The 104753-nt window shown below is 51.7% G+C and overlaps 1 protein-coding gene across 1 annotated transcript; it reads right to left on the reverse strand.

Annotated features, from left to right (window-relative positions):
• Positions 1-1326: 1326 nt before the first annotated feature.
• Positions 1327-90796, reverse strand: INPPL1 (inositol polyphosphate phosphatase like 1). Its single transcript, XM_053310259.1, has 28 exons — positions 89817-90796; positions 51147-51210; positions 43975-44119; positions 42391-42511; positions 40281-40421; positions 38854-38944; positions 37026-37115; positions 34435-34533; positions 33960-34110; positions 33214-33320; positions 31304-31406; positions 29967-30163; positions 26440-26557; positions 25778-25874; positions 23658-23796; positions 22917-23016; positions 20975-21063; positions 20605-20686; positions 19917-20006; positions 18089-18202; positions 16424-16512; positions 15169-15256; positions 13566-13721; positions 13249-13336; positions 11830-11988; positions 9792-10557; positions 6147-6280; positions 1327-4046 (listed from the first exon to the last, which is right to left on the reverse strand). The coding sequence occupies exons 1-28, from the start codon at positions 90008-90010 to the stop codon at positions 3956-3958; spliced, it is 3903 nt and encodes a 1300-aa protein (XP_053166234.1). The 5' UTR covers positions 90011-90796; the 3' UTR covers positions 1327-3955.
• Positions 90797-104753: the final 13957 nt, after the last annotated feature.

Here is a 104753-nt window from a genome sequence, read left to right on the forward strand (position 1 = left end):
TCCGTTACCTTCACCCACCTAATTCTCTAGCCAGCTTTCCAAGTATTCCCATCTCCTTCCTGGTCTGTGCCCTTTTAGAGTTCTTGATCATTAGCCCCTCTGCCTTATCTCCAACCAGCCCCCACCTCCTCCTCCATCGACTTCCTTCTGAACCGTTTCTCGGTCCACTGCCTATGCTGCATCCTTACCCCAAGTTCCTTGCTTCTGGGCTCCCTTCCCGTAGCTTCCATACATCCCAGTTATCCTCCCTGTGAGGTTGCAACTCCCTGCCAAACTGACAGCTTTCCCTTCCCGCCCGGAAGCTGGACTACAAGTTAATTCCCTGCACAACAGAACATACCAAGCCACAAACACCAGCTCAGCTGCCAGAGGCTCCACTGCCACAAAGGCAGTATAATACTACTGGCCCAGCACGTCTCTGTGCTCTCCTGGCACAAGGATCACCCACCCATCTTGTTTTTCGTTTTTCTGGTGACTTCCCAAAGCAAAAGCAGCAGTGTGGTGGTAGCAGCGGCAGCAGCAAATGGCACAGGACAGCTGGGGCGTCTTGTGCTGTGGCAGTTCATGGAAACTGGATGAAGGTGAGGTTGAGCAACATCTTCAGCTCCAAATGTGGTGCCATTTGGGCTACAATCGCAGCCCCTTGCAGGCACACCGGACATCCTCCATCTCCGAGCAGCGGTGTCATCACCTGGGTCACAAAGTAACCTCTCTTGGGATGCTCTCTCTGACTGTTCTTCAGCTTTTTTTCTTTTTTCTTTTCTGGTTTTGTTTTGTTTTTAAGAAGATAAAAACCCTGTTCTGTAATTTATTGAACTCATTTGCAAAATATGCTAATCCAAATAAACTTAATTTATTGAAGAACTCTGGTGTGTCCACCTGGAATATCCTGGAGAGGGGTTCTAAGGCTCGTACACACCCTCTGGGTCGGTCCAGGAGTAAAAGCAGCTGGCTGCAGCGCGGGGGGGGGGGGGGGAGTCATCTGGATACTCTGTCACTTGGCCAGACCCAACTGGTGATCTCTTGGCTTGAGGCATGGGCAAGGTGTGTGTGTGGGGGGGGGCAGCCTTCCTTACAGCAGCCAGGAAGGATGGGCTCTGCAGCCTAACTGCATTTGGACTCCAGGGCTGAGAGCCCCTCACCCCCCACACAAACACACCTTACTGTCTCTCCCTGGCTTATCGAGGAGGACAGTTGTGGGTTTCCGGCCAGGATCCCCACTGGGCAGCATAGCACAGATCACTGCTGGAGTGTCTGCAGGTTAAGCTACTCTGTAGGATCAGCATCCTGTTACACAAGAGGAGGACAGCAAAAATAGCAGCAGCATTTAAGCAAACAGCCCTTTTATTGCATCAATATGTGGAAAACTAAGGCATGAAACGCAAACATTTGGGAGGGACACACACATTGCAATTCAATTCTCAGCCCATGAAATATGAAGCATAAAAAGAGAGTTTCAAATAGCAATTAAATTAAACATTAAAAAAACAACAACACAACCATACATGAGATACAACAGTAGAATTTAGTTGGGTTAAACTCACACCAAACACTAATAATAGCAGAAGGGAGGCAAGGAGAGAGGCAGAGGGCAGAGAAGTTGTCGGCAACACCCCACAATATTGCAGGAGGAACACGAGAGAGAAAGAGAGAGAGAGGCAGGCATCCTTCATTTCCATTTCAGAGAGAGAGTTCAGGGAGAGAGAGAGTCCCAGTAGACTGCTGCTGGGTCCTCCAAACCAAAGAGCTGATGAGGTGTGTCCCACCGCCACACACCTGCCGGTTCCTTGTTATTAGAAGCTAAGGCACGGGGTGATTAAGCAATTGTCCAAGAGCAAAAGAGCCGATCAGAGGCTGGAGGCCATGAGCTGCCTCCTCATTTCTAGCCTTCGGTTCTCATGGACCAGGGACCTGCCCTGGGTCTTAAGGGTGCTCTCTGCAGGCACCTTGGTTTGCATTGAGAGCGGAGAACAGGCCCTCTCCAGCACTGGCATCTCAACGACTTTCCCAAAACTAAGGGAAAGTAGCAAGCAGAACAGATGAATCTGTTGGAAGAGTGCACTGGTTAAAAAAAAAACAGTGGGGGCCCCGGGACCTATGGGGAGGGTGGTGGGATTCCATGACCTCCTGCTATGCGGGCCTTCAAGTCCCACATAAGGAGGGACCTTGTGGAAGGAAGGAAGGAAGGAAGGAAGGAAGGAAGGAAGGAAGGAAGGAAGGGGCAGGAATAGGCCGACTGAACTCCAGCACCAAAAATCAATCAATCTAGACAGAAATGGCTGATCAGGTGCAAGGAGGACAGAGCCACAACCTGCCTCAAGGCCCGACCCCCACGCGGTGGAAGAGAAGGGCATGTTTGTGTCAGAGGGAACGTGCACCTCCCCTCAGCAAGTGCTCACATCTCTGCCTAGGAGGCCTGCACTCCTTGCACCCGGGAGGCCCTCAGGCGCCATCTTGAACTGCCTGGACTCGGTGTTGAAGCCATACCCCTCCTTCCTCAGTGACTGGCGCACAGTCTTGTCTGACTGGCTACACTGGGACATCAAGAGGTCTTCTGGCAGGAAGGAGGGAGGGAGGGAGGCCTTCCTGTCAAATATGCCCACGCTGGATTGGCGGCCGGGCTGGTTGCTCAGCTGCCCCAGTGCTGGAGTGAAACCAACCCCTCTGGGGCCACAAGGGCCTTCATGAGGCCTTGGGTGCCCTCCTCCACCCATTTGGGGTTACCTGAGGTTATTCTGGAGGCTGTCATCCATGGGATGGTTAAGATGCTGGGGTGAGGGGCTGCAGGTGGGTTTGCATCTAAGGCCAAAGGCTTCCAAAGCCAAAGAACAAACGGTTCTCGCCATCTGGCGGCTGCAGCGAGAGAGAGAAACCTTCCAGAGGAAGAGGGAGGCCTCTCTGCTGCGGGCTGGTCACAAAGAGAAAGGCCTCTCAGTGGCAGGACACAGTTGGGGGGCAAGATGGAGGCTGTATTCCCACAATCCCTCTCCTGGAGGCCAACTGGCATGGGGACATCCTTTGCTCGTCTTGGGCAGCCAGAGTATTCCAAATAGTCCTTGGAGGATTCCAGCCAATGGAAGCCCACTTGCTGGCAGGAGGAGATTCCAATTGGCCCTGCCTGTATCCCATCTTGGGGGGCTTCACACCCCAACTAATCACATCTAGGCCCACCTCAGGCGCCTGAACAGCCAAGGGCTACTTGGGCATTGCTGTGGGAGCTCAGGATGACTCTGCAGAAAGAGGGCTGTTGAGACTGGAGGCTGGCCATGAACCACCTGCAGCAGGCCAGACTTGCTGGCCACTTCCTGCCCAGCCCACAGGTATCCTTAGTGCAAGGACCGGGGCCGGTGAGCTAATCGGCAGAATCCCCACCCAAGAAATCAGGCTTGGTGCACAGGCCATCATGGGCAGGGGGCAAAAATGCTGCTCTCTGAAAGGAAGAGGAAAATGAAGAGGGAAAAAACAGAATCCTTCTTTCATTGCAATAAATAAGAATAACTTAACCAGCGGCACAGGGGAGGGCAGTGGGGTGGGGGCTGCTGGGGGTTGCTGTTCTGAAATGCTCAGCCTGGACCACTCTGGAGCGACCCTGGCCTGGACCACTTGTGCTTGCTTATCCTTTCCTTTCCTCCGAATTGGCTGGGTCCCAATTCCTTCCTTCAGGAAAGCGGGAGAAAAATGGGGCAGCAGAATCCCCACACCAGGTCTTTGGCCACCTGGACAGTTTGCGCCCGGCTCCAAGAGGTGGGTACCATCTTGGATGTTCTTCCTCCCCTCCAGGGGGAGCGGTGACTCCTTTGGGCTCCACAGCAGCAGCAGCAGCAGCAGCAGCAGAGCAGCCATTCCTACATCACACAGGATGGGAGGGGGACGGGACAGGACTCTACGCCACAAGGAAGGAGGCACATCCCAGGGTGTGGCATGGAGGCCCCCGAGACAGGAAGGGCAGGCCTGGCTACTTCTTCAGTCTCAGGTGCTCGAGGAGGAGCAGCTTGTGGTTGGGGTCCATCACGCCCACCTCCTCCAAGTCCTCATCGGTGATGTCACTGAAAGGAACAGAAGAGGAGATTCAGCACCCGGATAACACAAGGATGGACCGCTCAATCATTGGTCCCAGCAGATGTCACTGCCATGGTTCACAGGCTTCCCTGGACCTCCTTACCACCACCACCACCACCTCCTCAGTTTTCAGCAGATGCCTCTTCTAGGTTGCCATGGTCGCCATTTTTAGCGGAAAGCCAGGCCGAGGCCTACACTCCGATGGAGGTGGTGGTATTCTTGGACAGCCACTTTAATGGGCAGAGTGCACTGGACTCATCAGCAGAGACTTACACTTGCCATCGTGGCCCATCTGAGTGCAAGACCCGAGGCCTCAACAGGCACGGGCCACTCCTCACTTTGCCTGTGTCTCTCAGCGACAGCCATGGCACTCGGAAGGCAGAACAAACCATTCCCAGTCAAGGCCTGCCTCTCCTGCCCCACAGATGGGTCAAAAGGGCAGGTTTAGGCCTCTGCAAGGAGCATGAGAATTCTACAACTTTGACTCCTAGCACTGCAGTAATCTCTTTTAGCCACTAGAGGCATGATGAGTGACATTAATAGGTCTCTCTTGGTCAGTTAGAGTCAGAACTGTTCGGCTGGTCCATGGGGCACACTCCATTCACAAGTATCATTCAGAGAAGGCATTGCTCCAGAAGGGGTCCGGCTGAGACTCAAGACAGAGGGGCCTGGAAAGCTGTTCATCTTGTCCTGAAGGTCTCGTGGTAGCAGGCATGAATCGTCTCCTTTGCTAAGCAGGGTCAACCCTGGTTTGTATTTGAATGGGAGACTATCTCTGTGCCTTCTGCAAAGCTAGTCCTGATGTCCAGAACAGCATCTCACTCTAAGCCAGGGGTTCCCAACCTTGGGTCTTCAGATGTTGTTGGACTACAACCCCCATCATCCCCAGCCACAATAGCCAAAGGCTGTGGGAGTTCCGGTCCAACAACATCGGGGGACCCAAAGCTGGGAACCACGGCTCTAAGTCCTTTCTCTCAGTCCTTCTCCAAGGCCAGCAGATACTTCAGCAAAACCTTTCCTAGGGCCCTGCCCCCCTGGAAGCCTCAGACCTGCCCAGGTTTTACTACCACCCTCCTGGCTCTCCCTCACTCCATCCCCAATACTCCCTGGTCAGCCCCATACCTCTCCCCACCTTCAGAAGAGTCCAGCTGGACCAGGAAGGCTCAGCCTCCTCACTCCCAGAGTGGCCCATCAGACGCCGCTGGGATGCCCCCCTCCCCCCCCACCAAGGTGATAAAAGGCATGCCCCTTCTCCTGATGCTCTGCTCCCTTGCAACCGGGGTGCAGAGGTAAGCTGCTTCTGAATATGGAGGTTCTATTCAGCTGTCAGGACTAGCAGTAATTTATTTATTTGTTTATTACACAGGTAACCCACTTTTGCTTCCAGGTGCCCAGAGCGGTAGGGACGGTTACATGTACCTCCACCACTCCCCTGTGCGGTGGCTCAAGCTGAGAAACTTCTCCTCCTCCATGAATCTGACTAATCCCCTTTGAAAGCTGTCCAGGCCGTGGCCGTCACCACGTTTTGTGGCACGTTCCTGACCCTGCCTGGTGCATTCACGGCAAAGCCCGCTGGGTGGATGTCCGGTTGCTTCATGGTGCCTAACACCCCTAGACCCTGCTGGGCATGACCGTCTCCAACGGCAGCGCAACTCTGGATTCCGCCGCCCAGCAGGTGCCTCCCATTCATCCAGCCCCTTTGTTCATGTGATCTCCCGCTTTGGATCCGAGCACAGGCGCCTCTGCCCCATTTGCCTCTGCCAGCCTGAGCACAGCTAGTCTGGTGGCCGCAAGCTTAAATTGTCCTCTTGGTTAAGCAGGGTCCACCCTGGTTTGCATTAGAATGGGAGATTACAGGTGTGAGCACTGGAAGAGATTCCCTTTGGGGGATGGAGCCGCTCTGGGAAGAGCATCTGAGGTTCCAGGTTCGCTCCCTGGCAGCATCTCCAAGAGAGGGCTGAGAGAGAGACTCCTGCCTGCAACCTTGGAGAAGCCACTGCCAGTCTGTGAAGACAATACTGAGCTAGCTGGACCAAGGGTCTGATTCGGCATAAGGCAGCTTCCTAAGCAGGCTTGGGGAGACTCACCTGAGGAACTCCAGGTCGTCCCAGCCATTGTGGATCAGGCCCTCCTCGTATCTCTCCATGCCGATGGCCCTCAGCCACTCCCCCACACTGGACTCACTCTGCCTGGAGCTGCTGCGCCCGTCCTGGCCGACCGTCTGAGGAGAGACATCCAGAAAAAGGACTCAGGGGCACCAAGGGACCAACACAATCTTCAGCAACACCCACCCCGGGGGAATCAGGTCTGGACCACGCTGCTCTCTGAACACGTGGCAAAACGGCCCTGTGACTGCCAGGATCAGCAGCAGGGCCGGCCCGACCACTAGGCAGACGCCTAGGGCGCCAAATGGGGCGGGGGGGGGGGGCGTGCAGACAGTGTCAGGACGTAGCACTGCCCATTATTTCTCTCCCTCCCTCTTGTATTGCACAGTGGTGTAAGAATGTAATGCGCAAGCCTGCTCCCCGAAGGGCCTGCACCTTCTCCCCTTCTTTGCTCATTGCACCTCAGCCCCCAATCCGTAGCTAGTCCCCTAAGCTGCAGGCCCTCTCCTGAATGTGGATTCCCTGCCTCAGCATCCATTTCCAACAAGGAAGGGCCTCCAGCTGGATTTCCAAATGAGTCGCAGCATCTGTCCTTCTCCGGAGCATTCTGCCCCCGTTATAGACCGGCAGCTCTCCCCCACTGCATCCCCAAACCAGGGCAGGCCAGTTGCCCGCTGGTCTTCTGCAGGGGTTGACCACTGGAGCTCACAAAGGAGTAGCTTGCACGGCTCACTTGAAGGCCAGGACTCCGTACGCCTCGGCTGGGGGACACCAAGATCAAACTCCACCAAGGGCACCAAAACCCCCAGCCCAGGTCAGCAGGCCACTCAGAAAGCAGCGCACTGGGCAGGTACCTTGCTTCTTAAGCTGCCTGAATATCTTTTGGAAAGAGATTCAAGGTAGAAATTTAAGATTCTCTGCCACAAGATGTGGTGACAGCAGCCAACAGCCTGGATGGCGTTAAGAGGGGTTTGGAGAACTTCATGGAGGAGAGGTCTATCAATGGCTACTAGTCAGAGGGCTGTGGGCCACCTCCAGCCTCCAAGGCAGGATGCCTCTCAATACCAGTTGCAGGGGAGCAACAGCAGGAGAGAGGGCTGGCCTTCTCCTCTTGCCTGTGGGCTTCCCAGCGGCACCTGGTGGGCCACTGTGCGGAACAGGTTGCTGGATGAGATGGGCCTCCTTGGGCCTGATCCAGCAGGGCTGTTCTTATGTTTTTAAGAAACAAACAATCAAACGAACAAATATTACTTGTCATATACTTGAACTTGCTCAGCATTTCTTTAGCTGTGTTGACTCTCCTCCTTACTTAAGAGAAGCCTGGCTGAATGAGGCCCAAGGTCAGCACCCCGTTTCCCACAGTGGCCCACCAGATGCCTCCGGGAAGCCCATAAGCTGGAGGTGAAGGCAAGCAGGCCTCTCCCGCTGTTCCTCCCCAGCAGCTGGTGTTCAGCGGCCAACTGCCCCTGAATATGGAGGTTCCATTGAGCTCCCATGAAGAAGACCAATGGAGAGGCCTCTTCCTCATCTCCATGAGTGTGTCTAATCGCCTTTAGAGAGATGAGACAGCAGTTACCCCTGCTAAGGCTCACTGGGCAAAGAGGCACCTTTGGTGATTCTCTTTATTGAGCAGGCAGAGAGCAACTGGCCCTCTCCATCCCCAGCACAGCATCCCGCCAGGGACTGGTGCTGGTGTCTATCTTATGTTTCTTTTTCGATTGTGAGCCCTTTGGGGACAGGGAGCCATCTTACTTATTTATCATTTCTCTATGTAGACCACTTTGGAAACTTTTGTTGAAAAGTGGTGTATAAATATTTGTTGTCGTTTTAAAACCATCTAAGCTCGTGGCTATCGCTTCTTTTAGTACTGAAATCCACAAATGAATTGGACATTAATGATCCTTCTCCCTCCAATCAAGAAGAGAACTGACCGGGCCTTCATGGGGGCTCCAGGTGGTGGTTGGCTGCACTAACCAAGAGGTCTAAGGCAGGGGCGGAGCCACCAATGAGCCAGCAGGTTCAAAGAACCTGGGCCGTGCCCAATCAGGGGCCGCGCCTCGAGGCCCCGACATGCTCCCTGCGTCTGATGCCAGTCGTGGGGGTGCTGGTTGAGCTCCCGAGTGGAGGCTGCGTGGCCCCCGTCCCAGAGCCAAAGGGCCGCTGCATTCACAGCCCGGCCAGGAGTGACTCTTCCCTGCCTTTAAGGCGAACGCAGCGCCAGCCCAGCTAGCTCCTGCAGGGGCCGCGCAGCCCCTCTGGGAGCTAAACAAAGGCGGCCAGGAGCGGATCTTCCCAGGGAACTGCCGCTCCTGGCCGCGCTGCAAATGCAGCCTTCATTTAGCTCCCGAAAGGGCCGCGTGGCCCCTTCGGGAGCTAGACTCCATCTGCTGCCGAGCGGAGCCTGAGCACGCCCCCGTTTCTGACGCCAGACGCGGGGTGAGCGGGGCCACTGCTGCCACCACACAGAGGCCACTGGTGGTCACGCTCCGCCACTGGTCAAAGGCATTCTAATCAGACTAGAAGGAGACCCCCACTGGGTCAGTCCCAAGGGCCATCTTGTTGCATCTTGTTGGACTCTCAGGGGCCCATCAGACGCCTCTGGGAAGCCCACAGGCAGGAGGGGGAGGCTGACCCCCACTCCCACCGTTATTCACCAGCAACTGGGATTCTGAGGCATCCTGCCTCTGAACCTGGAGGTAGCCTATAGCCAAGACGAACAGCTGTGGCTGTATTTGTGAATTGGTCTAGGCCTCTTTTAAAGCCATCCAGGTTGGTGGCCACCACCACATCCTGTGGCAGAGAGTTCCATAGATTAGTTCTAGGCTGTGTAAAGAACCGGGTTTTTTTGTATGTCCTAAATGGTAAATTGCCCAGAGATTTATTCATGGGAGATATAAAAATATGCTATACAAACAAATATCATTCCAAGCAATTTCATGGGTTCCCAACACAGACGCAAAAATCTCCCAGAAATTATGCAAGGCCATTTTTGTGATAGATAAGGGGGTGAGGAAGAGAGAAGAGCAAAGGCCTCAGTACAATGGTCACAGCATCTCACTAAAACGTTTTTTTAAAAAAATTAGTCATATCTTCATTTAGAAACAGCATCCAGAAGATGTCTACTGAAATTTAAAAAATCCTCCCTCTTTAGCAAAAGCCAAAAGAGAAATTGGGATAGGCAGATCCCCTGGGGAAGCAGTTCCAAATTGTGGGCACCACCACCAAAAAGACCCCGATCCCCTGTATATCCAGAGGCAGGGCAACTCAAAGCAAGGATTCAGAATCAGATCATAATGCGCAGGCAGTTTTATATGGGGGTGCACAGGGTTGGATCCTGCAGGTTTCAAGCGGTATACAACTTTAAAGGTCAAGAGCAGCAGCATTTTGGATGCAGCCAACAGGCAGCCCGTACAGCTGGCCAAGAACGGGAGTTCTGGGATCTCATCTACTTGCCCAACTCAGCACCAACGCTGGTTCTTGGCCTCCCTTCTCCAGCTCAGAGAGGGACACACAGGTGGATCTGGGGAGGCTGCATCTCGCCACCATCGTTGCCTGAGCCAGGAGGGACCCAGCAGAGCCTCCCCTCGACCCCCACCCCCTCCCCCAGTCCCCCTCTCCAGAGCATACCTCTTCGGCCAAGTCTTCTTCGATGCTCTCGCGGATGGAGCGGGGTGGGAAGGCCAGGGGGCGGCTGTAGTCAGGGTGCAGGCACCGGTGGGGGAGATCCAGCCTCACTTTGGTCAGGGGGTGTGACGGGGGCCGGCCCGGCTGCTCCCTGCTCTGCCCAGCTCCTCCTCCTCCTCCTCCAGCGGAGTAATCCACCTCGCTGAGCGTCCTGGCCATCTGCAGCACGGAGCACGAGCGGTCGTCCCGGAGGCCCCCGGGGGGCACCGGTGAGGCGCTGGGTGACTCCAGGAGGAAGCCGGGTCCCAGGGACGGGGCTGGCCGGGGGTGCAGCTTGGGGGGCTTGGCCTCCAGGGGCTCACTGAAGGCCACAGAGCCTCGGCACTTGCCAGCCCCCGGCTCCTCCCCTCGGCCCCCCACCGGCGTGTAGAAGGCGTTGTCGGCGGCGGCGGCGGCATCCAACTCCACGGACTTGGGCAGCGGTGGGGGCGGGAAGTCCGGGGGGGGCAGATTGAGGACCCCCGGCTCCTCCTCCTCGGAGCTCTCCTCCACCCTGGCGGGGGGCTGTTGCAGGCGCCGATGCTCCGGCTGGATCGGGACCGTGATCTGGACTTTGTTCTTGGGGACTGGGGGCTTGGCCACCATGGTGGGGGGCAGCTCCGTCACCAGCAGCTGATGGGGGACCCCTTCCAGCACGTAGTAGGCCGGGTTGTTGAAGCTGTTCTTCAGGGGGCCACCCTCGGGATCCGGGGGGGCATCTGGCTTGGACCTGGGGGGTGAGGGGGCACAAGGGGGGAGGCAGCTGAGCCCTTCCTCTGCCCGCAGAAGCGGAGGAAGCCTCAACGGTGAGCTCAGATCCAAGGGGCTCATTATTCTCCACTCAGCCCTCCCCACCTCTGAGCTCCCCTTCTGCAGGAAGTGGGGGCGAGGGGGGGGCCCTGCCCTGCCCAACAGACATGCCAAGGAAAGGATCTTCCCCCACACCCTGCCCAGGGCCAGCCAGCAGGGACTCTGCTGTCCACCACACACAGAGCAGCCCATTGGCCTCCTGGAGGCTCGTCACCTCAGTCAAGGGCTCTCAACCTGGGGTCCCCGGACGTGCTTGGAGACCCCTCCCTGAAATCCAAAGGCCGCTCGTTACGCCTCTTGGTTTTGCCATCAGTCACAAGCGTCTCCACGGGGCTTGGAGAAAAGCTGCCGAGCCTGGCAGTTGAGTGGGAGAGCAAAGTTGGCGAGAGACAGGCAGGCACCGTCTGGCACGAAGGAGGGGCTTCCCTCTGGGACCTCCCACAGTTCTGCCAAGGGACAGGACAAAACCTGGGGGGCTTGAAATGGGCTGGGGGAGCTTCTATAGGTCAGCTGTTGGTGGGATGGAGGCAGAGGCCTGAGGAAGGGAGGCAGTCCCAGAAGCAGCCGGCACCAGGACAGAGACACGTCTCTATGGAGCCGAGGAACTGAGGAGGAAGGAGCCCCAAGGGAGGAGATATTCAAGCAGAGTGCTCTTGAACCACGGACATAGGAAGCTGCCTTCTACCGTGTCCAACCCTTGGTCTGACTAGCTGAGGATTGCCTACACAGACTGGCAGCGGCTTCTCCAAGGTTGCAGGCAGGAGTCTCTCCCAGCCCTGACTCGGAGATGCTGCCAGGGAAGGAACCTGGAACCTTCTTTGTGCAAGCAGGCAGGGGCTCTTCCCTGAGCGGCCCCATCCCCTCAAGGGAAGATCTTCCACGGTTCACACATGCAGTCTCCCATTCAAATGCAAACCAGGACAGACCCTGCTTAGCAAAGGGGACCATTCATGGTTGCTAGCACTAGACCAGCTCTAGGAAGGACCAGAAGCTTGAAGCTGATGTGGAGAGTGGCAGGGAGCATGCGCAAAGGCCCCAGGAAAGGGCTGCGCACTGAAGAAGCGCGAAGGAAGCAGAGGTGCGCCAGACGTACCATGAGGCTGCACCGCTCCACCGCGGATAAGGGTGTCCGGGAGCTCCCTCCCCCCTCTCCAAGGCATCCAATGGGGCTGCCCCTCTGCAGTCCACTCACCTGCTGTGTGAGGCCTCCTCTTTGCAGGTGCCACGATGTGGGGCCAGGGGGCGACCGGCCGTGAGGGCACTAGACTTCTCCAGGTCGTCCAAGAGCTTCCCAATGGGACAGGTGGCCACAGCTGCAGCATCTGCAGGGAAGTGTTTCCTCCCGACGGATCTAGCAAGAGAGGAGACGGAGGCTCTGAGGAACGGCCAAGGGTCACCCCCAGGGCTTCACAGGATGCCTTGCCTTAGGGCAGCAGCGTGAACTGGATGATCAGGGATGTGGAAAACTGCCAGCCGGCTGGCCTGCCCCGGGCACCCTTTGAGACGGAGCCTGGCATCTGTGCTGGGTGCCTGGCATTTGCATGCTACCCACAGAGGAGACTATAACAACATCCCCAGTGGGTGCTACTTCATTATCTGCTTAGCTCCCACCTTGCATCAGAGACATCAAAGGCAGATTTCTCTTGAACCACTTTCAAAAGAAAAAAAAGTCACATTCACAGCCCAGCTGGAACTATGAAGTTTTGCACCTGGAATAGAGGCAGGGAGTTCCACAGCCTGGGCCCTGCAGTGGAGACAGCCCTCCGTTATGCAGCCCACCAGCCGACTACAACTCCCCTCATCCCTAGTCGCCAGGGCCCTGTGGGGAACAGGGAGAAGGAGGACACAATGGCCAAGCCCCGGCCTTGCTCGCAGAAGGTCCCAGGTGCAATCTTGGGCAGCAACTCCAGGTGGAGCTGGGAGAGACGCCGGCCTGAAGCCCCGGAGGGAGGGCAGACCAGACGGAGCCAGAGGAGGGGGGACCCGGCTCTGACGCCCTGCAAGGCAGCTGCCTGTGCTCTGTGCTGGGACCCTCGTTCCCAACTCCTTTCCTGCCCAGCTGCCCTGGGGTGGATGGCTGGGACGAGAACCAGCGCTTGGGTTTTTAAAACGCTGTGAGCTGCCTCGAGCACCACTGCACAGGCAAGGGGAAAGGGAGAAGAAAAGGCCGTGCCCTTGAGTCGGTGTCGACTCCTGGCGCCCACAGAGCCCTGGGGTTGTCTTTGGCAGAATACGGAGGGGTTGACCATGGCCTCCTCCCGCACAGTATGAGGTCATGCCTTTAAACATCTTCCTAGACCACTGCTGCCCGACAGAGGAGTTTCCCATATTCTGGGGAACACACCAGCAGGGATTCGAACCAACAGCCTCCTGCTCTCTAGGCAGGTTGCTTCCCCACTGCCCCATTTGGTGGCTCAATTGTACTGGGAGGGGGCGCAGAATATCAGTGTTTTAAACAGAGATAGATAGATAGATAGATAGATAGATAGATAGATAGATAGATAGATAGATTAGATAGATAGATTAGACAGATGTGGGTGCTTAAGCCTGCCTGACTCCCGCATTTCCGGCTCTGCCTCCTCACTCCTAAATTTCCTCCCCGGAGCCTTACTTGCTGTGTTCCAGGTTAGTCCGCGATGCTGGAGGCGGCAGCTTCCCTTTGGCAGCTCCTGTCTCGTCTTTGTCGATGCTGATCCATTCTGTAGCAAGGGGAGAGACGCACAGGCTTGTGGGGATGCTGTGCCAGAGCTGCACTGGGCACAGGTGGGGGGCGGGGGGCACTGCCCCACCCCACCCCACCCCATCCCACCCGGCTGGGCAGCCCAGAGCGCTGGCTTGGGAAAGAGGCTGGCCCAGCAGCCCCGCCAGCCTGGGGTTCCCGCTCAGAGGGCCGGCGAGGGCCCCCAGGGTCTCCCCTCTCCCGCTCACCATAGAGGCGCTCTCGTGTGCCCATCCTCTCGGCTGGCACCCGGACCTTCATGGAGCCACGGATGTTGCCCGTCTCCTCTCCCCGGTGGGACAGGTAGGTGAGGAACTGCTGAGCGGTGCTGCCGATCATGGATTTGAGGGCAATGACACACTCGCCTGAGGAGGAGAGAGACGCCAGCTGGGCGGGAGGCCGGAGAGAGAGGCCAGGCAGGGCGGAGGATGGGGCAGAGCTGGGCCAGTCTAGGGCCAGGGCCAGCAGGGAGGCCCACAGCCAAGACTCGGCTCAGCAGGCGGCCTGGGGCACGTCCACTCATTCTCCACCCAGCCTACCTCACAGGGCTGCTGTGAAGCTACACCGCTCGGCTCGGTTTCCGTTTTTACACCCACGCTCCTCGCAAACCCCACGGCCGCCTGTAGATCTTAAAATCCACGCAGCAAACACAAACGCCAGCAGATCAGCACTGCAAGGTCGCTGCCATATGGCGTGGGGATGGCCATTGGTTTAGGGAGTTGTAAGAGGGGCGCGGCAAGTTTGTGGAGGACAAGAGACGGCCCGTGGCTACCCGTCTTGATGGCCACGGGCTGCCTCCCGGCTCAGAGGGGCAGGTGCCTCCAAATTGGGAGCAGGGGCCAGAGAGAGGGCGTCACGCCTTCCTTGCCTGGCTGGGGGCTTCCCAGAGGCATCTGGTGGGGAAGAGGAGGCTGGGCAGGAAAGGCCTGGGGCCTGATCCTGCAGGGCTCTTCTTAGGTCAGAGAGAGGCTGGGCAGGCACCTGCCGCGAGGCTGTAGCAGAGACTCCATCCCTGGTCTGAGCAGGGCGCTGGCTAGAAGACCACCTGCGAGGGGCAGAACCCACCAAGGAGTCGCTCTCACGGGTAGAGCATCGGCTTGGCATGCAGAAGGGTCCCCAGTCATTCCCGGGAAGCATCTCCAAGTAGGACTGAGAAAAACGCCTGCCTCAAGCCGTGGAGAGCTGCTGCCAGTCAGAGTGGACAATACTGAGCTAGGAACAAAGGAAGCTGCTATATACCGAGTCAGACCCTTGGTCTCGCTAGCTCTAGCTCTTGTCTTCACAGATTGGCAGCGGCTCCTCCGAGGTTACAGGCAGGAATCTCTCTCAGCCCCATCTGGCGATCCTGCCAGGGAGCGAACTTGGGACCTCAGATGCTCTTCCACTGAACTATGGGCCCATCCCCTCAGGGGAACATCTTGCAGTGCTCACACATGTAGCCTCCCTTTCAAATGCAAACTAGGGCAGACCCTGCTTAGCAAAGGGGGGCAATTCATGCTTGCCACCCCCAGACCAGCTCTCCTTCCTTTCTTGGTCTAGAATAGAGACCAAGAGTCTGGTATTCCTAGGTGCCTTCTCGCCCCACAAATCTATGCCTCTAATGGCCTGGCAACGCCAAGTCGCATCTCCAACCAGCTCCCCAGCAATGTGCTTTGGCTCCTCTGTGCCACTGCAGCAAGCAAGGAAGCCTAAATGGAGAACAAACCTCCGGGCGGAAATCTCTCCAAAAGCCACTGGAGGGCAACAGTGCGCAGCGTTCAGCAGCAGCAGCTGCCGGCTTCTGACCCCCGGAGAAACGAGCCAGCTCCTTACCATAGGATTCGTAGCCATCCAAAGATTTGACAGTCAAGAGGATGTGCTGGTCTTGCAGATACTCAATGTCAGAAAGGATCGGCTTGAGCTGTAGGGCAGAGGAATCAAATGGCTCTGTCACGGCTACAGGTAAAACGCATCGCTGGGTCACTGGCTGAGCCTCCCTGTGCTTGGCACGGTGCTTCTGCTTCCTGTGCCTTTACTGTCTGCTGTAGGAGAGGGTGCCAACAGGCGTGTGGCCACCACTGAGCATGGGGGTACGAGTGCCCCCCCCCGGCCACCATGGCCCCGGGTACTTCTGGGGGCCACCAGAGGTTCACCCCGCTCTCCCCCCACACCTTTTGGGGGCCACCAGAGTCGCTCGTCCGCCTCTGCCCTCCCTGAGCCATGCGCGCTGCCCTTTTGCCTGTTACACACGGTGCTTTGCTCATGCGCCATTGGAGTTCAGTGGGATACATCCTCTCTCTGATCGGAGTGATGCAGAGAAAGAACACATCTGACCTGACCCCAACAGCCTGGAAACGAAGCACCGCATGCAGCAGGCATAAGAACATAAGAAGAGTCCTGCCGGATCAGGCCCAAGGAGGCCCACCTAGTCCAGCATCCTGTTTCGCACAGTGGCCCACCAGATGCCGCTGGAAGCCACAGGCAGGAGTGGAGGGCGTGCCTTCTCTCTTGCTGTGACTCCCCTGCAACTGGCACTCAGAGGCATGAATGCTCGTCTTGCCACTGGTGACTATGCCCCCTTGCGTATGACATCAAATACAGGATTTCTGTCCTGCAGCTGCCAACGAGCAACCTATACCCCTGGGTGCCAGTGCAGGATGGGATCGCCACTGCAGCGAAACCCAAATTGCTGGACACGCCCACCCGCTGGGACATGTGACTCGCTCCTTCCCTCGTGCCTTTGAGATGCCAGATCAAGGTGGCTCAGTCTTGGAGGACAGCTGGATGGACCCAGTTAGCAGCTTCAATGTTGCTGATAAAGTCCTGGGTTTTTTGTTTCCTTTTCGAGTCAAAACATGGGTTTTGATCTTCTGTTCCACCTGGCTTGTTAGCAGCTTTGGGCTTTCACTTCTTGATGTTTCCAACCTATGCGCGCGACACATTTCGAAGAGGGGCTTGCTAAAGGGAGCAGTCGTGCTTCGGTTTCGCGAACAGCCCTCCCTAGATGTGTCCTGTGCTGTCCCAGCTGGCCTCCTGCTTCTTCCCAGGGAGGGCTGGGGTGGGGTGAGAGGAAGAGGAGTCTGCTTACCGTGGGCAGCTGCCTGGAGGACCACTGCACCTTCAAGAAGTTGATGTTGTCGCTGCTCTGGGAGTCGTTCTCGTAGCTCTTCTTGAATTCTGGGGGAAGAGCAGAAGAGAATTACTGGAGCGCCGTTGATTTTAATTCTTAATTTCAGTACACTTTGGGTGTACTGAAGGTCAAGGAAAGCAGAATACAAAGTTACTGGAGAGGTACAGACCTGCACTATGCTTGCGTTCACATGAGCAAATGCTGCACAGTGTAAGGGTGCACGTACACACACACACACACACACACACACACACACACACACACACACACAGACTCTTCACACTCAGCATCTCTCCCACAGGAAGCAGAATGTGCAGAAAATACTCCCGAGTTGTTCTGCCTTCTGTAAGGAAACTGGTGGGTACCATTCCCATGTGCGAAGGGGTGGAGAGCAGAGGATCCCTGCCACAACCCTCTCCTGCCCTCCAGCCCCCCTTTCATTTCAACCCTCAGCAGGAACAGTGTGGGAGTTAAAGCCCTTAGACTGCTGGGTGTGTTTGTTCAGCCAAGCCTGTCTGCAAACGCTGCCCCCAAGTCCCCGTCCATGTGAATGGCTGAACGTTTAAACAGACTCTTGACACACCTGTTGGCTCAAGGAAAGGATTCTAATTCGCACCCAAGGCTTCTGGCCAAAGTGGAGAGCCCAGCACACCCCCTTTGGGCAGAGGCACGAGAGGCCAAAGAGCCAAGCAAGCCAAGACCAGCCCAGCACAGGAGGAGGCGACCACCGCCCTCGGCAAACGTAGCCCAGCCTGGATGAACACACACGGAACTGCCTTCCACTGAGTCAGGCCATGGATGGGCCTGGTCCGGCAGCAGCCACTCTGCAGGTTCACCAGGCGGAGGAGGTCTTTCCCATCACGAACCTGCCGCTTCCCTTATGCTCTGCCACTCTGGGGTTGGGAGAAGGCAGCTCCGAGGGGAAGGGCCCAGCCAGCCAAACCCAGGATCCACCGAGCTCCAGACTGTTTCCTCTGTTTCCTCCCACAGGTTCTCCAAGGGGGTCAGGCAGAGAGGGGCCCCCTCCCCACCACCTGCTAGCCCACATCCCTCTGGGCTTGAGATGCCAAGGGTTGAACTTGGGACCAGGTGGGGCAGGGGCTGTAGCTCAGTGGTTGAGCCCCTGCTGAGCATGCAGAAGGCCCCAGGTTCAAGCCCTGGTGGCAGCATCCCCAGGTCGGGCTGAGGGAAACTCCTGCCTGAAGGCTTGGAGAGCTGCTGCCAGCCAGAGCAGACAGTACTGAGCTAGACGGACCAACAGCCTGACTCAGTAGACAGCCGCTTCCTGTGACCTTCTGCGTGCAATGCAGACCTTCCCCACCCATCTCGGCACCCTGCGAGATCTTGCTGCACCATGTCAAACACTGGCGGGCCAGAGTTGGGCTGTGTGTGCGGCGGCTCCTCCCTTCTCACCAGCAAACCCACTCCTGTCATGGGATACATGTGGGACTAGCAAGTGTGCCAGCAAGCCCCAACGGCCTCTTGTGCTCCCAGAGGGACTTAAGCGGATGCTGCCAAAGTGGCGCCTGCCGAGGGGGGCCCAGAAGCAACAGCAGGTCACTCTGAAGCGAGGCTGTCAGAGCTGGCAACCCCCCCCAAACCCCCCCCCACACACACCCCTACCTTCTAGGCACGTGGAGTAGAATTCAATGAAGAATTTGGTCCTGCTGGCTGTCTTCACAATGGCCTCGATGCTCTCAAACTCAATGCAAGCCTGGTCTGAAGACTTAGAGAGACCTAGAGGCAGGGAAGGAGGCCGATTACGTGGGGCAGGCCACCACCCCACCCCATGACACATCCTAGGCCAGGGGTTCTCAACCTCGGGTCCCTGGACCCTTTTAGGATTACAAATCCCATCACCCACAACCACAACCAGAGGCATGGATAATGGGAGTAGTAGTCCAACAGCATCTGAGGGCTTAGGCAGTGCCCGCATTTCCAGGCCAGTCTTTGCGACAGGAAAGGCGAGAAACTTGTGTATTTAACATTTAAAGAGTTTGACAGTGAACATTCAAAAGAGTGTCCAATTCTGCAACGCATAGCGTAGTGGTTAGAGTGTTGGACTAGGACCAGGAAGACCCAGGTTCGAATCCCCATTCAACCATGAAACTCACTGGGTGACTCTGGGCCAGTCATGTATCTCTCAGCTTAACCTACTTCACAGGGTAGTTGTGAGGATAAACATAACTATGTGTACTGCTCTGAGCTCCTTGGAGTAAGAGCGGGCTATAAATCTAATAAAGAAAGAAAGAAAGAAAGAAAGAAAGAAAATAAACACACCCAAGTTCCTGTGCTTACACATGCACCCAGAGGCGACCCACCATCTGCACCTGCAGTGCTGTTCTTGTAACTGACTATCTGCAAAGAGCTTTGCTCCAAGTTTCAGTGCCCCTAAGACCCCCACTATACCACCTTAAGTGGTGCAGCGGGGAAATGCTTGACTAACAAGCAGAAGGTTGCCGGTTCAAATCCCCGCTGGTACTATATCGGGCAGCAGCAATATAGGAAGATGCTGAAAGGCATCATCTCATATTGCGTGGGAGGAGGCCATGGCAAACTCCTCCTGTATCCCACCAAAGACAACCCCAGGGCTCTGTGGGAGCCAGGAGTCGGCACTGACTCGAGGGCACACTTTACCTTTAAGACCCCCACTGCTGCTGCGTCTCCAAAGCATATTAAAAGATAAAGCAGGAGCGGGAGAGGCACCCCCACTGCTCAGCCAGACACCTGGGAGGCCAAACTCTCCTGTTTCGGGGCATGATGGATCCCACACTGAGTAAGGCTGCTGACTTCAATTTTAAAAATTTTAATGTTATTAATGTGTTTTTATCTATTATGATTTTATCTTTTTACAAATCTTAAATGTTTTATGTTTTTATTCTGTACACCGCCTAGAGATTTCTATACTAGGTGGTATATAAATTCAATAAAGAAAAAACATAAATAAAATAAAATAAAATAAATAATAAAGGCAGAAGCGACAGACTACCAAGCCACAGCAGCCTCTCTTTAAGGGCTGGAGGAGCTCTGCTCTCTTGGCCAGGACCCAGAGCCATCTGCATCACCAGCTGGGCTGGGGCCGACTATCTGGCAGGCACCAAAAGCATCTCAGGCAGGACTAGTGCATGTGGTACAGTCACCCTCTCACTCTGTGTCCAGCCATGCGTTTTGCATGGGGATGGTGGGCAGAGCCTCTGTGCCAGAAAGTTAGGGGTCACCCCTCCCCCCAACAAGTATCAAGAGAGCAGCATCAGAGGGAGCCATCCTGGTGTGGTCCCAGGGCAACAGGGAGGGAGACAGAGGCCCAACCAAGGAGGCCACAGAGGAAACGTGGAACGGATAGGACCCGTTTTATGTGTCCGGGGGGGGGGAGGTGCTCCCCACGGTATTCTCCACTCAGCACCTCTCTCCCTGCCTGCCCTCACCAGCTTTCCCCTCTCTATAGTGGTACCTTTTTTGGAAACAAACTGGGACGTGACTCCAACTTCAAAGGCCGCGAAGACTGGGGAGTGGTCACTGCTTACAATGTCATCTGTGCACCCTGGAGTGGTGAGGCGGGGGCGGGGGAGAGAAAGAAGGAACAAATGGACCAGTTGAGAACTGATCTGCCCACTTTCCTTCCACTATAATCTTAATTGAGAATAACCATCTTCACATATTAGCCCACCTGTCCATCAAACATTCACATGCCCCCCGTCTTGAATTGGGGTGGATGACATCATCACAAACGACACCCCTGAGGTGTCCCTTTGTGTCCCTACAATTGTGCCAATTTTGGTCCAAATCAGTCTGGGCATTGCCAGATAGGGACACACACACACAACTGGGTGATTTCATAAGCTTACTAGCCTTAAGGAAAGCAGGATGGGGAAAAAATCCACCCCAGGGCTGTGGCGGTCCACAGACCTTCAGCAGGGCACTCGTTTCCCCACTTTGAACTGGAGGAGTTTGGTCAAGAGCCCTTGCAAGTGACTCCAAAGAGCTTCGGGCAGGAAGGAGGAAAGAGGGCAGAAAGGGGCCAACAGAACTCGAGATTGCAACGTCTCAGGATGCTGCAGAAGGCAGAACGGGCCATTTGCAGCCACTCCAAGAAGACAGCTAGACTACCCCCCCCCCAGACCCTGCTGCGCAGAACTCACCGTAGGAGTTGCAGTTGATGTGGGTCTCCGGGTAGGACTTCCAGAGAATGCGATCACACCATGAGGGGACATTGGTTCTTACCTGGGAGGAGCAGGGAAGACAGGTGAGCTGGGCCCCGAATTACCAGGAAGCCACCCCCACTACTACATCCACATACTCAACCAACCCCTCCCCTAATTCTACTTGTGGGGTCGCGTGGAGAGGGCGGGAACCAACATGGGGTGAAGCAGCTCCCTGCCCTCACCAGAGAAAGCCCCACTGCAAATACAGGGGCCTCTCCCAGCCACCACTCCCCCCCCCCACAAACCCACCGGCAACGGGCCCCCATGGCCCAACCCTGGGAGGCCTCCCACATTCCACAGCACCTACCCCGGTGGGCTTCTGCTTGTGCCACACGTAGGTATCACGGGAGCCCCTCTCATACCGGTACGTGGGAGGGAAGGTGATCTCCTCCTCACCTGCAACGTGGAAGACAAACCAGAGAGGGGCTGAGCCCAAAGGGACTGTGTTGTTCATTGGTAAACTCGCGCACAGCCTCCCTCCCTCAGGAAAGGGTCCCGTTTTCAATAAGAGGCAGAGCAGATTTAAACAGTGACCACTCCAGCCAGCCTGGGTATCAAAATCCTCATTGGAGGCCCTTCTACAAGTCTCTCTGCCACCCGCAGCAAAACAGGCGGTGGTGCATGCAGGGCCTTCTCCATTGTGGCACCCCACCGGCTCTGGAATGCCCTCCCCCGAGAGGCCCAGCTGGTGCACAGCCTGTCTTTGCCAGGAACTGAGGGGACATAGGAACATAGAAACATAGGAAGCTGCCATAAACTGAGTTGGACCATTGGTCCATCTAGCTCTGTATTGTCTTCACAGACTGGCAGCGGCTTCTCCAAGGTTGCAGGCAGGAGTCTCTCTCAGCCCTATCTTGGAGATGCTGCCAGGGAGGGAACTGGGAACCTTCTGCTCTCTTCCCAGAGCGGCTCCATCCCCTGAGGGGAATATCTTGTGGTGCTCACACTTCTGGTCTCCCATTCATATGCAACCAGGGTGGACCCTGCTTCGCAAAGGGGACAAGTCCTGCTTGCTACCACCAGACCTGCTCTCCTCTTTTCAAAATCAGAACGATTGTGAGGCCCCGTTTTCACGGTCTGTATTCATACTGAAAATCAAGATCAAGCGAGCTTTTGCCCTTCTGCTCCACGGGAGGTTTCTGTCCTCCCTGAGCTCGCCTTAGGACACCCGCGTTACGGTTCGACAGCTGTACCGCCCCAGTCAAACTCCCCACCCGACACTGTCCCTGGAGTGTGTCGTGCCTGGCCCGCGCTGGGTGATTGGAGCCAGAAGCAAGAGCCCCTCAGGGCTCACACAACCCTCCCCCCCGCCTCACCAGGTATGAACGATAAGGACCTTTTAGAGTTGTGGGGCATTTGCTGCTTATTTTAACCTGGTCCGCCTTATTTTCTGTTGCTCCTGCTGGATCCTGTATTTTCTGTATGACTGTACTGCTGTTTTCCTATTTTAAAGAGGCTCGGTGCTCTGCTATTACTTAAAGAGCAGGAGAAGGAGAGACATTTCCACAATAAGAAGCACCAGACTGCTAATTAGTCACGGTGTTGCTGCTGCAGCCTCAGCCATGAGATGAGTGGGGGCTCTTAGGTGGGCTGTGCTCTCTGCGTCTCAGGCCCCACTCATTGCTGTGACATCCATTCTTAGCCCGGTTGTTTATTAACTTAGATTCCTCCTTTGCACAGGGCATTCAAGCACTACAGAAAGACTGGACACACCGGAATTCCCAATAACAATTCACACAAAATGTTTAAAAGGGAGGAGAATAATAGTACTGGCCTACCTGACAGCACTGTTGTAAAGACTGTTGAGATTATATATAAAACCATTTTAAGTTCTTAGGAAATGCACTATTTAAATAATGAGTGTTTATTTATTAATAATAATAAAGCCCTTGTCACTCATACATGACTTGTCAGGTTTCACCTTGTTCCATTTTCCACTCCTGTGGCAATGAGTTCCACAGTTGCACCTTGGGCTACTTTGACCATTAGTCATTAATAGACCTATCCTCTGTGTTCATGGAAGCTTTTTTAAAAAATTAATAAATCTGAGAGCAAATAAATATTACTAGCCACCTATGCCATTGGCCACGTCAACATTCTGCAGTGTGTGCGTGCTTACATTATTAAGCACCTAAAGCCTTGTGCTCATTTGCTCTGATCCTGACATCAGTGCCAGGAAATGCTCTGCTGAAGGACATAACCCTGAAGGACATAACCCACAGTCCGAGAGAGAAGTATCGGTTGCTCACTGAATCGCAGGAAGATCTTGTGCTTCTCCTTCTCCAGGTTGAGCTGATCCACCTTGAGGAGAGGCTCAAACTCTTTGCGGTTGATGTAGTTGAGGATTTCCTGAGGGAAGAAGATACACCACAGCCATTTTCCCCCACGTGTGGTTTGTTGCATTTAGCCGAGTTCAAATCCTAGTCAGCTACGAGAATCCCCAGCGGGGAGAGCCCTTCTGTCTCTTCCCATGCGTGACTCAAGCTGTGCAAACCAACATCCTCTACCACTGGGCTTCCCAGATGGTGTCGGACTACAGCATCCCGGCTGAGGATGATGGGAGTTGTAGTCTGACACATCTGGGAACCTGAGGTTGGGAACGCCCATTCTATGACATCACCAGGGATCTTGAGTGCAATGCTCAGATGGTCCGGTGCAGCCACTCGAGTCACCTCAATGAACTAGTCCTGCCTGTGCCCTCCCCTCCTCAGTTGGCTTCCAAAAGTGGAGCTGGCGTTTAAGAACTGCCTGGAAGCCACCACACTTTCTGACCGTCTCCCTTCCCGCCATGCCACAGCAGACAGGACAGAGGAAATCCACGAGTTGGATCTTCCATGACATGTCTGGAGTCCACTTGCGATTACTAAAATGGCCTGGTCTGCACATGCTCAGAGGCACTGTCTTCCTGGAATTCATGAAGTCATACGGAGGATGAGCCTTGACCCCTCCCAGGAGACCAGAGCCCACCGCCAGTCAAACCGCTGCCTCACTTGAATGTCCATGTCCAGACGGTAGTTCAGGTCCCCGAACCAGAAGAGGTGCGTGAAGCGGAGCGAGATGTCGAAGGAGCCAAGCTGCTTGTCCCCCAAGGAGAGGAGACGCAAGATGTCCAGGTAATTCTGGTTCCTCCTGGTGGCCAAAAGGGGAGAAATGAGGGGCAAAAGGCGGCAGAGGGGGGAAACGGGTCTCTTTGCTTCATGTTATAGGGCTGAACCAAATATTGGTTACGTTAGTAAGGAAATGGTTGCACAGAGGTATGAGTTCGCCACGTGCAGGAGGACCAGGGGCAGACCCCACCAAAGAAAGGTTTCAGCACTTTTAAGAGAGAAATATGCATCTTCACACAAAACAGAGTACAAGCATTTCAAACATTCAGGGGGAAAAATATGCGGTAGAGTCCTCCCAGCATGAGATGGAGAGAAAGTCACAAACTCATTTTATATCAGGACACCTCAAACTTTGGTTCCCAGATGTTGTTGGACTATTACTTGGACTACAACTTCCACCACCCCAGCCACAGTGGCAGGAGGGGATGATGGGAGTTGTAGTCCAACAACGCCTAGGGACCCAGGGTTAAGAATGCCTGTTTTATATCCTGCGCTTCCTCCAAGGAGTTCAGGGAGAATTTCTGCGTTCTTTCCTCCTATCCATTTTATCCGAGCAGCAATGCTATGAGGTGGTCTAGGCACACATAGCTGCCCCCCCCACCCCCATTTTTTTTTAAATTCAGCTCTATTATCTTCATGTTTAAGAGTGAGGATTTTGCACAATTTGCTAGATGTGCAAGATGTCCCCTCAATTTCTAAAATTCCCAGAGTTTCAAAATCTGGTCCACAGTAGCCAAGTGGCAAAGCCTGTCACCAAGGCAGACACAGCATTAGGCCCACCGTGGGCACACAGCACCCACCTGAACATCCATAAGGAAAATACAGGTACCATCTCTACTGAATAAGGACCGTTTGTTAATTTAATTTTAAATGAGATAGGACTGTTAATTCCCCCAATTTCTTTCTTTAAAAAAAAATATTTTATTTCCAACAAATACAGCACATGTGTAAAAACTGTGCAGCACTAGAAAAGAACAAATGAGAAAAACTCAAATATAAGCCAGAAACTGAGCCATTTGAGGTTATACGCAAGTTAAGAAGAGATTGTCGGTTGTTGAGCAAGCAGGTACAACTTGATGGGAAACAAATGGAGGAGAGCTGGTCTTCTGGTAGCAAGCATGCATTGCTCCCTTAGCTAAACCCTAACCCTAACCCTGGTTTGCATTTGGATGGAAGACGACATCTGTGAGCACTGTAAGATATTCCCCTTCAGGGATGGGGCCACTCTGGGAAGACTAGCTTCTGCATGTTTGCATGCAGAAGGTTCCAAGTTCCCTTCCTGGCAGCATCTCCAAGGTAGGGCTGAGAGAGATTCCTGCCTGCAACCTTGGAGAAGCTGCTGCCAGTCTGAGCAGACAATACTGAGCTAGATGGAGCAAGGGTCTGACTCGGTAGAAGGCAGCTTCCTATGTTCATAACTGAAAACAAAATCCAAGAAAGAACATCATTCCAAAAGGGATGGTCAGTTGGTAGCCCAAGTTTAAATCTGAAATTTCCAAAACAATCGACAAACAAAACACAAAACCACAATACGAAACCAAAACAAATGCAAGGAGAAAGAGCATACTATAAAGCAACCGCCTTAAAATTAGTTGAAGGCCTTCGCCTGATGCCTAAAATGTCTCTGGCTGGGCACCAGATCAGCAGCTCCGGGGAGCGCATTACACAGTTGGGGCTTTACCATTGAAGAGGAGCATTCCCTGGGGGTCACCCCTTTCCTAATCTCTGACAGCAAGCCCATCAGCTGAAGAACCTCTAATGCAGATTCACATGAAAAGAAGGTGGTCAGGTCTGGAGCTGTGTACAGCAAGCACTTTGCATTGTGCTGCGGAACTAGTGAGAAGCCAACAGAGTTGGAGGGCATGGGAGGGCATGGACACAAGCACATGGGCCTCCAACATGAGTCCGCCACATGGGAAGCCTGGTCTTGCTAACCCTGCGGTTTTGTCTCCCAACCTGGCACACCCAGGAGCCTTCCTGCCCACGCCACTGCGGGGACTCACCTGGCTGTCTTTTCGTTGCCAGAGGTGAGGTGGCAGTTGACAAAGCCAAAGGACGTGCCGTTGAACATGAAGGAGACGCCCACGGCCCCTTTATTGCCTAGGAGAAGCGAGATGGAGGAGAGGTGAGTGACGATGCATGTGGCGACGATGCTGAAACGCTCCCGGGGAACAAGCATCTCATGGGGATGTTTCCAGAAGCACCCTTCAGCCGAGGCTCATCTCCACCCTGTTCTTGGTTTGTCAGCCTGGTCAAAATTTCACGTTAACCACTCAAGGCCTAAATTGGAAACTACAGGCAGCTCAGCTGCCATCTATGCCTTACCCCCAAGGAACCCTGGAAATTGCAGCTGTGAGAAGGGGCCAGAGTCTGTGTAATACAAGTCATTGTAATACTTTCACAAAACCACAGCTGCTTCAAGTGAACGCTTGACCATTAAACCTGTATAAAGGCCATTTAAACAGACAGCGTAGATGTACCACAGAACTGCAAGTCGAAACCCACTCTAGAATTCCTGCCAGAGAACATAAACAACGGAGAGGCCACCTTTTCCAACAATTTGATGAATGGATCTAGCCTGACATGGACATCACTGACGCAAGCCGGCTGCCACCCCGGACTGCTGGAGACCTCTTCGCCAAGCTCCTGACAGCCGCCTCCTTACCCAGGGTGTTGGCGATCCCAGTCTTGACACTTGAGGTGCTGACGTGGCTGATCCGGTTCTCATGTTCTGGTTTCACCAAGACGGCTATTTTTATGTTCCAGAGGGACTGCATGGCTATCTGAAAAGGCAACCCAGGAGACAACCCTTTGAACCTGTTTGCATTGGATCCAAAGTTGGGGGAGTAGACATACTGCTTTACGATGCCCCATAGAGAGAGAAAGGCAGATGGACCAAAGTTCACCTTCATGAAGACTCTTTGCTGGGTTCGTTGTGTAGAAGGACAGACAAGGATAAACGCAGTAGAAAAATGCTAGCAACGTTTGCTTGTTTTGTTTCCCATCACTCAAGGGTTCTCAACCTTGGGTCCCCAGAGGTTGTTGGACTACAGCTCCCATCATTCCCTGTTACAAATGGCCAGAACCATCGTGGCAAGGGATGATGGGAGTTTTATTATTTTTATTATTATTATTTTTTTTTTTACATTTACATCCTGCTCTTTCTCCAAGGAGCCTACATCAACTCCCACAAGTTGGGAGTTGTAGTCCATCATGATCTGTGGGCCTGAGGTTGAGAACCCCTGCCTCAGTCTGCTAAGCGACAACTGAGACTGGGGAGGAAAACGGAGAGAAATGGCTCTGAATTTCTGCTCTGAAAGGGTAGCACATTTCCAGAGAGGAGGCAGAGCACCTGACTGCATGCAGAATGTCCCCGACCTCTCTGGTTAAAAAGGATGTCAGCAGCCGGCCTGATTCCGCATAAGGCGGCTTTCTGGGTTCCCCTCCCTACAAATCTGGAGGGTCTTACTGCTGGCAGGGGGAGATGGCAAGCAGACAGTGACTCTGAGCTCCGTGCAGTCACTAGCATTTCCAGGGAGGGCCAACGCATGAAGGGGTAACAGGCAGGGATATGCACGAGCTGTGTGTGCACTCCCTTGCCGGGTGGGGAGGGGTGCCTCTAACAAACAGGTAAGGCGCTCTTTACCTGCCTGCCCCCTCCCTGCTGGCACTTGTTTTAGAAACAGCCACACAGGGCTGCAGCGTTCCTTCCTGCCGCCCCAATCGGCATCAGCATGCAAATGACCGGGGCGTCCGTGCGGAAGGTCTGTGGAATCAGCTTGAACGCCGCCGGCAGTTGAACAGGATTTGCCTGAAGCACCAAACATGTCCGTGCACATCCCTAGCAACAGGAGCCGGTTCCCTGGCTGCCGCTGCCGCGCCCCCCACCCCCAGATGTCCCGTGTTCAGTGCTTGTCTACAGCAGATGGAGAAGGGGAGGTGTAGGCAGGAAGCATGTCAACACTTGGGATGTGGAGAGCTGTCACACACACACCCCAATTTCCCCCCCTCCCTCATGTGTTTGCTCTCCCCTGAATTACCCCCAGCAGCCCAGGGCTTCTGTCCTGCCTCAAAGCTGCTCCTTCGGCCTGGAAACACCATCCAGGACAGTAATCCAGAGCAGAGCCAGCGTGGTGTAGTGGTTAGAGTGCCGGACTAGGACCAGGGAGACCCGAGTTCAAATCCCCCATTCAGCCATGAGACTTGCTGGGTGACTCTGGGCCAGTCACTTCTCTCTCAGCCTAAACTACTTCACAGGGTTGTTGTGAAAGAGAAACTCAAGTATGCAGTACACCACTCTGGGCTTCTTGGAGGAAGAGCGGGATATAAATCTATAACAACAACAACAACAACAACAACAACAAAAGCCTCTGCTAGAGGCAGAGCTAGAGACGCTAGGTCGTAAGACCAGGAAAATCATGACCATCAATCATGCTTTGCACCCCCGCAGTGATGTCGATAGGCTATACCTCCCTCTCAGCTCAGGTGGAAGAGGAATGCTGCAAGTCCATCAAACAGAAGAGGAAGAGAAAAGAGGCCTTGAAGAATATACCAAGGACAGTGAAGAAGATGCACTTCAAATGGTCAAGAACGAGAAACTATTCAACACCAATGAAACAAAGCAGGCCTACAAGAAAGAACAAGTCAAGAACCGAGCAGAACAATGGAAAAAGAAGCCCCTGCATGGTCAATATTTGCACAATATAAGTGGAAAATCAGACATCACCAAGACCTGGCAATGGCTTCAGAATGGCACCTTGAAGAAAGAAACAGAGGGTTTAATACTGGCTGCACAAGAACAGGCACTAAGAACAAATGCAATAAGAGCAAAAGTCGAAAAATCCACCACAAACAGCAAGTGCCGCCTTTGTAAAGAAGCAGATGAAAGAGTGGACCACCTAATCAGCTGTTGTAAAAAGATCGCACAGACTGACTACAAACAAAGGCATGACAAGGTAGCAGGGATGATACACTGGAACATCTGCAAAAAATACAAGCTACCTGTAGCCAAAAATTGGTGGGACCATAAAATTGAAAAAGTTGAAGAAAATGAAGATGTAAAAATATTATGGGACTTCCGACTACAAACAGACAAACATCTGCCACACAATACACCAGATATAACTGTAGTCGAGAAGAAAGAAAAACAAGTCAAAATAATCGACATAGCAATACCAGGGGATAGCAGAATAGAAGAAAAAGAAACAGAAAAAAATCACCAAATACAAAGATCTACAAATTGAAATTGAAAGGCTGTGGCAGAAAAAGACCCAAATAATCCCAGTGGTAATTGGCGCCCTGGGTGCAGTTCCAAAAGACCTTGAAGAGCACCTCAACACCATCGGGGCCACAGAAATCACCACCAGCCAATTACAAAAAGCAGCTTTACTGGGAACAGCCTATATTCTGCGACGATATCTATAATAACCACAGTATTGACGATAAAATTCAGCCATCCTAGGTCCTTGGGAAGGACTCGATGTCTGGATAAAACAAACCAGTCAATAACACCTGTCTGACTGTGTAAACAAGTAATAATAATAATAATAATTGCAGACAGTGTGGAAATGGCTGCAGTAGCTCAGAGAAAATGGAAAATACTCTGCACATGCTCATAGGCACAAGTCCTGCTTTATGTCAGGGCAGAATGGAGAGAATCGTGAGAGGAGGTGAGGAGGAGTTTCTGGTGGTTGGGGCAGAGGCTTCAGGGCCCTGAACGGCTCCTTCCCTTTCTTCTGTGGCCTCTATAACCCAGCAGGCCCCCAACTCCTCTCCCCTTGCCCTCCTACTCCAATCACAACAGCAGAATAAAATCACACAACGCCTGACTAACCCACAGCAGGATTTGCTGCCACAAGAAGTGGCCAAGGCCACAAAGGGGACCAGAAATTCACGGAGGAGGAGTGGACAGAGGCCCAGTACTAGCCATGGGGGCTACTTTTCCCAGAATACCAGTTGCTAGGACACCAGCAACAAGGGCGGCTTTTGCCATGCAGACTTGCAAAACACGTTCCGACTGTGTGGAGCTGTGGGGCCCTCAATGCCGAGGAAGGAGCCAGGCAAGGGAGAGACCGGCGCGTGGGCTCTCTTTCCACTGGGGATGAGGAGGAAGAGGTGAAGTCAAAACGGAAGGGCTGCCTTTGCAAGCACCCCCCGCCCAGCTAGCCTCCCCTCCAGCTCGTGGGCACTTACCGGCCGGTATTCGATCTCCGTGAACTCCTTCAGGACCCCCCGCATGACGTCCACCCACTCCTTGTCCCCCATGGAGTTCTCCTGGGTGCCGAAGACGTAGATGTCGTGGGGGATGGTGACGGTCATCTCGTCCAGCGTCTTGCCCAGGCCCTTGGAGGCAAGCCAGGAGACGATCTGCTTGGGAGGGGGCACGCTGCCTGTGGGGAGGGAAACCACCAGTTATCCACCCGCTGGGGATTAGCCAAGGGAGGCCAGCTGCAGCGCGGCCAGGTGTCCACGGGGCGGGTCAGAAGCCTGCGGAGCTCTGGGGCACGCTGGAGCCCCACTGCGTGGGCCCAAATGCAGCACTGAGAGAAAGGGGCCGTTCGGCCAGGGAGAGAGGAAGCCGAGGGGGCCAATGGCAGGACTCCTCCGCCAGGGCATCAGGGGCAGGGAGGCTCTTTAGAAGAAGGGCCCGGATGCCCGAAGAGGGTGCTTCCGGGAAGGGCCGTTGCCTACATGCAGGAGGTCCGAGGTTCAGCCCTCAGCACCCCACCCCCCGTTAAAAGGTCTCCTCAAGCAAGGGACTCAGGAGACCCAGCCCGGACCTCTGCAGGACTGTTGCTCCCCTCCAACGAAACAGCCCAGACAACGCTAGGCAAGCCAGCACCATGGCCTAACTCTGTATACGGCAGCTTCATAGGCACACGTAAGAGCAGCCCTGCTGGATCAGGCCCAAGGAAGCCCATCTAGTCCAGCATCCCATTTCACCCAGTGGCCCACCAGATGCCTCTGAGATGCCCACAGGCAAGAGATGAAGGCATGCCCTCTCTCCTCTTGTTGCTCCCCTGCAACTGGCGCTCAGAGGCATCCTGCCTTTGAGGCTGGAGGTTGCCCATAGCCCTCTGACTAGTAGCCCTTGATAGACCTCTCCTCCATTAAGTTCTCCAAACCCCTCTTCAAGCCATCCAGGGTTTTTGGCTATCACCACATCTCGTGGCAGAGGATTCCATAGATTAATTATGCATTGTGTGAAGAAGTACTTCCGTTTGTTGGTCTTAAATTTTCCGGCCATCAGTTTCATGGGATGACCCCTGGCTCTGGTCTTGTGTGAGAGGAAGAACAATTTCTCTCTGTCCGCAACCTCTGCTCCGTGCACTCCCTGCACTGGGGGTTCTCCAGCTTGGGTCCCCAGATGCTGTTAGATTCCCATCACCACCCCCAGCGACAATGATCTCCAGGATGCTGGGATGGTGTCGTTCAACAGCGTCTGGGATCCGAGATGGAGAACCTCTGCCCTACACATCTGACAGCCCAGCAGAGGTGCCCCCCCGCCCCACCTCGAGGGCAACACTCACCCATGTTCCACGTGCCAATGAAGATGGAGATCATGTCTGGCTCGTCCTGGTTGGAATGTCTGTTCTTCATCAGTTGCAGGAGCTGGCAGAAGGCTTCCCGCTTCTGGAGGGGAAGGGAGGGGGCAAGACAGGACGTCACCGAGATCCAGGTGGCATCCACAGACAAAACCTCCCAGAGTTTCCAGCTTTCTAGGCCCTGCACTCCCCCCACCCACACACTCCACAGAGTTCTCTGTTTTGTTCTGCTAACTGAACAAAGAGACACCTTTTCAAGTGGAGAAACTCTCTTATACTTAAAGCAGGGGGTGAGCAACTGGCCCTATCCAGCCCCAGCACAGCATCCCTCCAGTGGCCACTGGTGACGTCTACCTTTGAGTGTCTTTTTATTTAATTTATTTATTAAGTAAATTAAATTATTTATTTAATTTATTTGTATACTGCCCAAAATTCACATCTCTGGGCGGTCTACAATAACACACCACAGATTAAAAACAAAGTTAACACATTAAAAGAATTTAAAACAATAACAAAGTTTTAGACTGTGAGCCCTCTGGGGACAGGAAACCATTCTGTTTATTTTTCTGTGTAAACTACTTTGGGAACCTTTGCTTAACAGCGGTACATAAATATTCATAGTAGGTGTTGGGTTTGTTTTTTGAACTCAAGCCACTAGTCCTCATAGTTGCAAAGTAGGCTTGGGAACACGTGTCGGCTGCTTTTTTAAGTCTCGAAGCCCAAACCACGTGCACAGCACAGCTCCTCTTCTACCTTGTTAGGGGGTCTCAGCTCTAGGGTCCCCTTCAGCTGCAGTTTGAGTTGGGCACTTAAATCAGAGCTTGATCTGAGCCAAGCGCAGTTCTGCAACAGGGTGATGAATAAAGGAGAAGTGCCCCTGAACACATGCAGAGAGTGCAGTACCCTCACCAGTGAGCAACAATAGCCTATGCTCAGAAACTGGGATTAGGAGGAGGAGTTTCCAAGCAGAGGACACCGCTTTCAGGTAGGGTTTAGACTTGCCACGTCTCTTGTGAGTGGCCGGCTTCCAGGGTCTGCCCACAGCACTGCTGCTGTCGTGTCCCTACCGCCCTTAAGCCAGCTTGCCCCAGAACCTGCTGGAATCTCCCAAACTGTAAATAGCAGGATTCCAGCTAAGAGCAAGGGACACTTCTGGGCGCTTCATACAAGGCAGGGTTCCTTCAGAGGAAGCATTTCAGCCTAGGAATGAATATGAACCCCATGTGTGGATTGCCAAGATATGATAAGGGCAGAGACATGAGTTTTTCACTCAAGCTGGGACAGGGGAAAAAGAGAGTGTTTGCAATTTCTAAATTCTCTCTCTACACGGGGATTTTGCTTGAAATCTGAATGTGCTTTAAAATCACCCAAAGAATGTCCTTTTCCTAGCATGCATTAAAATAATAATAATAATTTAAAAAGACACACACACCATCCAGGAGAATGCCTACAGTTAACATGGCAAACACCAATTTATATTTTTCTGTGGTAGAACTTGAAAGAGAAGACTGTGGATGCTGATACAGGTGAATTTCTTGATCTTGTGAATAGACATGGTCTTAAAGATTTATTTATTTGTTTATAAAGTTTATTACTTGCTTTTCTGCCACCAGTAAAGCATTGGCTAATTTCTAATCGCAAACTAGCTAAAACGTTTGGGTTTGTTTTTTTTAAAGCAGGAGTTGATCACCGGGGACCCTTTGTATCCCAGAGAAGCACAGCTTCAGATCTTTCATTCTAGGAGGCGGAAGCTGCTTCTGTTCTAGACAATGGTAACCTGCAAAGATGTTGGCACCTGGACACACAACACGTGAGCTGATGCAACCCCCCTAGGCAGGTCCTTCTTAAAGCCTCTCTGGTGTACGGGGCCTTCACCACAGCCACTCCACGCTTACCCTGGCACTGACAAAGATGAAGTCCTTTCGCTGTGTCTTGTCCTTCTCCTTCTCAAAGACGATGCCCAATTTATTCTGTACTCGCTGGGATTTTATCAGCTGACGAACTAGAGAGAGAGCGAAGGAGGGAGGGAGGGAGGGAGGGAGGGCGAAGAAGAAGAGGTAAAGCAGCAGGCTGATAGGGGAGTCCCCTCTTTCCAAGGAGCACACCACCATGGGTTCAACTTAGGACCGTTTTGCCCACCCTACAAGAAGGGATCTCCCTGTAGGAATGAGCACGGTTTGGGGCGTGAAGATTCCCAAAGACATGAGGGAGATTCTGGAACATGTGAAGACAGCGGGGGCACTGCCTCTTCAAGGGCCAACTTACACCACCAGTTTGAGTCAGCAGGGTGGTGGGGCAGGTTGGCGCCCATCAGACAGCCTGGCCCGCTCCACACATTCCAAAATACCAGCTCGTGTGCCTGAGGATTTGTGCACCCAACTCACTCCTACAAAACGGGAGCAATTCCCCCTCAATATCCACACAGTAAATGGATCATCCCATAGAAGAAACGGCCACATCCTGTGAAAATGCCTCATTGAGGGGTTGTCGGGAGAGATCAGGAAGGGATCTCTGGGAAGAGGAGATGGAGACAAGCAAAGCCCAGGAAGGGAGCAGCAGAGACGCAGCCTTGAGGCAGCTCTGAAGAGTTCAGGGAGGGCCAACATGCAGAGCCTCCCTTGAAAGATGGACGGCTTCTTACTCTTGTCATGAGTGAAGGTGTTCCAGTCTTCCGTTGAGTCCTTCTGCTTCTTCAACACCACCAGCTTTCCACCCTCCACATCCACACTTAAGGTGTACTTCTGGGATTTCCCAATTTTGGTGAGGTCACCCAAGGTTAGGTCCAGCTTCACCTGGGGGTGCAGGGTGTGGGAGGGAGGGGAGAAGCAAAAATCAACAAACCACAAGTGGCTCCTCAAAACACAAGAGAGAGGGGAGGGGGGCGCCAACGTTCAGCCCTCCTGCTGATGCTGGACTACAACTCCCAACTGGCCACTGTGGCTGGGAATGATGGGAGTTGTAGTCCAAAAACAGAGCTGTGCGGCCCTGGCTAGGCTGAGCTAGACAGAGCAAAGGTCTTCCTCCACAGAAGCCAACTGCGAATGTGTTCACACAGTCCTGGCTTAGGTGGAACTTCTGGTGGGGGGCATATAAGGTTGGGAATGGGGAAGTTTTACCTCGAATGCTTGAACAGGAATGCTCTTTACTTTGCGAGAGGAAGGCGGGGCAAGCCCAGGCTGTGCTGTAGAACTCATCTCCTGGAGAGCTTTCAGAGCCTGGGAGGGAGCAGAGGGAAGAACAGAATTGCACCATGCACCCAGGGACTAGATGGCCATAACCTTTCCAGCAGCACCTCCAAGGCATGGGGGCATCCTTGCCTCTGTGTCTATTGCACCCACCCAGGGGGCTGATCCAGAAGCCCTCTGAAGGCCTCCCAACTCTAAATTTCTATGAGCATCTCCCCCATTGGCCAATGCACAAAGGAGAGGAGGAACCCTCCCCCCTGGGTCCCTCCTCTTCCTTCCACCCTCCCCACTGGCTGGTGGGAGGAGGCAGCAATGGAATCTGCTTCCCTTGGGCAAGAGGGTCGTGCTACTGAGCCTTTATAGATGGAGAAAGGCTCTGTTTTAAAACAGAAGCTCTCACTGCTTTTCTAGTTGGCATCCAGATGATGTCTCAACAACCTCGATTCTCATCGAGGGTTAGCAGCAAATGGCCAGCAGATGGCGCTGTGAAGTTGCACGATAGCCAAGGTGGTGATCTGGAGAAAAGCAGCAAGAACTTCTATTTTAAAATGAAGAATTGATCTGTCTGGAGATACCGCCGCCCCGCCCCCCCCCGTTGCCTTCTCATAACACACCCCCATCTATAAATGGGAATATCATCTACAGATGGACAGGGTGGGCGAAGTGGGGCTTGGGCACACAACTCTCCTTGTGGAGAGAGTCGTGCTACTGCTGCTGCCACCAGCTTCTCCTGGCACCTTCCATATGGGCACTGGTCTCCTCCAGGGCCTCAGGGGTTGGATGTGGGTCCTTCAAAAACCCTTGGTCAGTGCCTGACTTGTCCAACCCCCAAATGTAAACTGCCTTGAGCCACTTTTGGAAGGGCAGTATAGAAATGAAATGAAATAAACTAATAAATAATGCTGGGCCCGAGAAATGTAGTCAATTAAGCAGCATTCAAGGACATGGGTGACAGGCTCAGATGTTTCAACCCTCAAGCATTTGGAAGAGAGAGTTTGAAATCACTAAGAACCCCTGCAGAGCCATGCGCTAACCTTGACTCTCCCATAGGGCAATTCCAGTCCCCCCGCCCCGCCCCCCGGACACTCACTGCTCAGCCCCAAACAGGCAAAGGGCTCCACTGCATGCCCCTCCACAGCCCCTCCGTGCGCCTCCAAGAGAGCCGGCAGTGCTCGGTGTGGGATCTTGGCCTCCCCTCCCAGCCAGAGGACCCTCCACCCACCAACCCTCCCTCCCCTCCTGAAAATCAAGCTATAAAAACATCAAAAGTTGATGACTACAATGTTTTGTTTCTTTGCAAGGTTGCAATTTATTCCAACCAAATTGCCAGCTGGTTTTAAACCACAGTCTCTGTAACCCTCGTCTTTTATTTCTGGATGGGGAAAGTTCTGAAAGTTCTGAAGCACAACAGAGAACCGCTTCGATCCTCCTTCCGACCCCCACTTGGGGGAGGAAAAACGTCGCCATTGGAGGCCTCCAGCCGAAGAGACGCTTCCTTCCACTCCCCTTTCAGCTTCCTCCACGTAGTTCAAGAGCAGCTGCAGCGCCAGGGTTGCCCTACCCCGGCTGGAAGCATGAAATTTAGGGGAAGTGTGGAAAGCAACTGGTAAGGACATCAGGAGGAGGGCGAAGGGGTCACAGAGGCAGGAGGAAAGGTCACCCAGAACAGGGAGATGGAGGTTTTTGGTTTTTTACTGGCACACATGCCACAGCTGAACAGCCTGCACGCTTGTGAAATGGACAGAACTTCAGAGTTCTTGTGCTGCTTTAAGCCTAGACAAAAGGCCCCTTCACAAGTTATGTTCAACACTTGTACATGTGTACAGTGTACACAGGTACAGATCTGTACACAAGGACAGCCATTCACATGTTATGCTGAATGCAGCTACACTTGCTATCTGTACCTTGCATTTGAAGGGCCTGTATCCAGATTCACGTTTCAAATGAACCCAGATCCAGTCATTCACACAAACATATGTACAAGTGCACAGGCATCCGTACACCCGTACAGCAAAATGTCTGAATTGGGCTGAGGTCATGAACCTTCCACAGGGGCATTTGTTCCAGCCAGGCAGTTTTGAGAAGAGCCTGGCAAGGCCTGGGGAGAGGGGCTCCCTAGCCCTGGGGCTCCCTGCACCAGGTTCTGGCAGCTTCCCTGCAACCGGTTTCCACTGCAACCCTGGCTGAGCTCCGGGCCTCTACATACAGCACCACCTGGGCTGTAGAACCAACCTGCCTATGCACAGCCAGCTGCCCCCGCCCCAAAAAGCCAACCCCTGCCCACCAGGCCCTATAAAGCCCTGGACTCAGAGCTCACTCCTCAATCTGAGCAGCTTGGGAGGATGTTGCCTCCGCTCCCGTTCCCTTGGATCTTGACCTCCTGACTGGCTTCAGCGACACCCCTGCCTCTGGCCCCTCCGATCTGCCCTGGACCAAACAACCGCTTCTGGTCCACTAGGGTTTCTGGCCAGCTCCCTCTGGGTCCTGGAGCCTGCCCCAGCTGATATGCCTCCCTCACTCACCTTCTTCTCAATGCTGGAGAGGAAGTCCTTCAAGATGGACAGCTTCAGAACCAGGTTCTCCAGCTCCTGCTCTCCGGTTTGACTGGCGGCCTGGAAACCACAAGGTGGAGAGTTGGACAACAGAGACCCCAAAGAAGCCCGGTGAGAGGGCAAGTGGGCGGGTGCCCCCCACCCCAGGAATGGATGCAATGCTTGGGAGTTTGTCTTGAAGGCTTCTAAGCATCAAGGGCATACACACAATCTCTCACCACTGTGCCATTTCACGGAAGGCCACAGGAAGCCCACTGGGGTCTACATCAGGTGTTCCCAGCCTTGTACTACAACTCCCATCATCCCTAGCCACAATGCCCAGAGGTCACTGTGGCGGGGTATGGCGGGAGATGCAGCCCAGCACTACCCGGGAAGCCAAGGTTGGGGGACCCTGGACCTGGCTTAAAACCCAGCAGGGTTGCAGGCCACCTTTCACAGAAGCCCTGAACTGGGGGGAGCCCAGAGCCCCCTGAGAGACTACAAGGTTTCCAGAAGGCCATCGTCAGAATCACGGGTAGGATGGAAGAAGGGAGAGTTTCCAGCCCAAAGCAAACTCATTCAAGACCAGCAAGGCTTTAATACTCAGGATTTGATTATACAAGCTGTAGGATATTATCTTAAGTTTCATGTCTTAGACATCCCCAAAGCTTCCTTCGTAACCCTGAACAGTTCCTCAAGAAGGTGAGGAACCCTCCCCTGCAAACAGAGCAAAGAGGCACCTTTTGAAGTGGTAATTCTCTTCTATTTATCATGGGGAGAGCAACTGGCCCTATCCATCCCCAGCACAGCATCCCTCCAGTGGCTGTTGCCTACCTTATGTTTATTTTTAGATTGTGAGCCCACAGGGGGACAGGGAACTGTCTTATTTATTTTTCTATGTAAACTGCTTTGAGAACTTCTGTTGAAAAGCGGTATATAAACAGAAGTTGTGGTGGTAGTGGTGAGTTGAGGGCAACCCAAGGCTTGGCTGGAGAGGCGAGGAGGGGCTACAGCCAGAGCCTCCTCATTCAGCCATCTGCTGCTGTTCAAGAATTCAAGAAGAGCCCAACTGCTCAAGCATCCCGTTCTGCCTGGAAGGCCACACACAAGCAGGGCGTGAAGGCAATGCTAACCCCTGTCGCTTGTCCCTTGCAGTTGATATCTGGAGGCGTGCTGCCTCTGAACCCCCACTCACTGGGCAAAGAGGCACCTTTTTAACGTGGTGATTCTCTCTATTTAGCAGGGGGAGAGCAACTGGCCCTCTCCACCCCCAGCACAGCATCCTTCCAGTGGCTGTTGCTGGTGTCTGTCTTATATTTCTTTTTTAGATTGTGAGCCCTTTGTGGACAGAAAGCCATTCTATCCATCCATCCATCCATCCATCTATTATTTCTCTGTGTAAACCGCTTTGGAAACTTGTTGATAAGCGGTATATAAATATTTGTTGTTGTTGTTGTTGTTGTTGAACATGGTAGTTCCATTTTGCGATCACAGTTCAAGAGCTGCCGAGAGACCTCTACTCCTCCATGGATTTGCCTTGTCCCCTTTCCAAGCCTTTTCAAGCCAGTGGTCAATACCACATTATGGGGTCATGAATTCCATGATCCAGTAGCATGGGATGGGGGGAACGAACTTCTATGTCCACTTTCCCCAAATCAGGCATCATTTCATAAACTTGTCTCCTGTCCCGGCTCCACAGTCTCTCCCCACTAAACGTAGAAGCCCCAAAACACACCCTTGAGCTTCGCCTCCCGGGGATGGTGCTTCAGCTCCCCGGCCCTTCCTGCTGCCCTTTTCTGCACCTGTCAGTGACACTCACCTGTTGCAAGATCCGCGAGACCATCGGGGAGCTCTGCTGGTCAAACACCTTGGACAGGATCTCCAGGCCTGCCAAGACCTTGTCCACCTCACTGGAACAAGAAGGTGGAACCAGATCATTTTAAATTATTCCATTTTCCTCTTTTGGATAATTTGTTTAACTAAGCTTTTATAAAAACACAAAGCAAAAGAACCATTTGTCATGTCAGATAGCTTGTAAGCAATGCAGACAGTTCCATGATGTTGTAACCATGAGGAAGACTGTACTTTTGTACCACGAGAATGAGAAGACGACAGAATAAAACCAAACAGTTCTGGGCTAGACAGCCTGATGCAGTAGAAGGCGGCTTCATTGGCCAGTTGCACAGCTGATTTCCCACGCCTTCCAAAGCTATACTTGCCAACACAAACTCCTCACCACCACCTGCTCATTCATGCCTTCTTATTAATGCTTATAGTTAAGCAAGAAACCCATAAGTGGATAAAGCAGCCAACCATATCCTGTAATTTCCTCAACACCCGATCCCATTTTCCAAACGCTCTGGGCTCGTTTGGCAAGACCACCCTATATTTAGATTTCTCACAGGTAAAAACACTCAACAGTACAATCCAGTAATAGATTTTTAGAAGAACAAAGAAAAGCAGAACAGTGAGATATAAAGATACAATACACTGCACTGAATTACCCTCTTCCTCAGGGGTGGCCATTCTGAGGCTCTCCAGCTGTTGGGACCACAACTCCCATTATCTGCAATTGCAGCTGCAGATGATGGGAGTTGTAGTGCAACAGCTGTTGAGTAGGGATGTGCACAAATGTTTCAGTGGGGCGCAGAACCTTTAAGCATGTGTAAAGCAGGTCCTTACCTGCTCCTCTGCTGCTTTTCCGGGCATGGGGCTGCGCTGCTCAGAAGTCTGTGTGTGGCCATGGGGCTTCACCCAGCAACCTGCACGTGGCAGTGGGATGCACATGGCCACGAGCGTGTGCAGTGGCCACGTGTGACCCGCTGCTGCACACAGGTTGCTGGATGAAGCCCAGCAGGGGCGTACAGACTTCTGAATACACGCCTGGAAATGTAACGGAGGTGCAGATAAGGGCCCACTTTACTCATGCTGGAAAGCACCACCCCCTGGCCTGCTGAAATGATTCGGCAGGCCACGCCACATCAATTTGGTCACATCCCTACTGAAGCGTCTCAGGTGGGCCAGCCTGCTCCATGGTGGCCATCCAAGGAGTCCATCCAGACTCTGCCCTGCAGGGCCTCCTGCAACTGCTCAGCTGTGAACGCTGGAGAGTCTCTGGAGACCACCATAATCAGATATTCTGCTGCGACACCATTTCCTACAAAGGGCAATATTTATAGCTGAGTTTTGGAGTAGAGTCCGGGGGTGGGGGTGTGCAGCAGCCCCTTCCCCCCCCTCCTCCCTTACCTGTGCAGGCGTTTGCAGGAGGTGACGAGGGTCCTGTTGAGGTGAGGCAGGCTGCTGGCACCGGCTTTCACGGCCTCCAAATCGAGGGAGTAGCTGCCTTTCAGGTACTCGTGGGAAACGGTGCTGAGCCCATTGGTGGTGCTGAAGAAGAGGAAGAAGAGGAAGAGGAAGAAGAGGAAGAAGAAGAAGAAGCACGGTCAGGTGAGGCACCCAAGGGGCCCAATGATCCTCCCTCCTGTAGCAGGAGGGCTTTCAATCCGGAGCTCTAGGGGAGAGACCCAGAGTCTGCTCTGCCTGAGCCAATAAGCAGACGGAGAGGTTGGTGTCTGCCAAGGAAGAACCAGGGATGACTCACTGCACAGGTTTAATTAAGCACGGGGTCTGACAGATTGACTATTAATGCTAATTATTCCCTTTCGCCTTCACCACAAACCACAATGAAGTGCCCGTCATAGAGCGGGATCTGCCCCTATTCACCCCAACAGCCGTCTCTTCCCTCTCCTTATCATCTACCCAATACACACAAAGGTGACACCAAGGTGGCGAGTGTCATATAACATCACGACAGCATGCTCCTTGGGGCAGGGACCCGTTTTGATGGTTTAGGGTACTCTCTCCACACAGTGCTGCTGCTCCAGGAACAAATTGGAGACCTGCAGCCAAGATCAGAGAGGGGCCTCAGCTCAGTGGGGCAGCCCCAGATTTGCATCCCAGGTTCAATCCCTGGCAGCATCTCCAGGGCACTTTCTAGCTTAACCCCGGCCACAGTGTCACAACGTATCTGCTAAGTGTGCTTCCATACTTCCCGTGTTGTGACACCGCAGTCCCTATGCCGTCAGCAGGGTGCCATTCACATTTCAGATGCCTTGTTTCGGATTTTATCACTGCGATTTAGTGCTATAACGTTGTATGTCCATTGCCAAAAAGTACTTGTATTTTCCATTGTAGATTCTGGGGGACGTTTTCAATTCGGCCCTGCCAAGCCGAAGCATTTTACCACGGTTGTAGTGGATCATCTGGAAAGCGCCCAGGTAGGGCTGGGAAAGACCCTTCTCTGTCTGAAATTCTAGAGAGCTGACGCCAGTCAGTGGTGAAGACAACCCTGAGCTAGGAGGCTGCGGGGCCAACACAGTCTAATGCAGCATCTCATGTACCCAGGGGGTGCCTAGAGGGCAGGATAAAGACGACCTTGCAGGCTGAAAGAGAACGGAAGTAACGCACTAGGGGCAAAACAGAGATGGCCTCGTCAGGGACAGAGTCCGGGAGTGCCACCAGAAACTATAAGCTTTAAAAGCATCCCTAAAGACATGGATGGGATTCCTAGAAAACTGTCAGTGGAAGGAGCGCCCAGAGTGCTGATTTACCAGAGAAAGAGGGGTTGTGGGGCTCAGGCCAAATATCTGCCCTCAGTTCAGCGCTGAGCTAGAAGAATAGTTGTGCTTGGTGGCGGTAAGCGAAAGGTGCTCCAGAGAGCTTTCTATCCAAGGTCGGATCTAGCACTGGGCGACTTGTGTGCCATGGAACGGAGGCAGGCAGGCAGGCAGGCAGGCAGGGGAACCGCCAAAAGATCTAGTCACGGGCCACTGCCCATGTCGTTACCCTAATGTTTCTAACCCATTACTTTAAACCAGCCCTGCACCACATGAGGCCCGTGGGGGGCCAAATCTGGCCTGCGGGGATGTTTTTGCTGCCCCACAGGTAGCCAGCAACAGCAGGAGCCACAAAGAACCCGGCATTTTGTGGGGCTGGCACAGGCTTATTTTCTGGCCACTCTCCTTGGTTAAAATTGTGGGTCCCTGCGGGGAGGGAAAGACTCACAAGTAACTAGTAATCACTTTAATTCCTATCTTCATAATTAATTTTACTGTAAGAATAAATGCACCGAAAATGGACCTCAGCCCCCACCCACATCAAGTCATGGCTGTTTCTGGCCCGCTGTGGCATTTGAGTTGTGCACCCTGCTTTAAATGAATGGGGTGGGGGGAGGAGCTGGCCAAAAATGGGAGGGGCGTACTGTAAGATCACAACCAGAAGCCCCTCGAGAGATACATTTTCAGTGTGGAGCATCTTGGGGCTCACAGCAGAGGATTCTGGGAAACACGCTACTTACCTTTCAAGGGCTCCATCCTGCACAGCAGGGGCATTGCTACCCACGCAGGGGGCAATGCTGCCACTAGGAATGCTGGTGGATCCCGAACGGGGTGGCAAGGGGGGCTTCTCATCCTCCCCATCTGGAAGACAGAGGCAAATCATCAGCGGCTTCCCCCAGATACCTTCCCCAGGGAGGTAAGCCCCATTCTAACCATATGGAATAACAAATTGGGGAAATCCTGCAAGCTGATCAAGCCAAGATTTCCTGAGGTTCAGCCCTGTCTACCCACTGCCTCCACACCCTTAGCTTCTCTCGGCTGTGCCACCTATGTCGAATTTCAGATTGGTAGCTCCTTGGGGCAGGGACTTTGTAAAATGCAAATCACTATTGGTATGTTAAGAATATTGGCTTCATTTCACACCTGCTCACGCGGTCCAGAATGTTAAAGGGGCAGTGGCCGGTGTTGTGCTGCAGGGATGCAGACCCAGGACATTTGCCCTTCCAGGATCTCAGCAAGGATGCAAAGCCCTTCGTAAATGGAAACATGCTGTTCTTGCTACGTCAACAAGGATGTTACTTAATTGAATATCGGGCTGCAGTTGACTTTATGGCCATTCTCCCTGCCCTCTGTTTCAAGGCGTCTCCTCCACCCTTGGTGGTTGACAATCCAGACTGCTCTTCTGGGTGAGCAGCAGCCACATGAGGTCCAAGCTCCATAGGACCAGGAAACTACCCTGACTTCTTGTAACAGAACCCCAAGAATGATTGCATCTAAGTGTGGGGGGGGGAGGTCCTGGGGGTGGGCATGGCTGCTGCAGTGGGCACAGCTATGGGGCCTGCCATGGAGACAGCCGACACTTCTGGATTTGCAACCGCACCCTGGCTGCAGTGCCGGGTTCTCCTTGCAGCGCTGCACAAATACATTCGAGCATGCACCACCCCACACCCACTCCACGGTGCTTTCCAGAGTACACGCTACAACAGTGTCACTGCTGTCCACTAAGCCTGCTTCCGTACTGCCTGTGTTTCAACATCGCCGTCCCTGTGCAAGGAGCCGTTCACATTTCCAAGGCCGCCTTTCGGATTTCATCCTTGCTTTTTAAGCCTACAACTTTTGCATGTGTTCCGCAAAAAAATAGCTGTGTGTTTTCCAGTTGTAGGAGGGTTACACAAGATATTGACTAGGATTGTTTTCAAAACAATTCTGCCCAACCGAAGCATTTTACTGCTGAACAGCGTGCCATCTGGAAAGCGCCCATGTCACTACTCTTTCAGTACATTACTGCTCCGTGTGTCTCCGGGGCTGAGCCCAGGTATTGAGAACTGACTCTGGAGTCAAGACCTAGCCACAGTCCCCGTTTCAGCTCAGATAAACCCTGGACCGAGGGTCTGCCCCACCCGCTGCAAGAGGGGGCAGCGTGCCTGGCTGAAACCCCACAACTTACTGGCTGCTCTCCACCCCCCCCCTCAATCCAGCCTTTTGTGGGCCCGGAATAGAAACCTGTAAGAGAGAGATTGACAGCTTTGCCCAGGCCCACAGCAGTGACTGGCTTTGATGGGGACTTGGGGCAGTGGTCGGAGAGGACGAGAAGCAGCCTGTACCCGAGTAGTCTCTGTCCTCCACATTCTCCTTCTCCCGCTCAACAGCGAAGAGCAGGGTGCTGACAAGGCCCTGATTCGGCTGCAGGTACAGAGCGATGAGGTCTCCCAGGGTCTTGAAGCGCCGCACCTGGACCCCCTGAGACGTCTGCAGGGAAGAGGGGAAGAGACCATCAGCGGGGGCAAAGTCATCAGACACTGGCACCAGGACAAGGATGAGAGCCATGTTAAGAGAGGCGTCCCATCATCAAGCAACCAGGAGAAGCAGGAAAGGCAAGACTACGGCAAGTACATGGAGTGGGAGCACATGAAAAACCAGGCCAATTCACACTTTGTGGGGGGAACTGGAAAGGTACCTCCAAAGAGCCTGCCATATCCAAAAGGGCCCGTCTCACATGGCAACTTGTTGCTTACAGTGGCCAACAAGATGACCCTCAGAAGCCCACAAGCAGAACATGAAGGCATATTCCTCCAGCAGCGGGCAGTCAGAGGTACACTGTCTCTTTCCATGGAGGCTCCATTTTAGCAATTCTGCCAGGAGGCATCAGCATACTTATTCATGAATTTATCCAATTCTCTTTGAAAGCTTAGAAAAACCCAGCATCTTTAATTTAAAACAAAACAAAACACAGCCACAATTTTATTTCATCACTTGCAGAGCTAAATTGTGCTTTTGTCATTGAATCTTGCATCTCCATTTTGTCATTGGAGAGGAGAGCTGGTCTGGTGGTAGCAAGCATGACTTGTCCCCTTAGCTAAGCAGGGTCTGCCCTGGTTGCATATGAATGGGAGACTTGATGTGTGAGCACTATAAGATATTCCCCTCAGAGGATGGAGCTGCTCTGGGAAAAGCAGAAGGTTCCAAGTTCCCTCCCTGGCAGTATCTCCAAGAGAGGGCTGAGAGAGATTCCTGCCTGCAACCTTGGAGAAGCCGCTGCCTGTCTGTGAAGACAATACTGAGCTAGATAGACCAACGGTCTGACTCAGTATATGGCAGCTTCCTATCTACCGTATCAGCAAGAGGCCAATTCGCCTAGGACAGGGACGGCCAACCTGAGGCTCTCCAGTTGCTATTGGACTAAATCTCCCCTAACCCCAAGACATAATTTCTTGAGGCTGGGGATGATGGGAGTTGTAGTCCAACAACCACTGCTTGGCCACCCCAGCCTAGAGCAGCAGAGCAAGGAACATTGCTGGCAGTAGAGGGCCCCCCAATGCACACGCTCCACTTCAGAACAGACTGCAGGCTGCTTGATACAAGGACCTCCAGGGCACAGAGGTTTATTTGATGCACGTACACAATGCAGGAAGTGGCCTCCAACTGGGGTTTCCCACTGTATGCTGGGGAACAGACAACAGTGCACTCATCCTCTATAATTTAGAAATAATTTATTTGCTTAGAAAGAAGGCAGGTAAGGGGACACAATAAGAGTTATATAAAATTATGCATGGTGTTGATCAAATGGATAGAGACGTTTCCCCACCCCGCCCCTCTCATAATATTAGAACTTGGGGTCATTCACTGAAGCTAAATGCTGGGAGTTTCAGGACAGACAAAAGAGGGTCCTGCTGGTCCAAGATGGTGATAAAGATTTGATCTGACAAAAGAAAGGACTTCTTTACACAAGCTGCAGTTAAAGTTTAAGCTACAGAATTTGCTGCTGCCAGATGAGATGGCCACCAATATAGCCAGGTTTAAAAGGGAATTTATTTATTTATTTATTTATTTATGACATTCATATCCCACTCTTCCTCCAAGGAGCCCAGAGCAGTGTACTACATACTTGGGTTTCTCTTTCACAACAACCCTGTGAAGTAGGTTAGGCTGAGAGAGAAGTGACTGGCCCAGAGTCACCCAGCAAGTCTCATGGCTGAATGGGGGATTTGAACTTGGGTCTCCCCGGTCCTAGTCCAGCACTCTAACCACTACACCACGCTGGAATTAGACAAATTCATGGAGGATGAGGCTATCAATGGCTACTAGCCCTCAGATAGTTGTATAACTCCTGAAATTTACTACCCATACAGCAGGGATCCCCACAATTTAGTACACCGAAATCACACCTAGGAAGAAAAATGTTTCTTTAAAAAGGGGGCTTCTGTAGCTCAGCGGAAGACCACCTGCTTTGCGTATTTGTGGTCCCAGTTTCAGTCTGTGGCAGCCTCTCCCGGTAGGGCTGAGAAGGATGTCTCCCCGCTCGCCCTGAAAGGCTTCTGCTGCCGGCCAGTCTTTGCAAATGGCAGGCAGTGAGATGAGTGAGCAGGAGGAGGAGGAGGGAAGCATCCTGGCTGGCAAGTAGGCTGGTGGGGATGGCGGAAGTGCTGCCTCCCCCAATCCGCCCCCTGAGGCAGCTGCCTCACCCCGCCTCCTTAGCAGACTAGCCGGGGGGACGAGAGGAGGGGGACAGCCGGCGAGGGAAAGAGCTGAGATGAGCAGCAGAGTGGAGAGCAGGTGGTCCAGCAACCACGGAGTGAAGCCGCCAGCCATACTGGGTGGCCATTTCACTCTGCTCACGAGCCACGGCTTCAGAAGCTTCCCATGGGGCCCACAGGTGAAGTGGCCCTGGTGGCCACAGCAGCAGCTATTCTGCAGAATGTGTACAAACCTTAAGAGGCCAGGACCTAAGAGCCCAACTTAGGGCGTGGGTCTTTGGCCAGTGCGGCTGGGGATGATGGGAATTGTAGTCCCATGACATCTGGGGTTCCAAGATTGGGAACCATCCCTGCTGAAATAGGTTGGGACCAGCTACCTTCAGGACCACCTCTCCTTCCGCAAGTCCCTCCCTATTTCATGTTGGGAACCCCTGGTCTATGCTGACCAGCATCAGGTCTCCAGGGTGGGATGTTTCCAACCCTACCTGGAGATGCCAGAGATTAAACCTTGGATCGTTGGCATGCAAAGTGGGCCCTCTTCCTCTGAGTGACAGCCCGATCTCCAGTCTGCTGGTCTTGTGGAAGCAAGCAGGAATTGTCCATTATGCTAAGCAGGGTCCACCCTGGTTTGTATTTGAATGGGAGACTACATGTGTGAGCACTTTAAGATATTCCCCTTAGGAGATGGGGCCGCTCTGGGAAGAGTAGAAGGTTCCAAGTTCCCTCCCTGGCAACATCTCCAAGACAGGGCTGAGAGAGACTCCTGCCTGCAACCTTGGAGAAGCCACTGCCAGTCTATGAAGACAATACTGAGCTAGATGGACCAATGGTCTGACTCGGTATATGGCAGCTTCCTATGTTCCTAAACAGCAGGAGCAGACAATACTGGTCTAAGAGGGACCAATAGTCTGTCTTGGTAGAAGCCAGTTTCAAGAGGCCTGGCTATTTATTAAGGGGCACACCTCCACTCATTAATCTGACTCTCTGGCTAACATTTTATTTATTTATTTTTAACATATTTATTAAGCATGAACTGAGAGTGAATATGCACCTGTGAGCAGGCCCTCAAAATCCTCAGCGACAGGCAGTTTCCTTGGCATACAAGAAGACAGTCCCACAAAGGAAGGATGTTTGAAACTGTCAGCCAAATCTAGAGTCCCCCACCACCCTGACCCCAGAGGAGGAGTCACACAAATAAGTGTGAGGAACCAACTCAGCCTCCTCCTTGTCTTCTCAGGCTCACAGCAGCAGCAGCAGCAGCAGCCGCCACCAGGCGATCTGCCCAAGTCCTCCTTTTGTAGTAACCTCCCACCCACACAAAGCCTAGATAAGAGCAGGGCATTCTTTCCCCTGCACCTGCTTCACAGCTGTTCTCCTGGGTGGAGCTGCATTAATCCACCACTCTGACCTCAAGCCCTTTCTCAGGAGCTGAGGTGGGGAGCTTCTTTCTCCTCCTTACCTCTGGAAATAACACCCCAGCCTTGAGACTTTAAAGCAGATGCACCTTCCGGAACACAGCGACCCGAAAAGGATGCTCGTGCAACCCTTGCCAATCTCGGGAAAGAGCTGGTCTTGTAGTAGTCGCAAGCATGAAGTGTCCCCTTTGCTAGGCAGGGTCTGCACTTGCATTTGAATGGGAGAACCCATAAGTGAGAACAGTAGAATATCCCCCTCGGAGATGGGGCTGCTCTGGGATGAGCACCTACCTGCCTGCCTGCCTGCCTGCCTGCCTGCCTGCCTGCCTGCCTGCAGAAGGTTCCAAGTTCCTGCAGCATATCCTTGCAGCCTTGGAGAAGCCGCTGCCAGTCTGTGTGGATGATTCTGAGCTATGGCGGGCAGCGGCTTCTCCAAGGTTGCAGGCAGGAATCTCTCTCAGTCTCAGCTGTATCTTGGAGATGCTGCCAGGGCAGGGAGGGAACTTGGAACTTAGATGCTCTTCCCAGAGCGGCCCCATCCCTTAAGGGGAATATATCTTTCAATGCTGCCTACACTTCTAATCTCCCTTTCATATGTGTAACCCGGTAGACCCTGCTTAGCTAAGCGGACAAGTCACGCTTGCTACCACAAGACCAGCTCTCTTCCCTACCAGATATAAGCAGCAGATAAAACATTTAAAAAGCTGTTTGTTTATTATTTATGTAAAACACAAATAAATTGTTTTCTAGCCACTGTTACAAAACTAAAAAGACAAAACTGATCTGCCTCTGGAGCACCAACAGGAAATGTGCACACACACACACGTCCGTCCGGGGTGCAGCCACTCCAGCACTCACACCAGGGAGCCGTCCCAGGTGAGTGATTTCTCCAGGCTCACCCACTGGCTGTTCTGCAAGCAGAGGGCAGCTCCAGGACCAGTTTAGGATTCCGCCTCAGCCCCGCTGCTGCTGCTGCTGCTGGGACAGAAGCCAGAGGGGCCGGAAAGCCCGTGGGGGGTGGCAAGCAGGCTGGTCTCTGCAGCCACCCCCTCCTCTGGGGGCTTGCTTTTTCCTGCCTGCTGGGACAGCACAATGAGGTTACTGTTGTGCTATAAATGAACCAGCACATGGGCAAGGCGGACTTCCTGCCAAGATCAGCAGCGTGTGGGCATCCACGGGCTTCTTGCCAGCCGGCACTGCCCTAGAGACGGGAGCTCCACGGAAGGATTGCCTTTCAAAGCCTGGGGACGGAGGGGGAGGTGCGACCCACTTCTTCGGCAAAGCCGACACCCCCGAACCTCCTCCTGCCCTCTCTCCCTCCCAGAGGGGGCCCCGAGAGCCAAGCCTCCTGCTTCCCTCAGTAGCCCACCAGCAGGGAGCAGAGGCAGAAGCCCTCGCTACTGCTGCCCTCCCCAGAAACTGATATTCCATGTTCCAGGATATTCCATGTCCCCCAAACATGGAAGCTAGTTTAGTTCGTTGCAGTCATAGACCAGCAGGAAACACATAAACACACACACACACAAAACCACCCTACATTCAAGAACTGCAGAAGCATCATGCACAATCATTGACAGAATCCGTAATCATGCAGGGCTCCACCACTTAGATGATGACATTTTTATCAACCGCTGAGGAGTGGAGCAAGCAGCAGAGAAGAACTTAGCAACTCTGTCAGAAACAGACGGATTCTGATCTGACAGGAGGAAAAAAGACCACACACACATCAGACCTGCCTGCATTTTGACTAAAATGGGTGCAATAAAAACAGAATGAATCTCTCAATACAGGGTAAAAGAACATGTCCCACCTCTCCCACATCACAAGGGCACAAACACTCATTCAGCTGAATCCAAACAAGGAAGTTCCTCTGACCATCAACACTGGTCGCCAGTTAGAGGCCTCTGCTCCTCCAGGAATGTGTCTCACCCTTTTAAAAATCCATCTGTGCCTGAGGCCATCACCAGAGCCCCAGCAGAAAATTCCATAAATTAATGAGGAGTTGTGGGAAGCAGTAGATCCTTTTGTCTGTCTAGTTTCTCCAGACCATGCACAATTGTATAAACCTCTATCACTGCACACCCACCACAAACTCATCAGTTAAGCTTTTGGGGGGAAATGGGGGGGGGGAGAAAAGAAAGAAGCCCCCAAAGCACAAGCCAGAGGTTCTCAACCTTGGGATTGTTAGGCTAAAACCCATCCCATCCTTTGGCCATTGTGGCCAACCAAGGATGGTGGGAGCTTAACCCTTCCCCTGAGCTTAACCCTTTCCTGACAAAGAAGATAAACCAGCCCCAGCCATCATCAAGCCCTTGACCGTGGCATCCCTCCGACCTCTCCGGCTAAGGAGGTCTGCTACACACCTGCAGGGATCCTTCACTTCCACATTTATACAGCACCCAGTGCACACTGCCCAAGCAAGCCTGTGGTTGCCCTGCCACATTTATTCTAGGGGTGTCCTCAAGACCACTCAGCCCAGATCAGTCACCCCTTTTAGAACCCAGTAATAGTCCCAAACTTGTGATTAATGAAAGATGTTTTCTATACCATCCTGTCCTTGCGTGCCGAGGGATGAAGGAGGATTCGACACCAGCAAACAGCAACAGCAAACAGGGGGTGCGTGGTAGCTGTGCTGGGTTCATAAGGAGGGAAAGAGCGTAACTAGAGTGCAAAAAGTGCACTGGGTGGCAGCGGGGGGGGGGAGGTCCCAAAGAGCTGAGAAGGAGCAGAAGGCCCCCTGCAAGCCCACTCCTGCAGCAATGGAGGCATCTGTCCATCTACCCATTGGCACAAGTCAGTCCACGCCACCCAGACACTGCAGGGCCTGCAAGCAGGCATGCTGCTGAAGGCGTTTAAGGAGCAGCAACTCCCGGTCACTCGAGGAAGTGAGCCAAGGCACAAAGGCAGCAGAAGCGGGGGACACCCCCACCAGCCGAGCTGGCAGTTTAGCTCAGTGTCGTATATATTTATATACTGCTTTCCCACAAAAACCTCACCAAGTGGTTTACATGTCAGAGAAACGGGAACATAGTTCCCTGTCCCAAAGGGACTCACAATCTTATTTTAAAATAAAAAGGGAGATTCCAGCCACAGCCACGGGAAAAGGTACAACAAGAATAATGGAATTTAATTACAATAAATATAAACAAAAACAAAAACTCAGGAATACAATCATTTGCAAGGTTTTCCTTACTTGGGTTTTCCTCCAATGCAAGCATTTCATCATGGTGGGTTTGGAGAGGCCCCCAATAAGGATATATTGAGCCCCAATGGCCACAGTTCATTCTGCCCCACGAAAACCAACAGAATGTATACAACAGCACAGACTAACACATGTAAACCCCTTGTCGGGACAAGGGAGGAAACAGCGAAAGAGACCCAGTTCACCTGCACTGCCAGGAAATCCTCTTCGTCTGGCAAAATCCGATAGGTGTGGACATGCTTCTGGAATCTAAGGGAGGAAAGAGAGGGAGAGATTTAACATGGTGATGGTCCTCTCACCTGTAGGCAACTGCTTACATTTCTAAGCCACAAGGAGCCAGAGTTCACGTCTGCTTAGACCACTACACACCTTGACCGGGAAACCTTCATCCCAGACGGGTTGGGACAGACTGCTGGCTTCCTCACAGGGCACACGCTCAGTGGCGCTGACTAGGAACCATGCCGGCCTAACACACACAGAAGCTGCCCCTGGAACAAGGGCTCTTAATGCCTTGCCCCACCTAACCCTTTTGTGGCCTGAAATGCTGGTTTTCTAAATTCAGGGAAGGGGGTAACTTGTGCTGGGTTGGTATTTGAACATGACACCTGCGCAAACAATTCCTGCAGCGGGACCGTCTGGGAAAAACATCCCCACTTGCAGCAGCTGCTGGTATAAACTGGCCCTGGCACATCACAGGCTGATTGATTTATTCAATTTTGATTTATTATTTATTATTTATTTGATTGATCTTTAGAACATACAAAGCTGGTTGCTGGGCTTCCGTCGTCATCACACTCATGCAAAAAGAAGGCAGATGATTCTGACTGCCCACAAAAAAGCACAAGCAGGGCCCCCAGACGTGGTTGCCCTGCCTTGGGTCAGATGCCCAGATGTGGTGACCCAGCCTTGGGTCACGGTGGCTGGGGTGGAGGCGATGGGAGATCCCAGGTTGGGAACTCTGCACGAGCCGACTGGCTGCTTCATGGGAAAAAGCTCAGGCCAGGCGTCTACTGGGGGTGGCAACCTCTCCCTTTCAGGGCAGTGACTCAGACGCACAAGAGAACGCCATCATCATCATCATCACCATCACCATCATCATCATCATTGTCAAAACTGGAGAGCAAACAAGAGTCCAGTCAGTCCAAGGGATTTCTCCCCCCACCATGAATCAGCCTCACACAATCTAGACCGGGGTGAACAATGGTTTGTTTTTTTTACTGGAGCTGGGGCAAGATAGGACAGACAGACACCAAGAACAAAGGTCCCGCCCATGGCTACCACAGGCTTTTCACACAAAAATCGGGTCCCGGATTCCACCCCCACTCCAAGCTTTCTGCACATTTGCAGCCTAATTTGGTGGACAGGGAAGGGAGGCCCTCTGGCCCTTGCTGTTGTCGAAAACTGGGCAGTGCGGAACCTTTGCTGATCTACTGCAAATCATCCTCCCGAGTCCTATTCGGATCTGCCTTCTGTCCACAGCCCACCTTCTGATTTAGACCGCGGCAGATACTCATTGTTCTGCCCTTGTCCTAAGCATGAAGGAGCCCGAACTGTTTGCTGGCAGGGCTCTGGAGGAGAGAAGGCACACAGCTCCTCTCTCGGCTGAGCTCAGCCCTGAGACTCCGTTGGTACTTCTTGCTCTTGCACCTCCATTGCTGCTGTGGCCGCTGCCGCAGCTGCAGGGCAGGCCACAGCATCTGCAAGGAGGAGAGAGGATCTCTATTTGCAGAAGCGGCTCCACCTCCAGGCACATCAAGATCTTGGGGAAAGCTGCCCAGAACCGCCTACATTGCGAACGAGGCTATGCACCTCTGAAGTGTTTAAAAACCCAAACATCCACTGAGTGGAAAAAATAGAACCCTGGGACTGTCAGCTTCCACTCTCTAAGGCAAAGTGTGCCATAAAGTTGATTTCAACTCCTGGCGCCCACAGAGCCCTGTGGTTTTCTTTGGTAGAATACAGGAGGAGATGGCCATTGCCTCCTCCCGCGCAGTATGAGATGATACCTTTCAACATCTTCCTATATCGCTGCTGCCCGATATAGTACCAGCGGGGATTCGAACCAGCAACCTTCTGCTTGTTAGTCAAGCGTTTCCCCGCTGCGCCACTTAAGGTGGCTAGTCCTCCTCAAAGCGGTAACCTTCTGCCTGGTCTGTACCACTCTAGGCTGCAGGTGGCATCTTGCATGATGAAGTCCACACAAAAAATGTTTCCCGCACACAAAAAACTGTTCCTCTGTGGAGGAGCATCCCACTGTGTGGAACCCCCTCTCCACACTTGGGTCTAAGTAATACAGCCCTAGCACAGATCCACCACCTCCATGAGAATGAGCCTCGGGAAACAGCAGTGGAAGAAAGCAGGTATGGCCCGGCATGGAATACAGGCATAAAGCTTAGTAGCCGTGCGGGAGGAGGATCAGCAAGAGGGATAAAGCTTTAGAAGTCCCCGCCCCGCCCCAGAAGAGGCTTGGATGATATTCTCAGAGTGCAGGCAAGGAACGTGGCGCGGGTGATGCTTAATTTCTGAAAAGGGGCCCAGTCTCCTGTACTCCAAGAAAGTCCTGCTCCTTAATTCTGAGAGCGTGGCTTAGGAGCGAAAGACACTCTGTCCATGCTCAAAGCTGCTTTTCTTTACCGCTCCGATCCATTTCTTTAGCGATGGAGTGACTTTCCTTTCATGTTTTAATTCACTTTGGCAGATGGTGAAATCTCTCTCTCTCTCTCTCCATCTCCCTACCACAATGTGATAATAATAAAACTGGTAATAATAACACTGGATCAGAACAGATCAGAACATGTGAAGCTCTCTGAAGTCATCATCATATCATCCCGTCTAGTATCTATTTCTGAAAGAGCTGGCAGTGCCATGATCCTCATGGGCACCATAACCAGAGCATCTGCAGGCAAAAGGGGTGCACTGGCAGACCTGGGGTACCTTGCAGATTACTACTACGAATATTTGTATACCGCTTTTCAACAAAAGTTCTCAAAGTGGTGTACACAGAAAAACAAACAAAATAAATAAGACGACCGACCCTCTGTCCCAAACAGGCTCACAACCTAAAATAAACAAATTTCATAAAGATCTGAAGGAAAAAAAGCCAAAAGAGATTAAAAAACCTGAATGGAGCAGAATGTTCATGTTCTCAGAGGGTAGTTAATAGACAAGCTGGTGGGCGGAGCTAATGAAACTCAGTGGTGGTGGGGAATGTGGGGCTGAACAAGAAGAGCAGGACATATTGATGCATATTGGGGCAAAAAAACCAACCCACCCAGCTTCACCTAGACTCTGAAGGCGTCTGAGTTGCCAGTGACTGACCAGGAGAGAGATCTTGGGGTCATGGTGGACAGCTTGTTGAAAGCGCCCACAGTGTGGCAGCTGTTAAAAAAGACCAATTCCATGCTTGGAATCATAGGAAGGGGATTGAAAATATTAATATTGCTAATATCATCATGCCCTTATACAAATCTACAGCCACATCTGGTACTGTGTACAGTTCTGGTCACCATACCACAAAAAGGATATTATAGAACTGGAGAAGGTGCAGAAGAGGGCAACCTTCAGGAGCCTAGCGCAGCTTCCTTAGGAGGCAAGGCTACAACACATGGGGCGCTTTAGTTTAGAAAGAAGATGACTGAAGGAGACATGATCGAGGTCTATAAAACCATGCATGGTGTGGCGAGAGAGAAATTTTTCTCCCTCTCTCATAACACGAGAACTAGGGGTGATCCCATGAAACTGATTGCCAAGAAATTTAGGACCGACATAAGGAAGTACTTTTTCACTGAACGTACAATCAACCTATGGAATTCTTTGCCACAAGGTGTGGTGACACCCACCAGTCTGGATGAGTTTAAGGAGGGCTTAGATCAATTCATGGAGGACAAGTCTATTGATGGCTACTGGTCTGAGGGCTATAGGCCACTTCCAGCCTCAGAGCCAAGAGGCCTCTAAGTACCAGTTGCAGGGGAGCAACAGCCATGCCCTCATCTCTCGCCTGTGGGCTTCGCAGAGGCATGTGATGGGCCACTGTGTGAAACAGGATGCTGTACTAGATGGGCCTCCTCTGGCCTGATCCAGCAGGGCTGCTCTTATGGCATTTCTCAGCTGGAAGAATACTCCCTCAGGACAGTCACAACTCTTCTGCTTCTGAGGCAAAAGTTCAGGTTCCACGTGCACACCAGGAATATAGGAACATAGGAAGCTGCCATATACTGAGTCAGACCATAGGTCCATCTAGCTCAGTATTGTCTACCCAGACTGGCAGCGGCTTCTCCAAGGTTGCAGGCAGGAATCTCTCCCAGCCCTCTCTTGGAGATGCTGCCAGGGAGGGAACTTGGAACCTTCTGCTCTCTTCCCAGAGCGGCTCCATCCCCGGAGGGGAATCTCTTCTGGTGCTCACACTTCTCTAGTCCCCTTTCATATGCAACCCTACTTGGCTAAGGGGTCAGGTCATGCTTGCTACTACAAGACCAGCTCTCTTAGTGATCTCAGCCACTACTTTGGCATATTTACAGTCAGGAATGAGGCTTAGAGCCGGGGTTCCCCAACATGGGTCCCCAGAAGATCCTGTACAACCTCCCACCATGGAGAAGCAGCCATTGCAGGCAAGGGAGCAGCAAGGGAGGAAAAGCAGAATGACTGAAAGGAACAGAAGACCTTCGTAAGGCTGGGAGCAGAGTATGGGCAAGGATATATCTGGGGTATACCTGCTCAGTGTTTTATTATCTCAAACTTAAGAGCAACTGTCATTCATCGTTCCCAAAACCATCACCTTGGCTGGCTTTTGAGGTCTTACATTTACATGCTGCATGCAAAATGGATCAGCCAATTGCTCAGTTAACAAGCCAGAAAGTTAATTAAGGCTTTTCAATCAGTAGGGAGAACTGGTTTTAAATACTGTACTGTGGTGGGAGGGCAGGCTAGAAAAAGTAGAGCAGGAGGCGGCTATTACCTTGTACTGGGCAAAACTCAAAGCCACAGAAATGGGCTCTGAAAGTCACAGAGAGTTGTGGTCTCTCAGGAGTGAGTGCAGAGCAAAAATAAGATTATGCCGTTAGATGGTGGAGATGCAAGCCAGGTCGAACTGAGAACTCTCCGTTCTGATCTCAACAAAAGATTAGGACAAAAATGTTCACGAGCGTTGACATGGTGCCTGGCTCCTCCTAAGCCAAAGAAATGCCAGGCCTGCCACACGTAAGGCACTCATGAATGTATTACTGCGATGCAGGCAAAGGAGCTGAGTAAGTGCCCCCCCCAGCGGGAAGGCAAAGGACGACAAGGGGGCGTCAATCTCCAGGATGTTGCCAGTGTAATCAGACGGGCGGCTGGCAGCTGTGTACTGTACACAGACCCCTCCGGGCAAAGAGAGCCAGGCAGCCGCCTGCTCCACCCCACCCCTGCAGCTGAGCCCTCATGCCGTGGAAAACACCCCCCTCTAGATCTGCCTTTCGTGTAACAACATCCAAGGCTGACATAAACCAAGGTCATTTGGGATAAGGAAGGAATCTCTTCTTGCTGCCTCCTCCAGTGATGGAAGCACCAGGAGTCGCCTGGAATTTGACAGCATGCAGCAGGTCTTGCTCTCTCCTGCCTTTTGCTCCAAATGGTGTGGGCTGGTCGGCAGAGGAGGCAGCCATGAGGACTGAACGTCACAGCCCCTGGCCATGGCCCCCCCTTGCCAGCCCACGGACTTCAGAAGATGTGGCGCTGTGGGCCCTGCATGGTACTGCTGTGGCCCTGCCCTCTCTTGCTCTCTCCTGCCTTTTGGAAAATGGGGTCCAACCAAGATCAAAACACTAACCCAAGTCCTGGATGTCCTCAAGGCCCAGAATAAAAAAAACCTTTTACTAGTTCCATCTATATTTCTATCCCGCCGCCCCCCCCCCATTTTGTTTAAAAGACACGAAGCTGCCCTCTCAGGCCCGGGAGAGCTGATGCCAGCCACAGTGGGCAATCCTGGGCGAGATCAGGGTGGCCAACCTGAGGCTCTCCAGATGTTGCCGGAGCCAAGGATGATGCAACATGTTGCTCAACCACATCTGGGGAACTTCCGGTTGTTCACTTCTGGGCAGATGGACCAGACTCAGGCACAGCAAAAGGGAGCTTCACATCCAAGATGCTTTGGAAGTCCCTGCAGTGTGAGGACCAGATGGCCGCCACCTTCAGGTGCTGAGGAAAGCCTTGGCTGTGGCAGAAGACAGATGAGACGGGCTGCGTCCTTGGCTGTTTTTCTTGGACTGCTTTGGCCCGGCTTCATTGGTTGCTTCATTGCAACTGGCTTTTTGGGGCGTTGTTCATTTCCTCTTTTTAGGTTATTTTTACTCCTGTGAGCCGCTTTGCGTTGCAGTATAGCAAGAAAAGCAGGATAAAACATGTTTAAATGAGAAAAATATATATGTTCCTTTTACCCACTTCTCTGCACATGCAACCAAAGCAGTGTGCAGAGATCACAATGATACAACCCCATCTCAACATACAGTCTGCAGCATGAATACAATAGAAGCACAATTAAAATAGCAGTAGGGGGAGGAACAGCAATCCAGTCAACTAACCTCACCTTCTGGAAATGACCCAAGGGACGACCAAGCAAGACCTTTCAGCCTCACCCTAGCAAAGTGACCCAGAAGGATACTGTGGCTGATGGCACTGAAGGCCCCTGAAGGGTCCAGGAAAATAAGCAGGGTCACATATCCCACATCCATCTCTCAGCAAAGGTGAGGGGTTCCCAGTGCCAATCTTGGGTACCCAGATGCTGTTGGACAATGTCCCAAAGGCCACTGCCACCTGGGATGATGACAAGTGGAGCCCAACAACATCTGGGGACCGAAGTTGGGGACCCCTGACCAGTGATCCCTCTAACAGGGATTCACAAATGTTGTTGACCACAACCCCTAGAATCCCCAGCTGCAATGGCTTTTGCTTGGAGATTATTTATTTATTTAACATATTTTTATACCACCCAAAACTTACATCTCTGGGCAGTTTACAACAAAATAAAAACAGAAAAAGTAAAACATTAGTTAAAACAAAAACAAAAAAGTTTAAAACATTATAACAATTTTAATTTTTTAAAATAATATTTGAAAACAGCCTTAAAACTATTAAAACAATATTAATTAAAAAGCCTGGGTGAACAGATGCATCTTTAAAGACTTTTTTTTTAAGCTGTCAGAGATGGGGAGGCTCTTATTTCAGCAGGGAGCGCATTCCAAAGCCTTGGGGCAGCAAGGGAGAAGGCTCGTCCCTGAGTGGCCACCAGACGAGCTGGTGGCAAATGCAGACGGACCTCTCCTGATGATCTCAATGGGCGGTGGGTTTCATGATGAAGAAGACATTCTCTTAAATACCCAGGGCCCAAGCTGTTTAGGGCTTTATAGGTTATAACCAACACCTTGTTTTTTGCCCAGAAACATATCAGCAGCCACTGTAGCTCCTTCAATATGGGAGTAATATGGTGTCTCAGAGCTGACCAAGAGACCAACCTGGCTGCCGCATTCTGGACCAACTGTAGTTTCCAGATGACATACAAGGGCAACCCCACGTAGAGTGCATTGCAGTAATCCAGTCCAGAGGTTACCAGCAGATGTACCTCTGTTTTGAGGGCATTCATCTCAAGAAACTGATGCAGCTGGCATATCAGCCAAAGCTGATAGAAGGCACTTCTGCCTGTTGCCTCAACCAGGGACACCAGGGAGAGGCTTGGATCCAGAAGTACCCCTAGACTGTGTACGTGTTCCTTCTGGGGAAGTGTGACTCCATCCAGAACAGGCAGATCAAAATTCTCAAGTTTCGACCCTGCACAATGAGTACCTCTGTCTTATCTGGATTCAGTCTCAGTTTGTTATCCCTCATCCAGCCCATTACCAACTCCAGGCAGGCATTTAGGGAGGTTATGCCCTCTCCTGATGATACTGACATGGAGAAATGGATTTGGGTGTCATCAGCATACTGATAGCACCCTGCACCAAATCTTCTGATGATCTCTCCCAGTGGTTTCATGTAGATGTTAAACAACATCGGAGACAATATGGAGCCCTGAGGCACATCATACAATAGTTCAGATTTTGAAGAAGAGCAGTCCCCAAGGAACACCATCTGGAACCTGCCCGAGAGGTAGGAGCAGAACCACCATAAAGCTGTGCCTCCCACTCCCAACCCCGTCAAACGCTCCAGAAGGATACTATGGTTGATAGTATTGAAAGCCGCCGAGAGGTCCAGAAGGACCAACAGAGTCACACTCCCTCTGTCAATTGCCAATTGGAGATCATCCATCAGGCCGACCAAAGCAGTCTCTATCCCATAGCCAGCCTGAAAGCCAGTTTGAAATGGGTCAAGATAATCAGTTTCCTCCAAGACTGTCTGGAGCTGGGAGACCACCACCCTCTCAATCACCTTGCCCAGCCACAGAAGGTTGGAGACAGGTCTGTAGTTGCTCAACTCTGAGGGATCCAAGGTAGGCCTCTTCAGAAGTGGTCTAATAATTGCCTCCTTAAGACAAGGAGGCATCCTGCCCTCCCTCAGAGAAGCATTTATGATCTCTACTAGGCCTGCTCTATGTGGGGCTGCCCTTGAATGTAGTCCGGAAACTACAGTGGGTCCAGAATGTGGCAGCCAGGCTGGTCTCTGGGTCATCTAGGAAAGACCATATTACTTCTGTATTGAAGGAGTTACACTGGCTGCTGAGGCTGGAGATGGCCGATAGCCCTCCGACTAGTAGCCGTTGACAGACCTCTCCTCCATGAATTTATCTAAACCCCTCTTAAAGCCATCCAGGCTGTTGGCTGACACCACATCTTGTGGCAGAAAATTCCATAGCTTGATTATACGTTGTGTGTAAAAGTACTTCCTTTTGTCGGTCCTAAACTTCTTGGCAATCAGTTTCACAGGATGACCCCTGGTTCTTGAGAGAGAGGGAGAAAATTTTCTATCAACTTTCTCCACCCCATGCATGATTTTATAGACCTCTGTCATCAGGGGCGTAGCAAGGTTGGAGTGGGCACAGAAACAAGATTTTAAAATGGGCCCCTCGCTGATATACACACACACACAAACATACTTCACAATATATAGTGCACTCACACTCACATCCCCATCACGAATACGGTGAATATCTAGTTCACATTGAATCTGGGTTTTTTTACTCTCTGCTACTGCTGATCTCCAAGAAACTCAACATAATTCATAGGGGGTGCAACACGGGTGGGTGGGGAGTCATGTGATGTGCCTCTGGGGGTCCCCTTGAGGCAGTGGGGCCCCAAGACGACTGTCTCCCCTTGCCTAACGGTAGTTACACCCCTGTCTGTCATGTCTCCCCAGAGTCAGTTTTTTTCTAAACTAAAAAGCTCCAAGTGTTGTAGCCTTGCCCTGAAAGGAAGGTGCTCCAGGCCCCTGATCATCTTGTTTGCCCTCTTCTGAACCTTTTCCAGTTCAACAATGTCCTTTTTAAGATGTGGTGACCAGAACTGTATGCAGTACTCCAAGTGTGGTCGCACCACAGTTTTGTATAAGGGCATTATAATGTTAGCCGTTTTATTTTCAATCCCCTTCCTAATGATCCCTAGCTTGGAATTGGCCTTTTTCACAGCTGCCGCACATTGAGTCAACACTTTCAACGAGCTGTCCACCACGACCCCAAGATTCCTCTCCTGATCAGTCACTGACAGGTCAGCCCCATCAACATATATGTGAAGTTAGGGGTTTTTTGCCCCAATATGCATCACTTTACACTTGCTTAAAATGCATTTGCCATTTTTTCACCCACTCTCCCAGTTTGGAGAGATCCTTTTGGAGTGTCTCACAATCTGTTTTGGATTTCACTACCCGAAAGAGTTTAGTGTCATCTGCAAATTTGACCACTGTTTACCCCAACTTCTAGATCTTTTATCAACGAATTAGTGGCCCCACTACTGAACCCTGCAGGACCCCACTTCTTACTTCCCTCCATTTAGAGAACTGTCCATTTATACCTACCCTGTTTCCTGTCTTTCAACCAGTTACCAAACCACACATGAACTTAACAACAGCCCTGCTGGATCAGGCCCAAGGCCCATTGAGTCCAGCATCCTGTTTCACACAGTGACCCACCAGATGCCACTGGAAGCCACAGGCAGGAGTTGAGGGTATGCCCTCTCTTCTGCTGTTACTCCTCTGCAACTGGTACTCAGAGGCTGGACATAGCCTTGCCTCATAAGAAAGGTGCTCTAGGCCCCTGATCATCTTGGTTGCCCTCTTCTGCACCTTTTCCAGTTCTACAATGTCCTCCTTTTGATGTGGTGACCAGAATTGCACACAGTACTCCAGGTGTGGCCGCACCATAGTTTTGTATAAGGGCTTGTCCCCTTATCTCATGACTGCTAAACTTTCTCAAGAGTCTTTGATGAGGAACTCTGTCAAAAGCTTTTTGGAAATCCAGGTGTACAGTGTCAACAGGATCACCTTGATCCACACGCTTGTTGACACTCTCAAAGAACTCTAAAGGCTTAGTGATGGAAGATTTGCCTTTGCAGAAGCCATGCTGGGTCTCCTTCAGCAGGGCCTGTTCTTCTATATGCTTAACAATTTTATCCTTGAGGATGCTTTCTATCCAGAACAGATGTTAAGCTAACCAGTCTGTAATTTCCCAGATCCCCCCTGCACCCCTTCTTGAAAGTTGGTGTTACAGAGTCCAGAGCTTCTCGGGGCCAGAGGCGAAATAACTGAGTCAGACAGAGGAGACGAAAGGTGACGTTCTAAACTGTCTGGAAAAATTAAAAATTAACAAATCACCAGGGCCAAATGGCATCCACCCGAGAGTCCTTGAAAAACTCAAATGTGAAATTGCCAATTTCATTTCAAAAATATATAATTTATCCCTACAATCAGGCTCTGTCATCTGGACTGGATAGTAACCAATTTAGCACCCATTTTTAAAAAGGGATCCTGTGGGGAGACATGATAGAGGTCTATAAAATCATGCATGGAGTGGAGAAAGTGGATAGGGAGAAATTCTTCTCCCTCTCCCATAACACTAGAACCAGGGGTCATCCCATGAAATGGATTGCCAGGAAATCTAGGACCAGCTAACGGAAGTACTTTTTCACACAACGCATCATCCACTTGTGGAATTCTCGGCCACAAGATGTGATGACAGCCAACAGCCTGGAGGGCTTTAAGAAGAATTTATATAAATTAATGGAGGACGGGCCTGTGGGCTGCCCAGAGGCATCTGGTAGGCCACTGTGTGAAGCAGGATGCTGGACTAGATGGGCTTCCTTGGGCCTGATCCAGCAGGGCTTTTCTTATGTTATTTCCAGTCCTCTGGTACGTAGCCTGTAAGTTATATATTTTTGCAAGCAGATTGGCAATCTCACATTTGAGTTCTTTAAGGGCCCTCAGGTGTATGCCATCTGGCCCTGGTTATTTGTTAATTTTTAATTTTTCCAGTTTAGAATGTTGCCTCTCGTCACCTTTATCTGACTCAGTTCTTTAGTCTCTGTTCCTGAGAAGCTCCATTCAGGTATCCTCTGCCATGAAGACAGATGCAAAGAATACATTTAGCTTCTCTGCAGCCTCCATATCCTCCTTAATAATCCCTTCACTCCCTCATTGTCTAATGGCCCAACGACCTCCCTGGCAGGTTTCCTACTTCTGATGTATTTAAAGAAGCTTTTGTTCTTTCCCTTGATGCTTTTAGCAAAATGTTCCTCAAACTCTCTTTTCGCTTCCCTTATTGTCTCCTTGCATTTATTTTGCCAGAGTTTGTGTTCCTTTCTGTTCTCTTCATTTGGACAGGCCCTCGAATTTCTGAAGGAAGTTTCCTTCCCCTTTATAGTTTACTTGTTAGCCACACTGGCGTCCTCCTGAACTTGGTGGTACTTTTCCTCCTTTTTGGTATACATTCTAACTGGGCTCCTAATATTGTGGGTTTAAATAAACTCCATGCATTCTGGAGCCAAGTGACTCTCCTCATTTTCCCTTTAGTTTTCTTTTACCAAACTCCTCATTTTAGAGAAGTTTCCTCTTCTGAAATCCAAAGTGTCCATGTTAGACTTCCTTGGCGATTCTCTCCTTGCATGTATGCTGAATTTGATCACACTATGGTCACTGTTTCCAAAATGTTCCATCACATGGACATCACGCACCAGGTCCTGGGTGCCACTCAGGATTAAGTCCAAAGTCGCCTTCTCTCTGGCTGGTTCCATGACCAACTGTTCTAGGGCACAGTCATTTAGCGTGTCCATAAATGTGGCCTCTTTGTCATTATCTGACTGTGAGCTTACCCAGTCTTATGTGTGGTGAATTGAAGTCACCTAAGACAGGGTTTCTTAACCTTGGGCCCCCAGATGTTGTTGGACTACAACTCCCAGAATCTCCAGACATGGCCTTTGTGGCTGAGGATGATGGCAGTTGTAGTCCAACAACATCTGGGGGCCCAAGGTTAAGAAACCTTGACCTAAGTAATTGTAATGGCCACCTAATGGCACAGCAGGGAAATGACTTGCCTAGGGAGCAGGAGGTTGCTGGTTCGAATCCCCACTAGTATGTTCCCCAGACTACAGGAAACACCTGTATCAGTGCTGAAAGGCATCATCTCACACTGCGTGGGAGGTGGCAATGGTAAAACCCCTCCTGTATTCTACCAAAGACAACCACAGGGCTCTGTGGGCGCCAGGAGTCAACACTGACTTGAGGGCACAACTTTACCTTCAAGTAATTGAAGTCTGTGATTGAGGCAACAGTCAGCAACCAGAACTTCCCAAATCAAGCCCTGACCACTAGACTGCAGGACCCATGCCCACTAACTGTAGATGCCAAGTATGCCACAGTTGCACTAGGTTACTGCAGTTCCCTTACCGACACTTTCGAAAGGCAATGGGAAAGAAGAACACGTTCCGGGAGTTCATTAAAACGGAAGGCCGTTTCATTCCCCCTCGGTCATACTTCGGTGCTGGGCCCCTTCCCAGCCAGGCCTGCTGCTGTGCTGAAGGGCAGAGGAGAGGGGAGGGGGACAGGAAAGCAGCCCCAGGTTCCGCCACGTGTGGGTCAGAGGCAAAGGGAGGGCTATGCATGGCCGCCCTCCTTGCTGCCCCTTGCTGCCCCCTCCCCCCCCTTTCCCCAACTTCCCAGAGAGAGCTCCGGCTTCAGACAGGGCCAGTCTGGCTGTTTGGCCAGTCCAGGCCCCTCACCTGGGGCAGGGCTGTAGCTCCTTGGGGGAGCCCCCGCCCCTCCCTGCCAGCAGGACATCCCCGGCTCCCTCCGAATTCCCAGATGGGGAAAGATCGCTGCTTGGAATCCTGGGGAGCTGCTGCCAGTCGGTGTCGCCCCCGTGGGCGAGATGAAGGGAGGGTCCGACTCTGTACAAAGGCAGCTTCACAGGAGTCCAAGCCTCTGCCCCAGCCCAGCCTCCTCTGGGACACCCCCCAGGCTCACAACTAGGGCACAACTCTCAGAAGGCACCCGACTTCACCAACACCCGCTCCAGAAACCACCGGCTGCTTTTGCAGTCCGGATTCCAGAGATGTCCATGGAAGAGCAGCAGTTCGTGCCAGGAGCAGCGATGGTGACTCTGCAGCTGACAGGTTCGGAGACAGTCCCCTGGCCCAAGGGAGGAGGCGGCGGTGGTGGCGGCGGCGGCAACTCCTCCTCAAACGGGGCTTTGGCAGGGGCTCTCCACCTGGGGTCCTCAAATGTGGCTGGACTACAACTTCCATCATCCCCAGAGGCCAAAGGAAGATGGGAGCTGGAGTCCAACAATATCCAGGGACCCAAGACTGAGGAGCCCTGGTCTAAAACAGAGAGACCACTGCTGCTTTTCTTCTCCAGCACTATTGTTTTGGCAATATGACCAGTTAAACCTGCACACAATCCACACACACCCACACGTTCCCAATGCTCGGTTGCACTCTGACAATGTGGCCAGGAAACAGACCCCAGGGTGGGACGATGCAGACAGGAACAAGCTTAATTCCAAATTACTGGGGACATCCGAGGCAGGCAACACATTTAGTGGTGTCCCCAAATGCACCTCTTTACTTTCTCTCTTTAGAAAGGGAACGGCAGCCACTCAGTTGGTCGTACGGGGGAAAGTCAAGTGCTGTACTTGGGGACACTTAAGTGAGTGAGACCCCTGCCTGCCTTCAGTGACAAGGACCCCACAAGGACACAAGACTAGGGCGGGGTCTGCAACCTCCAAGCCCCTCCTCTACATGCATCCCACCTGCAAGGATGACAGGCATATTTCCAGCTAAAAATAAACAGAGCCTGGCATCCAAGACCAGCCTGAGCGAGGGGACGACCCAGGCTGCCTCAGAGGCGCATCTCCAGCTCCGCGAGGCCTCCGCAGGCGCATGGGCCCTGCCCAGCGACAGACAGTGCGCATTCCACAGGCTCCAGTGTCTCCTGCCTTGACTCAGGGCCTTCGGGATTCCCATCAGATGCCGCAGCGGGCCAGGCTCCCAGCCCAGGAGGCTCAGGTTACGGCTAGCCCAGTGACTAATCCCAGGCAGACAGAGGCACTCTGCTCCAGAAGGCGGCCAGGGCAGGCAGCTGAAGGAATGCACAAAGGCCCTTTATGCCAAGCGGGCGGCCAGCCTCTCGAGAATGACCCTGGCCGGCCAGCATCACGAGAGACCGACCGCGGCAAGCTATTTATTAGGCCCCCATCTCGCCAGAGCTTCAAGGCAGCCGCGGCGGGGAGGTGGGGGAGCAGGGACAGGATTACCAGCCTGCGCCAGGGTGGCTGGGGCTATTTTGGAGTCTCTCGCGCACTTTCTTTCCATGCACATCTCAGCAGAGAGCAACATCCCAGACTGGCCCGCCAAGGCTCATTTTGGAGGGGATAAAGTCTGGGTTTGCTACATCCATCTTCACACAGGGAATCCTCTGCATGCAGGACATGCAGGACACACACACACACACACACACACACACACACACACACACACACACACACACACACACAACCCCTGGAGGGGAGGGAATACAGCAAGACTACCAAGAGACCCAAAGGCAGGCCATGAAGGAGAGAGCTCTCCTGTGCTGCGGGGGGGGGGGGGCACCAGAAAGAAAACAGGAGTGGGCACAGAAGGGCAAAGTGAATTTATGGGCTGTGTCTCACGTTAGATTTCTGGAACAGAAGTGGGTGGAGGTGGGGACCAACTACTTGTCTGGGGAGGCATCTGACCCCCTTGACACCCACCCCTGAGCCCCCCTCATGCACTGCTTCCTCCCCAGCAATGGGCATTCAAGGTGGACTCCTCGAGAGGAGAGTTGGTCTTGTGGTTGCAAGCATGACCTGTCCCCTTAGCAAAGCAGGGTCAGTCCTGGTTGCACATGAATGGGAGACTTGATGTGTGAGCACTGTGAGATATTCCCCTCAGGGGATGGAGGCGCTCTGCGAAGAGCATCTAGGTCCCAAGTTCCCTCCCTGGCAGCATCTCCAAGATAGGGCTGAGAGAGATTCCTGCCTGCAACCTTGGAGACGCCTCTGCCAGTCTGGGAAAACAATTCTGAGCTAGACAGACCAATGGTCTGACTCAGTATATGGCAGCTTACTATGTTCATATGTTCCTTCAGAACATGGGGCTTGCGTCCCACCCACCATTGTGTTGAATAACCCATATAAGAAAAGCCCTGCCCGATCAAGCCAAAGGTCTGTCCACTCCAGCATCCTGCTTCATACAGTGGTCAACCAGGCACACTTGGGAAGCCTGCAAGTGCGGTGGGGGGGGGATGCCCCTCTCCTTGGTGTTGCATAGCAGCTGTCTGTCGTTCAGGGGCATGCTCCCTCTCTTCCTGATGGAAGCATACTGCTATGCAGGCTAGCAGCCATCGATTGCCCTCTCCTGCATGGGTTTATTATTATTATTTCTTGTTTACACAATTAGACAGACAGGTGTTATTGACTGGTTTGTTTTATCCAGACATCGAGTCCTTCCCAAGGACCTGGGATGGCTGAATTTTATTGTCAATGTTGTTGCTGCTGTTATAGATATCGTCGCAGAATATAGGTTGTTCCCAGTAAAGCTGCTTTTTGTAATTGGCTGGTGGTGATTTCTGTGGCTCCCCCCAATGGTGTTGAGGTGCTCTTCAAGGTCTTTGGGAACTGCACCCAGGGCGCCAATGACCACTGGGATTATTTGGGTCTTTTTCTGCCACAGCCTTTCAATTTCACTTTGTAGATCTTTGTATTTGGTGATTTTTTTCTATTTCTTTTTCTTCTATTCTGCTACCCCCTGGTATTGCTATGTCAATTATTTATTAATTAATAATTATTAATATTATTATTATTTTACATTTCACATCCTGCTCTTCCTCCAAGGAGCCCAGAGTGGTGTACTACATACTTGGGTTTCTCCTCACAACAAGCCTGTGAAGTAGGTTAGGCTGAGAGAGAAGTGACTGGCCCAGAGTCACCCAGCAAGTCTCGTGGCTGAAGGGATTTGAACTCGGGTCTCTCCGGTGCTAGTCCAGCACTCTAGCCACTACACCACGCTGGCTCTCTTTGTCAATCCCCTTTTCAGCTCATCTAGATTGGTGCCCACAGGTTCTGAGGAAGTCAAACAGCATTAAGCTAGGCAAACCAGATCCAAGTGACAGGAGGGTCACAGCACAAATACTGCACCCACCAGCCCCTTGGAGAAACAAGGGTGCCGCCAGAAACCTATCAAAGCAGGTGCCTGTTGCTGAATAGATATCCATTGTCAGTCTACTTAGTGCCTCGGAAGCTTTGCCGGCAGTGCAGAACGCAGCCAAGACAGCTTTGCAAACGGAAAGTTCTAGATGCATCCTCCGTTGATCATCATTCTTGCTGGCCTCACATGACAACTGCGGGAAGGAAACAGACGCCAACCACAAGACTTTGGTGGTAACTGGCTCAGACACTTCAAACCGGTTTTGATGCATTTCGTGCCATCAGACTCGCTTGCTTGCAACACAATCAAATGAAGACAATTGTGTTTGATTTTTTGTACTTTTGTGTTTGCTTAAAAGGTTTAAAAAGAAAAGAAAAGAAAAGAAAATGAACACATCAATCACACAACTGTGCATCTTTTACGAGGAACTGCCTCCTTGTAAAAAGCCTGAATCGGATTTGATTCCGGTTCAGGTTCAAGGCAACCAAGAGATGTACTTAGGCTGAGGCTCAGTTCCAGCTCACTTAAAAAAATAAAATAAAAAAGCCTCCATGAAACAGCTTTTGAATTCAGGGTCTGTTTGCCTCCTTGCAGGGTGCATCTTGGAGGGGAGACTCCATCACTCGGTGCCTGTCCCACAAAAGGTTAAGCCTCATCAGAGCCTTTGCAGAAACTCCACTTCAGTGAATCAAGTTCATTTTTCTTCCTCCTGGCAAGAGTTATTTATAGTCCATAGTGGTGGTTTGTTTTCCCATCTGCGCCGGAGGCACACAGAAATACACACACACTCTCTGACTGCAGTGTCAGTCCTCCCGCCTGTGACTCAGTGAAAAGCACACAGTCACGATGCCAGTCCTGGCTGGGCGGGGGGGGGGGGGGAGGAGAAGGACTCTCCTCTCTGGAAGCAGCGGGTAGAAGCCCAGCTCAGGGCGCTGCAGCAGAGGGGAGGTTGCATCCAGATCAGAGGCTGGCCGTTGGCGTTTGTAAGACAACTGCAAAAAGGGCAGGGAGGGAACAGCCAGAGAGGGAGGCGGATGAGGAGGAGCAGAAAGGCTCACACATGCTCAAAGAGGGAGTCTCATCCCACCCAGAGATGAGGAGTTTTCTGGAAATTTTTGAATTGGAAGATTTCCCCCTCATTTGCATTTTTCTCAAAAGTTTACTATACAAATTTTCCTGGATACCCTAAATATATTGTGATCTGATTTGGCATCTTATTTGATATATTTGAACATTAAAAAAACCCAAAAACAAAAACAGCATCTTAATTTGCCTCATTGTATTGCTCAGCATTTTTCAAGCAGCCAAGTAGAAATGTGGAAAACCAAAAGATGAGAAAATGTTTTGCGGGGAGGGGCTTTCCACCCCCCATCTCTGGCCCCATCCAAGGCAGCGCTCCACACACCGCACTCCTTCCAGGGAGTCTGTTCTCTGGCTTTTCTCTTAAGAGAGAGAGCAAAAGGCAGCTTGCAAGACAGCAGCAGAGAAGCCAAACAAAGAGTCGAGGGACAGGTTCACAACCAATTCAAGGCCAGGTCCAGGAAACTACAAGAGGCAGGAAGTGAGAGCCCCCCAGCCAAAGAAGGCTTCCAGGTGCATCACTGCCAGCTAAACCTCAGAGAGGAACAGATTAGTCCTAAGGAGCTGGGGGGGGGGGGGCGGGATGAGGTTTCTCCTCTCCCTCCCTCCCTCCCTCCCTGAGAGCTGTGTGGCCTGAAGCTGGCCATGCATCAGGTAGAGCTGTGTGGTTAACCTGACACATAGCCAGTCTGCAAGCTGCATGGCTCTCGAGCAAGGTGGGAAAGAAAGGAGCAACCTCTGGTGCCCCCCCCCGGCTCCTTAAGACCGGATGCTACTGAGAAGGCCCCAGGGGTGTATGGAGGGGGCTGGCACAGGGATGGAGCATCTCTGGCTGTTGGGGTGGGCAGCACAGCCATGGGGGTCGTCATGGAGGGCGCCTGAATGGGCAGCAGCATCACGGGAAGGCACAGAGAAGGCCTTGACTGAGTCCATATGCCACACGCACCCAGCATGCACGAGCACCCCCACCAGGTGCAACACCCATCTCCAGCCTCACTCAGCTGCTCGAGATCCTGAAGGAGGAGCTGAATTTTGGAGATGGACTCCAGCCATTCACATGAGGAACACAGTTTCAACAAGCCATTCGACAGAGGCATCTATAGGTGCCACTGGAGCGTATGCACCCGCCCCCGCCCCAGCAACACCGAGACGACCAATTCTCTAAAGCAGAGATTCTCAACATTGGGTCCCCAGATGTTCTTCAACTCCCATAATCCCCAACTAAAGGCCGCTGGGGATTATGGGAGTTGAAGTCAAAGAGCCAGTGTGGTGTAGTGGTTAGAGTGCTGGATTAGGACTGGGGAGACCTGAGTTCAAATCGCCATTCAGCCATGAAACTAGCTGGGTGACTCTGGGCCAGTCACTTCTCTCTCAGCCTAACCTACTTCACAGGGTTGTTGTGAGGAGAAACTTAAGTATGTCGTACACCGCTCTGGGCTCCTTGGAGGAAGAGCGGGATATAAATGTAAAAATAAAATAAAAATAAAAATAAAATAAAATAAAATAAAAGTCCATTAACATCTGGGGACCCAACGTGGAGAATCCCTGCTCTAAAGCACCGTAGGGATGTGTACAGAACCGGCAAGGGCTGGTGGCTTTAAGGGCGAGGGAGGATGTACCCCCCCCCGCTGTGTTCCCCCCGCCGGAATGAGATTCCCTAAAAGCCCGTCAGGGCGACAGTGTACCTCCCGGCCACCCCATTCCAACATTTACCAGGTGTAACCGGAAGTACTAGCTGTGACTGTTCACGTCACGCACAGTTACAGCTAGTACTTCTGGTTATATCCAGTACACATCAGAATGGGGCCGCAGGGAGGTATGCTGCCACCCCAATGGACTTTTAGGGAATCACGCCCCAGCGGGGGGAACCCGGCGGGGTGTGTGTGCCTCCTCCCCTGCCCTTAAAGCCATCCCCCCTGCTGTCAAACCTTTGAGCCGGTCAGGGTTTGAACCAGTTCGGAGGCCCACAAAAGGGCCTCTGGGGAACCAGTTCATGCACATCCCTAAAGCCCAGTAGGTGGTGGGATGGAGAGAAGATTGATTGAGGTCAGCCTCCTAGCTGAGAATGATCAGCTGCTGAGCAGAACACACCTGCGATGTCCAGGACTTGACTTACTGCACATCCTAAACAGGAGCAGCAGCAGCAGCCACTGCCAACCTGTAGACTCAAACCCCTTGGAAGGGAAAAAGTGCTTTGGGAACAAGTTGCAGGGTGTGTCCACACCAGCCCTGAAGTGCCAACTGAGTCCTGGAACCCAGAGCACAACACATAATATTGGAAAGACAGCCATTTCTGTAGAGCTCAAACCTGCCCTGGAGCAATTTGGCGTTAGACTATATAAACAGGAGCACACCTCTTGTACTCTAGCTTAATTAAATGAGTATCTATATTCTGCTTCCTAATTTCCATACACTCCTTTATTCATGCCGATCATCAAAACTACCACTTTGTCTCTAAGTGAACGTTAAATAATTAATCCAGAATATCCAGAAGAGTTCCCACTCTCCATCTCCATATGGACAACCCATCTTTTGCATGGCTTAAAACCACCTCTACATCTCTTGAAAGAGAGACAGAGAGCTCCCTAGAGAGTGCCCTGCTGTCTGTGAGGGCTGCCCATAAAACTAAGAGTCCATTATTGCAATCTAGTGAACACAGCACACAGCTAAACCTTTCTGCCCTGCATTTTCCAGGTCAACATAGGTCTAAGCTGCTATCATCATCATCTATTACATTTATAAACCGCCCCATCCAAAAGCTCTGGGCGGTGTACAACAACTTCTAAAAAGACATAAACACACACAATTAAAAACACAATGCTAAAAAAAACCAAAAAACAATTTAAAAACAATTAAAAACCATTTAAAACAAATTAAAATACTTTTTAAAAAATGCCACTACTTATAAACCCTGCCTTTAGTCTTGTTCAGAGGTTTCCAACTGTGGGTCCTATTGTGACTGGGGATGATGAGAGTTGTAGTCCAACATCACCTGGTGACCTCGAATCTTTTTCCTCCTGCTCTAAACACACCCATGCCTGAAGAAGAGTGCCTGAAGAAGAGATCTGAACAGCTCAAAAACTTGCACTTCTAGAATATTAGATATGATTTGGCCCAATAAAGTGGTCACCTAATTTGCCTGGGGCTTCTTCTTTTTTTGTGGGACCAATGTGGCTACTAAGACCTTGGCCTCCTTGGGTAGAAACCTCAAGAGTTTGTTCACTTATGCACTCATTGGGAAATTGTATAATTCATCTATTTAGTTATTAGGCTACATTATATTCAATTTAAAAAAAACACTTTTAAACAATCACAAAACAAATTCAAAACACAAAAATAGAAGCAGCAGAAGTCAAAGCAGCAGTCAAAGCAGCAGAAATATTTATTATACGTCTAGGGCTATGGGAACCAGGGAGGACTAGGTCTGGAGGGATTTATTTGCCACTCTTTAGCCTACCCAATTTAGAGTCCAACCGTGTAAAGGGGTAACTAGTCCGGCCATTACATAATGTGGTAATCTCATAAGGAAGGACTTCCCAATGTGAAGTCCCCAGATGTTGTTGGACTACAAATCCCATCATCCCCAGTCTTTGACCACTTTGGCTGGGGATGATGGGAGTTGTAGTCCAACAACAACAACTGGGGTCCAGGCTGGAAACCCTTGTCTTAAGTCAAGCCAGGTCTCCTGCTTAGCCAGGATACTTAACCGAAGTTTGATGCTGATCAGCAAACCCCAACTCAGCTGGAATGTTTAGCAAGCCCAAACAAAGCAGCATGTGACCCCAAAAGTGCTACAACTAAAGCAGAAGTGCTTTACAACGTGGCAGAAGGTGATGGAACACAACTCCCAGGACGCCTGCAGTCGATAGCAGTCTGGGTCTTGCATCCCAGGGCCCTCTACAACACTGCCAGCACATCTGGGGGGACATCATGCAGCTGTGTCTTCAGGACAGTCAGTAATCTAGGGCCTGTCCTGACCCAGAGGTTTTGCCAGCTGCACAGAAGGGCATGGAGCTCCAGGTAGGGTTGGAAGCAAGATCCAGCCATCTCCCTCCCACCGCCCAGCCTCACCACAGGACTATGAGCAGCTGCCAAGGAGACAGCAGCGGTTGGGTGCTCTCTGTGGGAAGCCTGGGTGAGATCCCTGAAACTCAAATGCAACACATTCTCCTTGCAGGACAAAAGCTCCAGGGCATCGCCAAGGCTTCAGCCAGGCACGTTTTCGGTGACACCCAGGGCAACTCAAGTGGGTTGTCAAAACAGCAGGGAAATGGCTTTTCCAGCCACAACCACCAGGATGTCCCCGCAACGCCCAAAGGCCAGTGCATCAGGAACTTCTGAGGGTTTTTTTAAAGTGTGTTTTTTTAAAAAGAAAATTTAAAAATAGTTAGATGTACTAAGGCATTAATTTTGTGTCTCAGCTGACTGAAGTATTCTCTCCACTGCCTCTCCTCCTCAACCAAATGGACTGTTAGTTATCCTTGCAAGAGCAGACACAGAACAACCACAGCAATGTTCCAGTTGCAAAATGAGAAGCTCATACATAACAGCTGCCGGCTTCGTATGCCTTTCATGACCTGGGTTTTGGGAAATGATTTGCATACAGTGTCACCACATGCACGATGACCCTACAGGTATTTACGTATGAGTAAGTCAGAACATGGAGCCACCTAACGGTGCAGCGGGGAAATGACTTGACTAGCAAGCCGGTTCAAATCCCTGCTGGTCTGTTTCCCAGGCTATGGGAAACATCTATATTGGGCTGGGCAGCAGCGATAGAGGAAGGTGCTGAAAGGCATCCTCTCATACTACGCAGGAGATGGCAACGGCAAACCCCTCCTGTATTCTTCCAAAGACAACCACAGGGCTCTGTGGGCACCAGGAGTTGACGCCGACTCAATGGCACAACTTTACCTTTAAGTCATGACATAAGAGCAGCCCTGCCGAATTAGGCCAAAGGGGCCCACCATCCCATTTCCCAGGGTGGTCCACCAGATGCTATTAGACGCCATTTGGACCTTTCAGGTCAGTTCCCAATTGGACAAACTGCTCCCAACAAGGTCTCTGGGAAGCCCACAAGCAGGAGGTGAAGGCATGCCTCCTCTCCTGCCATTGCTCCCCTGCAACTGGGATTTTAAAAAATTATTATTATTATTATTTTACATTTTATATCCCGCTCTTCCTCCAAGGAGCCCAGAGCAGTGTACGACATACTTAGGTTTCTCCTCACAACAACCCTGTGAAGTAGATTAGGCTGAGAGAGAAGTGACTGGCCCAGAGTCACCCAGCTAGTTTCATGGCTGAATGGGGATTTGAATTCGGGTCTCCCCAATCCTAGTCCAGCATTCTAACCACTACACCACGCTGGCTCTCACGCTGCCCCCTGCCTGGAGGTAGCATAGCTGGCCATTCCCAAATGACATACTCCAACAATACTGTTGCTGCTCTGCAGAGAGAACAACATTTACTTCCAAAAGGGAAGTTTTATGAGATCACCCTGTCTCTCTGTGTGTTCGTCCGAATAACATTTGCACTTACAGTCAGATTCCAATCAAGTCTGCAGGTTTTGGTTTTGGCTGACCCGTCATTTTATTTCAAGATAGCAGCCAAAGCCTAGCCGGCTCCCTCTGTAACCCATGTGCAGAGAGAGAGAAACCAAATTCACAGCACATGCTAAGGGCTTCTACGAAAGAGTCGGCAGGTTAAAAGCAGCAGAACGTAGGCTCCAGTCCTTCCACTTAGAACTACTTGTTTTCCATTCAACCACAAAAGGCTTGCCGCACAAGCCCAAAGCTGCCCATTGAAGCCACTCTGAAGTCTCGTCTCTGGCTTTACTTCGTCTCTGCCCAAGACGATCTGCTGCACCCCGCATCAAACATGACCGGATCATGCGGCCAATCCCAGTATCAAAACCCAGCAGAAAGAATGGACCATCCTTGGAAGAAGCTTGCGTTGTGCCTCTGAACTTGCTGCCTCATAAAATCAGGGCAGGCCCTCAGATCAGGGACTCCGCACAAAACACAGCGGGTGGACTCTTCGGAGGGCAGGGAATCCTTTCCTTTGGGCACTCTGAAAGGGCAAGAACAGAGCGGGCCTCCAACATAAATTCAGAAAAAAGTGTGACCCTGAGAGATCAGATATTTGAGAAACAAGCTGTGCAACATTGGAGGAGACTAATAAACGTGTGCTGGATGCCTGCCTCGTTACTACTGATAGTTTAATAATACAAATAAAACCACCACAAAAGTAATATCCATCCCATTTCCCCTTCGTCTCAGCAAAAGTAAATAGGAACATAGACATCTGCCTTATACAGATTCTGACCACTGGTCCATCTAGCTCAGTACTGTCTATACCGACGGGCAGCGGCTTCTTCAGGGTTGCAGGCAGGAGTCTCTCCCAGCCCTACCTGGAGATGCTGCCACAAACTGAATCGGGGGCCTCTTGCATGCCAAGCAGAGCCTCTCCCGCTGAGCTACAGCACCATTCCATGTAATAAAAATCCAGTTGCATTTGCATGGGATACATTCCTAGAGGATCGGGTCCAGCTCCCTTAGGCTGCCCCCATCTGTCAGGCTCAGCACTGGCAAACATTTTAGAGCACTGTTTTCAAAACAGACCGAAAATAAACGACACACAAAGCTCTATCTATAAATAACAGACCGCTAAAATAAACCCACATTTATCTGTTACCACTAAACGGGAGCCTTAAATAAAAGTGGGCTGGTTGGTTGCAAGACGTTGTCCAGACCTGGACCTTGGCAAGAGCTTCAGTGTTAGCAGGGAACACCACAGACAGTGGCAGGAGGAATTTTCTTGTGGGGAGAGAGAGAGGGAATGTCTTTCCCCCCAAGAGATGTCAGGCCTCGGGTCAGTTTTGCAGCCCAGGGCATCACACAGTCAGGATAGGACGACTGAGGAGTTTTGCTCAGTTTCCTTTCCGAGGTATTTCCCACCCAGGGGCGCACTCTTGATTGCAACTTCACTTTCCCAACCGTGGCTGAGTCCTGGAAACAGGTTCTGGGTTCAAGTTCAGCTCTGACAAACACACAGTGAAAGACAAGCGTAAACATCTTCTTGAAGGCAGGCCTTCCAAAAGTCAGCCACACGATCAGGGGAGGCAGCAACACAGATGCCAGCTGCTGCTGCCCAAGAAACCCCCCCAATTGCCAGCTTCTCTTAATCACCACACCAGATCTAACTCTTAATCTCAGGAAATGAAATTTTCACAAGGAGGTCAACGCCCCTGATGCCTTCCCTCTACACCACATACGGGGGTGGGAGAGAGAAAACAGCCACACAGAGAGAAACCTTTGGATCGCTGGGGGACAGGGAAGTTTTAATTCCATTCATTAAGATGTTATTGCCTTGGCAAAGAACAGAAAGCATTGCCAGAGGACATGGGAAGAAGAAGAGTTGGCCTCACATATCTTTATTTTCACTGGAACCTGTGAAGTAACTAGAAGCACAGTTGGAATGTATTCCAAGAAGGAGAAAAGGTACCACCAAGTCTGGGTGGATGCCAGTGTGGCTAACAAGAAAAGTCAGGGAAGCTATAATAGGAGAGACGACTTCCTTCAGAAAATGGAAGGCCTGCCCAAATGAAGAGAACAGGAAGGAACATAAACTCTGGCAAAAGAAATGCAAAGAATCAATAAAGGATGCAAAAAGAGAGTTTGATGAGCATATAGCTAGAAGTGTCAAGGGGAACAACAAAAGTGTCTTTAAATATATCAGCAGCAGAAAACCCGCCAGGGTATATTGCCTTGTCTTACTCCTTTGCTGATCCGGAACCAGTCTCTTTGACCATGTTCTGTCTGGACTGTGGCTTCTAGGGAGGAGCATGGAACCGGCTGGCCCAGTTCGGTTCGAGTCCAGACCAGACACGAAACTGACCGGGCCAGTTCAGTCCGGCACCCCCTTGAACCGCCCCCCCCCCGGCTGAAACTATCCTACTTGGGACACATGATGCGAAGACCCAGCTCCCTTGAGAAGTCCATCATGCTGGGGAAAGTGGAAGGCAAGAGAAGAAGAGGACGGCCAGCAGCAAGGTGGATGGACTTGGTGACGACAGCCATGAATGCACCACTGAGAGACCCTGAAAGGCCAAGTTGGAGCCAGATCATCCTGGAGAGAATCTACCTCTGTGGTCGCTAAGAGTTGACACCGACTTGACGGCACTTCATCCATCAATCAAACGCTAGCTGAGCCAGACCACGGGCAGCCCATGTCCGGCCGCCACGGCGGCCCTGCTCGCCCCGCCCCCTACGTCAGACAGACGCGGGGATTAGCCACACCCCCGCGTCTGATGTCAGACACAGGGAGCGTGGTCTGGCTCCCAAATGGGGCAGCACAGCCCCGTTTGGGAGTTAGATCCAGGCCAGCGCTGTGAATGCAACGTCAGCCATTTAACTCCTGAACAAGGCCCCGCAGCCCCGCTTGGGAGCTAAACCAGCACCCCCCGTGTCTGATGTCAGACACGGGGGGAGCGTGTCGGGGGGGCGAGGTGTGGCCCGAGGGGCGACGACCTGGGTTCTTTTAACCCTGTCGCCCAACGGTGGCTACGCCCCTGCAATCAATCCACCTTGAGACTTCTGTTATAGGCGGCATATACAGGTATTAAATAAGCAAACTCCCATCATCCCCAGCTCTAACTGGCTGCCCCTAAGACAGTCTTATGCAAACCAACTCACCAAATTTGTTCTGAAAATGTCTGAAGCCATCTTTCCTTAAAACAGGGCTTGACAAACAGGTTCCCAAGCACCAGGGAGCCCAGAAATTTAACTGTGGAACCTAGACTAGGATATTCAGAGGTAGAATTATTTAATAAAAACTTTATTCTAGGCAGCCACACTGTTGCCCTGTTACTTGTAAATAGGGGAAAGAGAAGTCCATGTACCTCCCCCTCCACAATGTGCATCACCAAATCTGGTAATTCTAGCAAATGCCATGGCCTGGCTCCTAGATCCAGAGAAAATTTGTCAAGGTATGCCTTAAAAAGTCTCAGACAGTATACAAACTTGGAAGGAAGGAAAGAAGGAAAGAAGGAAGGAAGCTGTGTACAACAGCCAGTGCAGCCTAACTATCACTCTCCTGACCAAGATGCCAGAATTAACGCTTTAAAAATTAAAATGCAGAAGAATTAACCGGTCTTGGCCTGGTGACAGAAGCTGAACAAAGATCTTGCAGGCTGGGCATGACCCATTTCCCTGCAGAGAATATTTGCAGATTTGCAATTAAAACACAGCCAAACCCATTCAAAGTCGTTAAGTACCACCATCTTTGGATCCCCAGGGACGGGTACAGGCAGCAAATATTTTAATATAATGAGAGTCAAAATCTTCCCCCAGAAATTTTGCAGTTTCTCTCACAAGACGGCAGTTCAGCTGCAAACTGCCTCAGGAGCAAGTCTCAACTGGAATTCACCAGACTTACTTCCAAGTAAACACAATTAAGACTGGCAGAGAAATGCCTCTCCAGACAGCTCCCTTCATCAGATTTCTTAGTTTGCAAATGGGGTGAGACATGCCTTAGCACAAGAACATCTATTTGTTCCTTTTTTGAAAAGAGAAAATGAGAAGGGCATTTAGCTTGAGGAAGCTAAATTACTCAAAGGCAGGTCTAGATAAGGATATGAATCTCATTTGCTCCATGACTGCTTCTTCTGCAGAAGAACCAAGAGGGTGACTGTAAGATTTAGATTGCAAACAAACAGTATTTCTGGGATCCGAAGGCACCCCTTCATCTAGGTCTGGGGTTCCCGGCCTTGGGCCTCCAGATGTTGTTATGACTGGGGATGGTGGGAGTTTTAATCCAACAATATCTGGGAACCCCCGAGTTAGTGAAGTGCCTGTCCCCTGTGCTGAGCTTCCATGCGGCAGGTGAGCTGGTCTAAGGGAGGAGAGCTGGTCTTGTGGTAGCAAGCATGAATTCTCTCCTTTGTCCCCTTTGCTAAGCAGGGTCCACCCTGGTTTACAGCTGCATGGGAGACTACAAGTGTGAGCACTATCAGTTACTCCCCTTGGGGGATGGGGCTGCTCTGGGAAGAAGAGCACCTGCCTGCTTGCCTGCAGAAGGCTCCAAGTTCCTTCCCTGGCAGCATCTCCAACGAGATAGGGCTGGCAGAGAGACTCCTGCCTGCAACCCTGGAGAAGCTGCTGCCAGCCTGTGCAGACAATACTGAGCTAGATGGACCAAGAGTCTGACTTGGTAGGAGGCAGCGTCTTCGCCTGTTCCTAGGTGCTGGCAACTCATCTGGTTTCTTAACAGGGTTCTGTACAGCCCCCTAGCAGGGTTCTTAAGACAAGCCTGCAGCCGGGTTTTCCTAGCACACAGGAGGGCGCCTGGAGGCTTGCAAGAGCAGCACAGAGCTAATTCGCTGTCTGACAACTGCATGCACAGACCAGACAGTATGATGCTCCCCCACTCTGTCCCTTATCACTGCCACACTCTGCCTTTAACGACGGCCTGGAAATGCTGAGACCGGCGGTGGGAGGTTCCCCAGGCTTGGAAGTCTGTGGGTGTCATGACCCAATCATTCTAATTACTCTAAGTGTGGTGATTAAGTGCTGTTTCCCAGAAGCAACAGCAAGGACATTCCAAGCGGATGAAGCGTCCTCTTGAAGAGAAGATCACAGGCTCTGGAGGCTGGTTGAAATGTCAGTTTCCCCGAGAAGGAAGGCGCTCCCTTTGGGACTCCCACCCACTCTTCCCCACTTCTGGATTATTACACACAGGCACACCTCGTGGCTGCACAGAAATGTTTGAAAACAGTCTCTCACATGAGAGGCAGAGAACACAACACAACTTTGCCTTCGGTTGTTAATTAATGCAGAATAACTAACACCCTCTGGTTCCATACTTACTAAAACATTTGAATATCACTTTTCCAAATGTTTCTGCTTTTCCAAGAGATTTCTGCTTGCATGCAGAAGGTTCCAAGTTCCCTCCCTGGCATCATCATCAAGATAGGGCTGAGAGCAAAACCCCTGCCTGCCACCTTGGAGAAGCTGCTGCCAGTCTGTGAGGACAATACTGAGGAAGATGGACTCAGTATAAGGCAGCTTCCTATGTTCCTATATATACACAAAAACTGAAAGCTTGGTATATCTGATTAGAAGCCCATATGATTTGAAACAGCAGGCAAAAAAAAATTATTTTTACCACTTTTTAACCACATCAATAGTGAACCCAGAGAATTTAAAGGATGTTAAAGGTTAAAGTGTTGCCACTAATCCACAGCAAGCAATCTTGCACAGAACCGGCATAAACACAGTGGTCAAGAGGATAAGCCAAGAAACCCTGGGTACAATTATCTCAATTCAGTTACCCTGAACTCACTGGTCAGAGGTTCCCAACCTTAGGTCCTCAGGATGTTCTTGGACAAACTCCCTTCATCCCAGCCCCAAAGGCCTTTAGCTAGAGCTGGTGGGAGTTGCAGTCCAACAACATCTGGGAACTCCGGTCGAGAACCTCTGACCTAGGTGATCCCAGGCAAGCTGCTCTCGCTCTCTCTGCCTTAAGCTGCAATATGGAGAGAACAATAGTAGGAACATAGGAAGTGGCCTTATGCAGTGTCAGACCCTTCGTCCCTCTAGCTCAGTCTTGTAGCAGGTTTCAGGTTTCTGAAACCTCTCCCAGGTTTCAGCCTTACATGGAGACGCTGCCACGGAGAGAACCTGGGAGCTTCTGCTTCTGCATGCAAAGCAGATGCTCTACCACTGAGCTACAGCCCCATCCCCCACGGGGAATATCGTACAGCAGAGAGTGCTCACATGTAGTCACCCATCCAAATACAAATCAAGATGACCCTGCTTAGCAAAGGGGACAATTCATGCTTGCTACCACAAAGCTGAGCTGTCGGTGAATGACCAGGAGAGGGATCTTGGGGTCGTGGTGGACAGCATGTTAAAAAGTGTCAACTCAATGTGCAGCAGCTGTGAAAAAGGCCAATTCCATGCTAGGGATCATTAGAAAGGGGACTGAAAATAAAACAGATAATATTATAATGCCCTTATACAAAACTATGGTGTGGCCACACCTGGAGTACTGCGCACAATTCTGGTCACCACATCTAAAGAAGGATATTGCAGAATTGTAGAACTGGAAAAGGTGCAGAAGAGCCAGGGGTAGTGGTTAGAGTGCTGGACTAGGACTGGGGAGACCCGAGTTCAAATCCCCATTCAGCCATGATACTAGCTGGTTGACACTGGGCCAGTCACTTCTCTCTCAGTCTAATCTACTTCATAGGGTTGTTGTGAGGAGAAACTCAAGTATGTAGTTCACCGCTCGGGGCTCCTTGGAGGAAGAGTGAGATATAAATGTTAAAAAAATAAAAAATAAAATAAAATAAAGAAGGCAACCACAATGATCAGGGGCCTAGAGCACTTTCCTTATGAGGCAGGGCTACAACACCTGGGGCTCTTTAGTTTAGAAAAAAGACGACTGTGGGGAGACATGATAGAGGTCTATAAAATCATGCATGGGATGGAGAAAGTGGAGAGAGAGAAATTCTTCTCCCTCTCACATCACACTAGAATCAGGGGTCATCCCATGAAATTGACTGCCGGGAAATTTAGGACTAACAAACGGAAGTACTTTTTCACACAAGACATAATCAACTTGTGGAATTCTCTGCCACAAGATGTGGTGACAGCCAACAACCTGGATGGCTTTAAGAGGGGTTTGGATAACTTCATGGAAGAGAGATCTATCAATGGCTACTAGTCAGAGGGCTATAGGCCACCTCCAGCCTCAAAGGCAGGATGCCTCTGAGTACCAGTTGCAGGGGAGTAACAGCAGGAGAGAGGGCATGCCCTTAACTCCTGCCTGTACATAAGAACATAAGAACAGCCCTGCTGGATCAGGCCCAAGGCCCATCTAGTCCAGCATCCCGTTTCACACAGTGGCCCACCAGATGCCGCTGGAAACCACAGGCAGGAGTTGAGGGCATGCCCTCTCTCCTGCTGTTACTCCCCCGCAATTGGTACCCAGAGGCATCCCGCCCCCGAGGCTGGAGGTGGCCTACAGCCCTCCGACTAGTAGCCGTCAATAGACCTCTCCTCCATGAAGTTATCCAAACCCCCTCTTAAAGCCACCCAGGTTGTTGGCTGTCACCACATCTTGTGGCAGAGAATTCCACAAGTGGATTATGCGTTGTATGAAAAGGTACTTCCATTTGCTGGTCCTAGATTTCCTGGCAATCAATTTCATGGGATGACCCCTGGTTCTAGTGTTATGGGAGAGGGAGAAGAACTTTTCTCTATCCACTTTCTCTGCTCCATGCATGATTTGATAGCCCTCTATCATGTCTCCCCGCAGTCGTCTTTTTCCTAAACTAAAAAGCCCCAGGTTTTGTAGCCTTGCCTCATAAGAAAGGTGCTCTAGGCCCCTGATCATCTTGGTTGCCCTCTTCTGCACCTTTTCCCAGTTCTACAATGTCCTTTTTAAGATGTGCTGACCAGAATTGTACGCAGTACTCCAAGTGTGGTCGCACCATAGTTTTGTATAAGGGCATTATAATGTTAGCCATTTTATTTTCAATCCCCAATTTTCAGTGAAAATCAATTTGGTATCTGGTGGGCCACTGCATGAAACAGGATGCTGGACTAGATGGGCTTCCTTGAGCCTGTTCCAGAAGGACTATTCTTATGTTCTAAAACCAGCTCTCCACCTCAGTACTAACCTACCTTACAGTGTTGTGAGCTACAATTACTGAAATGAAGCCTGTACCTTTACATGCCCTCATAGAAGCTGCATGCAACCTTCTACTAAGAATACATTCACAGAGAAGTTAGAATGTCTGTGAAGATTCCATGACATCAGAACTTTTCTACCAGTGGCTGCAGCACAACTCTGTCAAGTGACCAGGGGGGAAAAAGAAAAGAAAAAAACTTGTTAGGGTTTGAAGTGGAAGGCTGTTTTGGGACCGAATACCAGAAAAGCTAAGGGCTTCCCCCTAGACCTACTCAATGTCGTTGGGCTCCAGCCCTGGCTTTACACCCAGACTCACTCAAAGCTCCTACGGAGGCCTGTAAAGGTCGTACACCCAGCCCCTTACCCCCAGCTTCCTACTCTGAGCAGGAGATTTGGAGTAGAAACCCTCCAGGGTTTCTTCCAACTCTATTCTCCTAGGATTCTATAACTCTGTCCAGATCCAGATTAACCCCCCTCAAGAGTTGGCAACCCCACAGAGAACACAGCCAAGACGGAGCCGATTTTATACACCATTTAGATGTTTATTCCACCATAGTTCTGGCCAGAAGACCATCTTGATTAAAAAAAAAAAAAATCCTCAAAGCAAACACTGTCTAAACTATTTCTGTTGCATCAGCATAGCACAGAACATAACATCTGAACTAAAAACCAGCCGACGCACCAAGGAAGGCAAGAGACGAGGCATTCCTGCCAGTGCTGCCACCAGCTCTCGCAGCTATTCTCATCCTGAGGTTCTCCAGTGGCTCTTGGACTACAACTCCCATCAACAAAAATTCCCAAAGCAGTTTACATAGATAAATAATTAATTTAATTTAATTTAGAGAAGACAGAGGTACTTATTGTGCAGGGTCAGAACTCGGGAGATGATTTTGATCTGCCTGTTCTGGATGGGGTCACACTTCCCCAGAAGGAACAGGTACGCAGTCTGGAGGGGCTTCTGGACACAAAACTCTCCCTGGTGTCCCAGGTTGAGGCGGTGGCCAGAGGTGCCTTTTATCAGCTGCGGCTGATACGCCAGCTGCAGCCATCTCTTGAGATAAATGACCTCAGAATGGTAGTACATCTGCTGGTCACCTCCAGACTTGACTACTGCAATGCACTCTACGTGGGGCTGCCTTTATACGCAGTCCGGAAACTGCAGTTGGTGCATAATGCAGCGGCCAGATTGGTCTCTGGGTCATCTCGGAGAGACCATAATACTCCTGTGTTGAAATAACTATACTGGCTGCCGAGAAGTTCCCGGGCAAAATACAAGGTGCTGGTTATAACCTATAAAGCCCTAAACAGCCTGGGCCCTGGGTATTTAGGAGAACGTCTTCTTCGCTATGAACCACACCGCCTATTGAGATAATCAGGAGAGGTTCATCTGCAGTTGTCACCGGCTGGTCTGATGGCTACTCAGGGATGAGCCTTCTCCATTGCTGCCCCGAGGCTTTGGAACGCGCTCCCTGCTGAAATAAGAGCCTCTCCATCTTTAAAAGGCAGTAAAGACACATTTGTTCACCCAGGCTTTTAATTAGATACTGTTTTAATAGCTTGATGGTTTTTAATAGGTTTAACGTTGTTTTAAATTTTAAATTGTTGTAATGTTTTAACCTTTTTACTTCTTGTTTTTATTGTTTTGTTGTAAACTGCCCAGAGACGTGTGTTTTGAGCAGTAGACAAATATGTTAAATAAATAGATGTAAATAAATAAATATTGTCAAAAATTACAGGGGTCTATCCTGCACAGACTATCATGCAGATTAAAGGGGCTACAAACACACGTTTAAAAATAAGTATTTAAAAGCTGAACTATCGGAGGAGATTGCTCAAGAGGTTCCCTTTCTGGACATATTTAGTCTGGGGGGGTGTCAGACTTCCCCACAGGCACCCCAGATCCTGGCCCTGCACATGCTGCAGCCCCACTAAATGTGTGATTGCCCAACGACATGAGAAGCGGCAGGTGAGGCTTAGATGGCAGAGTCTGGCCTATGTCAAGGAGGCGATTCCATTCAGATTTCTCTTTCAGCACGTCCCAAAACCTCCACTCATTTTATCCCCCGAAACAGCCACCACCAGTCCAGTCTCTAGTGGAAGGGAGTTCCACAGGTGCAGGGCTCTTGAAATGCCTTCTAAAGATACTTTTGATGGCTGATTATTGTCTGGCATAAGGAACGATTAATTTCTGCACACAGGTGCCACTTTCCCATGGGAAACCTACAAGAATAAGAGGTGCTCCTTAGAAACCATCCATATGAAAAGAATAAAAACCTACTAGCAGACAGAACCTTACAGGCTAGCACTGAGACAGGCAACACTCCTTTGCTAAACACATCAAAAGCTGCATGCCTAAAAACAGAGCATTTTGCAGGCAGCAAAGGTGTCCTCTGGGAAGGGCAGTTCACACACAGGGTGCTAGCACCAAGAAGGTCCTGCCCAAATCACTGCCTGCCTGGCCTCAGAGTGCAGGGGCTCCAGGAATGGAGCCTTGGGTAGGGATACCAAAGAACAGGGACATAGGAAGCTGCCATATACTGAGTCAGACCCTTGGTCCATCTAGCTCAGGATTGCCTACACAGACTGGCAGTGGCTTCTCCAAGGCTGCAGGCAGGAGTCTCTCTCAGCCTTATCTTGGAGATGCTGCCAGGGAGGGAACCTGGAACCTTCTGCATGCAAGAACAACAACAAATGTTTATATACCGCTTTTCGACAAAAGTTTCCAAAGCAGTTTACATAGAGAAATAATACATAAATAAGGTGGCTCCATAAGACAGACACCAGCAACAGCCACTGGATGGATGCTGTGCTGGGGTTGGATAGGTCCAGTTACTCTTCCCCTTCTAAATATCAGAGAATCGCCACATTAAAAGGGTATCTCTTTGTGCAAGGACCACATGGGAGCAGGTGGCCCTATTGATTACACCAGGCTGGGCAGACTCAGGCTTGCAAAATCTGCTTGATTTTCTTCCAAAATCCACCAACCAGAGCCAGTTGCAAAATGGTGGCACAGCCCGTGATCTACAGCAGGGATTCTCAATGTTGGGCCCCCCAGATGTTATTGGACTTCAACTCCCATAATCCCCAGCCCCAGTGGCCTTTGGTTAGGGGTTATGGGAGTTGAAGTCCAATAACATCCGGGGACCCAACGCTGAGAATCCCTGATCTACAGCACCCCATGAGTTGGGACAAGCACCCTAAATCTAGATCGGAGTTAGAATCCAAGATTCTAGCACAAAACTCCAACTCTGATCAGGACAGATCTGGACAGGTCTGCACAAACCCATTTAACAGATAAGAAAGACTGAAGCCAAAATAAAAACAATTCACACAAGGCCAGTCAAGGCACAGACTTTTCTTCCTAGTTGCAGTTTTAAGGTGAGGCACGTTCGTGTGTCAACGCTCGCAAGCTAGCAGTCCCTTTTCCTAGTTGAGCAGCAGCGATGGCCCGAGACAAAACTTATTCACAAGTGAGCAGGCACAGGACTGCAGCTCTGGGTGGCTGCTGGCTATTGTTCAGTAACTGGGGAGCCCTGTTGATCTGCTGCAAGTCACAGCGAACCCTGCCCTGCAGCACGCTGGCTCTCCCTCAAGGGTTCCTTTCATCCACCGCATAAAATACTGCTGCTCCATATTCTATCGCAACCTCCGTTTAGCTCCAGATTCAGTTCCAAGACAAGAACGACATCTTCCGCTGGCAGCGCTGTTCTGAGCACAATGGGCTTTAGCAGGGATTAGTGGAGAATACAGCGGCTTGTTTGGTGTTGGATGTCAAGAGCAGACAGTTGGCCCATCCAGCCGGTCCATCTGTGCCAGCTGCCAGGGATTTCCTCCAAGGTCTCCGGCTGGGGTTTGTCCCAGTTCTGCTACCCGAAATGCGTTTGAACTGGAGATGCTGGAGATTGAGCCCCAGGCCTCCTGCACAGAAAGCCCTGTCCGAGTGCATTCCTCTGGCCGTTGTGGCCCAAGAGAGCCAGCAGGACTCAGTCTCCGGCCACAGTGGTGGAGCTGCTTCTTTGAGGAAGCGCAAGCCCCTCAGTCCTCCACCTACGGAGAGGGTTTGGAGGAAGAGACGGCTGGTGCAGCTCTGCTGGGCAGACAAAACTGCCTTCTGTGGAGTCAAACCATCCATCTGTCTAGCTCAGGGGTTCCAAACCTTGGCCCCCCAGACTGCAGCTGCCACCATCCCCAGCCACAAGGGAGGGTGGCTGAGGGTGGGAGGTGCAGGCCGGCAGCATCTGAGGACCCCTGGCGGGCTGGCTGGTTGGGGGGGGGGGCTCTGTGCCAGCTCCCCAGACACAGAAGCCATCCAGGTTGTCGGTTGCTGAACTGCTCCCCAGTTCTTTTAGCTGGAGGCACAAGGGGATGGACCTTCCGCAGGCAAAGCAGGGAGCCAACCACTGAGTGATGGTCCCCTCCTCCCAAAACGAGCAAGCAGGGCACAACTCAAGGTGCTGGTGTTTCCTTTTTAAAAGTCCTTTACAGCTTAGGGCCAAGTTACCTGGAGGACTGAGTCTCTATTGGAATCTGCCCACCCCAAGATATTTCAGAAACACTCTGGCTCGTCCTGCCACTTTCTGAAATCTGATAGGTAGGAAGGTGTGAGGAAGCCTTTTTGGTGGTAGCCCCCTTCTCTCTGGATTCCCTGCCCCCCCCCCCCCGTGTTCCCTCTCACAGGAATTCCCAGATGCTGTTGACTACAGCTCCCAGAATCCCCAGCCAAAGGCCACTGCAGCTGGGGATGCTGGGAGTTGTAGTCAACAACATCTGGGAATCCCTGTTAAGAGGGAACTCTGCTGCCACCTTCTCTTCAGGGGGCACTTTAAAAAAGAATGTGAAGACATCCCTCTTCCAGCCAACCTTCCCCCAGACCCTCCTGCTGGTTTTTCGTGGCTTCCCCCTCTCCTTTCTCTTATGGTTTTTTAGTGTTCAGGGTTGTTTTTTGTGTGTTGCTGTCTTGCTTTTTAAAACCCTGTTATCCGCGTTGAGTCTGCAGAGAAAGGAAAGCTAAACAATTTGTTGGGTTTTTTAAAAAGGTACACAGTGCAGCACCACAGAGGCTGCATCCTGCAAACTGCTGAACCTGGGCCTGGCCCCACCATGGCAGGGGCAGGGAAAGTGGCTATGGCAGCAGCATGTGGGGATGGAAGGAGTGGGGTGGGGGGAGGACAAGCATGGAGCAGCAGCATCAACCCGCTCCCAAGGCTGCTGCATGCAAATGACATTCATTCTACAAATAGTTAAATGTTCCCAATATACATCCAAACATGCAAATTAACAGCAGCCTTCTCCTTCATTATCTGTCTGTGTAGCCCACTGCTACACAAACACTCGTCCCAATTTAAACCACTCACTGTATGCACAGCAGGGTGTGACATGCACCAAGCAGGTTTACTTCCCATCTACAGTACACAAAGTTTAGAACCACTCTCACTTTCCCCCCTAGATGTTTTGCAGGAGCAAGACCTGGCCTGCACGTTCTTTAAGATAGGGGGTCAGTGACTAGAAGCTCCTGGCCAAATCTGTCCAGCTGCTAGCCCAAACCTCGCTTGGCCTGCCACCCTCATTCTTCCCTCTGCAGCAGCCCTCCAATGCAGCTAGTTACTAGCTGGGGCTTGAAGGCTATGGAGCGTCTTCCTGCCTTCCCTGCCTTAGGAGGAGCAGTGGGTGCTCCAGCACACCAACACAAAAGCAGCACTTCCACCCCCTTCCTCCACTGGAACATGTCAGGCCTGCCAACCCCGTCTGTCTCATCAGACTGCGGAGCACCTGCTTCTTCCTCTCTATTGCAGCATCTAGTGTTTACTTACAGGTCTGCAACACTGGTTGACCTTTGATTCTCCCGCTACACACACACACACACACACACACACACACACACACACACAACATGCAAATGCAGTATTGTAAGGACTGAATAACTGCTAATGGCAGGTCACGGCTGTTCCGCCTGGTGTCCCGGCACAAGAGCTTCCCCAAAATGCCACCAATTCCACAGAACCGGAGGACCCCAAGTCACCACCAACAGCATTGGGAGTGCATTTCAAAGAGATCAAGATCTAGGATGGAAAAGGCCCCACCTGGACGCTCTTGTCCCCCAGCAGACAACCCATATCAGGCTTGCCAGGCCCCTCTATCTGACTGCCCCCCACCACCATCACTCCCGCACCAGTCTCTGCAGCTTGCGGTCCCCATCACACTCCAGTCCCAACCACCGGGGCTAGTCTCTTTGCCAAGTCACGCATCTGTCAGCATATGCCTTATCACCGGGAAATGAAGGAAGGGGCACAGTGAGATCTGTGGCCACCAGCTCCACAAGGCTGGTAAAAATGTCAGGGAGCAGCTCATGGAGGTGGGCAAAGCTGGTCTGCTCAGTAGTTCTGTGGCGTTTCACTAGCACGGCCACCTGTGCATGTTTCCAATTGCCCTTTGGAGACAAGGAAACATCTTTCCAAACTTGTTTACATAGCAAGAGGAAGGAGAACATCTTTGTTGAAAAGCAATATGTAAATAATTTTAGTATAACAACAACATTATCTGCATATATGCAGAATTATGGTCCAGCAGATGCTACTACGGTAGGAGATTCCCGTCTACTGTCTGGATGCTTTCCCTTATTTTCTCAAGGGCTGGCCAACCTGAGACCCTAGACTACAACTCCCATCACCCCCAGCTACAATGTGTTATTACCCTCCAGCTCATCAACAGCCTTCTTAAAATGCGGGATCCATGGACACAGTATTCTAAGTTAGGTCTGACCAGTGCAGAATAGAGCAGAACTACCAATGCATTTCCAGGCTATTCTCTGCAGATTAAAATGCTCACTGAATAGATCTGATCACATCCGATTTCACTATTTGATTGGTGAAATATATCAGGATTTGATATTTGGTATATCTGGATTGGACTATCAGGATTTGATATCTGGCAGGTTCAATTTGGCAGCTGATCATCTGGCCACATGCAATAGCTGACGTGCAGCAGGATTTCACACTTAACTGCATGCCACAGAGGACATGCAAAGGCTTCTCCAACTCGAGGGGCAGCATTTCGAACCCCGGGCTTTGGAAGGGAGACTTTTGACTCAGGTTCGTCTCTCAGCGGCAAGACTGAAGCGCACGGAAGGCCCCTGCAGAAGGCGACTCCATTCAGTAGTCCCAGCTCAACTGCCTCCGAAGCTAGCTAGCCTGCCTGCCTGCCTCTCGTCTGTAGGGCAGCGCGCGCGGGCAGGGACCGACTCACTCACACAAGCCCACCACGAAGCTGCCGCACACGGGGGAAGCCTGGGAGGCAAATTCTGGCGAAGAAGCGCTCTGTGTGGCCCGCGTCGCGAACGGACACGGCCAGCCGAGCGAGAGGAAGGGCTTGCGGCGGCGGCCCCCCAACGCCCGACGGCAGCAGCGCGGGAGCAAGCGCAGCCCCTCGCTGGGGCAAGCAGGGCAGGGAGGCAGGGAGGGAGCCACTCACAGGACACACAGGGCGTAGGCGCCGGCCACGCTCTCGCTGTCGCGCACCAAGAAGCTGCCGTCCCGGCCGGCTCTGGCGAGCAGTTCTTCGGCCGCAGCCCGGCTGAGATCCTTGTGGTACCAGAGCGGGGCCGGGCTGGCCGGAGGCGACCCTCCCGAGGCCACCGCGCCGCCGCCGCCGCCGCCACAAGCCATGTCCGCCGCAGTCGCGACTCCGTCCAGGCGCGCCTCTAGCACCCTCCTCCTCCGGTCACGTCCGCCGAGCTCCCGCAGCCAGGCGCAGGGAGGACCTTCCTTCGCATCCCGCGGCCCGGAGCCCGAGCGGGGCCGCCGCCGCCGCCGCGCAGTTCTCCGCTGCCCTCAAGTCATGCCCAGGCGAGGCGCGGCGCGGCGGCTCCTCCTCCTCCTCGGCAGCCCGCGGAGAAAGGCAGGAGCCTCCGCCGCACTCCGGGCGCGGAGAAAGTTGGCAGTCGAGGCGGGGCTGCGCGGCCCGACGAGACGGGGCGGGAGAGGCGGTTCCCGGCCGCACCGCTCGGAGAGCGAGGCTGCTGCAGCCGGCCCGCCGCGGCTCTGCTCCCGGGGAGGGGAGAAGGAGGCTCCTTCGCCGACGAGCAGGCAGGGAGGGGAAGGGAGGAGACCCCCCTCCGGCTCCTCCGCCGCCGCCGCCTTCCAGCAGGCAGGCGAGGAGTGAGTCGCCGGCTCCTCCGGAGAGCTGGCCGGGCGGGTGTCCCGGCCGGGCGCGGCGGGCTCGCCTTCCCCAAGCGGCGCCCCGGCGGCCACCACGGCTAGTGCGCCGCCCGAAGCTCCTTCGCGTGCTGTGAGCTCCCGGCCCCGCGAGCGGAGTTAGCGCCTTGGCGGCGGGCGGGGGCGCTGTCCCCCCCGCAGCTGCGCGCCGCCCCCGCGGCTCCAGTCCAGGCTCCGGCCCGCCTCCGCCGCCGTCCGGCTTCCCCGCCGCGGCTCTCCTCCTCCGCTCGGGGGCTGGGCTCCGGCGGCGCCTCCTCCTCCTCGCGGGCTTCCTGCTCAGTGGAGTCCCCCCGTGCCCCACTGAGCATGCTTGGCGGGAGGGGAGGGAATCCCCCAGGCGGCCGCTCCCCTTGCTTGCCAGAAAAACGTCGCTGGTGGCGGCGGAATCGAGTCCTCCTAAAGAGACGGTTCCGAGGGCGGCGGCGGCGGCAGCCCTCTCCTCCCGAGCCCAGCTGCTGGCGCGCCTCTTAAAGGGACCGCGCGCCTGCCTCCCAGTCCCGGCGTGCGGGAGCGCACAAGCCGCCGCCGCCGCCGAGCAAGCTGAGCTCAGCCGTGCAAGTCGTGCGTGCCTGCCTGCGTGTGCACCTCCGAAGGAACCACCAGACGCGCCAACTCCGCTCCAGGGGCCTTTGCTTGCTCAGCTGCTCCGTCTGCCGGCCGAAGGACCAGGGTCCGGTGCAGTCCAGTCCTTGGCAGCGTTTCCAGCGGGGAGGGGAGTGGCGGCGGGGAAAGAGTGGACTCCTCTCTGTCTCTGAAACCCTGGAGGCCCGGGCCGCGGGGAGGCTCAGGCTATACTGGGCTGGCTGCACTGACAGCAGCTGGTCAGTGGGCATGGAGGCAATCCTGGGCTAGTTGAACCAAGAGCCGGACTTCCTCCTCTGGCAAGAAGCCGCTGGAGCTCGGTAGCAGAGCAGCCACCATGTAAGCCCCCCCCCCCCCGCCTTCTCAGTCTTTCCTGTAGAACTTCATTGCTGGCAAAGACCAGCAGCAGCAGCAGGACTACATAAACCATGAGCATATATATGCATGCACCTGTTAATGCTCATGGTTTATGTAGTCCTGCTGCTGCTGCTGGTCTTTGCCAGCAATGAAGTGTGTGTATATATATATATATATATATATATATATATATATATATATATATATGGCTTCCTACCACTAGAGAGACCCATGATAATCCGGTGGCGTGGTCTACTTTCAAGCTGACAAGATTTTGGCAGAAGAGAGGCGACTACAGGAGACATGATGTCTAAAATTAGGCATGGAGTAGAGAGAGTGGACAGAGAGAAATTTTTCTCCCTCTCTTACAACACTAGACGCAGGGGTCATCCCATGAAACTGAAGGCTGGGAAATTTAGGACAGACAAAAGGAAGTGCTTTCTCACACACCCCATAATTAATCCATGCAATTAATTCTCTGCCACTGGGTGTGGTGATGGCCACCATCTTGGGTGCCTTTAGAAGGGGCTCAGACAAATTCATGGAGGAGAGGTCTATCAGTGGCTACTAGTCTGGTTGCTGTGGGCCACCTCCAGCCTCAGAGGCAAGATGCCGCTAAATATGAGTTCCAGGGGAGCAACTGCAGGAGGAAGGGCATGCCCCTCTCAGCTCTTGCCTGTGGGCTTCTCTGAGGCCTCTGGTGGGCCGCTGTGTGAAGCAGGAGGCTGGACTAGACAGGTCTTGGGCCTGATCCAGCGGCTCTTTGTATGTTCTTCTGGCTACCTTGATGGCAAGCTACCTTATCTGTTAAAAGGTTTAAAATCCGTCAGAACCTCTCGGAAGAGATAGTAAAGGAGGTGAAACTAACATGGTATGTAATCCCTATAAAAGGCACAGTAAAGTAGGACCTGCCCAACCCTTTCAATCGCTGCTGATCCACACCAGCTGGAATGTTTTTCAGAAGGGATGTTGCTAAACCTGCCCTCTAACAAAGCAGATGGAAGGGTGCTGAATTGTGCTCGAGAAAAGGCTTCCTGACATTTGCTCGTCGTCAGGGAAGCAAGACAGATGGCTGGCTCCAGGCTAAGGTCCGGCCTCCAGGACTCAGAGGCCTTAGGCAGTGGTGAGCATCAGAACCGCCCTGCTGGATCAGGCCCAAGGAGGCCCTTCTAGTCCAGCATCCTGTCTCACACAGTGGCCCACCAGATGCCGCTGGAAGCCACAGGCAGGAGTTGAGGGCAGGCCTCCCTCCTGCTGTGGCTCCCCTGCCACTGGTACTCAGAGGCATCCTGCCTTGGAGGCTGGAGGTGGGCTACAGCAGGAGAAGCCTGTGGCCTTCAAGCCCCTGTGGGAGGATGCTGGCCCAGATGGACCCTGATGGTCTCTTGTCTACTCTTGACTACAGAGCATAGCCTAAGCAGCAGCATAGCCTTAACATTTAGGCTTAGTTACAGTAGGCAGTGGGGATGAGAGGGGCTTGTGTCATAAGAACAGCCCTGCGGGATCAGGCCCAAGGAGGCCCATCTAGTCCAGCATCCTGTTTCTCACAGTGGCCCACCAGATGCTGCTGGAAGCCCACAGGCAGGAGCTGAGGGCATGCCCTCTCTCCTGCTGTTACTCCCCTGCAACTGGTGCACCTAAGTAATTTTGGAGCCCAGACCAAAAGGGCTTTGGAGGCCCCCCTTAATTTTTGATTATTTTAAAGAAAATAAAACCTGCGTTTGCAAATGTCCAGGGGGGCCTCCCCAGAAGCCTGCCACTGCCCCCCTGCTGACATCACAGGCTTGCAATGCTCAGTACTCACACTGTGCAAGTGCATCACCAGTGCTCAAGCCCGGTCGGAGAGCTTACCAGCCGCTAAGAGGAAGAGGCCTGGTTGGCTCACCCCTCTACCTGCCGGCAAAGAACTAAAGAACTTTAAAGGATCAAGAAAATGGCAAAGCTGGCAGGGCGGGCACAGGGCAGCAGTGGGCTTCTGGGGAGGCCCCCCCAGGACATTTGGAGGCCCCCCTGGAGACAGGAGGCCATGGACCAGCACCCCACGGTCCAGGGGAAAGATCCCCTCTGACCTTAGGGACGATATTTAAGTCATTTTGAAATTCCACTTCTTAATAATGGCTCTGGCCTTCTCAAAGCCCCTTGACAGTAGGGCCTTAGAAGAAAGGCCATATCAGGCAACAGCTTCCTTGGCACCGCCTGCTTCCAGCTCCGTTGAAACTGATCAAAGACCAGATTGTTAGGTGGGCCCAGCTGACCGGCAGAAGGTTTAACTTCAGCCAGTAAATTAGCATAGTCGTCCATGTCCTGTCCTTGACCCTCTCCAGCCCAAAATCCAGTTGCAGAGCTGCAGACTGGACACACACTGAGATACTTGTAAAACTGGAAACCTTTATTTGAATACATTGTGTTGTGTTGTGTTAGGAAACGCTAAGCCTGTTTAAGTACTTATTGCAAAATAAGTACTGACAAGAATGCAAAGGTACTTAAAAGATGCAAAAGAAGATCAGGTTCCTAGATACTGTAGTTCTCCATTAGGAACCTAGGAAGCTGCTTTCTACCAAGTCAGACACTTGGTCCATCTAGCTCAGTAGTGTCTACCCCGACTGGCAGCAGCTTCTCCAAGGCTGCTGGCAGGAGTCTCTCTCAGCCCTATCTTGGAGATGCTGCCAGGGAGGGAACTTGGGACCTTCTGTTCTTCCCAGGGCAGCTCCATCCCCTTAAAGGGAATATCTTATGGTGCTCACACTTCTAGTCTCCCATTCATATGCAACCAGGGCAGACCCTGCTTAGCAAAGGGGTCAGTTTGTGTTTGCAGTCACAAGACCAGCTTTCCTCCCCAGTTAAGGAAAGGGGAAATCTGACACATGAGGGAGGCAGATGCTCTGCTGGGCTGAATAGGGCCAGTGGCTCTCCCCCTGCTAAAGCTGAGAGCCATCACTTGAGGAGGGGCCCCTCCTTGACCCAGTTAGCAAGAGGCATCCATAAGAACAGCCCTGGTGGATTAGGCCCTTCTAGTCCAGCTGCCTGTTTCACATAGTGGCCCACCAGATCCAGTGAAGAGACTCTTCACAATCCCCAGCTCGTGGACTATGCTTTCCAGCAAAGCTCGAGGACAAATCCCAGAAGCAGCCTGGGCAATAATTGCCCCTGGGCAAACCATTTTCCAGCTCCCCGCCCCCATAAAACACTGGGAGAGATCATCAGGGGATTTGGAGCTGGGTGTTACCAGTACGCTGATGAAACCCAGATCTACTTCTCCATGTCAACTTCTTCAGGAGCTGGCATATCCTCCCTAAATGCCTGCCTGGAAGCAGTAATGGGCTGGATGAGGGAGAATAAACTGAAGCTGAATCCAGATAAGACGGAGGTACTTATTGTGCAGGGTCAGAACTCTAGAGATGATTTTGATCTGCCTGTTCTAGATGGGATTACATGTACCCAAAAGGAACAGGTTTGCAGTCTGGGAGTACTTCTGGATTCACACCTCTCCCTGGTTTCTCAGGTTGAGGCGGTGGCCAGGGGTGCTTTCTATCAGCTCCGGCTGATACACCAGCTGTGCCCATTTCTCGAGATCAATGACCTCAAAACAGTGGTACATCTGTTGGTGACCTCCAGACTTGACTTCTGTAATGTGCTCTATGTGAGGCTGCCTTTGTATATAGTCCAGAGACTTCAGTTGGTTCAGAATGCAGCAGCCAGGTTGGTCTCTGGGTCATCTCAGAGAGACCATGTTACTCCTTTACTGATGGAGCTACGGTGGCTGCCAATAGGTTTCCGGACAAAATACAAAGTGCTCGTTGTAAAGCCCTCAACGGCTTAGGCCCTGGGTATCTAAGAGAGCGTCTTCTTCACTACAAGCCCACCACCCACTGAGGTCATCTGAGGAGGTCCGTCTCCAGTTACCGCCAACTCATTTGGTGGCTACACAGAGACGGGCCTTCTTGGTCGCTGCCCCGAGAATGTGGAATGCGCTCCCTGCTGAGATATGATCCTCCCCATCTCTGGCAATTTCCAAAAAACACCTGAAAACCCATCTTTTCACCCAAGCTCAGTTTCCTAATACTTTTGGGTTTTAATTTCTGGTTATTTTTAAGTTGTTAAATTGTTTTAAAGTTTTTGTATATGTTTTTAACTGGTTTGTGTTATTGTAAACCACCCAGAGATGAAAATTTGGGGCAGTGTACAAATTTGATAAATAAATAAATTTGATAAATAAATAAAGATAAATAATAATGTGCCAAGATACCCCTGATGAAACTGATCTCCCTAAAGCCCCTTCTTTCCCTGCCCCGTCTCTTTTCAGAGTGAATTCCAAGGTAGCCCAGATGCTCTGGGCTGTTTGAAATGGCTGCGAATGGCTGGCCAGAGTCAGCGGCTCCTTTTGGTGGTGCTGCCAGGCATCCTCCTCCTCCTCCCCCCAGAGGGGCTTTCTTCCTCCACTCCCCATCAAGTGATCCAGCCAGGTGAGGATTCCCCCTTCCCTGCCCCACAGCTGCTTCTGGGGTAATGGAAGGGGGTAAAGGCAGAACAACAAGAGCACCTCCTCCAAGCCTGTTCATCTCTGTGTTGGCAGACAGCTCTGGGGGGTGGGCGGGGGGGCATGACTCAGGAGAGGAGAGCTGGTCTGGTGGGAGCAAGCATGACTTGTCCCCTTAGCTAAGCAGGGTCCACCCTGGTTGCATATGAAAGGGAGACTTGATGAGTGAGGTGAGCCCTGTAAGATACTCCCCCTCTCAGGGGATGGAGCCGCTCTGGGGAGAGCATCTGAGGTTCCAAGTTCCCACCCTGGCAGCATCTCCAAGATAAGGCTGAGAGAGACTCCAGCCTGCAACCTTGGAGAAACCGCTGCCAGTCTGTGAAGACAATACTGAGCTCGATAGACCAATGGTCTGACTCAGTATATGGCAGCTTCCTCTGTTCCTCCAGCCTGCATGAGAAACCCTCTCTCTGCTCCTCTTTCTTCAAAACCATGCACTGTGCACGCACACAAAGTGTGCACCAGCCTCCATGGAACAGTGTTTGTATGGCTGCTGATTGAACAGGGATTGAATGGCTGCTGATCTAGCCTCACCTATTGGGCCTCCGAGGAGAATCTGCTGAAATGCAACATGCAGCCTTGCCGCAGAAGGGCTGTTGCAGGTCCGGCCCCTTGTTCCATCCAAGGGAACTACACCCGCTTTAGGCATTAGCAAGAACATACTTAATCAGGGCGGTTAGGAAGCTGCCTTATACCAGATCAGACCCTTGGACCATCTGGGCGCTTTCCAGATTAGACCCTGCAAGGGGGTCACGTCGGATCTTGGAAGTGTGCTTCCACACTTCCTGCGTTGCGACACTGCAGTCGGATTTAATCACCGCAATATAGAGCTGGGACGTCATATCTGCAGCGTAAGGAAGTTGCTGTTTTGGGGGGTTGTTAGTTTCCGCGAGACTCTTCCCCCTGCTGTTTATAGTTTGAATGCGGCTTGCCTGAATGGAGGCATTTAGCTGCTGTTGAGCAGCTAGTCTGTAAAGCGCCCTGGCTCAGTTTTGTCTACTCTGACTATCTGTGGCTTTCCAGGGTTTCAGAAGAAAGACTTTCTCAACCCTTCTTAGAGATACCAGGGATTGAACGTGTCCCAGGACCTTCAACAGGCAAAGCAAATGCTCTGCCACTGAGCTATAGCTCCACTCTTCCAATGTTAGGAAGCTGACATATACTGAGTCAGACCCTTGGTCTATCTAGCTCTGTATTGTCTTCACAAACTGGCAGCGGCTTCTCCAAGGTTGCAGGCAGGAATCTCTCTCAGCCCTCTCTTGGAGATGGTAAGCAGGGTCCACCCTGATTGCACTTGAATGGGAGCCTAGAAGTGTGAGCACTGGAAGAGATTTCCCCACTTAGGGGATGATGGAGCTGTTCTGGGAAGAGCATCTGGGTTCCAAGTTCCCTCACTGGCAGCATCTCCAGGATAGGGCTGGGAGAGATTCCTGTCTGCAACCTTGGAGAAGCTGCTGCCAGTCTGTGAAGGCAATACTGAGCTAGATCGACCTATGGTCTGACTTGGTATATGGCAGCTTCCTTTGTTCTTATCAGTTGCAGGAGAGCAACAGCAAGAGAGGGCATGCCATCACGTCTTGTGGGCTTCTCAAAAGCATCGGGCGGGCGGGGGGGGCACTGTGTGAAACTGGATGCTGGACTAGATGGGCTTCCTTGGCCCTGAGCCAGCAGGGCTGTTCTTATACCTAGAATGAGCCTGAGCTTTCTGCATGCCAGGCAGGCTCTGTACCAGCAAGCTACAGACCTCCACACAAAAATGTGGCACTTTTTTATGCAGAGAGTGAACTATTCTTCTTGTGTTCTAGTTCTAGTCTGCCTGGTACCAAAGCGAGTAGCTGTGAAGCCCAGTCAGCCTTCTACCTCTCTGAGGTTAAGGGAGAGGGTGTGGAGGTCAGGAGCCAACCTCTAAGTCCCTGCCTGGAGGCGATATTGGGCTGGATGAGGGATAACAGGCTGAAGTTGAATCTAAACCAGACGGAGGTACTGTCTGTAGGGGGTCGGGATCCAAGAGATGATTTAGATCTACACTCCCCCCTAAAAGATCAGATTCTTAGTCTAGGAGTGCTCCTGGATCCCAAACTCTTCCTGGTTTCTCAGGTTGAGGCTGTGGCAAAGAGTGCTTTTTATCAACTTCTGGCTGATATGCCAGAAACATCCATTCCTGGAGACAAATTACCTTAAAATTATGGTACATATGCTGGTAACCTCTAGGCTTGACTACTGTAATGCAGTCTACGTGGGGCTGCCTTTGTACCTAGTTCAGAAACAACAACCAGTACAGAATGCAGCAGCCAGATTGAGTTTACCCGAAGGAACCATATAACACCCATTCTAAAAAAACTGCACTGGCTGCCGATATGTTTCCAAACAAAATACAAAGTGCTGGTTATTACCTATAAAGCCCTTAATGGCTTAGGTCCAGGGTACTTTAGAGTGCCTTCTGTCATGAACTCTGTGACCTATTAAGATCATCTGGAGAGGTTCAAGTTATGGTTGCCGCCAACTCATTCGGTGGCAACCCAGGACCGGGCCTTCTCTGTGGCTGCTCCAGGACTTTAGAATACTCTCCCTGCTGAAATAAGAGCATCTCCTTCTCTGCTTGTTTTCAGGAGGACCCTGAAGACGTAGCTGTTTCCCCAGGCTTTAACGAAAATCTAACTTTTCAAATTTTAATGTGCTGTTATCTATTGTGATTTTTATCTGTTTTATGAATTTTAAATTTCTATATTTTATATTATGTTTTAATCTGTACACTACCTAAAGAATTTCTATATTAGATGGTATAGAAATTCAACAAACAAACTTCTGCAGAAATGCAAGCAATGCCTATGGTCACCTGGGCACTTTCCAGACTAGCTGCTTATCAGCAGCAAAATGCTTCCATTCGGGCAAGTCGCATTCAAAACAAACAGCAGGGGGAGCAGTCTCGTGGAAATGAACAAACCCAAAAAACTAACTTTTTCATGCCAGATATACGACGTCCTAGCTCTATTTTGCAGCGATTAAATTCAAAACAAGGCACTGGAAATGTGAACGGCACCCTGCTGTCTGCGTAGGGACTGCAGTGTCACAAGGCAGGAAGTGTGGAAGCACACTCCCGGATACATTATGACCCTGTTGTAGGGTCTAATCTGGAAAGTGCCTGGACTAGTAGCCATTGATGGACCTGTTCTCTGAATTTGTTGAAGCCCTCTTTAAAGCCATCCAGGCTAGTCTTCACCACATCCTGTGGCAGAGAATTCCGTAGATGTTTTTATTCCCCCCCCCCCAAACCTCTCAGCTTCTTCCATACAGTTTCACCGTGAGGGGGCAGTGGAGTAAGGTTACCATAGAACACTAGTGGAGGAAGAGGAGGGATGCAGGCCTTTCAACCAGACCGTGTCTGAAGTCAATAGAATGCAGAATTGCTCATAGTTTAGATGTAGGCCCCTAAGTGGTGCACTGAACACATTCCTGTGCTTGTATGGACAGGAGGAGTGGTTTCCAACCATCTCCCCTTTGCCTGCCGAAGACATATCCAAGGGTTGCAGGACCCTCTGTGAGGTTTTCAGGAGGGGAGGCATAGGCAGTGGCTGCAGGAATTGTTAGCCCTTCCCTCCTGTCCACTCCCCAAGAGCATTTCTCATGCACTCCCCTTTGGAGTTTGGAGGGAAGGCAGCATTGATGTGAGGAGCAGCAGCAGCAGCTCTGGGTTTTGCCTGTGAAAGAGCATTTCCCTGTAGTATACAGGAAGCCGAGAGGGGGTAGTTGTGGAGGAGCCATGTCCAGACAGAGTTGAAGTGGACATTCTAGATGAACAGAGCACAGCCAGCAGGGATAGCAAACAGGATGTAGGAGTTTTACAGGAGTTTAGTGGGAAGTGTGCGGGGGAGCCTGGAACAAGCCCCTGCGATCACAAGGAGCCTGGTGGAGAAGAGAACGTAAGTACATATCCTTCCCTCGTATCCCTCATATTCTTGGGAAAGACTATTTGGACAGTTAAATAGTTGACTATTACAGCTGAGACCTATCCTAGTAAACTATCTAATAAACAGACAATAAGCTCCCTAAATACTGTAAACAGCCAACAAAAACAGTATGAAGATAGAAGGTCAGCAGGGGAAGGGGCACTTCCCAGTGTATTGCACAGAGTGCCACATGTACGACTACTTGCCCCATGGGCAGAAGTCATGGGTGTGTGCTCGGTGCAAGGAGCTCCTGGCTCTCAGGGAACAAATCCGTTCCCTCGAGACCAAGGTGGCGGATCTGGAGAAGCTCAGAGAGACAGAGAGGCATGTGGACAAGACCTTCAGGGATGTGATAGAGGCATCCCACTCCAGGGCTGGTAGCTCCTCTGCTGTCAGGGAGAATGAAGGTCTTGGGCAAGGAGGACATTGGTCTGAGGAAGAGGGAAATGCTCCTTTAGAAGGGACCCCTTCCGTGGATGATGAGCCCATATCCTCTCGCACAGGGGATACTCCTCTGGGGGGTGGGGGCCTCCTTGTAGTTGGTGATTCGATCATTAGGGGGATAGAGAGATGGGTTTGTGACCCGCGTGTTGACCGCACAGTGACTTGCCTGCCTGGTGCGAAGATTGCGGACATTACGCAGCGTCTAGACAGGCTCCAAGGCAGTGCTGGGGAGGAGACAGCTGTCGTGGTGCACGTCGGCACCAACAATGTGGGGAAATGCAGTTGGGGGGGTCCTGGAAGCCAAATTTAGGCTGATAGGTAGCGTATTGAAGTCCAGGACCCCCAAGGTAGCATTCTCAGAAATGCTACCTGTTCCACACGCAAGTACAGTGAGACAGGCAGAGCTGAGGGGTTTCAATGCGTGGATGAGACATTGGTGCCGGGAGGAGGGGTTTAGATTTGTTAGGCACTGGGACACATTTTGGGGCAAGCAAGTCCTGTACAAAAGGGATGGGCTACACTTGAACCAAGATGGAACCAGACTGCTGGCGCTTAAAATCAAAAAGGTTGCAGAGCAGCTTTTAAAATGACACCTGGGGAACAGCCAATGGGAGCTGGGCAGTATCCCGTTTGGCAAAAGCCATCATTTAAAGTGTGAGGCTGCAAAGAATTCAGATAAAACAGAAGGGGACAGAGCAGAACCGCACAAAGAGCAGACGGGAGCCTGTGCCAGCAGGTCAAAGAGTCAAAAGAATAGCATATATCAGGGGAGAGATTCAGTGTATAGGTGCTTGTATGCCAATGCCAGAAGCCTCCGAGCCAAGATGGGTGAGCTGGAGTGCTAGGTTGCTAACGCAGAAATAGATATAGTGGGCATAACAGAAACATGGTGGAACAGTGAGAACCAGTGGGACACTCTTATCCCTGGGTATAAACTCTACAGAAAGGACAGGGAGGGGCACCATGGAGGAGGGGTAGCACTGTATGTTAGAGAAGGGATAGAATCTAACAAGCTAGAAAACCTAGGAGGATTGGAGTCCTCCACAGAAACCCTGTGGGTGACTTACAAGGCCGGAAAGGGAACGTGCTACTGGGGACATGCTATCACCCTCCAGATCATAATGCTGACAGTGACTGGGAGATGCAGGAGGAAATCAGGGAGGCGTCAAGGAGAGGCAGGGCTGTAATTATGGGTGATTTCAATTACCCACACACAGACTGGGTAAATTCACATTTAAGTCAGAACAAAGAGGTCAAATTTCTAGATACGCTAAATGACTGTGCCCTAGAACAGTTGGTCATGGAACCAACCAGAGAGAAGGCGACCTTGAATCTAATTCTGAGTGACACCCAGGACCTGGTGCATGATGTCAGTGTCATCGACCCTTTAGGGAACAGTGACCACAGTGCCATCAAATTCAGCATACATGAGGGGAGAGAATCACCAAGGATGTCTAACACAGACATTTTGAATTTCAGAAGAGGAAACTTCTCCAAAATTAGGAGTATGGTGAAAAGAAAGCTGAGGGGGGAAATCAGGAGAGTCACTTCGCTCCAGAGTGCATGGAGTTTACTCAAAACCACAATACTAGAAGCCCAGTTAGATTGTATACCCAAAAGGAGGAAAGGTACCAGGAGGATGCCAGCATGGCTAACGGGTACCGTCAAGGAAGCCATAAAAGAGAAGAAGACTTCCTTCCAAAATTGGAAGGCCTGTCCAAACGAAGAGAACAGAAAGGAACACAAACTCTGGCAAAAGAAATGCAAGGTGACAATAAGGGAGGCAAAAAGAGAGCTTGAGGAACATTTTGCTAAAAGCATCAAGGGGAATAACAAAAAACTTCAAGTACAACAGAAGCAGGAAACCTGCCAGGGAGGCAGTTGGACCATTAGACAATGAGGGAGTGAAAGGGATTATTCAGGAGGATATGGAGGTTGCAGAGAAGCTGAATGAGTTCTTTGCGTCTGTCTTCACGGCAGAGGATACTGAGCATATACCTGTTCCTGAACCAGGCTTTTTAGGGATGGAGGCTAGAGAGCTGAGTCAGATAGAAGTGACAAGGGATGATGTGCTAAACTGTCTGGAAAAACTAAAAGCTAACAAATCACCAGGGCCGGATGGCATCCATCCAAGAGTCCTCAAAGAACTCAAATGTGAAATTGTCAACCTCCTTGCTAAAATATTTAACTTATCCCTGAAATCAGGCTCTGTACCAGAGGACTGGAGAGTAGCAAATGTAACACCGATTTTCAAAAAGGGATCCAGGGGTGATCTGGGAAATTACAGGCTGGTTAGCCTAACATCCGTTCCAGGCAAATTGATGGAAAGCATCCTCAAGGATAAAATTGTAAAGCACCTAGAAGAATAGGCCCTGCTGGGAGTGAGCCAGCATGCCTTCCGCAAAGGTCAATCTTGCCTCACCAACCTTTTGGACTTCGTTGAGAGTGTCAACGAATGTGTGGATCAAGGTGATCCAGTTGACATAGTCTACCTGGACTTCCAAAAAGCTTTCAACAAAGTTACTCATCAAAGACTCCTGAGGAAACTTAGCGGTCATGGGATAAGAGGACAAGTATATGTGTGGATTGCTAACTGGTTGAAAGACAGGAAACAGAGGGTAGGTATAAATGGAGAGTTTTCACAATGGAGGGAAGTAAGAAGTGGGGTTCCCCAGGGATCTGTACTGGGACTGGTGCTTTTTAATTTATTCATAAATGATCTAGAAGCAGGGGTAAGCAGCGAGGTGGCAAAATTTGCAGATGATACCAAACTCTTCCGGGTAGTGAAATCCAAAATGGATTGTGAGCAGCTCCAAAAGGATCTCTCCAAACTGGGGGAGTGGGCGACAAAATGGCAAATGCGGTTCAATGTTGGCAAGTGTCAAGTGATGCATATTGGGACGAAAAACCCCAACTTCAAGTATATGCTGATGGGATCCGAGCTGTTGGTGACGGACCAGGAGAAGGGTCTTGGGGTCGTGGTGGACGGCTCGTTGAAAGTGTCGACTCAATGTGCAGCAGCTGTGAAAAAGGCCAATTCCATGCTAGGGATCATAAGGAAGGGGCTTGAAAATAAAATGGCTAACATTATAAAGTCCTTATACAAAACTATGGTGCGACCACACTTGGAGTACTGCGTACAATTCTGGTCACCACATCTTAAAAAGGACATTGTAGAACTGGAAAAGGTGCAGAAGAGGGCAACCAAGATGATCAGGGGCCTAGAGCACCTTTCTTATGAGGCAAGACTACAAAACCTGGGGTTTTTTAGTTTAGAAAAAAGACGACTGCGGGGAGACATGATAGAGTTCCATAAAATCATGCATGGTGTGGAGAAAGTGGAGAGAGAGATTCTTTTCCCTCTCACACAACACTAGAACCAGTGGTCACTCCATGAAATTGATTGCCAGGAGGTCTAGGACCAACAAACGGAAGTACTTTTTCACACAACGCGTGATCCACTTGTGGAACTCTCTGCCACAGGATGTGGTGACAGCCAACAACCTGGATGGCTTTAAGAGGGGTTTGGATGACTTCTTGGAGGAGAGGTTTATCAATGGCTACTAGTCAGAGGGCTTCAGGCCACCTCTAGCCTCAAAGGCAGGATGCCTCTGAGTGCCAGTTGCAGGGGAGTCACAGCAGGAGAGAGGGCCTGCCCTCAACTCCTGCCTGTAGGCTCTACAGAGGCATCTGGTGGGCCACTGTGCGAAACAGGATGCTGGACTAGATGGGCCTTCTTGGGCCTGATCCAGCAGGGCTTTTCTTATGTTCTTAGACTCCAGTGTGGAAGGCAAGCACCCCCTCTAGCTTCCTTGGCCAACTGGCTGCTCTGGATGAACCTGTGGCTCCAACAGCCAGGACTGGGGTGCTGACAAGTCCTGTGAATGCTGCGCGTGCGCGCACACGCACACACACGGTCTTCAGACCCCGCTTCCCTCCAGCCAGAGGGTGGCATGATCACAGCTGGCCACTAGAGCCAGTAGTCACAAGAGCCAACACCTTGCCAAGTTGTCGCCTGCAGGCAGGCAGGCTGGCTCAGAAACTCATCCGAGGAGCAAGAGAGCAGCCTGGCTTTCAGAGCACCAGCACCCCTCGGCAAGTGATTCGAGTTCTGTCCCTGAGCAGGCGGCTTCCCCGTGGCCCTGGCTCTGCCTGAAGCCATCTCCCCCCCGGACAACCTCTGCAGCCCTTGGAGCAGGCTGGCCTCTCGCTCTCTTAGCTGCAGCCACTAGAGTTTCCGGGACTCTTGTCAACCACCCAGAGGTGGAAGCTGGTCTACCGATATAATCAATAAACCAGCGAGGCAGAGGCGACACATCCGTGCAGA

This window comes from Hemicordylus capensis, chromosome 3 (genome assembly GCF_027244095.1).
Source record: "Hemicordylus capensis ecotype Gifberg chromosome 3, rHemCap1.1.pri, whole genome shotgun sequence".
In the NCBI taxonomy this organism is placed as follows: Eukaryota; Metazoa; Chordata; class Lepidosauria; order Squamata; family Cordylidae; genus Hemicordylus; species Hemicordylus capensis.

Coding starts and splice junctions, on each gene's coding strand:
- INPPL1 (XM_053310259.1), bottom strand. CDS start 90,010: ATGGCTTGTGGCGGCGGCGGCGGCGGCGCGGTGGCCTCGGGAGGGTCG. Junction 20,007..20,604: donor CATCAACTGCAACTCCTACG/GTGAGTTCTGCG, acceptor TCACCACTCCAG/GGTGCACAGATGACATTGTA. Junction 15,257..16,423: donor CCTCCAGGCAGCTGCCCACG/GTAAGCAGACTC, acceptor TCTGCCCTACAG/CTCAAGCCGATCCTTTCTGA.